General features: G+C 42.6%; 1 protein-coding gene and 1 long non-coding RNA gene across 3 annotated transcripts; one reads left to right on the top strand and one right to left on the bottom strand.

Annotated features, from left to right (window-relative positions):
• Positions 1–93,061: 93,061 nt before the first annotated feature.
• Positions 93,062–125,118, bottom strand: LOC124078209 (uncharacterized). 2 transcript variants are annotated; one of them, XR_009224934.1, is made up of 5 exons: positions 124,960–125,118; positions 122,760–122,827; positions 117,478–122,531; positions 96,672–96,783; positions 93,062–93,663 (listed from the first exon to the last, which is right to left on the bottom strand). It is a non-coding gene; the product is annotated as an uncharacterized LOC124078209 (long non-coding RNA). The 2 variants fall into 2 exon arrangements; XR_006846839.2 differs by lacking the exon at positions 122,760–122,827.
• Positions 125,119–125,603: 485 nt separating this feature from the next.
• Positions 125,604–132,837, top strand: Lgalsl (galectin like). The gene is made up of 5 exons (XM_046422940.2): positions 125,604–125,756; positions 126,550–126,621; positions 126,784–126,872; positions 127,519–127,696; positions 129,703–132,837. Exons 1-5 carry the CDS (start codon positions 125,721–125,723, stop codon positions 129,844–129,846), a joined length of 519 nt encoding a protein of 172 aa, XP_046278896.1. The 5' UTR covers positions 125,604–125,720; the 3' UTR covers positions 129,847–132,837.
• The last annotated feature ends 11,342 nt before the right edge of the window (positions 132,838–144,179 follow it).

Here is a 144,179-nt window from a genome sequence, read left to right as displayed (position 1 = left end):
CTAGGGCCTTGTCTTGTGTTTCCTCAAGCCAGGCCGTGCTCACCTGTGGCGCTCACCACAATACTGGCTACACGCCAGGTCTGCTGCTCCTGGGAGCCCTGTTTTCATGAACACCTGGGCTCACTCTCCCTGTTTGCCTCCCTCAGACCCTAAGTTTGTAGAGCTTGGGGCTGAGATCCCCCAGCGAATTTGCTTGCCCTCCTGTAGCCACTCCCCCGGTAGCTGGTGCAAGAGACCTCAGTTGTCAGCACTGGTGGGAGCGGTAGCCGGGAGTTCCGCGCCGCGAGTCCCGCGCCACTCCTGATTCCCTCGGTCTGGTTATTGCGTTCACAGGAGAGCTGGGAGTGGCCCTTAAGGTTTCCCCGCTGTGTGGAGAGAGATGGCTAGGGGATTACACACCTGTCGCGCTGGTTTCAATGCAGTTATCTCCTCCGCCCGTGACGCCATTTCTCTGCCATGGTGATATCCCATGCAAATGGTGACCGTTTGTTCCCTTTGCCGGATGACCAATGCAACGGGTGGGTCCTGACTGTCTCTCCCAATCCCCGTTTCAGTCCTGTGGCCACTGCCTATGAAGGCTCGGTTGGCTTTTACCTCTGTAAGTTCCTAAGGGCCGGCCAATTATTTCAGCGGGATCGTTAGTGCTGAGTCACACGAAGCAGGCGAACCGGAGCTTAATTGCCTCCGATTCGGGCTCTGTGTGTGTGTTCTGAGGGGCCCAGCCTGTACACCCCAGATCCATGTCAGCTCAGCATTGCCTAGTGATCCTGAGCAAACAGCATTTAGACAGTTTACGGCTCCCTATGCCCGCGCAGTTGAAGATGTCAGAGACTTGATCTCTCTGCGCCTGCCACCATGTTACATCTCCTCAGTAATATTCATGTTGCCCTTACAGCTTCCTGGTATAAGCAAGTTCTTGGGATTATACAAACTGCTGCTTCTGTTTCCAGTCCAGATTTCTAGAAATGAAACTCCGGGCCGCGCTGACGAGCGTCGCGCTTGTCTGCGACCGTAGCAGAGCCGCCCTGGCCTCCGCAGCTCTTCAGCCCGGTGCCAGGCCCCAGGGGCCCAAGCGGCTGCCGCCGCGGCTCTCCGTCCCCCTCCTCCGGAGCACGGGTCCCCTGGCAGGGGGGTGCAGAACGACCCCAGAGCAGGCTCTGCCCGAAGGTGCAGCGGCGAACAGGCCACAGAGACGCTCGAGGCTGCAGTCCAGCCTTCGGAGGACAGGGCTCGGCACGCAGCCCAGCTCCAACCTCTAGGTGCGGCTGCCGGACAGTGTATACAGAGCCATCAAGACAGCAAGCAGAAAGCAAATGGCGGCTCCCGCAGAGTGGATTTTCGGCACAGAAACCACAGCCCCGCCAGCAATCCCAATCCACAAACTCTCCCTGTATAAAAAATATTCAAAAAAAAAAAGAAAAAAAAAAGGCGGGGCGCACTGAGCTTTCTTTGCCTCGGGTACTTACAATCCACTGCTGATTACACATTCAGCTTCTCCGCCCGGAGCGAAGCGAAAGAGGAAGCAGATGGGAGCAAAGCGCCCGCGGCTCTGAGCAGCCAAGTGTCTCTTTTTCGATTTCTTTGTTCTTCCTGCTCCTTGGCAAAGTGGTCCACTACAGATTAACGGTGAAAGGAGCTTTAACAGACTGTGCGAAATCTCTATTAAAGCCGCTGCTTTGAGCACCAAGCTCAGCACTTCAGCAACCCCCGTACGCAGCGGCCATCTTCCTCGATACTCTATAACATCTTTTCTATCATAAACTTTTATAAAGTGTTTAATTTGGGGGTTAGATATTCTACAGAAAGCTAGAGTAGTCTTTGTTTATACAAGTGGAAGCCCTTCACTCTTCCAAATAGTTAAGAAATTCTCGATAAAATTTAACAAAGATATTTGTAATATGTAACAAAATAAAAAACAGGATATTTTCAAATTCCAAAAATGAAAGGAAAACTCAAAGTCAGAGGTGAATAGAAGTTATGCTGTGTGTAAGGCAAGATGTAAATTTATATCATCTGTAAAATGTGAGTACCCAAGCGATGATGCTAATGTTAAAAGCTTGTCTCAATTTTGATGTAAAAAAGAAATTACAGACAGCCTTTGTATCCATAGATTCTGCATCCATGAATTAAACCAGCCAAGGATTAAAAGCATTTGGAAAAAAAAAGTAGACATGTGCCTTACTTTGACCAATAAAGGCCCAGGCATATCTTCCAGGAAGGAGAAGGCTGGTGGAATGTATGATGTGTCCAAACATACGGAGAAAAGGTTTAAACAACTGTCAGAGGTTGGGATTAAATTGGCAATAAATTTATAGAAAACTAAGCAATTGAACAAAGCAAGTATTGATTCCATGGAAAATAAAAATTGCTACAGGAAATGAAAAGTATTCTTTTTTTTTAAACTTTTTTTTTTTTAGTGGTAGTGGGACACAATATCTTCATTTTTATGTGGTGCTGAGGATCGAACCTAGGGCCTCACATGTGCACGGCAGGCACCCTACCACTGAGCCCTAGCCCCAGCCCCATGAAAAGTATTCTTAGTACTCTTTGTGGCTCAGCAGCCCAAAGTGTTTACATGATCATAACAATCTGAACACTATTACCTAATAGGTTTAGGATATGACCATTGGAAGGATAGAGGACAGGGAAGGATGGGTGACTGTGGAAGGGGATGGGAAGGAGACAGAACTAAACCTTATTTTCCATAACATAATATTAGTATACTGCCAACCACCAAAGTAAACCAGTAAAGAGTCGAGAAACAACACTACAAATATTATTTAGAGAAATAGCAATAAATCCCAAAAAATTAGTTAAAAAAACAGAAGGGAATTTCTTGGGAAGGGAACAGAGGATTCATTGCCTTCTAGGACTATTTTTCCCTTTAAATGATGAGCATAAAATCAAAACTACTCTAAGATTTCATCTCACTCCAATCAATGGCAATTATCAAGAATACAAGCAATATTGAGTGTTGGCGAGGAGGTGGGGGAAAAGGTACACTCATACTGCTGGTGGGACTGCAATTTGGTGCAACCATTATGGAAATCAGTATGGAGATTCCTCAGAAAGTTTGGAATGAAACCACCATTTGACCCAGTTATCCTATTCCTCAGCTTATATCCAAAGCATACTACAGTGATGCAGCCACCTCAATGTTTATAGCAGCTCAATTCACAATAGATAAACTATGGAACTAACCTGGATGTCCTTCAACAGATGAATGGACAAAGAAAATGTGGTATAAATACACAAAATGTGGTATATATACACAATTACTCAGCCTCAAAGAAGAATGAAATGATGGCTTTTGCGGGTAAATGGATGGAGCTGGAGAATATTATGCTAAGTGAAATAAGCCAAACCCCCCAAACCAAAGGCCAAATGTTTTTTCTGATAAGCAGATCTTGATCCATAATGGGGATGTGGGTAGGGAGAAATGAAGGAATTTTGTATTTTGCAGAGGAGAGTGAGGGGAGAGGAGAAGGGTATAGGGATGGGAAGGACAGTGGAATGAGATGGACATTATTACCTTATATACATGTATGATTACAATACCCGTGTGAATTCTGCACCTTGTATAGCCAGAAGAAGGAAAAGTTGTGCTCCATCTGTGTACAATATGTCAAAATGTATTCTACTTTCATGTATATCTAATTAGAACAAATTTTAAAATAAAAGAAAAAAGTAAATGATGACCATATATAACTATAAAAAAACCCAACTGACTTATGAATAATAACAAAATACCAAATAGAAAGTTTAAACGCAGGGGCTTGGAGTGTAGCTCATGGGTAGAGTGCATGCCAGGCTTGCACTGGGCCCTGGGTTTGATCGCCAGCACTGCAAAATAAAGAAATAGTCTAAAAACAAAAAAATAAAAGCCACTGAAATTAAAGCCCAAGAGTTAGATTGAAAGGTGAATGGACACAGGTCCCTCTGGAGTTTTTTAGTCCAACCTGTAAAGCAGGGAAAATTAGGATCAGATTATACAGAGCAAGGGTCTAGGCCAGGTAAGTGAGATGCATTGAGCAGAGCGAGGTGATCTGTAAACCCATCACTACTCTTTCTTCCTATACTTTGGATAAATGCCAAGAGGAGAGAGGGTAGCTCATGATGCTACCTTCTCTCCATCTCTGGAGGGAGACTTGATTTTTGGTGTTACTCTCTACCCTGTTCTACACCCAAAATAACCATTAACATTAATGCTGTAAATATTCTCCACGTATTAATGTATGGTGATGTGCTGTATAATAATGTTTCGGTCAGTGATGGACCATATGTATGATGGTGACCCCATAGGTTATAACAGAGCTGAAAAATTTCTACTAATAGAAATTGAAGTTGCAATGTCATAGCTTAATGCATTACTCAGGTGTTTTTGATGATGTTGATAAACAAACCAACCATACTGGCAGTTGTATAAATATAGCACATATGATTATATACCATATATGATACTCAATAATGATAATAAACAACTGTGCTCCTGGTTTATGTATTTACTCCATTATATTTTATATTGTTATTTTAGAGTTAACTTCTTATGCAAAAAAAAAGTTTCATGTAAAATAGTATGCCATATTATGCTGGCTGTAGCCTCATGTCTCTTATGTTTATTGTGTTTTGGTAAGCTTTTTGCTGCTGTGACCGAAAGACTTGTGAATAATTTTAGAAGAGAAAAAGTTTATTTCAGGGGTCATGGTTTAAGAGATCTCAGTCAATAGACAGCCAGCTCCATTCCTTAAGGCTCAAGTGAGGCAGGACATCATGGTGGAAGAGCGTGGTGGAGGAAAACAACTGGGGACAAGCCACAGGGCGGGGCGGGGGAGCGAGGGAGAGAGAGAAAGAGAGAAAGAGAGAGAGAGAGAGAGAGAGAGAGAGAGAGAGAGAGAGAGAGAGAGAGAATGAATATCTCTGCTCAATAAGGAAAAAATATAAACCCCAAATATATTCCTACAGGGACCCACCTCCTCGAGCCATACCCCACCTGCCTATAATACCACTCAGTTAATCCCTATCAGGGGATTAATTCACTGATTGGGTTGAGGCTCTCATAACTCAATCATTTCACCTCTAAACCTCTTGCATTGTCTCACACATGAGCTTTTTGGAGACACCTCATATCTAAATTATAACTCTGTGTCTCTTGATTGCATCAAGAGGCCATGTGGAATGATTGACCTATACCACCTACATTTGTATAAGTATACTATGTTGTTCACAAAGATACAAAAGCAATAAACAATGCTTTCCTCAGAATTTTTTTTGCTTTCTCCATTGTTAAGTGATGCATGATTGCATTAACATGTTATCCTCACAATCATTATGAGGTATTGTTACTACCCCCATAATTAAAACTGAGGAACATTGAATTAAGGAATTTGCTTATGGTCACTATAAGCAAATGTGAACCTAGAGCTCACATTTTCAACCACTGTGCTGAGAATCTTGCTGCATGCATACCCCACAATCTGCAGTCTTCAGTGAAATAGCAAGGGGTTTATCTTTGAAAATAAGTTAAAAATCCTTCTTATACTATAAGTGAGAGTAAACTGAAAGCAGAGTGAATTTGTAAAACAGGAGGATGTGTAATTGTTTATTAATTTTATTTATTTCCTACCTAATTTTCAAAAAATATATGAAGCATCTCCCAAAAATGTCACACAGAGTAAGTAAATAAGAACAAAAAAATTTTTTTGAAATAGTTTAAAGAAGGCAGATAAATAAATATGCCAACTGAAAAATTCAAGTTTTCTATGTCTGAAAATAAAACCCAAATATGACCTTCTAGGCAATAAGGAAAGAATTCAAGTCATTGCAAAACTTTTATTTTAGCATAGGAGAGTATATTAGTTAGTTTCACATTACTACAATTAAATACCCAAAGCAGATAACTTATAAAGAGAAAAGTTCAAGATCAGTTTGCTTTCTGGTGAAGGCAGGAATACATGTAGGAGCAAATAGTCATTTGCCAAACAGGAGCAGAGAGAAGGAGGACAGAAGGAGCTAAGTTTGTTCCTTTATAATAATCCTTTCAAGAGAACTCAAGGGATCTTAATGTGAACTTCCTCCCACCTGCCAATGGATCTCCAACTAGACCTTGCCTCCCATAAATTCCATCAACTTCCAACAGCACCACCCTGGGACAAGACTGTAATCACAATGTGCCCTTGGGAGAACAGTCAGGCCACATCCAAACCATAGCAGAAAGAGCTGATTGAATGTTTATGTGATGTATGAGTTAAATGCATGATAGAGGAGGAAGAGTAGGTGGAATATCATGTAATTATATATTGAGTCACTGTGATTTTGGAGAAAGTTACCACCTTCATCAATTAGGAAAGTAAATTTGGAAAAGCTTCACATAGTCCCTTTGTCTGCCTTGAAGATGTTTGGCTCCCTCCTTATGCTCATGACATTAAAATCATAGTGCAGATTGCTTTCATAAGTCATGAAATCCATCCTTACAATGAATCAAGCATCAAACAATGTGGGACCAAAACAAAATGGAGGTCTAAGCAGGACTCGATCCCAGGCTTGGAAAATTGAAATGTGAATGTGTTTCTTGTGTTCACGAGGCTTACAGGCCACCCCCACCTGCTGTGCAGAGGAATTGATCCTGAGGGTCTTGTTAAGCTGTTGTGCTCTAAAATCTAGCTGGGAGGGAGGCCAGCCATGGACTGGCAGCCAAGCCGTCAGACGTCTGAGCTGAGAATACAGTCCTTAGGATGCTCCTGAGATCCTGGGTGCTCCTAGAAAGGAGCAGCCACGGAGATGTTTAATAGAAGACAGCCAAACAGTGAACAGTTAAAATGTTTGCATTCTTTGTCACTTCTGGACCTGATAGTCCAGAACCCTTGGATCCTTTCTTTTCTGGGGGAAATTAGCATTGTCCCCTATACTCAAGAAGACTTAGAAACCAAGAGTAAATAATCCTTTGAAGTTACCAAGATGGCAACTGATGGGTACGGGATGTGACTGAATTCGCTTTCAGCAGCAGTCATCACACTCTCCCCAGCAGCCACCCTATCTCTCAATGCCACAACTGAAATTTTTAAAGGAGTTGTCTGCACTTGCTTCATCCCCCCTTCATTATTCCAGTGAAATTGTTCTCGGCAGAGTAGCCACTGACCTTCTTGTTGACGTGTGGGCCCATCTTTGGTCTCTTTACAGCAGCAAATTTATCCTTTGGAAGCACTCGCTTCTCTTGACTGTCAAAAGTCCCTGGTACCCTGAGTTTTCAGTTGCTGTCCTCCTAATGTGAATCTTATGCTCAAGAACCTTTACAAGGGGGAGGGGAGGCAAGGTCTGTTTGGTAACCATTATTTCCTGCAGCACCTAGCAAAACGCCTGATAGGTAGGTGATCAATAACTATTTTTACAGGAATGAACAAATGTTTTGTTCTTATTTATTTATTTATTTAGAATATTATTTAGTTGTTGATGGACCTTTATTTTACTTATTTGTATATGGTGCTGAGAATTGAACCCAGTGCCTTACACATGCTAGGCAAGTGCTCCACCACTGAGCTACAACCCCAGCCCTTGTTCTTATTTATTTAGAATTACTATCCTTATGACTTTTTTAAAAGCATGAGAGGTTTTTTTTTTACAGTGTTAGAATATAACTGACAATATAGCAATTTTTAAAAAGAGAAAGAAATAATAGAAACCAAACAGAAGAAATAAGATACACACATACCAGCCTTGGTAGTGAAGTAGTTACTGCAACTGACCACTAAATTTAGTGCTGAATATACTGGTAGACAAAGCAAAATGAGAAATACATCGAGTTACATAGTTCTCATTGGCATATAAAAGGAAGCATGCAGGTTTGACTATGGATAGAAGAAGTATTTTCTGGCACTAAGTGTCAATAAGTGTTAATTCAAAGGCTGACCTTTATACAGAAAAGATATAGATGATATGCTGGGTAGTGTCTTTGTCATTTTTAAAATATATGCTTATCTTTCCAAATTGTTCTTTAATTAAGATACTGGGATGATACTAACAGAAGTGAGTATTTCAAGACACACCATAGCTCTTATTAGGGAAATGAATTAGAATTGGGTAGAATAAACTTCTGGGTACCAGGAACCAGAAGATGCACTAACCTTGTGAATTTAAACACCATGATAGAGCTGGGTACATTGGCACATGCCTGTAATCTCAGCAGCTCAGGAGGCTAAGGCAGGAGGATCCCAAGTTCAAAGCCAGCCTCAGCAAACACAAGGCGCTAAGCAACTCAGAGAGACCCTGTCTCTAAATAAAAATATAAAATAGGGCTGGGGATGTCGCTCAGTGATTGAGTGCCTCTGAGTTCAATCCCAGTACCCACCCCCCAAAAAATAATAAAATAAACACATAGCCCTGTACTCTTGCTAGAAACCTAAATTTTAGTGGCAGCTGAGGATGGCTAGCTGTACTAATCTTCACAGGGGAGCACACACAGACATCCTATTTCTCTTTTCCTTCAAAGATTTAACATGATGAGTTCATAAAAGTTCCAACTTAGAAGGGACAATCTGCATTCTAACAGTAAACATGTTCTTGGAAGCCTGTTAAAAGTCCCAACAGGAGGCCAGGGAGGATTTCTGCTTGTTCTTCACTCTCCTGCTAGATTCAGGTTACATCAAAAGAACCAAGACAATAGAAACCATTCTAAAAAAACGAAGTTAAAAGAGATGGGAGGTAGTGGTTAGATTGTTCTTAACTGGATTTAAAATTGACACTCTCCAACATCCAGATTAAAAATGAAGTTTAAATGAGAGTTGAGAGGCAAGATTGTAAGTAGTTTTGGAGAGAGCTGACAGCATGCAGAGAGGCCTCCAGGACCCTCACTCATAAGGGGAGAATGGAGGACGCGTTTCCTTTTCTTTACGATAGAGGAAAACTTGAATGTGCATCACTTTCTGCTTGGAGGCACAGTGGGTTGCATCAGCCTGGAAAAACTAGAAGAGCTGGACAGTGCCCTTGATGGCATGGTGAGGAGAGAGAGCTGGGCTGAGTGAGCTGGTGAAAGACAAAGGGACTGTGTGTGCTGTGTGTGGACCTGGATGCTGCCTCACTGAGTCATCAGGGGGAAAACAGACCTCAGCCGAGAGAAGCAGAAATGTCCCTGGATTTCCAGGAATGCAAAGGTTATAGAACATTCCTGGGATAAAGATACATGGACTCTTGTCTGGGACCCACAGAGTCAGAACCCAGTGATGACAAGGGAGAAGGAGTCTCTCAAGAAGCCAGGACTGAAATACCACCGAAGTCCTGAGAAGGCCCATCCTAGAACTTTCCCGCACCTTCCTCCAGTTCTCCCTCCAACTCCTCCAATGTGAGGAGGGGTGTATGAAGGTCAGAAGGGTACAGGAGAAGGGGGAGAGAGGGACTGATCCCCACTGCTGCATCCCCACCCTGTCCTCCAAAGTTGGCCTGAGCTGGAGCAAAGAGTAGCTTCAATTTTAATTCTGGGCCACAGTGTTTGTTTTCCGCCGGTCTGGACATTGAATTTTGGAATCAAGACTAAATTTCATAACTCAAATGACCCGCAGGACTCTTTCAGCTCAGAGAGATCAGAAAAGTCAGAAGGTCTGCAGGATTTTCCTCTAGGACCGGGGAGGAGTCCGCGGTGCACGTTCAAAGGGATCCTGAAGACAGCAAAGCTTCAGTGTGAGCTGGCACAGCACAGCAGACACGTGAGCCAGTCAGAGCCTGTCCCTGCCCTTGAGCTGTGACAACTGAGAGTGGAGAGTCCATTGAGGGCAAGCTTGGGGACGGAGTGCCTGCAGTGAAGGGGCCCTTCCCTGGCGTCAGGGGCAGGAAGCCCAGTCACTCTATGGCACCTGGGAGTCTGGGAGCTAGGGTGACAAATATGGACTAGCTCTTGGGAGGAAGGGGCGGGTGGAGCCAGCACAGCCTTCAGCAAAGGCACGTGGGGATCAAGGTTAGTCAGCTGGGCCAAGAGGAGTCTCCTCCCTCAGATCATGCCACCAGGCACCCTGGGAAGTTAACTCAGTGGTGTGGTCCAGCTCAGGGAAGAAAGGTGAGTTCAGGAGGAAGAATTAAAAAGGTATCATTAGAATCTGCAAGTAGATAGAAAGGCACACGTGATACCTGCCCTCACACGGGCAAGAGTGCTTCCAGCAGTTTAGAAGAAAGGCACAGCTCAGACCCAAATTTTATTTGTAATATTATTATCATCTTAATTATAATTAGAAGCTACAAGTCAAGTCTTGAAAGACATTTATAGCACATCCTTACTTGTTTAGGTCAGCTTCCCAGAAAGGGGGAAAAATAGACTTGGACATTTAGGCAAGAAATAGATGGGTCCATGTGTCAGGGCTACCGTCTAAAGCACCCCTATTTTAAGGTTGTTCTTTGGGGCTCAGGTATATTAAAGCACTAGCTGGAGACAAAAAGCTCAACATGGTAGAAAATAGGCTTGTTTTTGTAGCTTTGGAGGGCTCCAGGCCAATTGGAAGCTTCCACCCACTGTGAAGTAATGCAACTAGTAAAATAGCTGGTAAATGATCCATGACTCAGGGCTGCTGATTGACGTGTCTGCAGAGCGGAAAGAGGGGAGGATACTGAATCAACACCCAGAGGTTCCTGATTGTCCCAGGGCTTAGTTCCTGAGTTGAGGATAGTTCAGCCTCCCTGACCTTTTACCTCTCATCTTCCACCCCTTTTAGAGGGTGCAAGGCATCAGAGGGGCCCAAGGACGGGGGTGGGGGAGAAATGTTACCTCTTGTTTGGCTGCTTTGGGCCTCTCTGGTAAAAACTCCATTAGAGCAGGTTAAGACTGATGGCTGCAATGAGGTTGCTGCTTTGGTGGGTTCCAGTCACCCATGCTGAGATCTGAGCTGTGCCTTTCTTTCAAAGTGCTCAGAGCACTCTGAGCCGCATGAGGGCAAGTATCACCCATGCATTACGACCTACTTGCTTGGTGAACAATCCAGAAACAGCTGTGATTGGCAGAGCTGCTGAAACCAGAGCTTCATGGGTGGAAAGAGTCACACTACAGTGCAGTGCAACTAGGTTTGCAGGCTTCATGATGGACGAAGACAAGTGTTGTACAACAGCTTACGAAAAACTGGTTTTAGAAAAAGTCTGTGTACCTGTGTCATAGTCGATGAGGGTTTATGAAGATGAAGCTGGGGATCATTTTCTTCCTATTCCCAAAATGTAGGCTTCCGAGCTCCCTTGGCTTCTTAGGTCCCCTGTCATGCCTGGTACTGCCCAGTCCCATATTGGGAACCCATTTCTTGATTCCCTTTTCTTCCCATTGCCTACATTCTGAATTTACCTCCTTAGTTCCGTTCCTTGTGGACTCTGGTAGTTTTGAAATCAGCAATGTGATATTAATATGTTCCCTTCTTCAGGTAACCCTAGGAAGATTCATGGAGATGACCTGAAAGGAGAATAGTAGACACATTTGAGGCACCTCCTCAGGCAGTGTGGGAGACAGTTGGTCATCTCTACATCATCAGGGACATATGGAGCTAAAACATCTCAGAGCAAGAGGATTTCCCCCTCCAATATTGCTTTGGGTCTCTCTCTCTTTCTTTCTTTATCCTTAGATAAGTTTTCCTCTTTCTAAGACTCTAATCCTGAGATTTGTTATGACTCGCATTTAAAACAAACACAATTTAATTATCCCTCTCTAAGTGCTGTAGCAGTTTTCCCTGGGCAGAAAGAAACCAGGAGTCCATTCCAAAAACTCTAGAAAAGCAAACTCCAGTCTCTCTAGTGATTGCTGTATATTTTTCACTCACAGAGTGGTTTGCTGAAATAAAGAGCATTTTGTTACACTTTCTGGGTAGTTCTGTGCAAAAATTTACAGTGTCAAGAGAACACGGTCATTCGAAGCAAACTGTGCAGCTTCTTATCTGTTTCTCCACAGGCGCAAACCATGGGTTCATGGCAAGCGCGAGCTCCTCCTGCTAAAATGTTCTCCATCCCTGCCAGCAGCGAGGACTGCAGTGTGAATGTGCAAATCCTTACTCTGAGCTGCCTAGACCCAAGTTTCATAAATGTCATTTCTTGGGATTCTGTTTTATCTGAGAAACGATGTTTCACCAGCAGCCCTGAGACTGGCCGATGATGCCATACACGTTCTGAACCCTATGGGAAGGAGCCCTTTTCCTTATGACGGACATACTGCTCACTAAGGAGCTTTTTTAGGATAAGGTTAAACTCTCACATCACCCTATAAATCTTAGGAAATTAAAAATAAAATTCAGTACTTTTACAAGCTGCTTGATTCTGTCTTCTTTATAACACTTGATGTAACTACTAATATAAAAGAAAGGGTAAAAGCTCTTTTTGCTTTCTAATGATGATACAACATGGGCTCCACAGACACTAAAATATAGAACTAAAAATGTATTACATGTTTAAAACATGAAGTTTTATATAACAGAATGACAATCCTGTACCTCCCCAATTAATGTCGTCAGATCCAAAGTATTTTTAATCATGCAAAGTTAGTATCAGATAAACCTCAAATTTAAAATTCTAAGATGAAATACTTATTACCTTAAAATGGAAAAAAAATTGTTTCAAAATCATTACAATACATTATTTATTTGGCAGGGTTTGCAATAAAAAACTTAAAGCTGGCAGTTAATTTGGTCCCCAATTATTTATTACCTTAAGAAAGGACACAGAGAAATGTAACTCATACAATCTTCAATCAGATACTCTACTGTGTTTTAAAATGAGTTTCATCGAGGTTTATACTCAATACAACTATCATATATGTGTACTTGAATAAAATACAGTCTTCCTACTAAATGCAAGATTTAGTCAAATGTGTGGCATTGGTATGGCAGACCATGAATCATGAAACAATGAGGTGCATGTTCATTATAGTTAAAATTAGGGTTGAGAATGACCTGTTATTGTTCCAATTATAATACTTTCTTGTTTGCCTGGAATCTAAACTGCTAAAGACATCAAGTAACAGAAATTCTTTAGAAACATTCTACTTTTGGTGATCTTATGACAGGACTTATAACTAAGTTGAAAAACAGATGTATGTAACTAACAAAAACAGAAACTTCTAGGCTGCATCTTAATAACTGGGTAGCATCAACCCCAGATATTTGCAAACGGTAATGATTATTATTCCCAAACATTATTTTTCCAAAGGATCCCAACCTCCAATCTATCCTTAAGTTGCCTAGAGATGTAAAAGGATGACATGCAGGAGGGTTACCACAGAAATGCCTGTCACCTTTCTGTTACCCCAAGTCCAGCTCCTAAAGTTCCATCACTTGAGCAAATGTAAGCAGAAAATATACTTGGACATTGAGCTCAAGTGTTACTATTAGTAACAACGGTGGCAAGCACCTTTCTATAAGTGTTACACATTCTGCCTCAGGAGCACTGATCCATCTCAAACAGAATTTCCAAGCTCCTGTTCTATATAATGTCTCCAACTACCAGGCTCCCCAGTCCATCTTGGCCCTCTGATCAAATGCAGATTTTCTTACTCCTCCCAGTGACTGTGTACTCTAGATGTGTGAGGAGTAGTTCTCCTTCAATCTGGGTAAGTTAGAGAACATATGAAAGAAATATTTGATTTCTTCCCAGCTTGGCTGTCAGGATTTGGGGAGGTGGCCGGGAGGAAAGATGGTACCATGGGAACTGTAAAACCAAGTGTCATTTGCCTGAATGATGCAGGCCATACAGATCTCTGGGGTGATGCTTATCCCTAAGATTCAAGTGGGGTGGCAGGAACCCATATACCAACTGTGGTGAAAGCTAGCCATGCCCCTCCCCAAAATGTCTCTGGGGACTTTCAAGGGGTTTACATGTCTCCTCGTCACCCTTGCTTGGATTTTCTTGCTTCTAATCCCCTGTCTTGCCTCCTGGGGTTCCTCACACTGCTTTGTCCCATGTTAGATGCTGCCTTCATTTTCTCCAAAGCCCCATCCACAAGGCTGGGGTGTGCAGCAGCCTTTGAACAAGAGAGAGAGGTCAATGCACAGCTCAGCCCAGGGACACTAGATGCCACTATTGAGAAAGCCCAGCCATTACAGCTGCCATGAAAAGCTTCCTGCTAGCCTTATCACCCCGTAGGTCCATCTTGATGCCATTTCCTCAGATCCCTCCTTCCTGCTGTAGGGGCTCACCATTTCCCCCAAATCTTAATTTATTTCTTATGGGTACCATCTAGCTTTCCATCCCTTATGCTCCACTAAATTCACCAGCTCATCAAGGTGCTTCACTAAGCAGAGACCCTTACTCTCGGCCTCTGCCCTTTAGCTGCATAAACCCCTGACAGAAGCTTTAAAGTCACATGACTAAAATCATAATCGTAATAGAACATTTGTTTCCCCTGTCCTCTGGCAGAGGCAAGGGGGCAGTATATTGGTTAGGCTAGAAGACAGCTGTGGCCCAGAGTCACAGAGGCCCAAAGTAACAGTGGTTGAAATGAAATGGAATTTTTAGTGTCTCTCACATAGAGATGTCAGAGCTAGAATTAGGGCACTGCTCCATGAGGTCATCCTCAGGGATCCGGGTCCCTTTTATGTTATTGCTGTGCTCTCTCTAAGGTGTTGTTTTCATTGCCTGGTTCCAGATGGCTCACAACCACATCCTGGTCCAGCCAGCGCAAAAGAAATAAAAGGCCATGGAGGGGGCAGGACCCTTCCCTTGAGGGCATAACCTGGAAGTCAACCTCCATCACTTACCCTCATATCTGTGGGCCAAAACAAATCACATACCTACAAGAGTCACTGTGGGAAACAGTCTTTATTTTAGGTGACCATGTGTCTAGCTAAAAATTGTAACTACTATAAAAATGCCCTGTCCATGGTTGGGTGTATAGCTTAGTAGAGCATTTGCCTAGCATGCACAAGATCCTGGGTTCAATTCCTAGCACTGGGGGGAAAAACACTCATTATGGAATATAGCAGCTTCTAGTCACATGTGGCTATTTAAATTTAAATGAATTACATAAAATTTAAAATTCAGTTTTTCAGTCAGACTAGTCACATTTTGAGTGCTCAATAGCCTCACATGACTCCTGGTGCCATATTGGACAGCGTTGCTATAGAACATTTTCTTCATTGTAGAAAGTTCTACTGGGCAGTGCTGCTTTAGAAAAAAAGAGTGAAATACTGTTCACGTACTCATGTGAGAATGTGAGAATAGTTACAGTCATTGTCACAGGCAATATAAAGATTCATTCTTCTCCCTTCAAGTGTGTGTCTCTTGGGGTCGTGGACTTTCTCCATCCTCCAGTGTGATCTCTGGGATGTAGCTGCTCCCTTGTTTGAGCATCCCCTGCAGCTGTTCTACAGCCAGTTATCGTGGGCAAAGGATCCAACACATGCCTGGCACATACCAGACAGTCAGTCACTGCCCCTCTTGCCCCGGGAATATACTTGTAGCTCCCCCCTTTTACAGGACTTAGTTAGAGAGACCTGCATCACCTCCCTGAGGATAAGTCATTATTAATGACCTTCATCACAGAAGAGTAACTAAGGAGACTCAGCCTTTCCAAGGGGAAAGAGGTGTACGTGGGATGGAATCCCAGTTCTTGATCTTTCAGTAAGTGTCTGCTTTGATGCAATGGAGAGTCTGACAGTGAAAAATGACCTCCTCTCATGCCTTTTAAAGAATTCAGGGAAAGAAAATGATCACATTCTCTTGCAGAAGCAAGGAGGCTGTTCTCTCCCACTAACTCAGTTCTCCACCTGCAGGTGTGGTAGTCCTGGACCACATGAGAATCCACAGCAGCTCTTGATTCTGAATAACTGCTGAGCCTTGGGAGTCAGAACACTTTGTCTCCTTGACTTTTGGCTTCCTGGTTCCTCGTGGCTTTAGATCCCCTATCTGGTGATGAGGAACTTACATCCAATTACTTTGCAGAGTCCCTTGATGGTGAAGGTGGAGGTGGTAAGAGAAGGGAAAGAATCCAAAAGGTTCAACATTAGTCCCTCAAGAGAGAACATCTGTGTTTGGGCTCTCGGGCAAGAGGTGAAAAACAGTATTGCAAATACTTAAACGTTATGAAGTCACATACCCGTTTGAGAGTTTGGGAATAGCTACAAACTATACTACAGATTATACTACAGACTACACTGTTTCACCAGAAGAAATAAATGCATGTACTCACCAAACAATGTGAACATCCCAGAAGGCTCATGGATATGCTTAGTTATGTTACTATTTGACTCCGTGTTCCAACAGTTATTGTGGTTTCTTAAAGTTTCATGAGAGCACATTACCAGGCTTAAAGGAGTTCTCCAGGATCCTAAGCCTGTTAAGGGCCAGAGCTTAACAGAAGCCCTTCTGAATAGATGCCACAGTGTGTAGGCTCCATTCTGATTTCTGTGTTTCTGCAGATGGGAGGAACACCTTCTCAGGGTTACATCTCAGGGATGAAAGCAACCTATTTACTATAGTGGAGATAATCATACCTGAAGGTTCAAAAATCACTCAGGAGCAAAAAATTTACTCAGATTTGAAGACAGGGAAATGAAAATGCATGAGAAATGAGAATGCATGAGGCTCAATGACCCAAACTTACTAAAGGGAAAATAACAGTCCTAATTTGAAGTCTCCTTGGGGAGGAGAGGGCTTTGTGACGTTATGAGAGCGGAAGATTATTGCATGGTTGATGAGGGGCTCCCTGAGGTTTCTTGGCTCCAGTGCAGGGAGTGAGTGTGAGCACAGTGTAGTGTGAACTGTGGCGTGAAGCATGGAGCAGGCTGCAAAAGCAGTGACTGCATCATCATGACAAGTGCCTTGTCACCTGGGGCTGCCATTTATGACATTTTTAGCTTTTCTTGCTTTTCCAGAGCTCTAGCTCCTGAGCCAGCTGGTGTTCACAGTTTTGTAGTATCTCTGTCCCCTTAAATCAGTGGTTCTCATCCCTGGCTACACATTAGAGCCATCTGGAGACTTTAAAAATACTGCTGCCTGGACCCGCCACTTGATTGGTCTGGAGGGGACCCAGGATTCCCTGGCAATGAAAGCTCCCCAGGTGATTCTAATGCACAGCTGGGGCCACCCCTCTTATAAAATGTTGCTGGAAACTGTTGTAGGTATTCTTGGGATCCGTGGAGAATCATTTAAATACTTAATAATTAGAGGGAAGCCAAAGGACTGCTCTTGTGACAAACATGGCAGCCTAAGAATTACAGAAATTGCTATCAAAGAAGGTTGACTAGGAAAATGGGTTTGTGGGTCTGATGTTGTCCTCCTTTCAATCATTAACTAACACTCTGATCTGCTTCATTAATGAAACCAAACTCCTATTAAATACTTAGTAAAATGGGAGTTTCCAGAGATAATTAATCAAGAATGATTTTCATGACATTCCAATTAGGTGATGGGTTAAACAATTCATGATGTAAAAATTCAGAGATGAAGGAGACTGAGGGAGATCCAAGGAAAGGGTGGGTTGCTGGCAGTGTGGAGGTTGACATTACCAGCCATGCATATTGTTTGGTGATGAAACTACATGATTTTGCACTTTGATAGAGTTTACTACTGTTTCAATGAGATGTAAGTGACACCTTTCTTTTGACTTGATGATTCAAGTCAAGGAAAGCAGACAGAGGGTTAAGGGTGATCCTGGAAATTATTTGGTCACATGCTCAGAGCAGTTAATGAGATGGAAGTCTGAGCTTGGGATCTCCAGAAGCATGCTCCACAACAAGGGTTCAAGAGCAAATAGTTCATTTGGAAGGTGATCACAGGAAACACCAGAAGGAGACAAGGAAGGAAATAAATCAACAAAGGGTATATTATCAAACAGTTGCCACTGAGGACAACCAGGGGTTAACCCCACCACATAGACAGAACTTACAGTCACCCTAACTGAGATGTGAGGAAACAGGTCCAACTACAGGTCCCCAAAGCAGCAGGATTGAGGGCTGCTTCCAGGGCATTAACCCTTCTGTTCTAGCTGCCAAACCTAATGTGCTCCTCACAGAAAGATTAAGGTTCAAAGAAAGAGTATCAGGTGTATGGAATAAGCTGCCTTTGGAGTGTAAAAGGGAAAGTAGAGGGAATAGAGGAAAGACCCCAACAGTGTCTGCCCAGGATATGAATCCATCCATCCATCAGGGTAATTATCAAGTGGCATCACATATAACTCAGAATAAAGGCTGGTCACATGCTTGCAATAACTTTTACAGATTTCTGTACAGTGACCCTACAGAGAAGAACCCAGAGTAATGTCGTTTCTCACATTTCTTTTCACCTGCCTGTGAATCTCCCAGCCCATCCTGCCTTTAAATTTAGGAGGAAATGTTTTCTTGGACTCTCCATAAATTTATCTTCCATTTACCTACCATTTTCCAGTCCCACCTCAAGTTTCAAAACTCTGTTACACTGTTGGCAGGTAGGACCCCATTGGGTCTGACCCACCAGAGGTAAAGGGAGAAAACTCACTGGACTATGGTTAGATTCACTGTCATTAAAGGAAAAGGGAATTGTCTGTCCCAGTCCCCTGAGTCTCCTGACATTCTCACTATTATGAAGTCCAATGTCCCTGTTACTGCAGCCCTCAGCTGGGTCCTCTGCAACCAGTCAAAAGTATGTATTCTCTAACAGCTTATTCTAATACTCAAAGGCATATTTCCAATAGTCAAAAAGATTCTCCCCAGCGAGAAGCCAGAGTTGGGACAGAATCTGGGGTGCTGTGGTTTGATTATCCTTTCCCAAGCTTATGTATGTTATTTAACGGCCACTGTAACAGTATTTAGAGGTGGGCCCTTTAAGAGGAGATTAGGCAATGAGGGTTCTGGGTTAGTGTTGTTATCACTGGAATGGGTTAGTTATTGTGGGAGTAAGTTCCTTATAAAAGTTTGGACCCCTTATGTCTCTCTCACCCTCTCTTTGCCCTTCCAACATGAGATGACCCAGCAAGAAAGCTCTCACCAGATACAGGTCCCTAGATCTTGGACTTTCCAGTCTCTGAAACTGTGAGAAATATCCATTACCCAGTTTGTGGTATTCTGTTCCAGCAGTGCTACGGTTTGCATGTGATTTGTCCCCTAAGGGTTCGTGTGTGGGGAGTCTGGTCCCCTTTAAAAGGTGGAGCCTAAGGAAAGTGGTTAGATCATGGGGAGCCAGGAGCTTCTTCCCTGTGGAAAGGATTAATGTAGATCTCCAGGGACCCCAGCTAGTTTTTGAGGAGGTGAAATACTGTGAAGTGGGTTTGCCCCATGCCCTTGCTCCCAACCGGACCGCACATGGGTGCTTCCATTTTCTTTTCTCTGCCACATTGTGACATAGCCAGAGGGCTGGTGCCATGCTGTTTGGACCTTCTGATCACCAGAATCCTGAGCTCAATCAATCTCTCTTTATAAAAGTACACAGCCTCGGGGATTTTTTCATCTACAACAGAAAATGGATTAATAAAAACAACATCAAATGACCTAAGACACAGGGTCATAGCAGGCACAGAAGCAGAATTGTCTGAGTTAGGTAAGTGAGATTTGAAGGCAGTCATCTTGTGTGGGAATTCTCTGACGTGATCACAAAGAGACAAATCTATGGAATCTTCAGATTCTGAAAAGTAGTACTTTGTAAAACTAAATCATCTCACTCCATCCCCGGCCTTTTTTTTTAAGTTGGCAGAGTTTGAGGTGAAGCAGGAGTCAGGGGAGGATGTGGCGGGGGAGGAGGGCAGGCGCCATCTGGCACCTAGAACCAGGACTGCTGTATCTGCACTGCCTACTTGTCTCAGGAAGCACCATCAATCAGATCAGCGAGGCATCTCCTCTTTGCTCAAAATTCACTTGCATCTCTCTGCTTCTCAAATTCAAAAGTTAACAACCCATTGCAGTGTTGGGGGGGCGAAAAAGACCTTTGAACCATAACATGATTTCTTTTTGTTAACTTCAGAATGCCTAGAAAAGCTTTAAGTTTCCAGTGCTTCTTTAAATACTTTCAATAAAGATATACATTAAATACTGTACATTTCCTTCCAACTTATGATTTTTAGAGGCAGAACTCATACAGCCTTGGAGTCTTACCCAGTTCTGACAGATCTTAAAAATCACTTTTATGGCCTTTTATGATTACAACAATTCGAACCAGAGATAAAGAAGACCGTGAGTGTCCCTCGTGGTCAGGGTGAGGACTATGAACAGCACAAATGAGGAATGAAAGCTGTCCATGTTATTCCTCAATAAAACCATGTTCTAGAGACTGGAGGAAGGCTTGTTGGGCCAGGGAGCCGAGAGTGACAGATGAGGCAGTTAGATCAGGCTGGGCCTGTCAGTCAGGCTAAGGCTCTGAAAAACTGAGGAGGGTGTTAAACATGGGTTCTATGCACGGAGGAGTGGTGGGGTGGTTGCAGTTGGAGGGTGGATTGGGCAGAAGAAACATTATTGAAGAGTGTCACCTCTGTCAGTGGGCTAGTGCATTGTCCTGGCTGGTGCAGGCCGAGGCTCATGTGAGGCTGGCAGGAGTCTGAGAGTATTTGCCTCCAAATTCTCCTTCAGCTACAAGCAGAGCCTCATTGTTGCTGCTGCTGGCTTTGAACATTGTTCACCGCGCCCACCCAAGTGCATCAGCTTCTGGAGAGAGCTTCCCGGGCTCCGCATCCACAGGCCTGGGAATTGAAGTTTTAATTGAAGCTTGTCCATGTAATTCAGATGAGCATCCACATTTTTCCCCACAAAAATGTTGACAAGTCAGTGTTGAACCCTGGAACAAGCTCCAGGTGATAATTAAATTCCACCACCTTAATCAAATGGCTTCACCTTATGAGTCTTCATTTCACCATCTGGAAAATGGACATGATCATTTTCTTCTTATGTTTTCAATGTAGAGAAGGCATCTAGATTTTTTTTTTACTTGGTGTTTTGTCCCCTTTTCTCTTTTGGCTATATTAGTTAAGTGAGGTTCTTTTGTTGTTGTTGTTTTGGTACCAGGATTGAACCACTGAGCCACTTCCCCAGCCTTTTTATTTTATTTTATTTATTTATTATTTTGAGACAGGGTCTTGTCATGAGCCATCCATGGGTTGCATGTGGGTCACCGCACACAGAAGCCTAGTAGATAGAAACATCTAGGTGTCTGGGAATGACCAGTGGACATTTTCTCTGGTCAATTGCCAGTGTGAATTTCTGTCATGCTCTGCCATGGCCTACACAGTACCTGAGATGAGTGTGACCTACCAAGATGTCAATCAACCTGTTGACTACAAGGCAGCACAAAGCAAGACTCTGCCCTTGAAACTTTATCCTATCTTTGATGTCCCCCCTTAAATAAACCACAGGAGCTATCTTTTCTTTGTCTGGTGCACCCATGTGGACTAGATCTATCAGAGGCTATATTTTGTAAATATATTTCTGGCCATTTGTGTTTTGTTATTCACTAATTATTTCAGACTTTAAGTTTTAGGGTGGCTTACACCCTCCTGAGCAGGAAGAACCCCCCAATTAGATGCTGGCCATCACTCCTGTTAGGGTTTCTCTAGGTTGCCTACAGCCTCGCTAAGTTGCTGAGGCTGGCTTTGAACCTGCCATCCTCCTGCCTTAGTCTCCCAAATTGCTGGGATTACTGGCATGCGCCACTACAGCTAGCTAAGTGAGGGCTTTTTTGATAGCACTGATCCCTCCTGTTTTACTGGGGAGGGGTGCTCCTCCTTCCCCTAGGTCCCCAGTGGTCCCTACCATTGGGTTCAACTCCGGTACTCCACTGGTCACCATTACTAGTCCACACTAACTGCTGCCTTTGTCTACATATCAACTTACATCTGCTGCGTGGCAGGCTCTGAACTAAACTCTATTCATTTAAAATGTTCTTTACTGCCTCCTGACCATAAGTAATGTATCAGGGTCATGTAGCCAGGAAAACCAGGGAGTTGCTTTTGAACCCATTAACTACTTATTCCCTCATTGTTTGTAAGAAAGAGTTTTCTTCCTCCCTGAATTGTGACCCCCAAAGCTAGTGCAGACTTTATTCCCACCCTCTACCTGTCCTCTTATTCTCTGCAGCACAGAGCGTTGACCATTAGGCTTAAATTTCACCTCATCTCTTTCTTCCAGAGAAACCAGGGACCATCAAGGAAAGGTGACTCCTGGGTGAATATAAAGATCCAGATTTAGCCAGGTGCAGTGGCACACACCTGTAATCCCAGCTGCTTGGGAGGCTGAGGAAGGAGGATGCAAGTTCAAAGCCAGCCTTAGCAATTTAGTGAGGTGCTAAGCAACTCAGCAAGACCCTGTCTCTAAATAATATACAAAATAGGGCTGGGGATGTGGTTCAATGGTTGAGCGCCACTGGGTTCAAGTCCGGTAACAAAAAAAAAAAAAAAGGATCCAGATTTGACCCTCTTCCCTATTTTAAGTTTTGGAGGTCTTTACAAGGTTTTGAACTTCCTGAGGTCCAGGACAGCCTCTTATTCATCATTGTATGAATGACACAAAGTAGGTATTTAGTTAAGTCTATTGATTAATGAAGTATTGGCAAGATGACCAAAAGGGAGAAGTATTTATCAATCTAATGCTGGCTTCTGACCCTGCTTTAATTAGCGGCAATAACACGCTAACTTTAAAGTTGTGTGGTGCTTTAGGTTTAAATATACATCAACACACAATGTTCATCCTGCAAGATGATTTTTATCTCTATTAGAAGAAAGATATTGGGGCTACTTGTCACTGAGATAGGTATTTTCACTATAGAAATCCTACTTTCCTTGTTGGTAAAATGGAGATGAAGACAGCAGTATCCTTGTAAGATTATCCTGAGGATTCAATGAGATTCAGCATAGGAAGTGGCAGGCACATAGCAAGTGCTCAGTAAATACTGATTCTTGCTAGTGGTCACAGAGCTGATGAACCCTGACTTGTCTGACTTTACTCAAATTTTTTTTTGCCACACCTGTGAAATCTGTGGTCATCACATTTTTATTAAAGACATAGATGGCAGAATATTATGGAAGAATTGATGATAATATTTATCTAAAGAGTTGGCATTTGCATTGATGAAACCAGAAGTAGTTGCTTTGACAAATTTGCATCTTTATTTCAGGCCTAGGAAAGATGATCCCTGCTGCCTAGAACTAGTCACTGTACTATCCAACACAGTGACCCTGGCCAGAAGTTACCAAGAGATCCAATGTTTACCTGCAGCATCACTTGAGAATGCAATATCATTCATTTATTCAGTAAACATGTATTGGGCACCTACTGTATGCTGGCTACTGTGCGTGGAGTTGGGATGTTAGAGTGAGCAGGGAGTCCGAGTCCTGCATGAAGTTGGTCATCAAGTAGGAACATGGGAGGGGCTGGTCTTAGCCTTGGGGAATCTCAGAACTCAAGGTGACACACTTCTGAAGGGATGGGGGAAAACTACATAGGCAGATGATGACCAGAATCTCTTATGATCCATTTTCTCTTGGTAGTAAAGTAATAAGCAAGTCTTAAAGCTCATTTTTTTTCTTGGAGAAAATAAAGGCAAGAAATGGTTACAGAATCAAGCCAGAATGAAGGGATCTTATTTTTCAAGGAGTTCCAGGACCCATGAAAACACTTTAAAATGATAGAGGGCCTCTTGTTCTGAGGGAGAATACAAGGTGTTATCCTCATCTAATCTTACTATATAATCTTTCAAGTTCTATCCCAAAGAACGTTATGTTTTAGTCTAGATGGGACTGGAAGAAAGTCCCTTTGATGTTCCATGATGAGACCTCTCTCCCTTCAAAGTAGATTCACAGAGAGATGGTGGCTTAATAGAGAGATCTAAAACATCTAGAATTAACAAGAGGACATTCATGGCTTAGCCTCAAAAACTACTGATACAGAGATAACCCGAGTTAAACCACTGAGGTCCTCTTCCTAAGCAGTCATCTGCTTACTTCCAAAGAAAAAGCATCTTCACATCTATTTCCTATTTTCTGAGTGTCCCAAGCCCAGCACTGGAGTGCCAGAAAAGACCCACGTATAATTTGTGTCTTTCCTTTTTATTCTAAGACTTTTCATTTGCAGGACCTGCCTTATGGAATCCTCTTGGTGATCAAATGAGATCCTCTATGTAAAGGACTAGCCTCAACACCCAGGATATTTCAAAAGCTTGAACTTTGCTTATCATTTGAGGTTGATGTCCAGCTTTGGTCTGCCTGGTACTCATATCTCCTTTGGGGAACAGTCTCCTTTCCATTCTTCATAAACTTGATGGGCATGGAATCCATGGGCTGATCATGGTACCTTTTGTTTTTTTAATATTTATTTTTTAGTTGTAGGAGGACATCATATCTTTATTTCATTTTTATGTAATGCTGAGGTTTGAACCCAGTGCCTCATGTGTGCTAGGCAAGCACTCTACCACTGAGCCACAACCCCAGCCCCTCCCTGTTCATGGTAACTTTGACCTGAACAGAGCCCAAGAGTTAACATACAAAGAGGTGCAGAGATGAGAGCAGATGGACACAGAGAGGTCCTGACATACTCAGACCAACTGTGGTCCCTAAATCCAAGGTTCCTATAGTTCCTTTTTCAATTCTGTGAGTAATCATGGTTCAAGCCACAAAGGTGAGCCAAAAGTTCCTTAATTTGCTTAAGCAGTTTGAGTTTGGGTTTCTATAACTGACGGTTAGGATCACAGGGATGTGAGGTCATGATGCCGTAAGCCCACACAGAGAAGGATGGGGTAGGACAACACCCTTCCAGGTACTTACAACTGAGATGTGAGGCTGTTCTCTGTGTACCACTGGGTCTTAGTTACTGACATTTAAACAGACTTTGGCACGTCTTTCAACCGCCTCTCATGTGCCCGTGGTGAGTTACCACCGAAAGTAACACTTCCTTCTGAATTTCAAAGACAAGAAGTCAGGTGTGCACTTGGTGCTACGTTTTAGTGACAGGAACCTCTTACTTGTTCATATACAGAAGGACACCCATGTAGGTCAGAGGCCACCCAGGCCAGTGGCTGGAAGGACTTCGGAGTGGCCACAATGGGTGATAAAGTTGCATTGAGAGAGGTCCTATGGGGTGTGGGAGAAGCCATTAGACTTGGCTGCTGACTCCAAGGAGCTCCACCAGTGGGGTGGGGGTGGGGGGCTAGAGAAAGGGAGAAAGAGAGAAGAAGATTCATGGGCTAGGGGAACTCAGAGCAGAAGGAAACATTGCAGGTTTAACTCTCTGCTGTGAGACATTGGAGGGACAGATCAACCTTTGGGCCTCATGAACTGGCAGGGAGAGTAGGGTCTCCACTGGCCTTGGAGCATGAGTGGGATTCCAAGAAGTGGAGAGCAGAGTTGGAGTTCGGGTAGCTATAGGTAAAGACAAGCAGGAGCTTATCAAGGCTGCAAGGTCAAAGAGAGCAAACCAAACAGAGAGCTTAGTAGTTAGGAGGAGAGTGGGGTCAGAGTATTTTTGCAAATATGTTCAGTTTGTTGACAAGGGTACATTTAAGGTGGACTTTGACTAGCTGGTGGATCCCTTTTGTAGAAATGTAGTGATATGGGCTAGTGTGGTCCTGGACTAGCAGCACCTGTGAACGTGTTAGAAAGGCAGATTCTTGAGTCCATCCCACATCTGTTGATTTGTGACCCCACTGACTGGGTTTTACCAAGTCCTCTGTGTAATTGCTATGCTGGGCCTAATGCAGCCAGTGTGCAGAGGGGAGCAGGCAGGTGCTGGATGTCATCTGAGTACGGCCTCCTCAACTACAGATTTTAGAATTAAGACTTTTTTTTTTCCATTTTGAGAAGGTTCTGAAAGCTTTTGGATAAGAGTCATTCATTCATTCAGCTAATGTTTACTGAGCATTTGCCATGCTGGGTACCCGGATCCAACAGTAAACATGTCTACATTTGTTCAGGGCAGCTTTAAAGCAAGGGCTTATCTAGAGACAAAATTGCCATTGTCTGCTTTTTAAATTTTTTCTTTTTTTTCTCTAACTTACTAATGGAACATACACTTATTATGCTCTCCAGAAACAACACTGCTGCTGGTCTCTGGCATCAGAAGTTTTGCAGTTCAGCAACTACTAGTTTCTAACACTAGTGGTGTCACTCAATGAAGGGAGATCAGTACACGCACACACACACACACACACACACAAAAGAAGAGTAAGAGAATTTTCTTTCAAGGTCTGTGCCACTTGCCGGAGAGTTGCTGTTTCAACAAGGTGTTCATAAGATGGACTCCCAGCCTTTGACTTTTGCCATGTGGGAATTACTTAGCTTGAGATGTTTCTGTTTACTTAACAGTTTCTGGAAGCTGTGGGCTGGGAGGGTGGGGGTGAGTGAGAGAACAGGAGTGGAGGAGAAAGGCTGTGGAAGGGTTCTCCCCAGTTCCCAGGGAGAGGTTTCAGCTCTAATGAAATTAGACTGTGATTTCAAAGATGGCCCAGTCTTTTAATCCAAATTTAATGAAATAGACTAACATGCTTTTTTGGAAGGTTGGATGTACTCAGGACTACTTTAGCCCTCTTTCTGGTTTGGACAAGGGCCAAAAATGAGGAGGATGGAGTGCCTTCTAGGTGCCCATCTCAGGCCACACATCTCCTCTGGGTTCTGGGCAGGCTGAGGTGGATGGGCATTGCCCTCTGCTGGGACATACCAAGACAAATGAGTTGAGGCCAGGAATGGTTACATCAGGTAGCAGAGGACAGGATTTAGAGGAGTCCTCAGGCTATCCAGTTTGAGCTTTGGCTCCTTGGCCTGAGAAATACAGAGATGAATTTCTGATCTGCCCCAAACCCTGTCTCCCATGTAAGGATCCTTGTCATGACCTCTGAAGATGCCAATTTTTCCACAATTTCAATCAAGCAACGATTCACTTCTTTCTCTGAATGGGTATCTAGCTGGCACCAGATTTAAGCACATAGTGGAAAAGAACTGAAGGAAGAAGCTGAGAAATTTCTGCCTGTCCAGCATTGTGGATGCCGCAAGTCCTCTGCCATTTCCCTGTCATTTTTGAGTGTGTGACAGCAGCCTTTCTGACTGATGAAGACCCTCTCCTCTTTGTTTCCAGGAAGGTCAAAGGAGATCAGCATTTCAGAGAGCAAGAACCACCTTAACATACCAGTAGGCAGCCCCATTAACTGTACCACAGATCTTATTTTAAACTAATTACATTACCAAGGGGTGGGTGGGAGGGAGGAGAGGGGGTAATTATAATCGGGGGAAATTTTTTTTTTAAAGCCCTAGTTTTGAAAATTTCAGACTTAATTTAGCAAATTTCAATTACAGAGGGAGTTACTAAGCTGAAGATCATTTGTATTATATACTTAATTACCACTTCATTTATATCTGAGATCACCAATGGAAATTCTTGGGCATGTGTACTCAGAATAAGTGATTGATCCTAATGAGGTCTTTGTTCTTCGGGACTCTCATTCTGGAGCCTCATAAAGCTATTTCCTCCCTAGTGAAGAGGCAAAGAATTTGCCCAGCTGGGTGGAGACACCTTAAATTAGAAGTGGAGCCTGTGAAGAAACCAAGAGGTTTTCAACTGGCTGTACCACCAGGGAGAGAGGGTGCCACACTCTCGGGCTTTATACCTGGTAGTTTCTCCTCAGCCTTTTATTGCTCTCCCATGACTGTATTAGCTGTTATGGATGACTCCCTTCCTGTGCCCCCAGCCAGCTACAGAGGAAATAGCCTTTTGGGGGCCTTTCCCTTGCAAATAATGGATACCGCCATAGCACTTCCTGTTTCTGCTTTTCCTGTTGCCTCTAAAGAAAGTACACCCAGCAGTCCTGGCCCCTGGGTCTTTATTGGAGAAGCTGTTTTCCCAAGATCAGTTAACTCTTGAAAGAAAGAAAGAAAGGAAGGAAGGAAGGAAGGAAGGAAGGAAGGAAGGAAGGAAGGAAGGAAGAGAAAAAAGAAAAAAAAAGGAAATGAGTCTACAAGACCTGGAAGATCGTGTGTGAGTGTGTGTGTGTGTGTGTACATGCGCATGATGTTAGGATATATTTTGCAGGAGACAGACTTCTTTGGAGGAAAGGGAAAGGCAGGAAGGCAAAATGAAAAAGACTCTCCTACCTAAATCCTGCAGTGCCCACTGTGACTCATCATATCTCACAGCTACCTCACACCCTGAGGGCTTTACAAAGCATTGGTTCATCTGCAGCAGCCCTTCCTTATCTGCGGGGACACATTCCAGGAACCCCAGTGGGTACCTAAAACTACCAATAGTACCAGACCTTATGAATACTACACATTTCCTATACATGCATACCTATGATAAAGTTTAATTTATAAGAGATTACCAACTCCTAATAAACCAGAATAATTGTGACAATGTACTGTAATAAAATATATTTGAGACTTGTGAATTATTTGTTTCTGGAATTTTCCATTTGATATTTTCAAACTGCAGTTGACCGTGGGTAACTAAAAGTATGGAAAGCAAAGCCACAGATAGGGGGAGGGCTACTGTATTCGCTTATAGGTAAGAGAACTGCCTCTTTCTGCAACTAAAGAAACTGAGGATCAAAAGAGGTAAAGTGACTTGCCCAAAGTCACTGAACTGGGTAGGGACAGCCTGGGGACTGGAGTCCAAGTCTCCTACTCTTGTGCTCCTTATATAATCTCAAATCACCTCCCACAGTCTGCCAGCAGCCTGAACCTTTGCCCCATTTATGCAGGTTGGGGTTTGGATGCCACCACAGTGTGTTACCTCATTTAAACTTTATTTCCGAATCTGTATATTTAAGTAACACTTTGTTTCAGAGGAATCCAGAGACTGGCCTTACTTAACCTTCTTCTGGAGGTGTGTCTGTTTGGTGGCTCTTGGTGAGAGGGCTGGGAGGGAGGGAAGGGAGGAGCCAGCAGGGAATTTCCCCAGTTTTCCACCGGATGAGGCCAAGTCTCAGGAGTCAGACAAATCCATGATTCTCCTGGCATTCTGTACATTTGCCAAATCCTGGGTCTTTGCTCTCATTATTCCTCTGGGGTGGTTTCCAAGTGTGGAGGAGTGCAGGCTGAGGAAGTGTCTGTATTGAGGATGGAACAGGACAGATAATGTGAAGAAGGAGGGTGCTGACACTGGAGTCCACCCTGAGGGGTCACTGTGACTGGCTCAGAGCAGGAAGTGTCCTCCAAGCTAAAGGGCTATTCATCTCCTCCAGAACCTCCTGGGTATTGTGACTTCCTCCACAACAGCCCAATAATGTTTTGAAGCTGAATAACTCTGGGTTCAAATCTCACCTCTGCTTAGCTGAAAGATCTTGGGAAATCACATAACCCCTCCCAAGAATCAGTTTTCTCATGTATAAAACGGAAATACTAATATCCACTCTCTGGGATGTTTAGGGGTCTTAATGAATGACATAAAGCAAAGAACAGATGGTGGCTCTGATTAGAGGGTTAAGGGGCAGCCAGGAAGTGAGAGGGCAGGAAAGGGGAGTAGGTTGCTTGTCCTGCAAAGACAATAACAAGGACCAGGAGTGGGTTAAGCCATGAAGCAGCTTGCAAGATGCAGCAGCCCATATGCTGGCTCTGGGGAACTCGTTTGAAAAGCATAAAAGCCACATAAAATAGCACCAGTATTTTTTTTCCTTGTGTGAGCAAAAATATTCACGCAGACAAACCTAAGCCCATCTTCTGCGACTAAGGCTTTAAATATTACTTGTGAGTCACCCCAGCTTTCTTCCAAGAGAAAAACTCCCCCATCCCCTTACCCAACACCCCCGTCTGTGACACATTAGGATTGTAGCTTTTCAGCTTCTCCCACCAAACTCCCAGCCCCTTGTCGTGGGCAGGAGGACAGCCCTGTGCGCAGAGAATGCGCTTCTCTATTTCAGTCCCTCTTGCTGTTAAAGTCAATTTATATTCAGAGAGAGAGAGAGAGAGAGAGAGAGAGAGAGAGAGAGAGAGAGAGAGAGAGAGAGAGAGAGAGAGAGACCCACGCTAAGTTGCAATCAGACGCTAGGTGGCGCTAGACCCCACGTTATTCTGTCAACTCGGGCATTGCATGCATCCTTTTCGGGGGGCTAGAGGGGCCGGAAATGTTTCTAGAGCGAAGTCCTCTCCTTCCCAGAGAGGGGGGCAATTTTCACTATATACCACCACCGTAAAGCAACACCAGAAGATCGAGTACTATCTCAAGAGCCCCCCGCTTTGCTGCTAACGGGGACCCCTTTCCGGGTGTAGCTGGAGAAGGAGGATCCCAGACCTGATGTTGGAGACCCCAATCCTTTGCTGAGCTATAAATAATGCTAGAAACAAGTAGCCCTTTTCAGATTCTGCTCTGCCCAAGGGCAGGAAGGGGAAAAAAAAAAAAACAAAACAAACGTTCTTCCTTAGGAGGAGATGGGAGGTGGGGGGAGGCAGATCCTAGAAGTTCCTTTGTGAGAACAGCCAAGCCCAGATCTTTCATCCCCTCTAGGGCAGAGCTGAGACCTGACCTGACCTCTGGCCTTTTCATTCCAGGCCCAGCCCCGCCAGTGGTAAAACTGGAGCTTCTGTGCTCCCCTGGTGTTAAGTTGTAGGTTCTTTTCCTGTCTCCAGGAATTTGGGCTGAGGTTGCCATTAAATACCTGTTTGATCCCATTGTCCTACAAGCACAGCTTCACATAGACCCAGGGCTCCCTGTTTCTGTGATTCCAAAACCCTTATGAACAGTAACAGTAATAGATAGCCATAAGGCAATTTCCAGTTTTCTAAACATGCTGAGTGTTCTTCATACCTGGAGAGGCAGGCGAGTTGCCTTTTCTGTTTGCAGATAAAGTGACTGACACCCCCAGGTCTCACTAATGTTGTCATTTTGAAATTATGATGATCATTGTTGCTTATTATAATCATCATTGTTTTGTTCTCTTCATTTTGCAAGAGCCCAAACAGAACACATGTTGAGAGACAGCTTTTGGCTAATGGGTAATGTGAACATGGGTGTCCAGTTGGCAGGTACTTTCGGGGTAAAGAAAAGCTGATTGAGGAAAATTATTGAAAGGAGGTGAAAGCCTGAGCCTGCCTTTCCTTACCCCCTTGACCTGGTGGGGTTCCTTTGGTGGAAGGTTGGTCTCTGCACACTTCCACCATGAGGACACAGCCAGAGGATGGCTGTCTATGAACCAGGACAACCCCTTGCAAGACACTGTTGGGGTTCAGAACATGATATTTCCAAATAGAGCACCATGATATACTGATTATTTTAAATTAGACACTTACAAAGCAGCAGATGCTAAAAGGTGCTTTACTCTAATAATCCTTTATCTGCTTAAAGACTGTACCACCAAAGCAGAAAACAATTTCCTAAGGTCCCTTCTTTGAGTTTGTATGAACTAAACTCATATCTACAGGGAGGAAGATTAAAGAATGTAACCACACCCGGACAAACTATTACAATTCTGTTACAAACTATTGTCTATCTCTTAGGCCCATTCAATTCCTAACGAAAGTTATTTTCATTCACTTAAAATTATTTACTACTTCTCAAAACTGTCACCTTATCCATCTCCCTCTCTCCTGTACCCCTATGAGAAGGGTATATAAACATCTGGACATCACTGGGTTATTGGGTAACTACACTCCTGTGATTGTCCCATGCACATTAACAAATTCATATACCTTCTTATCCTATGAATCCGCCAATAGTCAGTCCATCCCAGAGGATCTACAGAGGCTGAAGGAGGAGCTTTCCCTTTGCCCCTGTAATACAGAATCTGGCAGCACCTTTAACTCAGACTTTCAGCTTCCAGAACTATTGGAAATAAAATGTGTATGTTAATTAGCCTGGTCTATGATTTCTATGTTACAGCAGCTTGAGTGGACTAAGACAGACATTGGATTGCCCCGTGAGATTGCAAAGCCATTTAAGCCCCTAAAGAGCTTATGGTACAATGTAGTTGAGGCAGGCACAACATATAGGAATAAAAAGAAAAATAAGTCACTCCAAGAAGTCCTAGCAGCAGCCCAGAAACCCAGCACCCTAACGTGGTTGTAGGCAGGCTCCCTAAAAATTAATGAGGAGGGAAGGAGGTGGTGGGGGATGGGAGAAGGTAAGTGGAAGGGACCAGGGAGGTATTCCTATTGCATTTGGCTGGAATTCACTGTGTGCATAAGATGGGGTTTCCCCTAGGTCTTACCATGCTCTGGATGTCTTGCTGGGGCAAAAATGTAATTAAGGACCCAGAGAGGGTGGGTGACGGTAGTGCCCATGGGATGTGCCCAAGGGATGTGCCCAAGTGGAATGTTGCCAGGGACTGTCCTGAATATTGTTGAGCTCACCGCAGGTCCAGCCTGTGTTGTGGCCCAGAAGGTCAGAGAAAAGTCAGGAAGGAGCAGGTAGATGGACTCTTTACCCTGTAGCCTGCATCCCCACAGGATCTATTCCCCAGGTCCTCGGACATTAGGCCCAGTTCCAGCCCACCACCTACACTGCCAGTGAGGCATCCAGTCTCAGCTACTCTGCTCCAGACTATCCCCCACCACTTAAGTCCTCACCAACACCACATGGATCTTATAAAAAATAAACAAGATTATTCTCATAGGAAATAAATGCAGATGAAAGAGTGCACACAAAGAAGTTGAATGAAAGGATTTATATTTAAAAGAATGTCCCTCCCCACCCCTGTTCCCAGCCTCCCAGGTTCTTTCCACAGAGGAAACCGCTGGTCCCATCCTCTTCTCTCCCTCCCCGATCACATCTCTTCTAATTATTGTCCACTCGTTTTCCAGAATTTTATTTTTCTGTTTTTGCTCCTTATTGTTCTTAGCAGATGCAAAAATGCAAACTCCGGAGCCCAGCCTGGAAGCCCTTTCTGAGCAGGCCTCTGAGACATCTCCAGCCTCATCACTCCACAAAGCCAGGCCCAACCCCTTGCAGTCACCTAAAACTGTGCTCCTTTACCACTCTGTATTTTTAAAAATATTTTTTAGCTTCCTTTTTTTTGAGTTACACACACACACACACACACACACGTTGTTCCTTTACTCCCTGTTCTGTTTACCAATCTCATTGCCCCAAAGATAACTACTACCTACTAATTTCTTGTATTTCCTTCATAATAATTTTATGCATATTAAATACAAATAAATCCTCCCCTTTTTGCCCAAATAGTAACATGCAATCTACACTTTCTAGTTCCACTCCTTCTAAGTCTAGAAACCTTTCCATAGCAAAAGGTAAAAAGCTTTTTCACTGTTTGTTTGTTTGTTTGTTTTGTAGATGTTATTCAACTGCCTGGATATATTCTAATCCAGCATACTTTTTTTGTAAAGGAGCAGACTATAAATATTTTAGGATTTGTGGGATCATGGAGTCTCTATAGAAACTAGACTCAGTTGCAAAAGAAGCCAGAGAAAATGTGAAAAAAAAAAAGGAGCGTGGCTGTGTTCCAATAAAACTTCATTTATTTATGGACACTGATAGACTTTAAAGTACATGAGTCACAAATATAATTCTCCATTTTATATTTTCAACCATTGAAAAATGTTAAAAAACTATTCCTAGCTTGAAAAAAAAAAGCCCCATGAAAACAGGCAGAGGGCCAGATTTGGCCCTCTGGTGGTAGTTTACTGACTCCTGATTTATTTAGCTCTATTAATGAGCATTTAAATTGTTTCTAATCTTTTGCTGCAATGTATAATCTAGTATATATGTCACTTCATGTGTGTTCAATTGTATCAGTTTGTGGGGCAAGCTCCAAGAAGTGGGAATGCTGGGCCAGAAACCATATGCAATTGTTATTCTGATAAATATTACTAAATTGCCTTCCTATGGGCTGTGCTAGTTGATACACCCACCAACACATGTAGGAATGTCTGTATCCCTACAGGAAACTCCTGTGCTCAGATTTGTGTTATTACCAATTTGAAAGATGAAAAACAAAACAGAAAAAAACAAGGCATTTCAATCCTTTTAATTGCCATTTGTCTTATGAAGTTGCTGAACATCTTTTTATGTATTTAGTAACCACTTAATATTTCTTTTTCTCTTCCCCGTCCCTCCCTCCCCTCCTCCCTTCCTTCTTTCCTTTCTTGATCCTTGAGTTGGCTTTTCAAACCCTTTGTTCATATTTTTATTGGTCTTTCCTTTAAAGATTATTTATACATCTTTATAATTTAAGATTTGTCCTTTGTTCACTGAATCGAGTATGTTCTTTCCAGTTTTGCATTTGTCTTTTAACTTTGCTGATTCAGGTTTGCTTATTTGCTTGTTTGACATGTATAAGCTTAACTTTAAAAAAATTTTTTTATTAGCTGAATTTATCACTTTGTCATTTTATAGTTTGTGGTTTTGAGTCATAACCTAGAAGATTTTTCCCACTTTAAGATTATGAAAGAATTCTCCTATAAGCTTTCTCTTGGTGCCTCTGTGGTTTTATTGTTTATACTTAACTGTTTAATCCATTCAGAATTTATTTTGGCAAAAGGTATTGAGGTATGGCTACTACTTGAATATTTTTTTAGATTAGTACCCAGGAATCTCAACACCATTTGTTGAATAATCCCTGGATTTGAAATATGACCTTTATCATATACTAAATCCCTGTATATATTTATTTTCTTCCTAAACAATTCCATTGGTCTATTTGTACACTACTACCATACTATGAAGTTTTTCATTATAAATGTGCTATAGTATGTTTTTATATTTGTTGAACAAGTCCAAGGTTTTGTGCTAGGCACAGTGGTGCACACCTGTGATACCAGTGACTCAGAAGGCTGAGGCAAGAGGATTGCAAGTTCGAGGCCAGCCTCAGCAACTTAGCAAATCCCTGTCCCAAAATAGAAAATAAAAAGGAGTGGGGATGTAGCTCTGTGGTAGAGTGCCCCTGGATTCAATTCCTAGTACCACAAACGCACACCACACCACAAACAAAGTCCAGGGTTTCTTAGCCTTGACACTATTGGCTTCTTGGATCAGACATAATTGTTTGCTGTACATAATTTTTTGTTGTGGGGCTGTCTTGTGCATTGTAGCATGTATAGCAGCATCTCTGGCCTCCACCCAACACACACACACACACACACACACACACACACACAGTTGTCATAAATAACAGCAAAAGAGCCTCCAGATATTTCCAAAGGTTCTCTGGGGGCCAGAATCACTTCTGTTGTTCTGGCATCAACATGGCTCTTCCTTTTCCACAGATTCCTGTTTATTCTTGTTTATTCCATTAACTTATGTTTTCACATACTGTTCCTGTACCTGTAATATTTTCCCCTATGCACTTTCCCATCAGAGATCAGCCCAGTTATTATCTCCCAATTAGCCTCCTGGACCACCCTACTCCATCCTTGTCTCCCCCCCCCCCATCCAGGAACTGATCCCTTATTCTCAGTGGAAATGAGCCCTTTGCTTCTCTCACCCCTGATCAGGAGCATCCTTCATGTCTCCATCTCCAGCCTCTGACACTGAACCACGCACAGAGCAGGTGCCTCATCAATCATTAGACAATGGAGAAGTAGACACTTCTTGTTCCCGCATCCCATGAACAACCATAAGTTTGATCAAAGAAGGCACGTTTGAGGATGGGATGCAGACTGTCACCCAGAGTGACGCCCTGGTGCTGAGAAGAAACAGGAGCTGGGGAGGTTCTGATATGAGTTGGGTGTCTACCATGTACCAGGCATGGAGTGGATGAGATGTGTGCAGTCTCCTGATTAAACACTCTGCTGACCACAGGGAGCACTGGGAAGCACTCAGTTGTAAGGAAAAGAAGGACAGCTGGGGAGAACCAAAGGACTGCAGTGGGTTCTCGGGAAAGCAGAAAAATAGGATTGAAAGCATGAGCCCCAGAGTCCAAAAACTTACATCAGGTTCCTTCCTACTCTATTCATTTAGCAGGTACTTATCCTCTTTGTGCCTTGGTTTCTCCAAAGTGGATCAGAGGGCTCCTGTAAGAATGCAAGGTGTTCAAACTATACTGAGATAGTAAACACCTGGTGTTCAACACCTGGTGGGTTATTTATATCATTTTCTAACCTCAGATTGCCCAAGAATTTTCCAGATAAGTTAGGTATAAATGTCTCTGAGGCCACTATAGATCCAGAGTGGGGTTGTTTTCTTAGTGGGGGTGGGCAGGAGAGCCCTAGCAGGGACCTCCTCCAGGTGCAGAGGTGCCCCCTTGAGAAGGTTGCTAATTGTCAGAGAGGCTCCCCCAGTTTCCTCACCTGAGAATCCTAGAGGAGAACAAGATGAAATCAGTACCCTGAGGTACAGGCCTGACTGTGTGTCTGCAAGAGAATGAGAGTATCTGGGGGCCTCTTTGCCACCATCTGAATTTTCTAAGCTGAGAAGAGCCCAACATCACTGTGGGCCACACAACCAGAAAGCACCAGGCACACGGTAAGAGGTGTCCCTCAAAAGAATTATTGCCAAAAGCATTTGTTGAAGATTTTAAATCAAGAGAATGTTTTTGATTAAACACATAGAAGAAAATAATAGTATTAAGTAACATCTGTTGAACACTTACAGGCCAGTCACAGTGTACTAACTGGTTTATATGCAGCTACATGTCCACTCACTCATCTCCCTTCTCAGATCTGGTCTTTGCCTGATGATGGGGTAGGGTGGAGTTGCTGTATCCAGCACTAATTCCTTCATTAACTCTATTCCAGAGTGTCTCTAACCCAAAGGCTGGGCCAAATATGCATCCTCCTGTCTTCCATACACCACTCTGGGTGAGTTCATTTGGGAGCATGAATCAGACAGAAATCAGTCTATCAAAACTAGAATGCAGACTCTAGCAGACTCTAGTCTTGGTTTTCAGGGGCTCATCTGCCTAACCTGCAGCCATACCCCAGCAGCTTGTAGCACCCTGCTGAGAATACCTGCTCCAAGAGACAGAAAAGGGGTTAGGGTGTAGCTCAGTGGTAGAGCATTTGACCAGCATCCCCTAGGCCCTGGGTTGGATTCCCAGCACTACAGGAAACAAAACAAAACAAAAAATAGACTCCAATCAAAGAAGAGCACATACTTCTCATCTCCATTTCCTCTGATGCCTGCTTGGAAGTGCAGGAATGCTGAGCAGATGTTGCTGATGGTTTTCCCTGGACTTGGCTGCGTTTCTAGGGAAGTACCCCAAGCCAAGCAGTTGGGTAATTAGGGTTTCTCCTTTCAGAGGTTCTTCTAAGAAGAGAAAATGGTCAGCCCCAACAATTTTTTTTTCCATCACAATCATCGTCCAGGCTGCCTGTCAGCTTTTGCTCAAAATCTACAACACGATCATGGGTCTTTCAATCCCCCAGCCGTTACCTACCTCACACTGTCTACATTTTTTCTTTTCTTTCTTTCTTTTTTTTGGTACTGAGGATTGAACTCAGGGGTGCTTAACCACTGAGCCACATCTCCAGCCCTTTTTATTTTTTATTTTGAGACAGGGTCTCACTAATTTGCTTAACGCCCTGCTAACTTACTGAGGCTGGTCTTGAACTTGTGATCCTCCTACCTCAACCTCTTGAGTCACTGGGATTACAGGTGTGCATTACCACACCCAACCACAATCTATATTTAATGGCTCACAATATCCTCCCCCTAAGTGTCTGTGTTAGTCAGCTTTTTGTCTCAGTGACAAATACCTGAAAAAAACAATTTAGAGGAGGAAAGATTTATTTTGGCTCATAGTTTCAGAGGTTTCAGTCCAAGGTTGGCAGGCTCCAGTGCTTAGGGATCTGAGGTGAGGCAGAACAGCATGGCAGAAGGGTGTGGGAATTAGCAGAGCAAAGCTATTCATTTCAGGGCAGCTGGGAAGAAGTGGGAAGCCAAGGATAAGAAATATCCACCCATGGCAAACCCCCAGTGACCGACTGCCTCCAGCCATGCCCCATCTCCTACAGCTTCTACTGCTGCCCAGTAATCCATTCAGCTATCAATGGATCAATCCACTGATGAGTCCTCATGATCCAACCACTTCTCCAAAGCCCCACCTCTGCACATTGCTGCATTGAGGACTAAGCTTTTCAACACGTGAGCCTTTGGGAGCATTCCAGATCCAAACCATAACACTGTCCTCACCAAATTGCTGTAACCACGGTGTTCACCTGTGGCATACTGAGTGAAATTCAAACTCCTCCTGTCTTTTTCCTGAAACACTCTCATGACCATCAAATACTTCTTTTTTTTTCAGCAAAATCTTTGTTTTATTTATTCAAATTTATGTAATAAGTTGAGGAAATGCTGAGTTGAAAGGGTTAAAGTGTTTTGTTTTGTTTTTATAAATTGACTGCAGGACTTTTTTTTCTTTGTACATTGTGTTTCTCTACAAAGGGATGTAAGGGGATGCATTTTTCCTCCAGGGGATTTGACAAGGAAACAGAGCATCTCATAAGACCAGTGGTCCATGGATCGTATCTCAGAAAACTGCCCCAAAGGAACCCCTTGAGCATCTATACTGCTGTTATCTTTCAGCTGTGCCATAACTGTCCTTCCACCTGGAAGGCTTTCCTTTGGCCTTTTTCTCATTCTAGTTTCCCTGTAGCCCCAAACCAGGATAGGCACATAGCATTTTAATTTTATATCTGTGTGTGATTATTAATTTATATTTCTCCCAGTTCATAAGGGCAGATGGTGTCTTTTTTTTTCTTACCACTTAACCCAGTGGTAAGAACCCACAATGCCTATAGTAGATAGGTACTCAGTATATTTTTTTGAGTGAATGAGGAGTAGTAAAATCCTGTAGATAATGTTAATATTTCTGTATCAGTAAAGTTCTAAGCATATTGCAAGTACTGCATTTAATTTTTTAATCCTCATAACATCCTGTGAGGTAAGAACTATTACCTCTGTTTTAAACATGATAAAATTTAACCTATGATCCCCTAGCTAGTAAGAGTCAGAATTTGAACCCAAGGAGTCTGGCACCAGAGTCTACATTCTTAACCACTACATTATTCTGGCTATTTTCCTGTTTTAGTAAATTCACAAATTTCATTTGGTCCTAGTTTGCTGTTATATCATGCCGTGTACCTCTTATTCACAACAAATTGAATTTGACATATCGGAAAATTTATTTGGAAAAAAAAGTTTGATCTACCTAGTAGCACCTTAATTATATATCCAACCTGACTTTTACTGAAAATAAATTGTAAATGTTAATCAAAATTTGGTGGCAAATCCTATAAATATACACTATAGTATGCAGGTTGAAAACCATAGGTCTACTGATAAAAACAATTTAGGGCTGCATCCGCAAGGAACTTGTTTTTTTCGGCTGATGTATGAAGAAAATTTAGAATCATTCTTAAATCATAAATAAGTCAGTGCAAATTGATTTCCTCTGAGCTATAGTGCTCTTGGAATATGAAGAATCTGGGTCTAGGGCATCTGCCCATAGCATCTGGTGTGAATTGAGTGCACAGGACATTCTCCACATGCAAGGAGATATCAAGAGCTACAGGACACAGGAGAGGCAAGCCAGGCTACTGCAGTCACACGGAAATGTCAAATGCTATAAAACATCAAGAAAGCCACAGGATGCCCCAGGAAGTTCCAGGGCAGCAGCCCAAGTCTTCAAAGAAAGACAGCACACCCAAAAGGTCTTAGCTAGAAAGACTGTAATGAAGCAATTGTTTATCAAGAGGAGGGCAGAATATAATCCTAGCTAGCAACAGGGGGAAGCCATGATCATCCCTGAGTCCAAAGTGGGTAAAGGGAGAAAATGGCTTTACTCCAGCCTGGTGAATGTTGTTGCAGAAAAGGGCCAACCTCACAGAAACTATGGCCACAGAGGACCCAGCTGCTGCCAGGGCCTTGGCCAATCAGGGAAAGAGGAAGATATAAATATCGAAGCCTTCTTCTGCTGTCCTCTGATCCTTGCAGGCTATAGCGAATCTCAGTGACCAAATCCACCTGGAAGAAGAACAGGGCAGAAAAGTCTAGACAATAGATCTAGGGAGGGGGTAGCCTGCAGCAAATGGAAAAGATTCAACACGCCCAGTAAGCTTGGGGTTTCTAAGATGGGAGGGAGAGGCAGAGCCTGAACTCAGACAGAATCTGGTGGAGTCATCCCAAGGGAGTCCCTGAATCTCCATCTACACTGCCAACTCCCCACTGTTCAGTGCTTTGGGTGGACTGACCTTGGGGATCAACAAACCTTGGTAAAGGTGCTAAACCAAATCTCAAGAGCACAGGATGTTTCCAGGGATGGCAGACTGCTTCTATCTAGAAAAGTGACTACATGCAGGGGATCTAAGAGAGCCCTTGGTTTAGGTGCCCAATATTTCCTAAGGAGACGGAGTCCTCAGAGCATCATTCAAGACCAGAATCCAGTCATCCCTGAAGCCAGTGAATCCCTTGTATTCCCTAGTCTTGTGAACCAACAAAGGAAGGAGTCTTTCTTCTGGTGGCATCTCTGGCAATTGCTGAATCTCCTTACTGACCCCAGCTCCAGCCTGAGAAGCTCTACTCCTGGTCATGACTCTGTAGCACCATCAGCAGTTACAAGGGTGCCTCCAGCCAAAAAATAGCACTGACAATACTCACCTCACCATCTTCCTCTCCTTACTACTTACTGGTTGCCCTGTGTTATGGTCCAGACCCGGATGTGAGGTGTTCCCCAGAAGCTCCTGTGTTTCTGCAGGAATATTCAAAGATGATGTGATTGAATAGTAAAAGCTGTGACCTAATCAGTCCATTCTAGTTTGATTGGACTGGGTGGCAATGATAGGCAGGTGGGGCATGGCTGGAGGAGGTGGATCACAGGAGGTCTAACCTGGAAGGGTGCATCTTCTTTGTGCCGCCCTGCTTCCTGACCCCATCATGAGCTGAGCAGTTTTCTTCTTCTTGGCCCTTTCCCAATGATGTGGTGCCTCATTTTGGTCCGGAGCAATGGAGTTGGCCATCTATGGACTAAATCTCTGAAACCATGAACTCAGAATAAACTTTTCTTCCTCTAAATTGTTTTTGTTGGTTGTTTTGGTCACAGTGATGAAAAAGCAAATGAAAACATCTTACTTCACTTTTTTGTTCTTTCAGCCTTTCCAACACCTTTGAAACACTGTTTAAAACATTTACCTTGATTCTTATTTGCCTGACAGGAATCCTGATGTAGTACCATATTGTATGCTTCCTAATTCATCCGTAATTTCAGATGAGAACGAAGTTCCTTCCTACAGGACAGTGAGCTTCTACTGGACAGCCTCCGTATGTCTCTTAGATACAGTGTAGTGCTGACCATGTAATGTGTATCCATACATATTTAATGATTGTTTGAGCTAAAAATGGGACAATCCCTGTTACAGAGGCATCTATAATATTGATGGTACATTACATAACAATATCCCCAAAGCAGTTTTAGAATCATATTTAAATTAACATGATTGAGACTACTCATTCCAACTTGAGAGCATAAAGGATGACAGAATATCCTTTAGTGATATTGACCCAGATAGGCTTTCTAAAAGAACAGGAATCTCAGGCTTTGGATCTATTTCCATATGTAATGGACATTTCCTTATCAAATCTCTGTTTTGAGGATCGAGTGAGAAGGTAAACTTATAAGGAATACCAAGGTGAAGTTAAAATGTAGTTGACTCCATGTCAGACAGCTGCATCCATTCATTGAAGGAGGACCTGCTGTGCACATGGAATGCAGAATGCACAGCTCTGCCACCTGGGGACATTCAGCACTTTACTGGGTTATATTATTTTTTTGTGTGTGATTTATAGTCTACACACCTGGGCAATGGCTTGCACTTAAAATGAACATTTGCTCACATTTAAAATTTTTCAATACCTGAGAAGTACGGACTGTGCATCACTTAGGATTCTTCAGTCAGTCTTTCAAGGAAGCAGACCCACCTGGAGGCCAACCAACCTCCTCGAGGCCTCTTGCCCCTTTCTGCTTTCTAACTGTGGAGCCTTTAGATCATCTGGGCACCAGACTTTCCATCTGGCCTCAGAGGAGCTGCACCTTGATGGCAGCCCTAAGCACGCATGACTTTAGGATTGGTAGTACAAGGATATGCTTGACTTTGACCTTCCAGAGGTCCTTGTTCAGACTGGACAGTGCTTCTGTGATAGGATGGTGATCATAAGCAGGTTGCACAGGGATAATTACCAATCTGGGTGACAGCAAAGACAGTATTGGTCTTTGACCTTTAGAGATTAAAGGTACTTATTTATATAATAGTGAAAATGTGGAAATAACCTAAAATGCCTACCCATAGAAGTAAACCGGAGTACATATATTTTTATTGAAAACTATATTACCATTAAAAAAAAATCTAACAGATCTCTGTATATTGGCATGGAAAGATGTGCGGCTAAGTGAGAAAAATCAGTATCCAAGTAGCAAATATAATTTAATTTTGGGATATAAAAATATTTTTAAAAATAAATATTTTAAAAGATGTATACATGTGCATTTATATTTATGTATGTATATGATACATGTAAGCAAATAAATAAGCTAGAAATGAGAAGAATATCCAGATTCCTTGAAGTGCTAACTTCCAGAGGCCGTCTGAAAGAGCTGGTGAAGGGGAGATTTTCCTTATTGGGGGTAGCAGTACACTTCTGAACACTTGGATCTTTACAATAAGAACATGCAGTCCTGCGCCGCTTAACTACAGGGACACATTCTGAGAAATGCGTCATTAGGCAATTTTGTCATCCTAGAATGACTTACCTAAACTAAGAAGGCTACGATGTCTCTAGGCAAAATAATCCTACAGGGTCAGTAATGTCCAAGTGGTTCCTTATTGACCAAAGTGTTGTTAGGCAGTGCATGATTATATTCACATATCAGATAATAAACTTCTTACCCCAAAAACAAAAATGAGAGAGAGAGAGAGCTAGAGAAAAAAAGAGAAACAAAGAAAAAAAAAGAAAAAGAACTATTATTAATGCCAAGAAAGGGAGGGAAACGGGGAAAGGCAAACAATGAAAGGGCTCTTTCATTTCTCACTCTATCGACTTCTTGTATTTGAATTTGTGAATAAGAATGCTCCATGTACCTCATGTGTCGCTATTTTTTATCGTGCAAAACTTCATGAATACATCAATGTATTCAACATCGAATATTTTTTGACTCTTTACTCGCTGCTGAACACGGGTGCTGTGCACTTGATCTCCTATAATCCCTATAATCTGTGAGTCACATATTAGGATCCCATTTTACCCAAAAGGAATCTGGAGCCCAAAGACTGGTGAGGTAGACTGCCCAACTGTACATTGGGCTAACAAATAGCAGGGCTAAGATTTGACCAGGTCCACCTGATTGCAAAGCCCATACTCACACCTGCCACACTGCATGCTGGATATGGGAGCAGGAACCCGAAGGGACGGGTATTTGCTGCTTTCATGGAAGTGGAAACTAGACAAGATAGAAAACACAAGGAAAAGAACAGATTGAAGAAAATAAGTGGAAACGTTTAAGATAAAGAAATGCCCAGATATAAAACCCTAGTAAAGTTGAGTGGCACTAAAAATCCAGTCAGAGATGGCTTGGTGAGTTAGAACACCCGTGAAAATTTTTTTATTTGGTTTGGCACACCCAGAAGCATTGTGTCACACTGCAGCTCTGTCCAGATAACTCTAATAATAGCCAGATGGAATGCTGGGGTTGGAGGGAATGGTGAGAGGTCACTGAGTCTGTCCCCTGCCTGCAGAAGAGAGTAAGTGTTCTCCTTATGGGAAAACCGAGTCATGGAGGAACTTAAATTACTAGATCAAAGTTGCTTCTCCCCCACTCCAAGTCAGCAAAGGAGTTGGAACCATGTTCGAGAGTCCAGGGCACCAACAGTCACATGAGTCAGCATGTGGAAAATTATATTCAGACTGCAGCTCCTTACAAAGGAAACAACCGCCCACCCCTCTTCTCCAGCTGTAACACATCTGGTGTGTGTGGAGGGGGGGACATCAGCTGGGGAAATGAAGAGTCACTGATGCCCCTTCTCCCCGTATGCTCTGGAGGAGGAATGGGACCCGTCAGAGTCTAAGGGGGCTGGGAGGAGTTGGTCTAAGTTGTTGTTGTCACTCTTTCCGTTAGCCTTCTTGTCAGGCTGCCACTCCATTAGCAGGCCCCATCAGGCAGAGTGTGTTATGAATGATTAAGGGCCTTGCAGGAGATTAAAAGAATTATAGGCGTATGCTCCCTCTAGCCAAAGGCTGGAGGACAACTGCTGGGGAATTACAGAGTTAGTGAAGCTAGTTCCAGGGATTAAGGTTTTGATGAATAAGAATGTAGTATAGAGACAAATTCTCTGAGGGAAAGTGGCTTTTCTGTGGTGGCATTGAGGGGACTGTCCATGGTTGGAGAGGATTCAAATGAAGATAAAAATCTGACAACAGTCATTCAGGAAACAATTCACAGGGCAAAGGTCAGTTCCAGGATACTGTGGTGCAAAATTTAAGGGGATGCCAAAAGTTCAGTAATTCAGAAAAAAATGTATATTTTAATGCCATATTAGTAAGAAGTCGTGAAGAATAAAACATCAAAATTTAACATAAAGACCAGTGCCAGGCAGAGCCATATTGGAGCCCAAACCAGAAAGAAAAAGGTGCATCTCTGGCTTTAGCAAAAGCAAATCTACCATCATATTTTCCATGTCTACTTCACTGTTTATCTCTTCTTTAATGGAGAGACTGGCCATGCTTGGATTGTTCCTTTAGACTTATTACAATATTAAATAATTTTTAATTATCCAGCAGAACGAAAATTATAAGGAATTCAATGTTGTCTTAAATTTAATATTTAAACCTAAAATAATGTGAATTTTAATAGAATAAAAATTTTCACCATTTTTCTTCTATTTTAATGTTCTAGAAATAATTAATCATTAAAAAAAATTTATATGGGGCACATAGCTTTCCTTCCTCCTCACGCTCCACCATGGCTCAGCATGACTTTGGTGGTAAATCAAACACATCAGATGATCCCCTTAAAAGCAGGGCACCTCTGTTTCCAAGGGGTAGTGGTTCCTGATAGTTCCTCTTCATCTCAGACTTAAGGGTCAAAAGTCCCTTCTGCTTCTATGGGGTCCCTTTTAGAAATGGGCTGTAGGGAGTCATCTCACCCTATTTCACACCTTCCTCAGAGGCCAAGAGATTACTGGAGACTAGGAACAACATTATCCCACCTTATTGTCTGACATGTGGGAGTCTCTGGCCTTCCAGAGGAAAAAAAATCACCCTAAGTCAGAGACCAACAAACATTCCTGTCACAGAACCTGTGACTTGAATACTGTAAGTACACAAAAGCAACATTGTTTTGAAGTTCTTGGCTAGAAGAAACTTTTTGAGATAATGAGTCATTTAAAATTAATACATTATATGTGTGTGTGTGTGTGTGTGTATAATTATGTAAAAAGTTAAAAAAAAAATGGGATGCCTTTTTCTCATCTTTGTTCTCTACTCTGCTACAAGTAGATAATATTTGGCAGTTTCTTGGCAATGGGTCTGCTTTAAAAATAGTATTAAAATAGGTTTTATGAATTAGGTTGGCACCCATCCATCTCTTTCTGGACCAGACTAGCTGGTGCAAAGCACTGAGCAGAGCTCTCGTATTTTGTGTGTGGTTGATGGTGGCAATACTGGTTTCATGCTCAGGTGCCACCAGAGCCCACAGGCAGAGGTAGCAAGGCTTCATTTGCAGACTGGCAGTGTCTAGTGTTGATGCTTTTGGATACCCCAAGAGCCAAGCCCAGCGGAATAGATCTGAGGCTGTACGCATGGTTGAGGTTCTCTTCCTGTGACATCTTTGGTCTAATAATAATCCCTAAGGAAAGGGTATCTGTGTTTCCTAGAAACGCATGACAGAGTTTGTAATCTGTCCCACATTCCACCATGAGTGAACTTCTGCTTACTTGGGATTACACACCTCCTCGCAACCAGGATGATATTCCAAACCACAAGCACAGCTCTTTGTTTTTGTGGTCACCATGTACCCTCAAGATATCCATTGATTTCCTTTGCTTGTGGTTAAGGAGATGGGTGGGAGAGTGGGAGGGTCAGAGTCCCCTCTCAAGGGAGTGCCCCACTGGCTCAGAACCAAAGTGTAGGCCAAAGCCCTGCTGAGAGAGCTCTCAGTGCAAATTGGAGAGAGAAATGCTTGACTGAACCACCATGCTACTTTAGCTTTTTCATCCGTCTTTTTGTCAAAGATGTCTTCTCCTCAGGCCTCTCTTGGCCACATGCCTTCCCTTCACTCTTCTTTCAAAAGCTGTTTCCCACTGAGTCACCCTCTAGGGCTTGCTGGCACATTCCCCACTCCTACTGGCTTTCAGCTAAGGGCCTCTCTCAGACTTCTCCAACCCTTTCCCACCCTCCATGGGGCCCTGAAATGACATGGACAATTCACAGTAGTCGGGGGACTCAGATTGCTTGCCCACTGACCTCTCTTAGCTGTCGGTGTCCTTTGAACTTTGGAAGACATCGAGACTACAGGGCAAAGGCAAACAGAGCTCGTGGCTCCACCCTAGGGCAGCATGTCATTGCTAGCCCAGCCTAGAGTGGATACGGGTTTTGTTCCATTCAATTAACGTTAATAAATGTGTGCTGGGGTCGGGGGCAGGGTGGTGAAAGAAAATTAAGAGGAAGAATCCTCTGATGGGAAGGAGGGGCCAAGGGTGGTAGCCCATGCTCATAGAACAGGAAATATCTAGAGAGCCTCTGGAAAGATCTTCTGTGAAATCATAACAAGGATCAAATGCATAAATGCTGAAGGAAATCCACATGGAGGAAGGGGACTTGTAAGGTCACTAGACAAAGCCTGGTCCCAAGCACTTTCCCTGTTCCCTCAAACCCGTAGAGGCCTCTCTCCTCCTTCATCTGATCAATGCATATTTCTACTTACCAGACTCATGGGTGTTCAAGAAACAGTTAAAATAATATCTCCCTCTGCATATTTTTCTATATTCTTCAGTCATGATTCCTCAATTTTATTTGGAAGAAACATAGGGTTATAAAACTCCAAATAACCTTTTTTCCTCTGGAAGACTGACTTTACCACTAATGGTTCCAGAGCTATAATACGGTGACGTTGGTGGGCTGTGTCTAAGGAGCACTTCATCTAACAAATTTTCACAATAATGGTAGCTGGCATTCTTGATAGTTCTGCCTCTTCCTTCTGCTCATGGGATGAAGACTAGTTCATCACTTCCTGAAGGAGACAGAACAACAGCAGAGGAGGCTGCTTTGGCTTTGTCAGTGCTGTTGGGGACACCTGCTATACTTTTTCTAAAGCTCTATGATTTGGAGGCCACACTGACAGAATGTTCCTTTGTAGTCTTCTGCTGTCTGGTTACACTTCCTTTCATCTTAGGATTAAAGAGAGCTCAGGTTTCTTATGCTTATATTTTAATAAATATGACCTACATAATAGTAAATAGTCTACACTTCACCCATAACCATTTCTGATATAATACAGTACATCTAAATATGCTTTTGAAATTCTGATAAGCTCAAGACCTGGGATTTTGAGTTTCTTATAATCTATTGCCAAGAACCTTGCAGTTAAAGAACACTTCTCCCCTCCCCTACTCCACTGCTTTCCCTTTCATTTTCATGGGACCCCTCCCCTTTTAAAAAAAATTTCACTCTAGCTTTTGCATATGAGCTTCTTCATTGGACCTTTGACTTGAGAAGGAAAGAGCAGGGGGCAGGAAAAGGGAGGAACTGCAGAATGAAATTGACCAAACGATGCTATGTTTGAATTTCACCGTTATGTACATCTATAAAGCACCTTTTTTTTTTTTGGTACCAGGGATTGAACGCAGGGACACTTCACCACTGAGCCACATCCCCAGCCCTATTTTTTGTATTTTTTATTTAGACACAGGGTCTCACTGAGTTGCTTAGTGCCTCACTTTTGCTGAGGCTGGCTTTGAACTCGCCATCCTCCTGCCTCAGCCTCCCAAACCGCTGGGATTACAGGTGTGCGCCACTGTGCCCAGCTAAAGTACCAATTTTTTGAAAAGCAATAAATAAATAGAAGGAAGACTGGTAGAGTAGAGGAAGGGAGGCAAAAGGAGGGAGAAGAGGAAGAAAAGTGGAAGTACTGTGGATTAAAATGGAGTAAATGATATTCCATGCATGAATGAATATGTCAAAATGAACCCCATTGTTATGTATAACTATAATAATCTAATAAATATATTTTTTGAAAAAGGAGAAAACCTTGGAGGCAGGTCACACAAGCCACCTGGGGGTATTTTCTCTCCCAGCTAAGTCAAGTTAACCTTAACTTCCTTCCTTCAGCACATGAACTGTAATTAAATATCTGTCTTCCCAAAGCCAGTTCCTCCCTCCTATGGGAAAATTCTTCCATCTTCTAAGGATTTTATCACTTGCCCCCCTTTACTCCTTTTTATTGCCCTAGTTACCCCCTCCTATCTCCTGAATCATTCCCATCTGCATAAAAAATAAACCTTAAAATTTTTGTATAAACAAAAAAGTAAGAAAAAAGAAAAAAATTTAAGAATCTCAAAAAAAAAAAAAACAACATAAAAACAAAGAAGTAAAAAACAAGTAAATAAATACACAAACTTAATTTTTTTGTTGTTGTTGTTTTGGGGCTGGGAGTGTGGCTTAGTGGTAGTGCTTGCCTGATGCATAAGGTCCTGGATTTGAGCTCCTTCACAGAAAAGAAAAGTTTCTCCTTTCTCATATCTAGCTGCTATTGCAACACTTCTCTCCTCTGCATCATACCCACATTTTTAAAATGACCTCTGCCCACTGCCATAGCCTCTGCATTCACCATATCACAAATTAACCCTTGTCAAGGTCTCCACTGACCCCCTGGTACCTAATCTAGTCATTCTTTTATCCTAATCTTTTTTGACCTGACCACCCTCTCCTCCCAGACGCTTGCTCGGTTTCTGGGTCAACCTCTTTCTCTTCTAGGAAAACCTCTGGTTTTCCTCTTCCCTCCATAATCATGTCTGCAGGATTTCCTTCCCCTGACTTTCAAAAGTGGGGCAGCTCAGGATTTGCTTGCAGCCTCTGCTCTCCTCTGCCTACACCCTCTTCTTGCCATGCTCAGTAGCACTCGGGGATTGAAATGTCCTCTTTCTGCTGCTGACTTCCATGGTTCTCTTGTCAACCCAGAACCCCTCCAGCCCTAGAAGAGCTCACAGAACTGTACCGGTGGCTTCTCAATGTCCAATATCTCATGGATGTCCCAAGTCTAATCCATCCAAGCCACAGGATAACACACATTTCTAAGCCCTTGGGAAGTAAGGAAATTTATTCTTGGGTCCATCCTACATGATGATACTTGTTGGCAAAATTTATGTATGAAGTGGGGTGTGGGGCATGGGGTACCAAGTTCTATTCACATTCACCATGTGTATGGTGACCTGTTAGGCAGCTGTGTACTGTTTCCCCTGGATTATTATTATTGGACTAACTTTTTCTACTGGTTCTATGATATTTTGAATCATTACCCCCCACTCCAATACCAACAAAAGTCCTCAGCCCACACATTTCCTGGAATGCTGGGAAATGTTCTATAAACTATGATGATTGCTTTGTGGGGACCTCAGGGCCAAGTCAGAGCCTTTTGGGTAGGAGTGAAATGAAGGTTTCCCCTGAAAGAAAGAGTTGTTTTCACCATCATTCAATCCCAGAAGAGCTGATTCTGGGCATTAGATCTAAGTGAAGGAAACCATAATTCCTCTCTGTATTCATGGGGTCAATCAAGGCCCAGAAAAATAGAAGATGCTAGCAATGCACTGGTCTCTGAGTTCTATGAACATAATACAACATTTGGAAGCTCTTTTTGCTTAGGTTAATTCACTCCGTAGTCCATTCTTATCCTGGCTGTCCCCTAAAATCCTGAACTCTTCAACCACGAAGACTTCCATCAAGGGAGTTCTCTGGAATAGGGCCACGTGAGAGGGGCTGTGACTCTTTGGCCAGTAGTTCTCAATCATGCTTCATGTTGGAATCATCTGGGGAGATTTAGAACATGCTGATGGCTGGGACCTCCCACAGAGATTCTGATTGACTTGGTTTCAGAGGTGTGGCCAGGTGGTTATTGGTTTTCAAACTTCCCAGGTTTTCAAACACCTAGCCAAGGTTGAGAGACCTCCTATATACCATGCTGAGCACCAGCTTCTCCAGGTTTTTCTTTAGCCCAGCTGATTCCCAGCAGTATGTTCAGCTCCAGAGCCCCTGGGTTTGTACCTGTCCTATAGTGTCCGTTGTGGGTCTCTGTGTCCCTAGACTGTGAGTTCTTTGATGACTGGTACTGTGTCACTGCATCTGTTTCTCCACTGTCTAGTACATGGGAGCTCAATAAATGATAGTTCAGTGAATGGATGAACAGCCCAAGCAAGGTGAATGAGATAATTGCTAGCAATCCCTCCTGCCCTTGAGTTCACCTTCAGCCTACATCTGGTGTGCTCCTTGCATCACAATATATTCCAAGCTGGAGTCTCTGAGGTTCCTATGCAGGGCACCCCTCATGGGATTGCTCCCCTCAACTCCATACTTCTATGGTTCTTCTGCTGCCTCCTCCATCAGGGCAAGGAAGCTCACCACAGCTGGGGCTGGAACCCATTGTTACCCACAATGTTCCATGCAGCCACTCAGAGCCTGCTCTCCCACTGGCCTAGGAATATGGTACATAATACCAGAAGGTCTGGAACTTAATGGTGGTTCTAAGAAAGCTCCAGGAGGCTTTGGAAGCATCCCATAAGAGATGGTTTCTTTTTGGTATGTGTCACTCATTTGACAGAGTCACCTGTCATTCTCAAGTCTCAGGATGACATCAGTTAGCTAGGACTCTGGGTGTGGTGGTGGGTGGTGCCAGCATTGTTTGTACCCTTGCCTTTGTGCAGCTCTAAGTCCTCATGACTGAATCTTCAGAGTGGGGTGTCTTAAACATGGGGCCGAGGGCTCTTGGGATAGACACCCTGAGATTGTATGCACAGGATTGCATCAATATGCTCTAAGCACATTTCTCTATAGAGAGCACTCTATAATTTCCACCAGATTCTTAGAGCTGTCCATGAGAGAGTTTTGGCTCATCCATTTCCTGCTGTCTTCCTTGGTTTTAACTTCCTGATGTTCCTAGCAAGCCCTGAGAGGGTGAGTTCTAACATCAATCTGGCAGAAAGGTCTGGAATGGGCTTATCTAGATTTGATGAGACATGGACATGGACATAGAAAGAGCTCATGAGTTATTTGGTTTTCTGAGCACTTGGAAGGTAAAGAAGGGTACTCACGGTTGTTTTTATCCTCCATCTTGAGCACTGATGCTGTGTGCACACATGTGTTTGTGTGAGAATGCACATATGTGTGGGGCCACTTGTAGTTCTCATACTGAGCGCATGTGTACCATCTGACAGGCAGCTGTGTCTCATTTCTCCTGGGTGAGCCCTGTTATTAGGATCTAGTTTTCCTGGGTTTTGTGATGCTTATTCAGAAAGGCCAAGATGGCCTTGGGGAGCTCACCCTTCAGCCACCAATACTCCCACTCTGTCCACCTTGAACTACTCACACATACTTCTACAGAACTCCTTTCTCCAGGTTGGGTGCAGTTTATTTTCCCCAAGAGGCCTGCAGTGTTGCACCCTCTTTCTCCTGCTCCCAGAGCACCCTCCATGTCTGGGCCCAGCCCATCCAGGCCTCCCACACAGGGCATTTGCTGCAGGTGAAGTGCAGGTTGTCTGCCCACCCAGGAGAGACAGCAACTTGTGCAGTGGGCAGCCCCAGTGCATGCTCAGCCCCGTCTCCCTGGCAGTAGAGCAAGGCCTTTAAGCTGGAAAGCCAGTTTGGGAACTGCTGAGGCTCTAAGGAGGCCAACTCATAGAGAAGCGAGAGTGACCACGCCCAGGACTGAGTAATGTCCAAGTCAGTGCGCTGGCCTGGAAATGCAGTCAGACCAGCTTGCCCTCGGCCCAGCCTGAAGCTGTCCTGCAGAAAGCGGACCTCCTGGGACCCTCCCCTCCCTGATGGAGAAATTTCCAGTCTGCTTTTTTAACCACCTTTTCCTTATGGTCTTGAGTTTCCTCCTGGAGATAGTTTCTTCTTCTAGCAGGCATCTCTGTGATGAGGCTCTGGGTGATGAAGTGGTACAAAGGTAGGCTGGTGCTGGACACTTTTCCCTGGGCACACTTGAGAAAGCCCCAGTATGAGGAGGACAGACAGCTGGGCTTTGCTTTAAACAGAGGGGGCCCAGACCACTGTCCTTTCCTTGCTCAGAGTTTTCTGTGTGTAATCCCACACCCACTCTATTTGGGTTCATCGTTAGGTTCAGTGGGTACCGGAGCTGATGCTGCCCTCAGAGAACTATCCATAATATAGAAGCCCCGTCTGCACACAGAATAAGGTCATTTCAAAACATTAGCTGACATTTATTGAATACAGTCCATGCCAGATACGTTGCTAAGTACTTTACGTGAATCATCCACTTTAGTTCTCTCAGCACACCTGAGGTAGGTACTGCTAACACGATATAGCCAGAGGAGAATGAAGCTCAGAGAAACTAAACTTAATCAAGTTTAGGTTAGGAAGTAAATGGTTGAACTGAGCAATGGAGTGTGAAATCCAACTCCATTTCAAAGCCTGTGCTCATAACTGTCATGAGCTACCTCTACGAGGAAAGAAACCTTGAACTCTGCCCTGAAAATCTGTTGGTTCCACTGAAGTCTCGATACTGCAAGGGCTCAAAAGGGATGCCCATAGCAATCTCAAAACTCTATCCCAGCTACTCGGGAGGTTGAGGCAGGAAGATCGAAAGTTTGAGGCCAGCCTGGACAACTTAGCAAGACTTTGTCTCAAAATAAAATATAAAAAGGACGGGAGACGTAGCTCAGTGGTAGAACACTTGCCCAGCAAGCTCAAAGCTCTGGGTTTAATAACCAACACTTCTGCAAAACAAAACCATATCCAATCTTTCCACTCTGGCAGACCATCTATACCACCAGTGCCAGAAATCTTGGTCTTCCCCTGCCAGCCTCTGCCCTCTTCAGCAGGCTCCCCAGGGGCTACAGCCCCTGTGTACCAGGACAGTGCTCTGGCTGGATCCTCTCAGATCTCCTGCCACTGTGAGAATTTTGCTTTAAACACCCATCACTATGGCTTCTGGGGAGGCCCATCCTTGGGCTCATGGACCTGCTTCCACCCTTCAGGACAGGAAGTTCACCCTGCTTGCCCCTCTGCTCCCCTGTCCCTGTCCCCTCCCCTGGCCATCACAGGTGGGAGCCCCACCCTCCTACTCCTTGGGTACAAACACTCATCTCAGGTGGGCCCTCAGAAGCAGACTGAAGACAAACCAGCAGTTGTCACAGTTGTGAGGTTCCTTCCACATGCATCTCTGGGGAGACGGAGTGGAGCTGATCAGACACCATGCCAGCCTGAGACCTTGGGGCCTCCACCAGGTGAAAGGAGCTCCCAAAGGAAGAGGGAGAGATTTCAGGGGGCATGGAGCAGCAGGCACTCACTGTCCCAAGGGATGGAGGACCTACTGCACTTAGGCTGGGGTGGCAGTCAGGGGAAAGCGGGAGCGGTCTTCACTCCCGGAGGGACCTGGGCCTGGCTGGCTGTGCCTGCTTGTACTTTGCAAGTGGGAGGAGGGGCAAGAGCTGGGCCCTGAGGTCAGGTGAAAGGGGAAGATAGAACATTCAGAGCAGGAGCAATAAAAAGGAAGTCCAGTGGGCTCCTCTGTCCCTCAGTGGAACTAGAGCTGGGGACACAGCATTGTGACCCTCTCACTAAAGGTCGGAGCCCTAGAATCACCATAGGGTCTTCACCTTGTAGCTGGGGCAACCAATAAATATGAGCTCCTTCTTCTCCCATAATCACTCCTACTCCTACAAACCCTGAAAGTGAGAGTAGAATTCGAATCTGTGCCTTTCCTTTAGTGAGGGTGATTTTGTGGGGGGATGGCTCACCCAAGAAGCCTTGTTCCCTAAAAGAAGCATACTTTGACATACTTTGACAAAGAAGACCCACATGACCCAAGAATCCACTGTCCCCCACATGTGCATGTGGACACACACCCTCCAGGGTCCATATCCACTCTGACTGCAGCCAAGGCCTGCTGGGCCAAGGCAGGTATTGTAAAGCCCATCTCTGGGGCTCGTGGGTTTTCCTGCTTGAGTAAGACCTGGCTGGTAGCTTGACAAACAGCTACCCACTCAGGTCACAGGAAAAGTGACAAGGTTGGGAGAAGGAAAAGTGAAGCACCCCAGGTCCTTGAGACCTGCCTGACAGCAGCAGGCCACACCCCCAGAGCTCTGCAATCAGCGCAATACTCTCCGCCCCTGCCCAGAGAGTGTGAGGTGTGCCTGGGGAATGCAGGTGCCTCCCTCCACAGCTGTTCCACCTCTAGGGAGAAGCAGTTTCTCCCATGTCCTCAGATAGATGCCATCTCCTGCCTTCTTCCTCATTCCAAGGGCCATAGCAATTCTCTCTTCCTGTGCGATGCCAGGTGTGGTCCTTGCTAGAGTTTATCCTCCACTCCTGGGTGCTAATCCATCATGAACCAGGAATGTGGTTCCTCCTCTCAGTATGGGAAGGTCTTGAGATAGCCCACAATTCCTCTTCCTCCCCCTTTCTCAGAACTTCCACTGACACATCTCCCCACAGCCTAATTCAAACCAGTCTGGGGAGATCTTTGGCAAGGAAAGTAGAGTTCTTATGGGATATTTTCCTTCAATCAAGAAAAGCACAGGGGCTGGGATTGTGGCTCAGCGGTAGAGCGCTCGCCTAGCACAGGCGGGACCCGGGTTCGATCCTCAGCACAACATAAAAATAAAGGCGTTGTGTTGTGTCCATCTACACCTAAAAAAATAAATAGTTAAAAAAAAGAAAAGCATAAATTCAGATTCTCTCAGTAATAATTCAATTAATTATTAGAGTCACTGTGGACCTTTGTGTGGATTGTATACTGCACAAATATGCCCTACTGAGGGGATGAGTAGAGAGGGAAATTCAACCAGAACTTTATTTGCCAAACTGTGTACTCCGGTGGGGGACTGCACCCTTTTTAAATCTGCTTAAAAATGCTCATGGCTCAGAGGCACTGTGCCCCAGAAGGGCACCATTTCCTAACACACACAGGCTCACCATAGGCTGGCCTCTGCCCCAGTAACCTTGCTCCCCCCGCTTCTTCTACCTAGGGGTGTTTTTGTCTTTGCCTGTTCTTGCAAGGTGACAACTTTCCCTTTTCATTCACCACCCCACCTCCTTCTGTCTGAGGTCAGTCTGATAGGTCCAGAGACTCACAGTCTGTGTTCCATTGTTGAGAAAGTAACACCCATGCCTTCTCAAGTTCTTGTCGCCGAGGACAAGAGCTGACACGGCAGAGTTGACAAGGCAATTGACAATCCACTTAACCTTGTCTTTGCTAATCTGTCTGTCTCCCTTCTTGTCCTCCTACAGTGTCCAGCAAGGTCATCTCTCATGAAGCTTCCTCCTGGGGAGGGTCTGGGAGGTGAAGAGCACCAACCTGAGACCTCACTTGCCCTGAATTGCACCTGCATGGCCCCAGCCCTTGCTTTAGAAAACAGCAGGTGGAACTTGGGGCCAGGCCTTGTTCCTCCTTTGCTATGAAATAGTTTCACCTCTTTGCTTGCAGAGCTGGGTCTTCTTCTGCCAGGCTTGGAGCTGGAACTAAGCATCCCAGTGGGGGGCCATGATAGAAGAGAGGAGTTTAACAAAGTTTGTGGAACATGCCCCCTATGGTAGAGGTCCCCTGCCAGCCTCAGTCCCCAACGCTGGGAGCACTTGCTGCGGGCTGCAGGCAGATGCTCCCTTCCCTGCTCCATTCCCTATGTTTCTCTTTTTCAGTTTTCCTCCTCAATTGTTCACAGGTAGGCCCACCCCAAGCATAGGAGAGCTCCTCCTCAGTGTGACTGAAAGCATGTGTACCATGGGCGAGGCTCTGCCAAGTTCATGGCCAGGGCTGAGGCTGTTCCTGTGTCATGTCAGAGAGCTGAGCATAGCTTGGCAAGGTGGGAGTCAGAACTCAGAATGATTCTGATCCCAGTGTGTGAATACCATTCTCCACTAGGAGGAATCAAGGCCCTTAGAAAAAGATCCCATTCTAGGATGAGAGTGGAGGAAGTACACCAGCCTGAACTATCTTTTGACAGAGAGCCAGGTGGTTCTCAAAGACTGATAGAGTCATGTGAAAAGGACATAGAAGATAGCTTTAGTGAGTGCCCATTAGCCATGTCTGGGACAATTTAATCAAAACAATAATAATAGTAATGATGATAATAATAATGGATTATAAGACAAGAATTATTATAAGTCAGTAATCTTTGAGTTCACACTGATATAAATAAATGAAGCAATAGAGAAATTGGCAGACAGCATCTTAGTAAAGTAATCAAAGCAAACATCACCAGTAATGGGACAAATTAAAATGATGTGCCACCTGATAAGAGGCAGTGCCTAGAGCCCAATATCATTGCTATGGAGAACTTCCCAAGAGGTAGAACATGACTCCATTTGTGTGTAAACAGAAGACATAGCCAAATTCTTTAAAATGAATTGCTTGCAATTTTTAAAAGTTTCCAGGTCATGAAAATCAGGGAAAAGTTGGAAGAACTATTCCTGATACATTAAGGAATTAAAGAGATTTGACAACTATATCCCTTTACAGGCACAATTGGCAAAACACCAGTATGGTATTGGAGTGAGATGGTAGTAATATGTCAATCATAACTTACTGGTTTCAATGATTTTTTTTTTTTGGTGATTATATGAAAGATTATCCTTGTTTGAAGGAAATATACAAGAAGGTATTCATGGGTAATGGGGCATCATGTTACAAATGTATGCTCAATGGTTTCAGGGTAAAACAATACTGTGGCAAATATAAGATCATTTGATTTTTTAAGAAAATTAAAGGAAATTCTGAACCTACAATCCATTTCAGGATGGATAGAACTATTTTCTCAAAAGTGTTTAAGTGTAAAGAAGTTGGGGGTTTAATTTAGATATAAACCCAACATATCCATGTGAAAAACATAAAAATGGCAATGATAATATATAGCTTGAAATGCTAATCCAATTAAGAATAATCACATTAGACTACATGGGACAAGCTTTATGTATTACAGTCTTCTCGGTACAATGCCTGGCATTAACAAGTATTTGTTGAATGTTAAATGATTGTTAAATGAATAATATGTGGCAAATAATAAGCCCTCAATAAATGGTAATTTTAATTGAAATTGTGACTTGCAAGAATGTAAAGCAACCACGAGGGGCTGCCAAAATATTGGTCCTGGCCTGGTTCATGATAGATACCAGCTCAAACACATGCCATAGTGGTCATGCCAAACTAGAAAATCATACCCAGTTCTGAATGCAACATTTTTAAGGCATATATATTATAATTAGTTTCAGCTGTGAATAACAGAACACTTGATTTATAATGTCTCAACTAAAGGAAGATTTAATTTTCTCATTGAAGCTGCAAGTCTGTAGGACAGCAGTTGGTGGTACCAATTCTGCACCTCAACAATTTTATTATTCTAAGCTTTTTTTTTAAAACAGGGTCTTGCTAAATTGCTCAGGCTGGCCTCAAACTTGTGACCCTGTGCCTTGGCCTCCTGAGTAGCTGGGATTACAGGTGTGTGCCACCATATTGATTTATCTTATAGTTAACCTTCTCTCATGGTCGTGAAATGGCTCCCCCACCTCCAGGCATCAGATCCATTTTCAAGGAGGCAAGATAGGGCGGAGGAATTGTGTTAGTAGCATGCCGCAGTCTGGCTGGGCACAAATCACGAGCCACTGAAGCAGGAACAAACTTTATTTTTAAACTGCAGGAAAACACTTCACACAGCTCCCGGGGAATCCTCCCGAACGCGCCAGGAGGCTTGTCCAGGAACCCCCAGCCGGAAATATCTCTCCCGGAAATCCCTCCTCCTGCACTTCCCCAACCAATGGGAACTCTCGGAGAATCCCCGGAAATCCCCATGAGAACTCCAAAATAGTGCGAGAACTCAAAAGTTGCAGCAGAGGCGGATAGTAATGCCTCGCCTGTCAATCAATACTGTTGGCAAAATGCCAGGGGCCATACAGACTCGGCCGTGGCTCTCAGCATCTCCCCCTTTTTGTTTAATTAAACAACAAGCAATGTGGCTTAGGGACCGTGCCTGTTAGGCAGTCCAATTCAACATATGGTCCTTACCCGTCATCGGATGAACTGACCTCTAGGCGTCAGCCTCCTGTCTTAGGTTGGTACCACTGCAATTGGATCATACCCGTCACTGACTACCGGTCCAGCATACAGCCATACTTGTGGATAGGCCTTTGCACCAGTGGGGGGTGAGGTTCTTTGCCTCACCTCTGTTGGCCCCCAAATTTTAGACCATCACTAGTAGAAGGGAGGAGGATGCAAAATGCCATGACACTAAGCCAATTGAGGGCTCCTTTGAAAAATTGTACCACCGGTGACACCATCAGCAAAAATACTCCAGCACTACCACAATTCGCTGTACCAACAGATAGTTCACAATGCATACAAATGATACATAGTCCAGGCAAGGTCTGCAAGCAATTCAAAGCAGAGGAATCTGTCAATATGTCCATTTCCTCCCAAAGTAAATCAACTCCTTAATTGAGCATTACTTGTTGAGTTATTATTCATTGATGCATCAGTTTTTACAGTTTGTTGTGATAACTATCGAAGAAGCTGTAGTTTGGTTTTATCTTTGTCTTCACCGGCACTGGGATGAAAATAGGAATTCTGGCAATGATGCTAAGAAAAAAATTATGTAACATTCCAACAGGCACTAAGAAAACAATTTTTTGAACAATTTACATTATCCTGAACAGAATTATTAAATATAATGAGAAGGAAAGGTGAAAGTAAACAAACAGATCTGTTAACCTCCTTATTTGTTCACATATTAAAACAATTTTCAACAGCTGTTTACCCAATCTAAATTAAACCATTAAAATCACATGAATAAAAAAAATTCGGATCCATTTATTCATGAGCGCTCCTCATATATGATATATGGACATACACACATACAGACATACAACACAAAACAGAAGTGTGCACACATAACATACAACACATAAGACAATAGTAAAGGCCTTGTAGCTTTACCTAGGTGAAATCTCCATTGCAATGCTTAAAAACTCCACAGTCAAAAAATAAAACTGATCAGAAAAACATTAACCTAGGTCTGTATGAGCTCAAAAATAAAATAGAACTTTATGATGTGGGAAAAGGCAAATAATAAAATAAATATTGAAAAAAACATCCTGGTTAATCACCGTCGCAGATGTAAGAATAGCCAAACTGGAGTTCTGGATATCAGCTGTTATGGATTTGAGTCAAATCATCTTCCTTTTGGCCTGTAGAAATTGTTTTAGTTAATCTCTCTGGAATCCAAATCGGCTGCTGTTCTCCCTGTGGAAAAACACAAACAGAACCCCGACTCCAGACAATCACTGGGTCAGGACCTTTCCATTGTCCTGTTAGAATATCCTTCCAAAGTACCTTAGGCTTATGTACATTTTTTGGACACATATGCCTTTCCGCAGCACTAAGCCCTGAGGAATCCAAATTTAAAAAGTTTAGAGTAAAAAGGGTTATTTTAAGTTTATCTTTGGGTGACATATACCCCTTTCCAATTCCCTCTTTTTGCTTTAGTAAGTACATTTTAATAGTTTGATGAGCTCTTTCAACTATGCCTTGTCCCTGTGGATTGTATGGAATTCCTGTTATATGAGTAATGCCAAATGATGAGCAAAATTGTTTAAAAGAGGTAGAAATATAACCAGGACCATTATCTGTTTTTAACTGTTTTGGAACGCCCACAGTGGCAAAATTTTGTAAGCAATGAGCTATAACATCTTTAGTTTTTTCTCCGGAATGAAGGGAGCCCATCAAAAATCCGGAAGAAGTATCAACTGTAACATGCAAATATTTTAATTTTCCAAATTGTGGCAAGTGTGTGACGTCCATCTGCCAAATATGGTTAGGTATCAGTCCTCTAGGATTGACTCCAAGATTAACTTGTGGTAAAAAGGTCACACAATTTTGACATTGTTTTATTATTTGTCTAGCTTGTTCCTTAGTTATTTTAAAACGCTTTTGTAAAGTATTAGCATTGACATGGAACCTTTTATGAAAATGTGTAGCTTCTTCTAGTGTAGAGAAAATATGTATGTCATGTGTAGTTTTATCTGCTAAATCGTTGCCCAAACTAAGGGCTCCAGGCAATCCTGTATGTGCTCTGATATGTCCTATAAAGCATGGATCTTTTCTGTCCCAGATTACACTTTGTATAGCAGAAAACAAAGAGAAAACAGTAGAGGAAGGGGAAATCCTGCCAGCATCTTCAAGGGATACTATAGCATTAACTACATACTGACTATCAGAGAATAAATTAAATACAGAATCTTTAAACATCACAAAAGCTTGTAAAACTGCATTAAGCTCTACCTTTTGAGCTGATTGTTTGGGTACTAAAAATGTAAAAGTTTGATCAGGGGTAACTACTGCTGCTGTACCATTATTTGACCCATCAGTGAATACATTTGGAGCATTCATGATAGGGGTTTTTCTTGTCATTTTTGGAAAAACTACAGGATGCGAAGACCAAAAAGACAACAAAGGATTAGATGGTAAGTGATTATCAAATGAAACATTAGATTTACACATGATTATTGCCCAAGTATTTAACTCATTAGCTAACTCATCAATTTGATCCATAGTATATGGAGTAATAATTTTATTGGGAGAAATTCCAAACACTCCCTTTGCTGCTTTTATTCCTTTGAGTATTAATTGTCCTACAGCCTCAGGATACCTAGTAAGAATAGTGTTAGGAGAATAAGATAAATGTATCCACAATAATGGACCTTCTTGCCAAAATACTCCTGTAGGAATATTTTTTGTTGGTATTACAATAAATAATAAAGGCAAAGTTATATCAATTCTATCCAAATGCATATTTTCCATATATGTTTCAATAATTTTTAATGCCTTTCTTGCTTCAGGCGTTAACATGCGGGGTGAATTTGGATCTGATGGACCTTTTAGGATATCAAATAAAGGTCCCAACTCTCCTGTTGGTATGCCTAGATAAGGCCTTATCCAATTTATGTCTCCTAATAACTTTTGAAAGTCGTTAAGTGATTTGAGTTGATCTACTCGTATTTGAATTTTTGGTGGACGGACCATGGTTGAGGATAATAGAACTCCTAAATAATTAATTGGAAAATTTAATTGTACTTTATCTATTGCTATCTCTAGATTATAATTTTTTAATAAATTTGTAAGTGTGGCATAACATTCTAGCAATGTGTTTTTATCTTTGTGTGCTAATAATACATCATCCATATAGTGAAATATTTGTAGTTTAGGATTTTGATTTCTAAGTGGCTGGATTGCTTTGTTAACATAAATTTGACACATAGTTGGGCTGTTAGCCATCCCTTGAGGGAGTACTTTCCATTCATATCTCTGATCAGGACCTTCATGATTCAGTGCAGGGATAGTAAATGCAAAATGTGGACTATCCTCAGGATGAATTGGAATTGAAAAAAAACAATCTTTAATATCTATAGCTAAAACGTACCAGGTTTTTGGCAAAGCAGACAATTGAGGAATCCCTGATTGAGCAGGTCCCATAATAACCATCTCATTATTAATGGCTCTTAAATCTTGCAATAATCTCCATTTACCAGATTTCTTTTTAATGACAAAAATGGGAGTATTGTAAGGAGATACGGAAGGTTGTATATGTCCCTCCGCTAATTGTTGTTTGACCAGGTCATGGGCTGCTTGTATCTTTTCTTTAGTCAGGGGCCACTGAGGAACCCATACTGGTCTATCTGATTTCCAAGTAATTTTTATTGCCTCAGTGACCCCTTCTGAAAACCCAGTCCATGTCTATTTATTCCCTGATCTATCTGAATTGGTGCTGCTATGCCTTGTTCTCCTAATCTTTTTTCTTTCCTGAAACCTTGTCTAGCCCTAATAGTGGGCGCATTTGGATTGATGTTATTTGTTAATGTCAAATCTAATTGATCTAGGACATCTCGTCCCCATAAATTTATAGGAAGATGATCCAATACATATGGCTGTATAGTTCCTTCACATCCTTCAGGATCCTTCCAATCTAATACCATTGCACTTCTATGGGGATTAGTCGCCACTCCTAGGCCTCGAAGCGTTTGAGTGGCTTGTTGTAACGGCCAATGTTTTGGCCATTCTTGACGAGATATGATGCTAAGGTCTGCACCTGTATCCAGTAGTCCATTAAATTCATGTCCTTGAATATTTAGTTTTAGCATGGGACGAGAATCTAAATTTAAAGACAGCATAGCCCAATCTACACCTGTGGAGCCTAATCCCCTGGAACCTCTTTCTATAGTACTACTGGAAAATTTATCATGTAGGCTGGGTATTATTAATAACTGTGCTATTCTATCTCCTGGTGAAATTACTGATATACCCTTTGGAGAGCTAGCTATAATTTTTATTTCACCTTCATAATCGGGATCAATTACCCCGGGACTTATCATAAGTCCTTTTAGAGTAGAAGAACTGCGTCCTAACAATAAGCCTACTGTTCCTTGGGGAAGAGGTCCTTTTACTCCTGTGGGAATGATTTGAACTCCCATCTCTGGAGTTAGTACTGCTCTGGCGGAGGCGCAGATGTCCAACCCTGCGCTTCCTCTGGTTCGTCTGATGAGAGATCTGATGGATAATGTGTCCTGGGCACTACCCTGATGGTGTTGCTGGGTTCCTCCATGGTGTTTCTGGGTTCCTCCAGTGCCCCGTACATTTGTGGTCGTGGGCCCCGGAGCATTGGGCCCCCCTGTCCGTTTTTTGGCAATGGAGCTCGATGCCTTTCTCCACGATATCGTGGGTAAACACTTGGTCCTTGTCTGTTTTTTGATAACGGAATACCCTCTATGGTGGTTTGAGAACGGCATTCATTAGCCCAATGTTTCCCTCTACGGCATCGTGGGCAAATACCCGGTATTCTATTCGTTTGATATCTAGCTTTGTTAAACCCTCCTCCTATGGGGCAACTCCTTTTAAAATGTCCTGTTTGATCACAATTATAGCATGTTTTTGGCCTGGCATCTAAAGCCTGTTGTACTGCTGCTAAGACTTGCCCTTGTTCATTAATGTCTCTACATAATTTAATATATGTGTTTAAATCTTCATGTCTCCATGGTCTAATGACCTCTCTGCAACAACGATTTGCTTGGTCATAAGCCAGTTGTTTTATAAATGGCATTGCCTGTTCTGTATCCCCAAAAATTCTGGAAGCTGCTTGAATAAGCCTATCTACAAATTCAGCGTAAGGTTCATTAGTTCCTTGTATTACCTTAGATAATTGACCTTGTAAACCTCCATGCCCCTGTAAAGTTTTCCATGCCCTAACCGCATCTACAGCAATTTGTGCGTATACGCCAGGATCATATTCAATTTGTTGCCGTTGACCCTCATAAGGCCCTTTTCCTAACAACATATCTAGATTTCTTTGAGGGTAACCGGCTGCTGCATTTCGTCTAGCTGTCTCCCTGCAAAATTCCTCATTGGCAACCTTCCATAACAAATATTGTCCTCCATTTAGCACAGATTTACACATACTAGCCCAATCTGCTGGCGTCATGTCCAAGTTGGTAATGGATTTGACCATGCTTACAGTGAACGGTGCTTGAGGACCATAGGTTGTTACAGCCTCCTTTAACTGCTTCACTGTTTTGAAATCTAAAGCACGGTGAATTCGCTGCCCTCCTGCCTGCTCAAGTACAGGGCATGCTAATCTTTGAGGTCCTGTCTCAGGATCCCATCTATCAACTACGGGGTTTGAGGGCCACTCAGCTATCTCCATAGGGGGAGCTGTTGGTTGAATTACGCCCTCTGGTGATAGAACGGTGTTAGTAGCAGCCTCCTGTTGTAGCTTTTTCCCTAATAGCTGTTTCTCCTCTAAGCTTTCTTCCTTTAAATTTTCTTCCTCTGTCTGACTAGCTTGAGAGACCTTCTCTTTTGCTTGATCTAAAATGTCTTTCTCCATGGTCTGAACCTCTAACAATTTACTTAACACTCTTTCAGTTTGTTTTTTACTAATTTCTAATCTGTTATAAAGATAACGCAACCCAGTAAGATAACACAAAACAAAACCGAAACAGGATGAAACAAAAACGGAACAAAAAATCGTTGTATCAATTTTCCTATTTTCTTGACATGTGCATTTGTGGTCTATTTCTATCTCTTCCTCAGGGGCGAACAACTTCAAACCTTGAGCCAACCATTTTTCCCAATCTGCCTGAGAAAATTCTAGGGATAGGCAGCTTGAAACAAACACAAAACAAATCAAAACAAGAACACATTGTTTTTTAAAATGGTCGCCCATTCTCTCGCCTTCCCTTAGGGGCAAGCAATTTCACTTACCCCGAAGCTTCAGACGTTCCCCGTACGGGCCACCAAATGCCGCAGTCTGGCTGGGCACAAATCACGAGCCACTGAAGCAGGAACAAACTTTATTTTTAAACTGCAGGAAAACACTTCACACAGCTCCCGGGGAATCCTCCCGAACGCGCCAGGAGGCTTGTCCAGGAACCCCCAGCCGGAAATATCTCTCCCGGAAATCCCTCCTCCTGCACTTCCCCAACCAATGGGAACTCTCGGGGAATCCCCGGAAATCCCCATGAGAACTCCAAAATAGTTCGAGAACTCAAAAGTTGCGGCAGAGGCGGATAGTAATGCCTCGCCTGTCAATCAATACTGTTGGCAAAATGCCAGGGGCCATACAGACTCGGCCGTGGCTCTCAGCAGTAGCATCTTCATTTTCCATTTAAAAAGCCAAACCTTTTCCATATACCCCCATTAGGTCTCTTTTATGTGTCATTGGCTAGAACAGTTTCCCAGGACCACCCCTAGTTACAGGGAAAATTGGGAAAGGAGGTGTTTAGTTTTCCATTCTTTCCATGGGGTAGTGGGTGGCCAAGGAGAAAAGATTGCAAATGTCTGCTGGGCTATCCAATGATGGTATCTGCCACAGATGGACACTGACAAACCAAAACATGTCCAGAAAAACACAATTAGGATGCTAAGGGATTGAGGATATTGTATAATATTAAGGATGGTGGAAGGAGCTGTGTGCTTAGACTAAAAAACAAATTAGGAGATTGTAATGGTCACCTCCCAGAGCTGTTATATGAAGGGGAATTTCTTTCCTTTCACTGCCATAGCAGACAAGAATAGGACCACCATGGAAGACATAAAGAGGTGTCCCATGCAGCTGTCTGACCCAGCTGGTGACTGGAGCTGGTCCTCCATGGATCAGGAGTGGTGAGCATCAAGGGGCATATAAATGAGTGACCAGAGGGACATCCCCCATTGTTAGAGTCTGTAAACAAGTCAAAATAACACCTGGCATTTTGCCAGGGGAATGTTAGAGTTCGTAAACAAGTCTGGATGGTACCTGGCAAAATGCCAGAGGGAGTGGTTTGAGAAGTAACAAAATCGAGCCATTAAGTATGGAGATTGGTTGACTGATGTATCTAGTTTATGCTAATTAGATAAGCTGTGTGGAATGTATAAATACTGCTTCTGTCCTGCAATAAACGGCTCCCACTCCTGCTGTATCAACGTACACAAGTTGTTCGTCACCCCCCGGTTATTTTGCTGCAGCTGGACTGCGGCACCCCATTACTCATTTATTACTCATTCTTCCATGGCAGGGAGATTGGAGTGCTCCTTCCAAGGCCAAGATTCACTAACTTTTCTGTGACCCAGTTTGCAGCCAGGCTCAGGAAGAAGCGAGTTGGTTGCTCTCTGTACCTATCACGACCCCCTAATTTATTTTCAATAGCACAGAGAGCATCTTTCTTATGAAGTCTTCAAAGCACTATTATCTCTTTAGCCGTGTCCTCCTGGGCCTCTGCTTTCCTATTGTAGCCCTGTAGCTTCAGGGCTGTTTTGTCTCCTTATTCTCCTGGGCTGGCTCATAGCTAAGGTAAGAGCAGGGACTGGATGCTGGGCAGAGGCTGGAGCAGTAAGAATGGCACTTTGACCCCAGGGTGGAGGTGGTCCCAGGGGTGAGGGTAACACGCTGTCGGCTTGACCCATAGAGTGCAGGACCAAGTATTGTGGAAGCACTTTGCAAGTCTCCAAGTGCCAAGCTAATGAGAGTTGCTGGGACTTTAGATCTCAACATTCTGTCTTCTGTCCAGTCACAGGGAAATATTGCATGACTGGATCAGAGAACTCCATGTTGCAGGAAAAGTCTATCTCCCCAAATTGTAATTACTTTCTCTTCATTGGGCCTTCATTAGCAGTCGTTTGAATGTTTCGTGAACTTTGGTTTGAACTTTCTAAACTGGCTGTGGTTTTTCTGCTTCTGTCTCAGGAGGTTTTGACAACAAAGATTTGTCTGGGTCCTCGATCTTGCAACCTGGCTCTTGTTCTAGCATCTAGTTCAGGGGGTCCCAGGAAACATAATGCACCTTTGGGAAAAGTGTGTTTTTCATGGTCCAAACATGTAAACATCACCTGCAGATGATCAATTCAAACTTCTGCTGCTGCTGCTGCTGCTAAAGAGAAGAAAGAGAAGAAACCTGTAGAAACTGCATGTCTAGCATCACACACCAGGCTCTGTACTAAGTGCTTTAATGTGAAACATTTAATTCTCAAAACTGTGCACAGAAGAAAGAGAATTGTCCTTGTGTTTTGCAAGAGGAAATTGAAGCTTCAGTTGAGTACCATGTCTGAGGTTACATATCTTAAAATATTGTGATTGGTTTTTGAAATAAGTTTTGACTCCAAAGCCTGTCCGTACCCATTCCTCATACACACAATGGCTAGGCCTAGCCTGGATGTAACAGGTTAAGGACTGAAATGAAAATAAAGGAGGCAGGCGGGTACACAGTGGGGACTGAAAGCCTGGAAAAGGACTATTGTTTAAAGGCGCCAGCAGTTTTTAACCTTGGGAGGAGGAAATTTCTATTCATCTTTGGGGAGGATTCTTCTTGGTTTAGAGACCATCTCCCCCAGAGTGGGCTTTTTGGTGCTGAAAATTGCTTGCAGAAGGTGAGGAATGGTTTTAGGAGAGACTAAGGGCCTGGACCATGGGTGGCTTCTTTTAGAGCCAAGAGAGAAAGTTTGGCACAGATGAAAGATACCAGGGCTACCCTAAGGATGTGAGAATTCCAGGAAAAATTTTTATGGGGTCTCTGTATATAAACCACTTGATTATAAAATAGATTACAAGGGCTGGGGTTGTGATTCAGTGGCAGAGCGCTTGCCTTGCACGTTGAGGCACTGAGTTCGATCCTCAGCACCACATAAAAATAAATAAACAAAATAAAGATCTTGTGTTCATCTATAACTGTAACATTTAAAAAATAAATAAATAAAATAGATTACAAGACTCATGGGTCTGAGTTACATATATATTAATGAATATTCAGAAGAAAGGATAGAAAAGAGTTATTTCTGTATGTGGTTATTGTTCAGCCAGGGCTCCTGAAGAACCTCTATAATGGACTAACAGGAAGCAATTATTGTTGCCCTCAGTTTCATGGCCCTTTGGAACCCACTCATATTTAAATGGTGTAGATCTTCTGACCTCTGCAGTTCCCTGTGTGCTGTTTCTACAGTTCTGTTTATGATACTCATGACTCTGCCGCATACATTCTGCTGCCTGGCTGCCAGTCACACACTCAAAGGCTGTCCTGGGCTTCCTTGATCACTGATGGGATTCTACCCAGAGTGTGCAGAGAATGTGAATTGTTATTTGTTTTCTAATCACCTTAAATTTACTGATAAGAATTTCATAGAAAAAGCATAGAAAAACATTTTCCAATCTTGTTTTCTCTTAAACTCATTAGTCCTTAAATGCTGTGTTCCTAGAATGTGATCTTTCTCAATGTCCACTGTACCCCTGCCTTCCAAATACTACCACCAGCAGAAGCCTGGGGCAGAACCAAAAGACTGTCCCCATATGTGCAACAAAGGCCATCCTGTCCTAGAAGCCTTGAAGTTGACCTGGGAGAGCATGACATCATGATTTGCCTTAAATTCCTCAAGAAGATAGGCAAGACCACCCAGGGGAGGTCAGCTTGACATGTGGCCAAGATCCTGTGGAACCTGGGTTCTATCATGGGGGTGCACATAAGGTACCAGGCTCTAACTCTGCTGCCCTCAGGTGCTGTGTGCTGGAAGTGTCACTACAGGGGAAACACATGTGGGAAAGAATCAGCATATAGTTTCAATGCAAGCCAGCAGTTGAGCACGGGCTCCCCAAAAGCCTGACCTTGTGCTTAGACCAATGCAAATAAGGATCGCTCCAAGTAAGTGTGTCTGCACCTTTTCAGAGACTCAGTCTCCCAGGATCCTTGATGACAGTTCTACACCAGACAAGAGGAGCAGTCCATTCACCAAAGGAAGACTTCCTTTTGGAAGCAAGGCCCCAGCCACAGATATCAGGAACTACCCCAAATTTCCAGAATGGTGTTCCAAAGCAGAGCAGTCCTGTGAAGGGCAGATCCACCTGTCTGGATCTGAGGATGACAGGAAAGCTCTCTCCTTGCCCCTGCCTAGAACTGGAAACCTCTGGGAACTGGCCGCTGTGGTCCCAGTGGCACTGGGAAACATGTTCCTCCTCCCTTTTGTGGCTTGAAGGGTAGGAACTATAGCCAGAAGTAGCTGAAAGGGAGCGGGAAGTCCTGTGGACTTTGTATGGTAACAGTCACAGGTGAATTGTGGGTATCTGGTATGGTGGTTTTTAAGTTTTTGTTTTGTTTTTGTGATACGGGGAATTGAACTCGGGGCCTGGTGCATCTTAGGCAAGTGCTTTATCACTGAGATGCATCCCCAGCACTTTTTAATTTTTTTAAATTTTGAGACAGGGTCTCACTAAGTTGCCTGGGCTTGCCTCGAACTTGTGGTTCTCCTGCCTCAGCCTCCTGAGTAGCTGGGATTACAGGTGTGCATCATCATGCTCATCATGGTGGTTTGTCACGGGCCATCGATGGGTTGTGTGTGTGAGCTCTGGGCATTTGAGCATATGGGAGGACTGGCCTGTTGTTGCGTGCTCTTTGGGCCATGCAACACACGTGTGCACTTTCCTCTCACTCTCCCTGTGTTCCCACACAGCACCTGAGATGGGTGTGACTTGCCAAGATGTCAATCAATCTATTGACCACAAGACATCACAAAGCTAGACTCAACCCCCTGAAACCTGACCCCTTGCCTTATTTGGAAAGAATATTCCATCAAACTTCCCTTTGTGTGCAACCCCACCCATAAAAGTAAAAAAAGCCAGGTGCAAGCTCTGTCTTTCCAACCGACCCCTAAGGTCGAGAGCCATCCCGGATTTTGAAAAGGTATTTCTGTGTGTTGCATACTTCTTTTGCTGTTTTATCAGCTATTGACATAGCCAGCTTTTGGGAACCCAGCTCAGGTCGCCAGCTGGCAATAGTGGTATCTATTTAAAGACTTCCAGAAATTCTTGGAAGACACTTTGGGGTAGGCAGAAGTGATGGGGGGCAGGTAAGGAGCTGGAGTCCAGAAATCCCCCTTCATTTTGAAAATTGAAGGAGAATAGCATGGATGTAGAAGGAGATGTTCATCATTATACAAAATACATGTATGAAGATGTGAATTTGATGTCAACATACCTTATATACAAACAGAGATATGATAAATTGTGATATAAAGGTGTATTAAGAATTGTAATACAAAAAGAAATCAATAAGAGAGCTCATGTATAATGGCATAATTTGCCGTGAACATGCTTTATATACAGAGTTATAAAAAATTGTGCTGTGAATGGATAATTATGAATGTAATGCATTCCACTGTTGTCATGTATGAAATTAATTAATTAATTTAGAAAAAGAAAAATTTGATCTCATTTTATACTCAGAAGTGGTGGGGCCTACAAATTCTGTTAGCTGATTTTTAAAAACTTTACTTGCTATAAATATTCATATGTATATTTATACAAGTATTTACACAGCAAGAGATGTTGTACACTTTTTAAAAATTTTTATTTATTTTGGGGTACTGGGGATTGAACTCAGAGGTGCTTTATCACTGAGCTACATCCCCAGCCCATTTTATTTTTTTAAGACAGGGTCTCACTAAGTTTCTTAGAGCCTCACTAAGTTCCTGAGGCTGGTTTTGAAACTTACAATCCTCCTGCCTCAGCCTCTTGAGCTTCTGGGATTACTGCGCTCAGCTGTTTCAATTTTTTTAATCAAACAGCAAATCAGGATTCACTTTTGATATTAATAATTCCTTCTTCAATCTATTTTTTAAAATTTGAAGGCAAAATTTGCATTGGGTATCATGCATAGATCACAAATGTATCAGCTGATGTTTGGACAGATATATACAACTGTGTAACCACTACCCCTGCAAGGCATAGATACCCTGAAAGTTCTCTCATGCTCCCTCCAGTTAAGCCCATCCTCACAGCAACCACTATTCTGACTTCAGTCACCGTGAATTGGTTTTATAACTTAACATAAATGGAACCATATATTAGTTACTCTTTAACGACTATCTTCTTGCATCAAACATTTTTTTTTAGATTCATCCATGCTGCAGCAAATATCAGAGTTTATTTTTTTATTGCTGAACTTATTATTTATATATTCCAATATATGGCGAGTGTAGTTTATTTTATTTGATTCCTTTTTTGATGGACTTTGAGTAGTTTCTATTACCTATGATTTTAAACTGTTTCTAAGGTGCCTTGGAGCCACAGTGGGGGATCTTTGGCCTCCCCCCTCTTCTATTTATTTTATTTACATCTTGGGATTTCTGTGGAATTGGATTAGTTGCTCAAGGAGAGCTCAAACTACTCTGCTCTGCCTGGCTGGAAAGGATTCGCTCTGTAAAGGGTTGGGATTCTCTTGACCTGTTCATCCTTTGGTGCAGCGTTGCGTTAAGGGAGAGTCAACATCGGTAAGTCAGAAACCAGCAGACAAAGCCCAGTCACAGCTGCCTGACGACGGGCTGCCAGGTAGACCTGTCCAGATATGCCACTTCACCTCACTCTGGTGAGTAACTCTGTTCCTAGAACAATGGCCCTTCTGTAATTAACAAAGATCAAAAAATGAATTGAACTCTTGCCAGCTGCCACGTTCCAAAATGATGAACCAAATGAAGATGGAGTGGGAATCTCAGCTTCAGCTGAAGTTTATGCCAGACATGTAAATACTAAGGAAGAAAACAAAGGTGAACTGGCTGGAGGGTCTCCCACTTTCCATCCACCTGCAAAGTGGTGTGTAAGTGCTGCAGCTCCTATAAAGAGGAGGTGAGAGAGAAGACCCAGGCTGGGCTTCCCAAGGTGGATCCATCAACGGGGGTTGCTGAGGCCTGGCTTGGAGAGCTGGACACTACAGGAGATGTGACCATTCGCAGAATTGAATTTTCAACATGAGTCTTCCCTCTTAGAAGAAAGTTTCTCTCTACCTTCCCTAATCAATGTTGAACTAAGAAGAAATGGAAGTTGGGGTCCATCAACACAACTCTTTGAAGGGACCCACAGTAACCTCCTGCATCCTTCCATCAGCCACAGTCCCTCTTTCCTTTTTGTGTTCTCATCTCCTTTCATAGGAAGTTTCATGTCTTCTGCTTTTTGCCACCAGTAAACTCAGAGATGCATTTGTCCCCCAAACTTCTTGGGTGTATAAGACACAGTAGACTGGACAATCTATTCTGCCTAGTCTTTCTTTGTCCTAATTTTATTCTGTACTTAAATTTCACTAATGCACTGTACATTTCCTGTGAGCCTCATCTGATCCTTTGTGGAATGAGGTAGGGTATGAATAAATAAATAAGTCATTAAGTTGACCTCAGAGAGAAATTGAAACAACCCACGCCTTCTCTATACCCCCGCCCAGCAGGGGCAGCTGATACAATGGTTCCTTCTTCCTGCAGAAAAGAGTGGGCAAACAGGGGTGTAAAGCTGCCTCTGGGGTTGTATGATCCAACCTTCTCATCACTACTTTGGATTTCTATTTGTTCATTCATTCACGCATTGTCTATGAAGCACCCAATATCTGTTAGGGGCTGGGAACATAAGCAAGTTATCTTCTTTTAAAGAATCTACACTGTAGTAGGGAAAACAGAAAATAAACAATTGAACAAATCAATAAACCACATACTTTCAAATAAGTGCAATAAAGAAAATAAGTGAAGGGAAGATGATTACCCTTCTAGTGGGCATGGTCAGGGGAGACTCTCTGGGGGAAGTGGGTATTTGAACAAAACCATGAATAAAGGGAAGAGGGTGAGCCAGAGGGAGAGAGTTCCAGATAGAAAGAATATGCTTGACCCATTCTGAGAATAGTTAAGAAAGCTCCAGAATTTGGCTGGAGCATGGCATGTAAGCGGAGTGGGGGAGAATGGTAGAAAATGAGAAGCCTGATCACGCAGAGCCTCATACACCATGGGAAAGAGTCAGGACTTACTCTGAACATAATGGGAAGCTGTTGAAATCCTGTGAGCAAGAGAGTGGGCTGAATGGATTTATAATTTGAAAAGAGTCCTCCGGCTGCTGTGTGCTGAATAGAATAAAGTGGACCAGGAGTGGAAGCAGGGGGATTAGTCATCAGGCTGCTGCTGGGGTGCAGGGAAGAGCCACTGGCTTGGATCAGAATGCTAATGGAGAAGATGGAGAGGGCGGTCCAATTTCACTCTGGAAGGAAACACCATTAATTAAACTATGGCATGCTGTAGATTGCAAGATGCATTCTGAATTCATAGACAGTATCATGTGGGAAAAATGCGTCTTAGAATCAATGAAAGACAATATACAGGTAGAACCCAAAAGCCTTGCTGACAGATCAGACGTATAGGAACAAGGAAAAAAGAGGAATAGAATAGTTGCCTAGGTTTGGGGCCTCAGCAAATGGCTGAACAATGGTGCTATTGATGGGAATCGGAAAACTGAAGGAGGCACAGTTCTGGAGACCTGGAGAAAGGGCAGGGAAGTGTGGGGTTTATTCTGACTATGTTATGTTCAAGCTGCCTGTTAGAGTCTAGGTGGAGCTGTAAGGAGGCTCCTTCAACTGAACTTCCATATATGACACTGGAGCTTGGATGAGATAAGAGGTGAATTTATAAATTTGGAGATCCTCGGCACTGAGATGGCTCGACTGCTGTGGAAGCAGGCACTCCTTTCCCCCTCTTTCTAGCATGCTGCCGAAAGCAGAGGGGAAGAACAGAAGGATCTTGTACTTCTCAATGTTGTTCTCTTGCCTGCTCCAGAACCTTCTGTGTACCTGTCCGAACTAGGTTTCCTTCAACAAGTAAAGCCTGGGGCAAGGACTTTAAACCAAGTCATTAATTTGGAGAAGTCAATCAAAACAGTCGGAGTGGAGAGAATTGAATGATGAAATGAGGGCGGAATGAAAGCCAGTTGAAGGGTCCTTAATGATGCTAGTCACCACGGTGGGCAGCTTAATCTCACTAGAACTTTCTGGGGAACCATGTAGAAGGCACCTTAGAATCATCTACCTGAGACTTGGGAGAGGGGACAATTTATTGGCTCTTTCCCATATTCCGTTGGATATTAATAGCCATTGCTCTAGGGATATTATTCCCTTCAACTCCCAGATGTGTGCCTATACCAGGAGGCTGGGTGGTTGCTCCCTGGCTTCCCATTCATCAAGGACAGGGAGTCCTGTGGTAGAATGCCACAGATGCAGAGACAGCAAAGGTGAGGTTCTGGTTGCAGCAGTGATCAGAGCAAAATCTGAGCCAAGGGACGTGAGCCGGGATGTGATAAATGTCTGCCAATTTATCCTTGAACCCTGTTGCAAAATTAGGTCAGCCTTTAAGGGAGCATTCACTAGGGTCTAAAGCTCCATGGGACACAAAAAATGTAGTATAAAATGAGGCACTCAAGGAAGGTCAACTGGATTGTAATACTCTATCTAAATTTCTAGAGGCAGGAGGCTTTTCAGAACTGATTCACTTGTTACTATGAAACAGGATTGAAATGTTTCATTCCAACCCTATCTTCTTCTCACTTAAGATACAGAGAGTTTTTCTCCCAGGAGGGAAGTTCATTTAGAGTTTGGCACAATCCCAGGTCCTATTCATCTGTGTTTGTGATTTGGGTAGACACTATTGTTCTTGGTCTGGGGGCCAAATGTCTCATCCCAAAGTGGGTGTGTGACATCTTCCTTGACTCAGAAGTGACTTCACTGGGCTCAATTCAGGGTCATATCAGTCAGGAATTGAAACTACCAGCCCTGACTTGGCTCTGTTGAGGAACCCACTATAGCCAAGAGGGATTCATCAGAGGTGGGCATCTTCAGGGTCTCCTGGGTGCCCCAAGTGAGCTAACTCTGGAATGCAAGGTCATACATCATGGAAATAAAATTTCTAAATGTGCTATGACCTGGTCCTTCTGAGTTCTTATAGTGGCCACCATCATTCTGACCACCATCATCACCACCACCACCACCATGATCACCATCACTATCACCACCATCACTATAATTGCCACCACACTACCACCATCACCACTATTACCACTACCACCCTATTACCACCATCACCACTGCCTCATGTTGCAGCAAAAACTTCTGCTAATTAATATAGATTAATACATATTAAATACTTATTTAATGACCCTATTCTTAGCACTGTCCATAATAGCTCATATAAGACTCAAACAATGAGGTGAAAGTACTATTATTATGATCATAGCTCCCTTTTTACAGATAATGAATCTGAGGCATGGAATAGATGAATAATTTGTCTAAAGTTAACTATTTAGTAAGTGATAAAGCCAGGGTGTTTCTGGTCCTGGAATTTGCATACTACTACACTTTGTGGCCCTGAAAGGCAGCCCTCCCTAAAGTTCCAGGATTGATGGGCACAGTACCTGGTAGGATGTTAAAGGGAGGAACATGCCCTTAAATACCCCTTTTCTCTATCCCTCTGGCTGGCATATGGATATGGTGGTGAGCCATTGTGGACAAAGCAGATGAGGCCAATATCCAAAATTTAACAAATCTTTTAAAAAGTAGAAGAAACTTGGATCCTCAAAATGACGGAACCCCACCATCAGTCCCAGACTGCTTAGCAGAGAATGAAATCAAATTCTGCTTGATTAGAGCTGCTATTATTTTGGGTTTTCCAACAGCTGGATCAATCTATAATGATGCAGTGAGCAAAGTCAATCTGGACAGCCGAGATCTTCCTGCAGCATCTGTCCCCATCTCAGAAGCTTTGTCTTCAGTGTTGGCATGTCAAAAGGCCAGTTCTATCTCTGTGAGGTTGAAACTTTCTAAAAACTACTTCACCAAGCTGCACAAACCAGACTCACAGGCTGGAGGTGGGGAGGAGCCTGTCTCCATGACAAGGTGGTGATGTTTTTATTTGTGTAGAATAATAAATGCTCCAGTAGTTTTTATGAGCATAAAGCAGAAAATTATCAAACCAGAGAAAAGCTTGCTAAGCAAAGAGCTGACAACCCAAAAAGAGGCCTCATCTCACAAAACAGGGTGTGTATGTATCGGGAGAATGTAAGATCTTAGGAGAAACTTGATGGGTAATCTAACGTGATCTGAAGGCTGGGAAAGAGAAAAGGAGGCAGAGCTGAAGGAGGCCGAAACTGAGCCAAAAGTTTTGAACATGATAGTTTGGAAGGTATAAAGAAGGATTTAAAGTGGTTTTTCAAATAATTTTTTCATTGAAAAATTAAAATAATAGTAGAAGAATTTTGTGCTCCAGATTTTCACTAATCATTGACAGAATTATTTTTTAAGTTTTTACCTACCTATTATCTATCTCCATTTCTTTTTTTTTAATATTTATTCTTAAGTTTTAGGTGGACACAATATCTTTATTTTACATTTGTGTGGTGCTGAGGATCAAACCCAATGCCTCGTGCATGCTAGGGAACCACTCTACTACTGAGCCACAACCCCAGCCCCTATCTCCATTTCTTCTAGTCCTTGTACTTATCAAGCTTATCTACAAATCTGTTCCATTTTTTTCACTCCTTATTATAATTCTCCTTCATGTGTATGTGTTTTCTTTGGGGTGGACTTTCAGGAGTGACAGCCCGCCCTTATGACTTCTTATTCACATGGCCACTTTGCTTTTGTAAGATGGCTATGTTCATTCACAACACTCGAGGCATTTATTTCTGCACACACCCAACAATTAGTTCTCTTTGGCATGTGGACCAGGAGAAAAGTCTAGTCCCAAGGGCATTGGCCTGGCTACTCTTGGGTCAGGGATCTGAAGGAAAAGTTTCCCGAAGGTGATGATGCTTCTCAAACATGTCATTTTCCACATGCATGCATTACATAGGTATGACATGTCCTCCTGGCATCTGCTGTGTGCTGGGATGGTGTAGCAAAGGTGCATAACCAGTGATGTGACATGATGGCACATAATGTCAGAATGACCTTCACGGATGAGAGAATCTTCAGCTGCCATCTCTAGAGAAGATGTACTAAACTCAAGAGGAGTCTAGACTCACAAGCATCACTCTGGGATGAGTTACTTCTTGGCAAATGAGTCCTAAAAGGCTCTTCCCCTTTCCTCCTCATTCCAATTGGAAAATTCTCAGGGAAGATTCTAATTAGCCCTTTTAAGGCTATCTTTTTATCTCCTAGACCCATCACTGAGGCTGAAATAGTGGAATCATGTAAGGGACAACTTCCATTTGGACCACATGGCTCTTGGGAAAGGGAAAGAAGCACCCTCAAAATGAAGTAGCATTTTCTCCAGGGGAAAGAGAGGAGTTGGACAGACAAATCTTTATGGAAATGTGAACACATATGGACACATGCATGCACACGCACATGGGAAGGCAGACTCAGGTTTAACTTTGGTTACCCAGAAAGAGACCTGAGACAGAGACTCAAGGGCAGGCCAAAATAGGGAGGGGAAAGCTGGCAGTGATGGGAACATGCACAAGCCAATTACCATCAAGGAAAAATGGTGTTATTTCCTCTGTAGAACTCTGGAAGCCAATGCAGTATAGTTGCCCCAGAGTTTTCCCATCAAAGGAGCTGTTTCTTCACTAACTGCATCAATCATAGGTGGAGGGCCACTCCAGGGATGCCGAGGTGTTAACTTTTTGGAACTCCTGCCTATCGTGCACACAGATGGTACAGACTCCAGGGTCAGAGAAGCCACATGCAGTCAGCAGTCAACTACTCTTTACACTGTGGCTAGGACCAGCGAAATATTGTTGGGCCTCTGGCAGCACCTGATGCACACATGCTTATATTCCCAAGGGACAGACAGCTATAAGAGGCCTCTATCTTTATATCTAACTGCAAGTGAACAAGAACCTTGTGTTCCCTCTTAGTGTTAATGGGACTGAGGCTCATGCAATAATAGCTTTTACAGGATGGGCAAAGGGAGACCTTTAACTAAAAATCTGTTGTTTTCATCCAGGAAACCCACTTGTAGTGTTGGGCCAAATTCAATGACCATGATCAGAGAGTGCATGGGGATGGTCACAGGTGTGGGACACACCTGTATGATTTCTTTCCCTGCAGGGTAGAAACCTAAGCCTGGCCTGTCCAATCAGTGTATTTCATTCCTAATCCAAAACGGCAATTCAGGGATAGGCTTGTGGCCCAAATTAGTATAATTCAGAGTTAATCCTAGAATGTCTATGCAAATGACCAGGAAAGAATCCTCTATACGAATTGAAATGGGGGAGACCAAAGAAAAGCAGCAGAAAAAAAGCAAAAAGAGTCAAGGGTACAAAGAAACTGAGGATGGAGCCACTAGATCCAGCTGTGGCTGCAAACTTACCAAATCCACCCTTTGACTTTTCCGATTTGGCTGAAACAATTTTCGTTGATTTTTCTGTCTGTTGACCCTGGAAAAGTCCTGACTAATACAAATATGAACTTGCGAAACCTTAAGGTCACGAGCGCTGGCTGAAGGAGCTGGGAGTAATGTCAACTGCTCTTATGCTGCTCCGATCCAACTTTCTGGAGCCTTGAGGAGCGGCTATGAGCATCTTAAATGTTGCCAAGGCAACAGGATCCATCCTTAGAAGTGAGTTTAAGCCTTTCCTTCTTTATATTTGGCAGAATAATGGGGAGAAAAAAAAAACACATTGGCAGGTTGAAAAAATGAGTGACATTAGAGCCTTGCCATGAGCTACTGGCCAATCATAGCTTCAGCCAGAACTTTCTCTGCCTCTTTCAAGGTCAATTGATCAAAATGTAAGATCTCATAATAACAAGGAACATTTCTGAGCACTTATGTGTTGGGTGCAGTTCTAAGATGCTTCTTATACACCATTCTGTTTAACCCTCACCACAGCCCTACAGGCACTGTGATTCTCCTCTGGAGGCAGTGGAGGAACAGATAAATTCACACAGCTAGTGTGAATTGGAGTGGAGATCCAGGATCGGGCCTTCTGAATCTAGAGCCTGCACTCTTTTCTAATCACCTTCAGGAGAAAGAAATCAAACTCACCTTTTCACTAGCCCCACCTGATGAGTCAAAAGTGATGCCTAAACTGCTTAAGCAGGTGAGATGGGCCAGGAATAGATAGGCAGGCTGGGGGCAGGGACTTTGTGGAGTTATTAGGAATGCATAAGATGGCTAAAGTCTTAAAATATATTCTTGAAGAATGTGGATCTAGCTCCACTCAGGGACCCCTTTCCTTTTCTCCTTCTTTTTCATTTTCCACACTGGCCATACAAAGTGCCCCGTGTCCCCAAAGACACTCAACTCCCGAACTCCACTAATGGCCTCATCACCTGCCCTATCAAGGAAACCAAGGATAACCTAGTTCAGAGGAGCTACAGTGAATAAAGCATTTGGCCCAAAGAAAGACTATTGATAGCACTGACAGGAAAACAAACAAATATTGTTATTTTAAAAATCAGCAGTTGTTTGACTAAATGTCCTGAGAACAAGAATATTTATCTTAGAGAACTGTCTTTCTGTCTACCCCACTTTATTATAAAAGTTGAGGGTTCTAGCATGTGATTTAGAAAAAAAAAAGAATGAGCTTAAGTTATAAAATAATAAATAAGAGCCATGCGTTCCTTTCCTTGTCTAGTCTCTTCCCTTTCCTTTGAGAATCATTTCATTCTATAGTCATTAAGAGGGACAGGGCAAGGCAGGTGTCCACAGTGGGAGACTTGCAGTGGCCAGGAGCAGTGTGTTCAATATGGTGGGGTAAGCAGAGTGTCCATATTGGGGGAACAGCTCAGTGTGCAGTGTCAGAGCCTGAGCATCCAGATGGTGGTACAGATGGGAGATCAAGTATACACGGGAGGGCTGATCAACTAAATAAGTATATTAAGAGTAGCTCCTGTTGGAGCAAGGAGTTGTGAGAATGGAAAGAGAGAAAAATGACACTTGTGGCGACTGGATTGGAATTGTAGACATCAGTGTGAATGCACAGTTTTCCATAGATAGAAATTTAGGAATAAAAACAAATATAAATGTGTGTATATATGTGAGTGAAGGGGTGGAGATTGCTAAGTAGTATTTCATTGTATGATTATACTACTATTATTTACCCATCCTGTTAATAGACATTTGGGTTATTTCCAGTCTAATGGCCATTATAAATAAAGTTTCCATGAACATCTTTACATAATTTCTTTTGGATGTTTTTAATTCTCTCAAGTAAATACCCACAAGTAGATTTATTGAGTTAAAGGGTATGTCTTGTTTACATTAAATGAGATCATCATCAAAAGATTTTCTGAGGTGGTCATACCCATTTTTACAATCACCAATGTGCAGGAGATCTAGTTGCTCCATATTTGGGGCTTTCAATATGTATTTCCCAGATGATGATGATATTGAACATATTATCATGTGCTTTTTGCCATTTTTATATCTTTTTTTTTTTTTTTTTTTTTTTTTGGTACCGAGGATTGAACTCAGAGGTACTTAACCATGAGCCACATCCCCATCCCTTTTTTGTATTTTATTTAGAGACAGGGTCTCGCTGAGTTGGTTAGGGCCTTGCTAAATTACTGAGGCTGACTTCAAACTAGCAATCCTTCTGCCTCAGCCCCCTGAGCCTCTGGGATTATAGGCTTACACCACCGTGCCTAGCTATATATCTTATTTCATGAACTGTCTGTTCAAGTCTTTTGACCACATTTTAAAAATTGAGCTGTTTGTTATTTTTGTTATTGATTTATAAGAGTCCTTTGTATATTCCAGCTATAAGTCCTCTGCCAGAAAAATGCACTATGGATATTTTCCTATTCTTTAGCTTACCCATTTTCTTCCCCCAATACTGGGAATTGAAGCCAGGGGCACTCTACCACTGAGCTACGTTCCCAGGGCTTTTTTTTTTTTTAATTATTATTTATTTTTGAGACAGGATCTCACCAAGTTGCCCAGGCTGTCCTTGAACTTGTAATCTTCTTTCCTCGGTCTCCTGAGTTGCTGGAATTACAGACAATGTGCCATTGGGCCCATATCTATTTTTCCTATTTTTTCCAAACATTCTTGTTTGTTGGTTTTAGTGAGCTAAAGATTTTAATTTGGATGAAGTCTGCTTTTTTCCTATTATATTTAGTTGAATTGTTTGATATAAAAAGTTTCTTAACTTCAAGAAGATATTCTGTTTTCTCTTGAAACTAAAATTTTAGCTTTTACATATAGGGCAATATTCCATCTTGAATCAAATTTTGTGTTGTATAAGAGGGATTCATTTTATACAATTTAGTGTACTCAGTTATCCTAGAACTACTTGTTGAAAAGATTTTCTTTTTTCATTGAAAATCCTTGATGTCTCCATAAAAAATCAATAAATTTTATATTTATGGGTCTATTTTTGCATTCTTTATTTTGTTCAACTGACCTATTTGTATATCCTTACCTAAATAACACCCTACTGTGATTATAGTAGCTTCATAGTAAGTACTGAGATCAGGTGATGTGTGTCCTCCAACTTTGTCTTCCCCTCCCCCAGAATTTTTTGGCTATTCTAAGCCCTTTGTATTTTCATATAAATTATAGGATCAACCTGTTGATTTCTACAAAAGCCTGTTAGGATTGCAATTAAGATTGTGTTGAATCCTAAGGTCACTTTAAGTAAACTTGACATCATAACAATATTGAATTTTCCAACCCATGACTGGCATCTTTCCATTTTGTAGGTCTTCTTTCTCTTTTTTAATATGAAGATATCACACATCTTTTACTAAATTAATTACTCAATGTTTTACATTTTGAATTTTATTTTCCAATTATTTGTAGAAATGCAATTTATTTTCCAATATTACCCCTCTATCTTTAGGATCATCTATGCAAAGAATTCTGTCATCTGCAAATAAAGACAGTTTATTATTTATTTCCAATCTTTAATTCTTTTATTTTCTTCTCTTATTGCACTGGCTAAGACCTCCATCTATTAATCTATTAAGAGATAGATTGAGTACTAATATTAGCTGTGGACAACGTTTCCTTTTTCCTAGTTTTAGGATACAAATATTCAATATTTCACTATTGTTTATATGTAGAGTTTCATAGATATATTCTACTAGATGGGTGTTGGGGACCGCAAATCAAGTCAAGATGGCACCTAGCAGTTTGCCAGGAGGAGTGGTTTGTGAGGCAACACCACCAAGCCATTAAGATGGTGAGGATTCCTTATTGGCTGACTGCTGTATCTAGATGATGCTAATTGAGTCAAGCTGTGTGTAATCAGTTAGGTATATATACCTCTGCTGTCCCGCAATAAGGCGGTTCCTGTTACCTTAGGTTCCCGCTACCTCTCAGTTCCCGCTGAGTTCCCGCGCAATAAAGCAGTTCCCACTTCAACCTTCAAGTTGCTTGTCAGCTCCCGGTTATTTTGCCCAGCCAGACTGTGGCAGATGGGGAAATTTTTTTTCTACTCCTAGATTTCTGAGAGTTTTTATCATGAATAGGCATTGAATTTTTTTATTTTCCTTTTCTGTTTTTGCTGAGATATTTGTACAGTTTTTCTCTTCTGTTAATAGTGTAAATTACAACTCAATCTTACAATCCTGAGATAAACGCACTTGGTTATGATGCATTATCATTTTTATGAATTGCTGAATTCCATTTGCTAATATTGTGTTAAGGATGTTTGTGTCTATGCTCACAGGTATATTCATCTGTCATTTTCATTTTTTTAAGCCGCTTTATCAGATTTTTGTATTAGAGTTATTCTGACCTCATAAAGTGAATTGAAAAATTTCTCTTCTCTCTTTTTGAAAGAATTTATGCAAGATTTGTATTTCCCCCACTTAAATGTTCAGTAGAATTCACAAGTGAAATCATGTAATATGGAGTTTTCTTTGTAGACAGTTTTTGATAAGTTAAATTCTCTATAAAATTTGGGTTATTTAAATTTTCTATTTCTTCTTGTGTCTATTTTGATAATTTGTGTTCTTTAAAGAATTTCTCATTTCACCTAAGTTATGGACTTTATTATCATAAAGTTGTTCATATCATTTTCCTACTATCATTATAATACCTATAGGTTGATAATGCTATCCCCTTTCATTCCTATATTAATAATTTGTATTTTCTCCCTTCTTTTTAATTGATCAATTTTTCTAGAGGGTTTATCAGTTTTATGAAATGTTATAAGAGCCAATTTTTTACTTTGTTAAATAATCTTTATAGCTTGTTTTCCAAAATTTTGATTTCTCATTTTATATTTATTATTTCCTTCTAGTTTGGGGATTTAATTTTCTTATCTTTTTCTACATTTTTTAAGGTGGAAATTTGGATAACTCATTTTAAAACTCTTCCTTTCTAATATTATAAAATAAAGCTATTGATTTTCCTCTAAACACTCTTTTACAAATGTTGAAATGTAGTATTAAATTTTCATTATCAATTAGAGTATTTTCTAACTTCCCTTAAAATTTATTCTTTGATATATAGTATATATAAGCATGTTATTTAATTTCCAAGGATATACAGTTACCCAATTATTTTATTGATGGTTAATTTAATTCCATTGTAATCAGAGAACAAACTCTATTAAATTTCAATCTTTTGAAGTTTTTCTTTTTTTGTTTGTTTATAAAACACGTGTGTGATCTATTTTATATAAAGTGGAAAGTGGCCATCAGAGAGGTGCTTTGGGAGTTAGGGGAGGAATAAGAAAATTACAGCTATTGCAAAGCATGGGAAGTTTATGGAAAGAGGTGGTATTTGAGCAGGGTCTTGAAAGACATATTAGATTAGGAAATAAGGAGATGCAGGAACACCAAGCTGGAAAAAGTACCATCAGACTCAACTTCCCTTAAAAGTAGGAACTATGGTTACCTTTTATGAAACCCAAGACCTCCAAGCACTGCTGGGAGAGCAATGACAGACCCATGGCCCTAATACTCTTCTCTCATTTGTTTCTAAACATCTGTTGCCAATCACTTAGACATTTTGAACTCTGGATCTAGCCACCTCCAGTTTCAGAAACTGAAACGGCACTGTGTACTTTAAACTAGCAATGACAAGAGCCAGATTTCATAACTGGAAAAGCACGTTTCTTCTTACTGGTAGAATACCCACCATTATAAAGGCTTTTTTTCTCTGCCCAAAGATCTGAGAGAATAATGAACAGGATACACTAGGAAGTCTGTAGTTCCAGGCACGGCCTCTCCCTTCTGGGAAGTTTGGATTTCCCAATGACATCCCTAGAGAAAAGCTTCACTTCCCTGTATGGTCCTGTGTCAGGAGTCACTCTCGGAGGGGACATAGGTAGAAGGCAAGTGCACCTTGGGGATCTGTATCATCTGAAAATAGCTTGTGGTCAGAGTCCTAAAGGATACAAATAAGTTTAAGCTGGAGACCATTATCCTTCAGCCACAATTGCAGTCCACCATTCAGATCTGCAGGCATCCTTTGGGAGCTTACAGTCCCCATCTCTTATGGTTTGGATCTGAGGTCTTGCCCAAAAGCTCCTGTGTTAATTCAGGAGTATTCGAGGTGAAAAGATTAGATTACTAGAGCTGTAACCTAATCAATCTATCCTGACTGGGTGGTAACTATAGGCAGATGTGTCATGGTTTGGCAGGGGGTCCCTGGGAGGATGACCTTGAAAATGTCGTCTTCATCTTCCCTATGGTCCTTTCTCTGTCCCCTCTCTGCTTCTGGTTGCCAGTAATGGAGCAGTGCTCCTCTACCACATTGTTCCACCATGATGTTCTATCTCACCTAAGGCCCAGAACGATGGAGTTGACCCACCATGGACTACATCTCTGAAACTGTGAGCTCAAAATACTTTTTATTCTCTAAGTTGTTCTTGTCAGATATTTTGGTCACAGTGACACAGTGACCTTATCACTCCCAGATAAGGTGTCCCAGAGCATTGTTTATGGAAGTTCATCAAGTGAATGAGCTGGACCAGGCTGAGCCTCTGCCTTCCTTGATCTCTGGCTCACAGGAGCCTTTGCCCTGAACTTCCCTCTGAGAGGGGAGACTGTTCCCTTATATTTGGTGATTCCCTAGGGGTTGAGTCCCTGATGTGAAAGGGTTGGTTTGGAATGTTTTCTCAGCTCTACCCTGCTGTGCTAACACCCACATTCTACCTGAACTTAAAACTCCTGCCAGGCTTGCCAGATGTCGTGGGTTTATCTTCCCCACAGATGCCCTGGGAGGAAGCAGGTGAAAGGTCTTTCTGAAATAAATAGGAGTCCCTGATAGCTGAGTTTCAAAACATGAGAAGCCACATGAAGAAAAAATGTGGCTATCAGAACCACTGGTTCCAAATAGAATCATTTAATATAAGTCCTGGCTAGAAAAGGGTAATCCAAAGTCAGGCTTAGAGTCAGCCTTCCATGGGTCTAGCAAAGCCTATTTGAAAAAAATTCGCTCATTTGGCCTTGCTGAAGTCAGTGTCCTTTGGCCAGAAGCTGTATGCGGGGCCATTAAGCACAGCAACAGATTTTAGCCATACATTTACAATGAAACCAGCCTCAAGGACCCCACCTGCTGCACAAGTGGCCTCTTTCTGACTTTTATAACTCTGAGTCTGCTCAGGTTCACCCCCCAGGAGGGTGATGAGGATGAAATTCCTCCTAGAATGTTCCTGTTCAGAGGTAGACTGACGATTTCAGGTAAGAGATACAGACAGTGGGGCTGGAGCATAGCTCAGTGGCAGAGTGCAGGCCTAACTTTCCCCAGGGCCTGGGTTTGATCCCAACATGGGGTGGGGGGCAAGGACAGGGAGGACACAGACAAGATGAGATAGCATCTGGCTGTGATGGCATCTACCTGTGAGGCTTTCAAGGCAAGTTCGTTCTTCTTTTCTCTTCCTTCCTTCCTTCCTTCCTTCCTTCCTTCCTTCCTTCCTTTCTTTCTTTCTTTCTTTCTTTCTTTCTTTCTTTCTTTCTTTCCTCAGTACTGGGGATTGAATCCAGGAGTGCTTTACCACTGAGCTACAGCCTCAGCTGTTTGTTTTTTGGTTTTTAATTTTGACACAGTCTTGATAAATCATCCAGGCTGGCCTTGAACTTCTCCTGCCTCAGCCTCCCAAGTCAGTGGGATTGCAGGTGTGCATCACCATGCCAGCTCTTAACACTGAAAAAAAAAATAGCCTGAGCATCTGGTCTCTCAAGTGAAAAGGGCAGAAAGGGGAGCCAATGGGCCCTTTGAGGTTATTGAGCCTGGCTAAGTCTTTTTCCTTTTTAATATTTATTTTTTTAGCTTTAGATGGACACAATATCTTTATTTTTTATTTTTCCGTGGTGCTGAGGATTGAACCCAGTGCCCCATGTATGGTAGGCGAGCGCTCTACCACTGAGCCATAGACCCAGCCCAAGCCTGGCTAAGTATTGACAGTTTAGTGGCAAACACTTCAAACTCAAGCCCAGTTCCCTCTTCCTGATGATTGCTGTACATTGCCTGTCCTGGATAAACTTGTCACTAACTTTTCCACTGTCTTCCCTGTTTTCCTTTCATGATGTACAGAGGGCTAACATTTGAGATTAGGAGACACTGTGGTCAAGACTGGTAACTAGAAAGAGGTCCAAGTGAAAAAACATAACTATGCAGACCTTATGGTGTATGTCTATGGAGAGAGAAAATATGGGAAAAGTGATAACTGGAAAGGTCAGGAGGCCTCTTGCGATGTCTCCTGCTGATTCTGACAGTATATTTATAAGCCAAGCCGAAGAATACAGAGAGACATGTTTCAAATATAAGGGGTTCCACCTTCCGGGATAAAGTGGATATCATTTTTGTTTGAGATGTTCCCAGCATCTTCTGAGAATGTGCCCAGAGCAGAAATGATTACAACAACCTCCCGGAAACAGGACTACCCTGCAGGGCTTCACCCTCCACTTTGGGGGTTAGGCTCTGGGCGTTAGCATACATTCCTGACACTTAGAACTCCCTCCTTGTGTACTAGATGCTTGGGCTCCGACATAATTGCTTTGTATTTAAATGCCCAAATATGATTATATAACCTTAATTCAATTAATTATCAGGTTTGACTTGATTCAAGCCTTGCCCAGGAATGAGCCTAATAGTAATCTAAATAATAATTAGAACAAGACAAACCAGCCTCACTAGTCTCCACTGTTGGAGATTGAAGGAACTTCCGAGTCATCAGAGTTGGTGGATCTAAAGGTCCAACTCCCAAGACTATGCTCATTCGCTTGTAAGACAGTGCTATGGGTCTGGGATTCCTCTTCGGTGGGCCGCCAGAACTCCGAGAACTGGTCCTTCTTTCCAACTTAGTGATAAAATGGCTAGCCCAGGTTGGGTCCATCAACTGAAAGTAGAGCTATGACTTTCTTGCACAAAGGGTCATAGAGCCCATCTGATCCAACCTTCCACCCACTTTAGGAACCCATGACTGTTGTCACACCGATGCTTGGCCTCTGTTAATAATAGCAAGTCCACTGCCTCCCCCAGCAGTGGATGAATCCCATCAGGAAGGCTCTTCCCAAATCTACTTTTCCCAGACTTTCATTCAAAGTTCTTTTATCCCTTAGTCCTCCAATGCCATTTCTTAACTTCCCCAACTTCATTCCCCGAAAATAATTCTGGGTCCCATGAAGCTTCCTCTACCAAAGTATGCTGATTAGAAGCTCAGATAATTATGAGACCAATCATGACCCTGCCTGACTTTTGAATACTCTCCCAGCTACAGATCCAACAGAGGTCAGTGGAACTAGGGAACCCCATCTGTGCCTTGTTGTATGAAATTATTTTGACACTAGCACAAAACTGGAGAGGAAAATGAACTAAGTATTTTACTAAGAGCTTTTACCATTATAGTGACATATGTCAATAGGAGAACCTGCATCTGCATTTTTTTTCTGAACAGTTTTTTTTTTTTTTTTAATATGTGTATACTGGAGATTGAGCCCAGGGGCCCTTAACCACTGAGCTACATCCCCAGCCCTTCCTTTTTATTTTTTTAATTTTGAGACAGGGTCTCGCTAAGTTGCTTAGGGTCAAGTTTCTAAGGCTGGTTTTGAACTTGCAATCCTCCTGCCTCAGCCTCCCAAGTCTCTGGGATTATAGGCATGTACCACCATACCCAGCTGAATGAATTTTGTTTAATCACCAGACAGCACAATTTATGACTAGTTCATAATGCTATTGTGCAACCCTTCTAACATTAGACACAGATCCTAGTGAAGGCCAGTTTGGGGAAGGGGAAACCACATACCCACTGTCTTGATGGGATGTCCAACATCCGGAGACTAGAACTAATCACCGTCTACACAAGTCAAGGCACCTATGATGCTGTGCTGTGGGCAGCTGTGCACCTTCCTGTTCTGGTCACTAGACTGTGGGGCCCTTGGAGGCAGGATGTGTGTGCTATCCAGCACTGTGCCCTTGGGATTTAGCAGAAGGTGGGTTTCCAGCAAATGTTTGTTGGATAAATTGATTCAGCAGAGGTGCCCATTCCCTGGCTTAGCAGTGCACAGGAATTGACGGCTGGTGTACTTTGGCCTTCTTGTGCTGTGTATCTCAGCACACCAGTGTGCATAAGTGAACACACCCTGGACAGCAAACTCCAATATACAGATCAGGAGGTGATATATACTCCTGAATAACTTACTTTAAAACAAGGTTTGCCCCACAGCCACTCTAAACAATGAACTCTCCTCTACTATTTCCAACAATTCAACTTACAAAGCTTTTGTCAGCTGCTGAGTGAGTGCATTTATCACAAGGGAAGGATGCTCTCTGTAGCTCCTGGAGACATACCGGGAATGTGGTCAATGACATGTTTGAGTTCAGCCCTGACAAATTCAGGATCATTTTAATCCTTTGTACATTTCTGCTGGCATATGTCATCACGTCAAGGGGCCTGGAGAAAAAGTAAGAAGGACTTGAGCAGTTTGAGGTAAGCTGCTTTTCATATTCTTGAACCCTAAGCAAAACCTGGTGAATGCAGACATAAAAGTCCCATCTCCCTTGGAGCACAGAAACCTCAGTAATGCAAATCCCTATGGCCTCTAGAGTCAAAGGAAGGGGACCGACATTTAAATACTGCTATTTAGTCATGGCAGCCATCCAATGAGGCATTTTTCAAATAACAGAGCTGAAGCTTAGAGAGATTAATGCCTCCCAAAGTTACTCAGAGTGTGGCTTCAATCCAGACTTATCTGTATCCACAGGAGGATTGGCACTTCCAAGGACCTTCCCAGATCAAGCAACCCTCAGAGAAGGCCTCTGGCTTCTTGGGAAAGGCAACTGTTGTTTTCAGGTTTTGATTTCTCACCACACATCACTATCAACTCAGAAAGCCTTTGCTTTCTGCCTGTTTGTAAATTTCTTAGAAAAACATGCCTGGTGCATGGTGGTGCATGCCTATAATTCCAGTGACTCTGGAGGCTGAGGCAGGAGGATTATGAGTTCAAAGCTAACCTCAGTAAAAGCAAGGTGCTAAGAAACTCAGTAAGACCCTGTCTCTAAATACAATACAAAATAAGGCTGGGGATGTGGCTCAGTGGACGAATGCCCCTGAGTTCAAAGAAAGAAAGAAATGGAGGAAGGAAGGAAGGAAGGAAGGAAGGAAGGAAGGAAGGAAGGAAGATAGGTTGGTTAGAGGAAGGAAAGAAGGAAGGAAGGAAGGAACCATGCCTGGGAATCTCATGCTGCTCTCAGGACACAGGGGAATCCAGCTGTCATGTGAGTGGAGTGCCAGGAGGACATGTTGCATATGGCCGACTGGGTCTGACACCATCTGCTATCCCATCTCCTACCTGCCTTTCCTGTCTCCTTTTGCACACTTGATCCACAGGAGAAGAAACAAGCCACAGTGGCCCTGTCATCCCCAGGCTCTAATTTTGAACTTGCAGGGGTCAGATACAAACTCTGGCTTCACTGGGCGCAGCGACACTTCCTGTAATCCCAGTGGCTTGGGAGTCTGAGGCAAGAGAATCCTGAATTCAAAACCAGCCTCAGCAACTTAGTGAGGTTCTAATCAACTCAGTGAGATGCTGTTCTCTAAATAAAATACATAAAAGGCCTGGGGATATGGCTCAGTGGTTAAGTGCCCCTGGGTTCAATCCCTAGTACCAAACAAACAAACAAACAAATCTCTGGCTTCATGACACCCAATTTGGAGTTTGACTTGGTCTATCAGCCAAAAAGAGGAAAGAAAGTCTATGAGAAGTCTTTTATCATCTATAGACTACAGGGAAATATCATCATGGGAAAATGGGTGTCCTCAGGTGGTATCTCCTCTGGCCTTTGCCTAGGGTGAGCCTGTCAGTTGGTATCAGGGATGACCCCAAGGCTTGGATGGTTCTGTCCTCTGGGAATGATGGTATTGGAATGAATGTGTTAATTCGTTTATCTTCCCATTATTCACCCCAGCCAGAGGAAGCTTTGTAAAAGATGGCCTGATCCTATTAGTCCCCAGCTAATAATCTTCTTGCCTCATCTAGAGAATCATGGTCCTTTGCTCCTTGTCCCACCTCATCTACCCTTCCAGTCTCTCTCTGTGCCTGCCTCTCCACCATACTTAGCCATGCTGTAAGTTCTCTTCATCTTCAAACACACCATGCTCTTTGACTCCCTTATTTTGTTTTACCTTCTTCCTGAAATAGGTGCCCTCTCCCATCCGCTCTTAGCTATCTACACCTACCTTGGTGGTCACATTCTTGCTGTCACTTGCCACACATGTCAAAATTAATTGCCCTTCACCCAAATTCCCATAGCATTGTATAGTTCTCTCTATTTGGAGCATCACATTGTATGAGAGCTGTCTGTTCAAAAACTCCATCTCATTGGTTGGATGATGCACTTCTTGGAGGGGAGGAATCACTTCTTATTCTGGAGATATATATATATATATATATCTCCAGAGGAAGGGCTCCATGAATGTTCTGGGGAAGTGACAGCCACAGTGGAAGACATTCATTGTGTTTCAAGGGGGACCTGCGCAGCTTCCTGAGGCTGGGAATAGGTGACAGAACCTCTTCTCCTTCCTTGCCACTCTAGTGGGGCTCAGCTCAGGACCACCAGCTCTGAAGGTCATTTATTTATTTATTTATTTTTCTTTTTTTTTTTTTAATTTTTTATTGTGGGTTGTTCAAAATATTATAAATTTCTTGACATATCATATTCCACACTTTGATTCAAGTGGGTTATGAACTCCCACCTTCACCCCATACACAGATTGCAGAATCACATCAGTTACACATCCATTGATTTACATATTGCCATACTAGTGTCTGTTGTGCTTCGCTGCCTTTCTCATCCTCCACCCTCCCCCCCTCTGAAGGTCATTTAGAGGGCAGAGTTTATCATGAGGGCAAAACATTTCCTTTGAAGGATATCAAGACTACTTTTCAAGTCCATGATGATAGTGGTCTCCATGAAGGGAGTAGAGACAGAGATGGGGTTGCCAATTATGATTTGGGTAACTTTTGGCAAATTGCCTAATCTCTCTGAGGTACAATATCGTCATATAAATAGTGGGAAAACAATGCATACTTCATGTTGCTATGAAGATTAATGACTACTATTTATTGATTTTTTTATTGAAGAGCTAAGGGCTCTATAAATATCTCCCAATGAGAAGTGAAAAAGTGAAAGAGATGGAATCAGAATCTGAATCAGTATAAGAAAAGGACATTGAAAACTGCAAAATATATGGCTGGGTTCAATCCCAGGTACAAAAAAAAAAAAAGATTGTACAATGTTAGCTGCATCTATTTACTGAAAATGCACTTAGACCTTGAAATCTTTGTCCTGTTGGGAATTGAAACTGTAAAGAGAAAAACTCCCCAGCCCTGTCCCTCCACCCCCGTGCCAGGCCACTGTAAGTACAGGAAGTGCATAGGTGAAGGGCTAGTGGAGACGCTACTTAGTTATCCAACAAATCGTGCCTTACCTTCCATAGGTTGAATTGGCAGGGATTGCATTTCCTGGCTCCCCTTACACATAGGTGGGGCTTTGCAATATGCTTTCCTGTGGGATGTGATTGGAAATGACAGTGTCATTTGCAGGTCAAGATGGTTAAGAGGGTGTGAATAGTTGAAAGGTAAAAGCAATTCAAGTGTCTATCAATAGATGAATCGGTAAACAAATATAGTGAATACATACTATGGAAAGAAATTCTGATACCTGGTACAACATAGATAAATTTAGTAAACTAGTTAACAAAGGACAGACATATGATTCCACTTAAATGAGGTAGTTGCAGTAGTCAAACTCATAGAGACAGAGTAAAATAGCATTTGCCAGGGGCTACAGAAAGCAGGGAGTACGGAGTTAGTGTTTAATGAGTACAAGAGTTTCAGTTAAAAACATGGAAGAATTCTCAAGAGGGATGGTGATAAGGGTCATGCAACATCACTGTTCTTAATGCCACTGTACTGTCCACTCAAAAATGGTTAAAATGGTAAATTTTTATGTTAAGTATATCTTACCACAATAAGGAGAGGAGAAAGAGAAGAAGGTTTTGTGACTTCTCTGTCTGCTAGTTAGATACAGAGAACTTTTAGGTTGTAGGATTAAAGAGCCACAGGATGGAAGGAGCCCTGTGCCCCTGACAAAAAGCCACTTACTCACTAGGAATCAAATCAGACTCTGCTTTGAGTGGTGAGTAGACTTCTAACAGGCTAAATCCCTGGAACTGGGCTTTCATTTTCAGCATCTAGTATGACCCTACTACACAACTGGCAGCTGATACTCATGGCTGACTTTGCACTACGACGGGTCCCCTGAGAAAGAGATGGAGTTGGGTAGTTTCAGAACTTGCATTGGTTTGGACATTTGTGCTGAGTTCCCACCTTCAAGTTCAGCAGTTCTCAAGATTGAACCACTCAGTGGCTACAAAACTGATTCGAGGCATTCTGTTTCTAAGGAACCCCTTGGAGTTGGCTTCCTACAGACCCTCTGTTAGGGGCAGACGTGGAAACTGTCCCCATGTGCCTTCCTAGGTAAACCATGCTCTGGGGAAGTGGCTCTGTGGTCCCATTTGAGTGGCAGCCTCATAGTTGCCCATAGCGTAGGAAGCAGGCAGGGACCATCCTGTCTTGTGCTGAAAGGAAAAGGCCCTGTTGGAACTCAACTATGACTGCAGGCTGGGACTGAAGCCATCTACAAATTCCAGGATCAGTAACCATGACAGTTCCTGCACCAGGATGTAGAGGAGACTCTTAGTACAGGCTTGGGAATCAGATGGGGTTATAAATTACAAATTATCAATATCAACAGTGAAGACCTTTTCTGGCTGACCATGCTCTGGATAGCTCTGGGTTTGGCAGCCTTCAGGCACCTTCAGTGTGGCAGTGAGCCATAGTCTCCAGGCATGTGTCTGAGATGGCACCAGTGACCCAAGAGACTGGGATTGACCCTTGGACTTCAGATAAGCAGCCTGGGAACCTGGACTTCTTGTGCTTGCACTACAGGGGAGTGACCCTAGGAAAGAGAAAAGGCTGAGGCCATTCTTACAAGTGGGAGGAGAGGCAAGAGCCAAACCAATGGAACAGATAAGAGAGGTAGCCTCATTTCTTTCCTCAATTTTGCAAAGAATTTACTGTTTCAGTGAATTTAAATGGCTCATAAACATAACAGCAAAACAGTTACCCTCAGTACCTAAGGGGGATTTGGTTCTGATATTCTCCCATGAGAATACCAAAATCCATGGAGGCTCAAGTCCCTTATATGAGATGGTGTAGTATTTGCATAAAATCTATATACACATCTTTTCCATACTTTAAATCATCTCTAGATCACTCACAATACCTAAGACAATATAAATACTATGCAAATAATTGTTGTATTGTTTAGAAACTAGTGACAAGGAAGAAAGTCTGTACCTGTGCTCAATACAGACACAATTTGGGGATTAATTTTTTTTTTGAACTGGGGATTGAACCCATGGGCATTTAACCACTTAGCCACATCCCCAGCCCTCTTTTATATTTTATTTTGAGGCAGAGTCTCCCTGAGTTGCTTAGGGCCTTGCTGAGTTGCTGATGCTGGCTTGGAACTCACAATCCTCCTGCCTCAGCCTCCTGAGCTGCTGGAATTACAGGAACGTGCCACCATGCTGATTTGATTATTTTTAATTTGTGGTTGGTTGAATCTGCAAATGTGGAACCTGTAGGTATAAAAGGTGACTATATTCTTCCATACTTTCATGGGGAGCCAGGATCTGCACACAAATTTGAGAATTGTGTCAAAATCTGACAATGTCCCTAAAGGAAATTTATGCAAATAAAGGTCATATAAGTTACATTATAATAAAGGCTGAGAATTATTCATTTCTATAGATTTTTTTTAATCAGGGTTTTCAACATGTGTTAAATACATGAATGTCTCCCTCTTCCTCATTATAGTATAAAATCTTCAGAATTCTCCTGTTGTGGCCATCAACATTGCTGGCTCTTACCTCTCCTTAGCTTGTCACTGGCATTCACCATGCAATGGGACAGCAAGCTCTGAGGCCTTCAGAGATGAAACACAGCAGAATATTAAAAGTAAAATAAAATAAAATGCAGACCCCCTTTTCTTTTGCACCTCTATCTTTTAGAATTTTTTGGAGTCAGTCCTCCATATTCCTGCAGAGGCATTTGTTTCTGGCTCCCACTCTGGGGTAATGTTTGTACTTTCTTTCACCCAGGCCAAATGGAGGTGTAATCACCCAGGGTCTGAACCCTACTGCAAGAAAGCTGTTTTGGCTTCCCTGACTTTTTTTCATGTTCTCTTATGCACCCTCAGCTAGGGTCTTGCATAAAAAACCAGCTGATAAGCATCTGATGCTGTCTTTGAAATGGTGCCAAGGTTGCTTGGGTCCCACTGCCACGCCCTGGGAGCTGGTCCCAGGGTACCCCTCCTGTCTACCTGACCTGGGCAGGGCCCAGCTGAGGTTGGAAGCCCTTAGGAAAGGGAGGCCTGGCCTCCCAGTCAGGATGACACAGGGCTGCCAAGCCAGAATCCCAGCAACCCTGCATGTCGCATGCTTTCCTCTCCACTTACTTGCCAAGGTGATCTCCCCCGCGCCTCCCCCACTGTCAGTGCTCCCTTTTTTGGGGAACACTTACTGGATCAAGGAATTACTGTCCCATTTCCTCCAGCAGCAGAGTAGGTTGGGCGCTGTGGTGAAGTCATTCAGAAGTCCGACTGCCTAGTCTCCTCTGTCCCTCCTGCCCTCTTGCTGTCACTGGGAACTGCCCAGCTATCCCTGAACCAAGAGGTGAGCAATGCCACAAGGCACCCATGCTGGAGTGAGTACAGCAAGCGGGGTTTATCATGCACTGTGAAATACAGAGCTGAAAGACCCTAGCCTCTGGTCTACTCCCTTGGAAATTCCTGGCCCCCAGGACATCTGCATATTCCCAGGTGGGGGTGGGGTGGTTGAGGTTTTCTTCTGGCTCCTACTGTCTGCTCCCACTGGATTCTTTCAGTTTGAGTCACTCTGCCATCCTGTGTGCATTGTCCATGTCTACATCCAGATGTGGCACTCAGGCCCTTGCCTTGATTTCCACCAAACCAAACCAAACATCTGTCCGAGTCTTTTGGTACACATAGCCTACTCTGCCAAGGGTTGCTTAAGCAAAGAGGATTTACACTGTAGCAATACAAACTTTAAATAGGACTTTTGATCTTTAATGATTTTCTTGGAAGCTACCTTCATCTCTGGAGATTTCCCAATAGCCAGATCAGCCCACATTGCTAACCAAGCTCGTGCTTCTCTATGGTGTGGTTCATAAACAACCTACACCAGAATTGCCATTGTAGGAGTAGGAGCCTGTTGGGGTACTCTGTGTGTGTGTGTGTGTGTGTGTACACATATACTCATGAGCATCTAAGAGGCGGGACATATTTTTTGTTTCAGTTTTGTTTGTTGCAGTTATGTCTTGTTAAGATGCTTGCTTGTAATGGGCCTTTTTACATTTGGGGATATGTGTCCTGCTAATTGCAGTGTCTATTCACTAGAGTGACCTCTTAGACCATATCCACAAAATCCAAATAATTGAAAGGAATAACAAATTATTCCTATTTTGCTTGCATATTCTCTAAAAGAATTTTGTACCTTTATGTACTGCCCCTTCAACAGCGTTGCATTGGTATTTAATAATTTTCATCTTGAGTTTAAATAGCTGCAAAGGATCTATCTATGTATGATATATCAAAGTGCATAAATGCATTCTAGTATCATGTAACTAATTAAAACAAATTTTAAAATAATAAAAAAATACCATTGAAAAAAGATTACCTCTATTAAAAATTTTGAAATATTTTTATGTTTTAACAGTTTTTTAAATAACTGTATATTTCTAATTTAAATATATCCAAAGAAAATTTTAATGTCACAGCAATTTGATATGCTTGATGTTTGTTTGTTTCCCCAGTGCAGGGCCTTGCACATGTTAAACAAGCACTCTACCGCTGAGCTATAGCCTCAGCCCCTTTTTTATTTTTAATTTTGAGACAGGATTTTGCTAAGTTGCCCTGGCTGGCCTTGAACTTGTGGTCTTCCTGTATCAGTCTCCTGAGTAGTTGGGATTGAGATATGCACCACCACGTCCAGCTTCTCAGTCATCCTTTTTAAAAAATAAATCCTGAACAAGTTCTTTTAACACTCAGAAATTTTACAATGTTGCTTTTTTTCTCCTTGACCTTGCATTTCCATTCCTGTTCTTCTACATAACTTTATCCTAATATAATATACACTTATACATTCCTCCACTAGAATGGAGCTATGTTGGATTAGCAATTTTGAAGTATGGTCCAGGGACCTCTGGGGACCCCCTGAGGTTTTCTTGGGGGTTTGTGAAGTTAAAACTATTAATACTAAGATGCAATTTATCTTTGTCACTCTCATCCCCTCTGGAGTTTTCCAGCAGCTGCATGGGATGACAATCTACAGTGTCATCCCAGCAGATTGATGCAGAAGCAGATATGAGAATACAGCTGCCTTCCATGAAGCCAGACTTGCCATATGCAAAACAATGCACTCTCCTCACTAAGATTTGTTTGTTTGTTTTGGAAAATATAATTAATTTTGTAAACTTATTTGTGCATAATGGGCTTATTATCGTTAGTTTTAAATGAACTGATTTTTGTAATTCTTAGTTTCAATTTCTAACATGGTATAACTCACCTATGCAAAGTTATTTGGAGTCCTCAATAATATGTAAGAGTGTAAAGAATCCTGAAACCAAAGGCTTTAAGGACTTCCATTCTAAGATATGAAACTAGAAAGGGAATTTTTGAGTGGTAAATTTTACACATCTTTAACTTTCCTATATAAAGCAGTAAGTTTTCCCAAGTGGTTATACCCATTCATCCTTCAACCACCAATGTATGAGTGTTGCTACAGTAGCAAACACAATCCACCCTTCTCAGAAAGAGGGGGGTGGCCTTATAAGGCACTTGCTTCTCCCTGTCTCCCCCTCCCAGATACATGTTTTCCAGGTGGGCTTTTCAAGTGTCCAAGATTCACAACCTACTTTTTCTGCTAAGGAGGCTCTTTGTTTCTGGCGGCCAAGGTGAGGGATATTCTGAAGTCAAAGGGGTTGTGAACTGCCATGATTCCCCCAGGGACAGTGGAGACTCCAGGTCCTGGAAAGAGAATGAATGATTGCAGACTGATGGTCTGTTTAGTCTCCTTTAGACAAAGTTGATTTTATACCTTTTTGTAGTTAAAAATTCATCACTGCTTCCCCCTCTTCCCTAAGGCCCCAATCTCTTCCCCTTAAACCCTCCTTTGAGCTCACCTCCTCATCAGTCAGTGAGAGCAGATTTTCTGCACATCTAGATCTTTACACCCTCCAGCTTAAAAAGCTCCGTGAGGGCCTTGGTGGCCCTGTGGCTCTGATGCTGAAGGGGAGCTACTAAGGAGAAAGAGTTCCAGGCCCATTCTGGAGAAAGCCCGGAGGCTGTTCCTGCCTCAGAAACACGAAGAGGTGGAGCCGATTTTTCCATCCCATTATTCCAAAGAATTTTTAAGCAGGATTATGAATAACTTCTAGTATTCCTGCTCTGAAAATAAACACAGGCACCTGGGAATAATTGTGCTCACAGGAAGTAGGCCAGCCATGTGCACAACCTCCTGGAAGAAGAAAACCCCCCTGGTTTTTAGGACCATGTTTACTCCCGAGAAGGGATTTACCAGGGAAAATGTGGCTGATGGTGTCAGCTCCCTCTGGTGCCCTCTTCCCTCCTCCCTCTCCATAAATCCCCCACTTCCGGCTCAAGTTGGCAGGAACTTGTAGTTCCTGGCCTGGGAGGCCTGCCAGAGCCCGCCCATTTCCCTGAGAGCTTCTTTTCTATTTCTAAACAGAGTTGTTCAAAACCGGATGCTGCCACAGAGCCAGGTTCCTTGCCCTTTGCCCCTGTCCAACCCTCGACCCTGTGGAGCAACCCTCCCCCACTACTAGCTTGGATCTGGCACCTGACCACAATCCACGCCAGTCTCCTGTCGGGCAGCACAGGCTCCAGGCCAGATGACAGCTGCCAGAGGAAACTGCACTGGGCAACAAGGCTCCCAAAGACCTTTCAGGCACCTCTTCCTGAAGCCCCTCCCATTTCTCTCTCCTCCTGCCTCCCTGTTCTGGAATCCTTGGGGCAAAAGGATTCTAGCAGCTATTCTGGGGAGTCCCTTTCTCAAGACAGGGCCAGAGTTGAGCCATCACAGATCACAGAGATAGAAAACAACCGAAAGAAGACAATGCCCTTCATCCATTTAGTTCTAATAAGTGGCTTTTCATTCACTTATTCATACTTTCATTCATTCTTTTCCTATTCAACAAGGCATCTAGTCTCTACCAGCTGTTGTTGCAGGTGCTGGGGCCACGGCAGCAAATACAACAGGCAAAATTACCTGTCCTTATGGATCTAATGCACTGATAGATGTTAGGAATGCCATACAAGGAAGGAAGAGGAAGTCATTGGAAATATTAAGAGGGTAATCTGAAGGCTGCTTAGTGTATTAGGACAATAGCTTTACCCCATCACTGTTGTAAAGGGGCATCCAGGCTCACCAGGCCTGGAGATTAGGAACAGCAGAAAATCAGCCAAGGGTGAAAAACAGCTAAGGAGAATGGGAAATTTGAAACATGACTTTGGATTTTCTGCTGCAACCCATAATATGGAGGGGAGGGAGGTGGGCCATCCCTTTCTGCTCAGGTCTGGGGGCAGCAGCAGTCATGAATCTTTTTAGCCTGGGGGAGGGGCCCTTGACCTCCTTGCCTGGTGCCTCAGCTCTGATTATTTTATGGGCTGTGACACCATTACAACCACATGTCTCCCACGATGACAGTAGAGGACCCCAAAAGAAACAACCACATCCCTCTTCAAGAATTATGGGGACGCCCATGTCTTTGCAAAAGAAATTCCAATTCCCTCCATCAGTGTTCCTTATCCCTGGCTCTGATGATTGTTTTTTGGGAAATGCCTCCAACATTTTACTTCCAGTGTCTCTCTCCCAACTTATCTGTCCAGTGCATAGGATCTATCAATATTCATTTATTTATGCAACGAACATACACTGAGTGGCAACCATGTTCCTGGCCCTGTGCATAGTGCTGAAAATGGCCTTTTTCAGGTGCTGGCTTGAGGGGGTGCAATGGGAGAGGTGGGAACCATCTTGCACAGCACACATCTAGGGGGTGCTCTCAAGAGGGACCAGCAAGCCAAGAACTCTGGGGGCAGATGGCAGGGACACATGCTGGGTGGGCCAATGGTACTAAGCATTCATTCAGTGTTGGTTGCATGGTGCTAGCACTGACACCTCAAGAAGGCTTAGCTCAGAAGGAACAGTAAGTTCAATTGAGACAATAAATAGAACTTTCCGAGGCAGGCAGCTTATAGGGAGGGAGTGAGGGAGTTTTATGGGCAGTTAGCAACCTGCAAAGACAGAAAATTGGGAAAGGGTTAGGTCCAAGGGAGCCTGAGTGCATGGGCAGGAGGTGACTGGTGGCTTGGCACTGGGGGTTGCAAAGGGTGCAGGATATGGAGGCCATGCCAAGGAGAATTTGGACTTTATCCTGGAGTAAACAAGCAGAAACTATGGAAGAATTTCCTTTTTTTAATAAAAACGCCATGTTTTTTAGTATACTGCTTCTTTTAAAAAAAATTATTGCTGTACTATAATTATACATAATAGTGGGATTCACTGTGATATATTCACACTTGCACATAGCATATGTTGGTCCCCTTGGTCTATTCTCTCCTTTCTTCCTCTCCCATCCCCACTGTGAACTGATCTCTCGTCTATGTTCCTGGGGTCCCTTTCTTTCCTTTTTTTCTCTCTAGCTTCCACTTATGGGAGGAAACATGATCCTTGACTTTCTGAGTCTGGCTAATCTCTCTGGACGTAATGCTCTCCAGTACCATCCATTTTCCTGCAAATGGCATAATTTCATTCTTCTTTATGGCTGAGTAAAACTTATGGAAGGGTTTTGAACTAGACATAATATAATCAGATCTGGAAGGCACACGCATAGACACTAAATACATGCAAATACCTAAATTGTCTAAATATATACATGCTTTAAATACATTAATGTATGTGTCTCACCCATACAAACTAGGATAAATTCGTTATTGTGTTTTTCTTCCCCTATTCCCTCTCCTCTCGGCAGTCGAGGCCTATGTGCTGCCCAGTAGCATTGTGATTCTCTTAGCAGAAAGATGAAGAGAGAAACAGAGAGCTATTGTGTTACCCCTTACTTCCAAGAGATGCTCTGGAGAATGAGCAGGCAGAGAACTCTAGGAGATGAAGAGGACTCAGAAGAGAACACAAGGAAAGGGGCAGGCAGGTGACCTCCTCCTTCTGTGAGGATGGGACTGTCACAGATGGGGGCTGGATATGGGGCCTGGCAGGGAAAGGGAGGCTCTTTGGAAAGGCTGCCAGCCCCTCAGTGCTGAGTACCAGGGGGCAGTACAGAAATGATGCCCACACATGCAGCCCATTTTTCATCCAACACGTAGGCAGAAGCGGTTCACATCTCTGTGTGACAAAGTTGCCCATCAACAGCTGGCAGAGTGCTGCTGTTGTTCACAATGCAAGACCCATCCAATCTGCCTGAGTCAAAGGCCAACACAGCTTTTGTTCCTCTGTTTCTGAAAAATGAACAAAAGGGCCTGCAGAACAGGCAGAAGGAATGGGGGGGGGCAGTGATATACGAGATGGATATTATTAAAATATTTTTCCATGACTTAATCTGCCCAATGTAAGATTTTTAAAAATTTGAAAAGACTAAAATATAAGGGGCTTGGGGTTGTAGGTCAGTGGCAGAGCACTTGCCTAGCACATTTGAGGCAGTTGGTTCGATCTTCAGCACCCCATAAAAATAAATAAATCAAATAAAGATATTGTGTCCATCCACAATGAAAAATAATAATAATAAAAGAAGCAAAATGTAAATAGAAAATAAAGGAGAGGTAGAAAAAGAATAATGTAAAAGGAAGGTTGGTGGTGCCTACCTGTAATTTCAGTGACTCAGGAGACTGAGGCAGGAGGATGGCAAGTTTGAGACCAGCCTCAGCAACTTAGTGAGATCCTGTCTCAAAAATAATAAATAAAAGGACCGTGGATGTAGCTCAGTGATAAAGTGTTCTTATGTCCTTAGGTTCAATCCCTAGTACCAAAAAAAAAAAAAGCCCAGAACCCAGTGATTTGTTTGTTTTGGTTTTAAATAGTTTAAATAGGCTCTGAGCTTCCAACGAAACAATGCAGAAGTGGGGATATGAAAGTCACAAAACTGACAATGTATAAAAGATAAGGCAAAGCTTTTTGCTAATTGATAGTTCTTTTCCTCATTCTAGGCATTAAGTGAACCTCTTCCTCCAGTGTTCTCAATAGCTTATCAGAAATAAATACACTGTGTTTTCTATGGACACTTCCATTGGGTTCCTATAGGTGATATCCCAAAACCCATTTTAGGAAGTACAATTCTATAAGCTGACAAGAGAAGAAGGCCAAATATGTCATCAGCCCATAGGAGAAGATCTACCTGATTTGGATTGGAAAACACGACCCACACTAGCTAAAGGATGGACTGAAATCCTTCAGGCAATCTTCTATAAATGTTTACTAAAAGTTGAGACATGCATGCATACTTTGAAGGAAGATATATTGCTTGGAAAGAACTCAACTGGAGTAGTTTTCTATTACTGAGTAAAGGCAGATCAGTAATCTTAAAAATTGATATAGAACACATCCAAAGAAATACTAAACAGTCATTAACAACTACTTTCTATATTGTAATTTCCATAACCTGACAAATGGGGTGTGGGGGTGGGGTGGGGAATGAACCCAGGGACTTAGGCATGTCGAAAGCATTCTATTATTGAGCTACAAACATTGTCCCTTTTTAATTTTTAAATTTTGAGACAGAGTCTCACTAAGTTAACTAGGCAATTTATTCTACCGTTATGTACAACTATAATGCACTTTCTCTGTATTTTTATTGGTGCTTTGCAGTTGTACATGACAGTGGGATCCGTTGTTACATTTTTGTACATGCACACAACATAATAATAGAATTTGGCCAATGTCATTCCCCAGTATTTCCCCGTTCCCTCTCTTCCCTTCTCTTCCTGGTCTCTTTCTTCTGCTCTTCTAATTTTCCTTAGATTTTCATGAACCACTCCCTTCACTGCCTGGATACCTTTTTCCTCTCTAATTTCACATATGAGAGAAAACATTATTTTTTTGTCCTTGACCTTCTGAGTTTAGCTCCTTATGCTTAACATAGTGTCTTAAGTTCCATCCATTTTCCCGCAAATGACATAATTTTGTTTTTCTTTATGGCTGAATAAAATTCCATTATATATACATACCACATTTTCTTTATCCATTAATGGACACCTAGTTTGGCTCCATAGTTTGGCTACTATGTTTTTGTTTTATTTGTTTATTTATCTATCTATTTATTTATTTATTTATTTGATCAATTGCTTATTTATTTATTTTTTATGTGGTGCTGAGGATTGAACTCAGCACCTCACACATACTAGGCAAACGTTCTGCCACTGAAGTTCAGCTACTATGAATTGTGATGCTATAAACACGGTATGTGCTCAGCATGGTGGTTCATGCCTGTAATCCCAGCGGCTTGGGAGGCTGAGGCAGGAGGATCGCTAGTTCAAAGCCAGCCTCAGCAAAAGCAAGGTACTAAGCAACTCAGTGAGACCCTGTTTCTAAATAAAATACAAAATATAGGGCTGGTCGAGTGCCCCTGAGTTTAATCCTGGGTACCCCCCCCAAATAAAAATAATTAAAAAAAATAAACATGTGTATGCATGTATCACTATGGTATGATGACTAATTCTGTAGAATAAATATCAAGAAGTGGTATAGCTGGGTCATACAATTGCTCCATGCCTAGATTTTTGAGGAATCTCCATACCTATTTCCATAGTGGTTGTGAATGTACAATCTGACCAACAGTGTTAAAGTGTTCCTTTTCCCCTACATCTTCTCCAGCATTTATTATTGTTTGTATTCTTGATTGACTGCCATTCGGACTGGTAGTACCCAGCACTATTAATCACCCTGTGTGCAGGCCAGGAAAGCTCCTGTGGCCAGAGAAGATCCTCAAGATGTAGATGGAGGTGCTTGAGAAAGAAAGCCATTGATATATAAGAACTATTCACTAACTGCAGATGAACTCTGGGGTGGGTGAAGGAATACGGGCAGATCACCAATAACGTATTTTCCTATTTTTTGCATATATCACTGTTGATATCAGGAAAATAATATTCATAAAAATCAAATTTTTAGAAACTATCTGTTGGCACCAGTTATGAGAATTTAGGACCTACCCATGATTCTCATCTGAAGCATGACTGTCACCTAAGGATCTGATCTCTGTCAAAAGGTGGAGGGGAGCAGAACTCTGGAAAAAATAAACTTCTTCTCAGAAAATACTTCTTGATCCAATTCAGAGCACAGGCAAATGAAAGGTCAAGTTTCCAAACCTTCACTCCATAGATTATTGGTCACACTGAGATTGGTCTGAAATTTGTTCATACTGGGCATTAACCATCTGTCCCCCAGAGCCATAGAACTCAATCCTGCATTGAAAGTATTTAAATTTGAGCATCACAGTTTCCACAGAAACATGACTTTCACTTTAAATTCATAATTGCAAATTTCCAATGGATGCCCAGCACAGCCTGGGAGCTGACCACATCTATTCTTAGTAAGCTCTCTTTCTCCTTCTTGGTAGCCATGACGATGTGCCTCACAGGGAGTGTAACTAACCAAGGGCCCTAGCCTCTGTGCCCTGAAATCCCTCACTGTGTATGCAGTCAGGCCACCTTCCCACATCTGGTTTCTGGCCAATGACTGAGCACCGTAGGAATAATGAATCCGGTTTGTTCTGGAAAAGAAGGGGACTCTTCTGACAGCCAACTTTGGCTTCCTATTTGTTATGGTTTGGATCTGGAATGTTCTCCAAAGGTTCGTGTGTGTAAGGCTTAGTCCACAAGGCAGCAATATTTAGAAATGGGGTTTTGAGAAAGTGACTGGATCATAATGGCTCTGATCTCATCAGTGGATTAATAATTTGATGGCATTATTAGGAGGTGGTGGAAACTGTGGGAGGTGAGACCCAGTTGAAGGAATGGGTTCTTAGGGGCCTGTTCTTGGAGACTGTATCTTGTCCCTGGCACCTCCCCCACTCTCTCTCTCTCTCCCCCCCCCCCCTGCCCCTGGCTGCCATAACTGAGAAGCTTTCCCCCCACGCCCTTCCATCACGATGTCTCCCTCACTCAGGACCACAGCAATGGAGTCAACCAACCATGAACTGAAAGCTCTGAAAGAAATCTTTCCTCCTTTGTTTTACCCAGGTATTTGTCACATTGATGAAAAGCTGACCATCACATCCTTGGTCTTGTCAAAACCATACTCCCTTCCCCTTCGCCTACACAGGAGTCCTCACAGTACCTCTGAGCGACTCCAGGCATTTGTGTCATAGACAGTCTTGTACTCAGAGTGTGGATGCTGGGTGGAATGCCAATACTTATTTGGAACACCCTCAGTCCATTTTACTGGTGAAGAAATTGAAGCCCAGAGAAGCAAAGCAATTTGTACAAGAGCCCAGAGCAAGTTGGTGGCATAACTTGAACTAAGGACCCTGACTCCTAGTCCGGTGCTTTTTAAACACTGTCTATCATGGGTTAACCAGTGAACTGCAAACTTTATTATTAATAACTGAGCGGCGAGGAACAGTTTCCTGTGTTGTGAAGGTCCTCAGGAACCATTCTATCCAGAGTTCCTTGAGACATAAATGTCTAGGACTTCAAGAGATTTTTTTTTTCTGTGCTAGGAATGGAACCCAGCTATGCAAGTGCTATACTACCATGTCCCCAGATTCTTCCAAGAAAGACTTTTGAGGAGGCCTCCAAGGGTTCAAACCAGCAAGCCCCCAGGAGCATCAATATCACCTGGTGGTTTGAATGCAGACCTCTAGGCCCTACCCTGAGAGACTGTGTTTCCTTCATGCTGGACTAGAAGTCTAGATGATTATGAAGCTCTCCAGTGTTGCTAAGGCAGAACATGGTAAAGGCTAGCCCACTTATCCCAACCTTCTTATTCCTCAAACCCTAATGCCTTCTCCCCACCCCACCACCTCCCATTACAATGGGGGAAGCAAGCACCAGATACCAGCTCCTTCACTAATTTCTTACTATCCAAATATGCACACACTCTACTGCAGTATTTCCCCCAACACATTTTCTTGCCAGCTACTGATAAGGGGAAATACCCATTAAGCTCCGAGGATTTTCTAGAATCCAAACAACAAGTAGACCACAGAAACCATGCTGGGATTATTTAAAAAGAATTTCTGGATCTCTGAAATGCTTATTGGTCCTCCATATGAAATGTAAAATCTGGACCTTGTCACATCCAATTTCATTAGTGACCATGGGGCTAACCACAGGGAAAACCAGTGTGACTAATTTTGACTCGGGGCTTTAACACCATCTGGATGCTAACTAGTAGCATTCTGATCTGTTGGCTCCAGATGTCTGGAGCTTTGAGAGATTTGACAATGAGAATTTGGACACACGCTCCTAATTTCGAAGCAAAGTGGATGCCACTTGAGGCCTTAACATGATCCTTGAACTTCACCACCCATATTAACTTAAGTAAGGAGGAGATGGCTTTGTCCCTGGGTACACAGGGAGAATATATGTGAAACTCTGCAAATTCCTAGGAGCTATATAAACATAGTGTTTCTACTCACTGTTTTTTTTTTTTTTTAATGTCCAGATATGGACGTCCCCAAAAGGTGTTCTTAAGACCAACATAATCAGCTGATGCTCCTCAAGAACACACGAATGTGGACCTAACTAATAATTGGCCCAGTAAGAATCCCTCACAAAACTGCAATTCTATTTTTAGATGAGCTTCATTATGATGGTTTTGTTATTAATAATCAAGTTTGCTACAAACAGCTCCCTGTGGTGTAGGTCCTCAGGCATAGCTCCACCTGGGGTTCCCAGGGACAGGAATGCCTGGGGCCTCTGAGAGAGACTTACTGATCCTGCGGGGCCCCAACCAACCTGCGCCCAGGGGCTCCTGGCTTCTTTTGTTATAAAAGGTTTATCATCCTAAAAGCATGGGTGTTTTCTATTCTTCCACTTTTCTGCTTTCTCCTTGTTTAGTGTCCCAAAACTTAATTCCAAGAGGAGCTAAAGGCTACTCATTTCTGTAAATAGATTTGTATTTCATGCTCCAAGAAGAAATTTCAGCCCTACCTCTCCTAAAGACAGTGGCCCTGACCCAGTGGCTTATGAAAGAAAGTCTTTTCTCCATTCTCAAGATAAAAATAAAGATTACTCAGATAGATCTGCAATTTCGTCTTGGCAGAGAGTTTCAGAGAACCAGAATCCATTGGATGCACATTCACGGGCTTAATTTCAGAATCTCAGATGACAGAAACATTCTCACTGACTACAAATGAGGAGCAGAATGCTTGGCTACTTTTGATATTTTAAACTATCATGTGAAAATAATCATGAAGACATGTCTTGATTGTCCTCGTATCAAAAGTGTTCTCCAACCGCCTCAATCAGTAAAAGTTGAAGTTCTGTCATTGAGAAAAATATTTAATGAATTGTCAGTAAACCTTTGTTGATACGCAAAGAATTATGTTAAGCATCTTGGCACCACCAAAGTAAATAGGATGCCATCTCCTTCAGAAGGATTCTATAATCCAGTCAGGAAGACAAGAACTGAACACTGGTAAATATAAGTAGAATATGAGAAGTGCCACAAAAGAGGGACAAACAAAGCTATAGGATTTCAGATGCAAGAGATTATACTTCTGGCTGAAGGGAACCCATGAAGATGGCACAGAAGTGACATTTGAGCTGCATCTCTCAGCATGCGCAGTCTCGCTATTGGATCTGCCTTGTGTTTCTCCAGTTACACATCCAGTAAAGTTCTAAAGTGGAGTTCATAGTTATGCCTGTTAGTTTTCTAGCTGCATCACATGTTACCACAAACTTGGTAGCTTGAAACCCACATTGGTATTTTCTCATAATTTCTGTGGGTCAGGAACCTGGACATGGAGTAGCTGGCTTCTCTGTTCAAGGTCTCACAACTCTGAAATCAAGATGTGCACCGGGTTGTGTTCTCATCTGGAGTTCTTCCAAGTCCATTCAGGTAGAATTTCTTTCCTTGCGTTTGTAGGACTGAGGTCCCTGTTTTCTTGCAGGCTGTTGGCCAGGGGTTGCTCTCAGCAGCTAGAGGGTACCCTTACATGTTAGCTGTGGGGCCCTCCCTCACAGGCCACTTACTCCTTCAAAGCCAGTGGGAATGTTTTTCTCTTCAAGGAAGGTCTGAACTCTCTCTCTCTCTTTTTAAAAAAATTATTCTAATTTGTTATATATGACAGCAGAATGCATTACAATTCATATTACACACATAGAGCTCAATTTTTCATATCTCTGATTGTATACAAACATAATAATTTTTTTTTTTGGTGCCAGAGATTGAACCCAGAGCCTTGTACATGTGAGGCAAGCACTCTACCAACTGAGCTATGTCCCCAGCCCCTGAACTCTCTTTTTTTTAGGACTTGCCTGATTGTGTCAGGCCCATCTGACATAATCAGGGTAATCTCCCTTTTGATTAATCCAAGGTAACTGAGGGGAATCCTTAGTTACATCTGCAACATCCCTTCACTTTTGCGAGATGGTATTTCCCTAATCACCCCCCACCACACACACACACACTCAAGCAGAGTCCTGGGAGGATGGAGATATATGATCCAGGGGCAGGAATCTGGGGGTCCACCACGGGGCCATTTTGCCTACCACATGATTTAAGAAAAAGTGTAAGCTTTGTAATCCATGTGAGAACATAATTCTTACTAAAAATTCCAACTCTGTGTACAAATTTAGACCAATAGCACCAAAGACTCAAAGATAGGGATGGTGAGATAGAAAAAGATGTGGCAGATTGTATTTTCAAACAGAGCTACCACAATATAGTGTGTGTTCACGACCCTCTATATGTGTGCTTTGTATTACTACAATAAAGTGCAAAGCACACTTTATACACACTCACACATACATGCTATTTTTACAACGTGACATTGAACCCTCTTCCCATTGAATGATGGCATCTATATCACCCTCTCTTGGACTTAGACACAACTATTTAAGTGCCTCACCAAGGAAGGATGGCAGAAGTGACACTAAATGACTTCTGTGACTGGTGGCATAAAAATGTCACACACTTCCATTTCTATTCTTAAGGCATTTGCTTTGGAACCCTGCCTGCATGCAGTGTGAGAACACCAGGCAGTCACAGAAGTCACATGGAGGTTCAAGAGCTGACAGTCCCAGAGAAGGTCCCAGGCAAAGCCAGCATCATCTGCCAGATATGTGAGTAAAGCAGCTTGAGAGGACTTCAGGCCCCAGCTGGTGAATCCCCACACCTTCCAGCCACCCCAGGCAAGTGCCATGTGGAAGCAGAGATGAGCTGTCCCTTTTGAATCCTGCTTAACAGTATAGATTCTTGAGCAAAATAAATGATTGTGATTTTAAGCCATTTGGTTTGAGGTGGTTTGTTAAACAGCTGCACATGACTGGAACAGATGTGGAATGCAAGCTAGACGCTGGCAGTTCTGGATTTCCCCCAGAATCAAGAGGAAGCCAAGCCCTCCCATAACCAGGAAGGTAGAAGCAGAGAAAGCCTCCAGGGCCCAGCACTCTTACAAGTGCACAGCATTCTAATCTCCCCTGCTTTAATCTGGGCGCCTGCCCCATGCAACGGATTAAGAACCCTGAGCTACTGTGCAGAAGGAGCTTGATTTACTGTCTGAAACAAATAAAAGAGAAAGCAGGGGACTGGGGAGATGAATGAAGAGAAAGAGAGGCTGATTTTCAAACTGGAGTCTGACAGGCAAATGCACATGTGAATGGGGAAAGCCAGAGGAGGCAGCTTTTTAATGAAAGGCACCTCTAAACACACAGACTCACAATCACACCCCTAGCTGCTGGTCAGAGACAGCTCCACCTCTCCCCGCCTCTCGCCCTCTCAGGTTCTGGAAATAGGAACCTGGCATCCAAATATAAACCGAATATCCCATTGCCATGCCACGTCCCTGGTTCTCTGTAAAGCATGTAATTCCAGCTGTTTGGCTGCATCTCAAGAGGCTCTGGGGTAAAAAAGGCTTTTCACATGTGTTCTTGCTTATTTGGCTGGGTGTGGGAGAGAGGATTTCCGAAGGATCCGGAAATCTGCCATAGATGGGGCAATGTGGGAGGATGCTTTGGACAGCAAGGACAAACTGTGTCTGACATACCACGCAGATACACACTGCACACACCAAACGCACCCTGCACAGTTCACTATACCTCACTATAGCTATGCCACACACTACACATCACACACACACACACACACTCATACACACCCTTCCTTGCCTGTGCAACTAATTGCTGTCTTGAGTTTAAAAAAAAAAATGTGGAGAGGAGGGAGAGAGGGAGCTTCAAAGGAATTCATTTCTCTCTCTCGTTACCCACGCCTAAGCCATGGGCTTTCTTTTACTCCAATATATGCAAGTTTATCCTTTCTATTGTCATTTGGGCACCAAGTCCAAACCTGAAAATTGTGAGGATGAAGGTGCTGCGCTGGCTGAGGATCACAGCAAGGTGAGGAAATGTAGGACACAACTACGCCTCTGTTGTCACACAGATGTCCCTCACTTCCCCGCACTCAGAGGTTGCCCTTGGTGCTCACAAGACATGGTGGGAGCCCTTGACCCCCAGTCTCCAGAAGCTGGCCTTTCCCCGACTCCTCTTCCTTTGGCTGTCTGGGACTCCTCAGCAATGCAAAGCCATGGTTAGGGACTGTGGATGCCAGGAGCTGTGGGGGTCAATGATCGGTTCATGATAGGCCTATACAGGCTGTGGATGCCCTCCCTTGCCAGTCCACCCTGAATGTGGTTAGACAGGCCCAGTCCCTGCCCACTCAACTGAGAGTGCTTTGGAATGCTGGGGCCCAGTGAGAGAAGGAAAACTGGTTTCTCCTTGCCCTGGTCTCCTGGGGGCTCAGGCAGCTTCAAATCATGTTACTCATTCTACAGAGATGCAGCTCTGCCCTGAGCTCCATGCTGAGGAGTCTGTACCTCTAACTGGGAAGGCTCTCCCCAGGGTCCAGCCTCACCCGAGTTCCTCTGCTGGGCCTTCACTCCCACACCACCCCACTCCTCTTGGGGCCAAGGACTCTTTACAGGTCAGGGCACTTGGACACCCCTTCACAACAGAGGGTTGGAGGAGTCTGTTTAGGGGTGGCATGGATGGAGCCCCACAAAGTTAATAGGCATGGGAAGGTATATTTTCTGTGGTTGATGGAGGAAGATCTGTCATGTCACCCCTCTGCGTGGTACCCAAGCCCCTCAATGGCTTCTCTTGATTGTCATTTTTCTGTCTTTGTATGGGCATACGGTGTGTGCCTGGGACCTTCACAGTCTAATCTTTGAATTCTCAAGAGCCTGGTTTGGAAGTTTTAAAGATCTCAATGTTTGTTTGTTTGTTTCTTTGATTCTCTGTACTCTTAAAATAACAAGGCACTAAAGGCAGGACCCAGAACATAGGAGGAGAAGTGAACAGCACAAAGATAAATATTTCAAGACCTCTTTTCTTTGCAAATTTTAATGAGCTCTTCAGACACCTGTTACCCTAATTTTAGGGTATAATCACAGAGCACCCTCATACAACTCTTGTTAATGATGACCCAAAGCTTGAGCAATCAGGAAGCAGGAAATCTGACCAAGGCCAGCTATGAGAATGAAATTGGATGAGGTCAAGTATCAGAACACCCAGCACAGAGTAGATTCTAAATCTCTCTGCACCTCAGTTTGTTCATCTGTGAAATGTAGATAATCATTTGGTATGCAAGCAAATTTCACGTAGTAATTTTATGACTTGCACATAGTAGATATTCAATAAATATTCACTTGCACATAATAGATATTCAGTAAATGATCACTTTATTTTTGCAGGAGTATGAATTATGTCCAGTAGTATCTATGTTCAGATCAATGATTACAAGAGCAGCACTGTCATTCTCTGGAGGTTATACAATGTGTAACTTTTCCCTTTTCCATAGAAGGCTTAGTGTTGGTCTTCAAATCAAATCAAATATTTATTTTCAATACTTTTTCTGTTTCAGCCTATGAAATCAAAAGTGGTGACTCCAGAATTTCCATAGAGGAGCTGTCTATTGCATTAAAAAGAGGATTATCCCAGGAGACTTGAAGTTGCATCTACAATAAAATATAGTTGCTGTAAATACATGCTTTTATGTGAAAGTAAGTCTTGATTTCTCTGGTATAAATGCTCAGGAGTTAAATAGCCAGGTTGTATGGTAGTTGCCATGGTTAGCTTTTGAAGAAATTGCATATTTTCCAGAGAGGCTAAACCACTTGATCTTCCCACCAGCCTGTATATCCTCGCCAACTTGATGGTGGTGATGCTATTTTATTTTAGCCATTCCGATAGGTGTATAATAATATCTGTGGCTTTAATTTGCCTTTTCCTAATAGCTAATGATGTCGAACATCTTTTCAGGTGTTTATTTGCCATCTGAATGTCTTCTTTGGTGAAATGTCCCTTTTTGTCTTTTACCCATCTTATAATTGAAGCTTTTCTGTTAAATTTGACCCTTTATGTATTCTAGATACTAGTCCTTTCTCATACAGGCAGTTGCAAATGATTTCTTCAACTCTATATTTTTGTCTTTTCATTCTTTAATTTTATTTTTTATTCTGATTTGTTATGTATGACAGCAGAATGCATTACAGTTCATATTACACATATAGAGCACAATTTTTCATATCTCTGGTTGTATATAATGTATATTCACACCATTCGTGTCTTCATACATGTACTTAGGGTAATGATGTCCATCTCATTCCACCATCTTTCCTACCCCCTTGCCTGCTCCCTTCCTCTCTCACCCCTTTGCCCTTTCTAGAGTTCATCTAATCCTCTTTTACTCCCCCTCCCATCTTTTCATTCTCTTAACAGGACCTTTTGCAAACCAAAATGTTTTCATTTGATAAGTCTAGTTTAAGGCTGGGGCTTTAGTTCAGTGGCAGTGCACCTGCCTAGCATATGTGACGCACTGGGTCCAATCCTTAGCACCACATAAACAAACTAAAGGCATTCTCCTGTCCATCTACAGCTACCAAAATATTTTTGTTTAAAAAAAAGTCTAGTTTACTAATTTTTTAATTTTATGGGCTGTGCTTTTATTATCAGGCCTAAGAACTCTCTGGCCTAAGAACTCTCTGCCTAATGCCAGATCCTAAAAACTTCCTCCTATGTTTCTTTCTAAAAGTTTAATAGTTTTTCATTTTATCTTTAGGTCTGTGGTTCATTTCAACTTAATTTTTTTTGTAATGCACTCAACTTTGGTGGAAGTTCATTGTGTTTTTTTTGTTTGTCTTTCTTGTGTTCTGCCTGTGGATATTCAGTTGCTACAGCACCATTTATCAAAGTCCGTCTTTCCATCATTGAACTGCTTTTGTACCTTTGTCAAAAATCAACAGGGCAAGGCTAGGGCTATAGTTCAGTAGCAGAGCACCTGCCTAGCATTTGTGAAGCACTGGGTTTGATCTTAGCAATCCATAAAAATAAACAAATAAAATAAAGCCATTCTGTCCATCTACAACTACATTTTTTAAAAATCAATTAGGCATATTTGTGTGGGTTTCTTTCTGGATTCTCTGTTTTGTCCTGTGGATATATGCTTACATCCCTCCACCAAATCCCACATAATCTTGATTACATTAGCTGTATAATACATCTTGAAATCCAGTAACTAATTCTTCCTACTAATTTTTTTTTCAAAATTGTTTTAACTATTTCTTAGCCTTCTGACATAAAATTTTGAATACTTACCTATATACACAAAACTTAATTCTGAGATCTTAATAGAAATTGAGTTAAGCCTGTAACTGTACCTGCTAACAGGTATTATCTGGGGGAGGAATCTTGGATTAAGTTTAACCATTTTCTTTAATGAAGATATTCTCAGCCTTTAGCATGCAATTATACAGTGTGAATTTCAAGAGGGAGAGATACCATGGACAGCTTCCAAATTTATCTGACCATGGAACCTTCTTTGTTTAACATCTCATTGTCCTAGAGTTCTGAGGAAGCCTTTGGGAAAAGCTAGCTCCAGAATTAATTTCAAACTCCAAACCTGACCTCAAGGCAACCAACAATCAGGCCCCAGTCTGCCTTTCACCTGTCATGCATGGGCCCCATCCAGATGGAACTACTCACTATTCTACCAACAGGTCTTGTTCTTTTCTGTGTGGAGATGGAAAGGGCCCGCCACTCTGGATACTTGTGCTCTCCAACCACATGTCCACTTCAATTTACCAAACTAAAATGATTTGGACTAGAACTTTAACTTTAAAAGAAAGTCTAGGTTCTCCTCCAAAGCTAAAGAAAGGTATGAAGAACAGATGTGCCCACACATTCACATGCATGCTCACAGGGTGCACACAGTAAGTAGTTGTATTTGGCATTGCAGGTTAAGAAACTGATTTTGGTTCTTGGTGATCTCATTTGCTTACTGAAGAAAGTTACAAGATTGGAGTGCTGGGGGTGGGGAAACCTATGAAATAAATATGGCAGGCACTTCTTGCCATTTGGGTCACAGTGACCACTGAAAGCAACTCAAGGTTTAAGAGGATTAAGAGGGGAATTTCAGAGCTTTCTTTCTTTCTTTGGTTAACCAAACCACTGGGATGTTTGAAAATCAGTCTTCCTCAGACTCTAAGTGCAGTTACTTCTGGGGACCAATTGAGTCACTCTTATTCAGAACCAGGACACTATAGGTAAACACCCCACTCTGTGGAAATTAGGTATCATGTATCATTGTTTCAGTGACTTGAAATAGAAATTTGTCTGTGATGCCTAAAATAAGTGGCTTATTTCTCTTGAATAAGAAGTCTGGAAGGTGGCTCCAGGTCTGGCCGTTCAATGGTCTTTGACACCACCAAGGACTAGAGTCCTCCTACCTTTCTGCTCAGCCATTATTAGCACACAGCTTCTATCCTCCCCAGGTCCATATCTCAGGAAGACAGAAAAAGGAGGAACAAAGAGCAAAAGGCACATGTCAACTTTTTATGGGGCTTTTCTGAAAGCTCATCAATTAGGCTTCCATGTAAATTTCATTGACCAGAATTAAATTACAGAACTCCCTGAACATCAGGAAGTCTGGAGAATAGAGCTTTTTAGGAGACAAATTGCCACTGATTCCTGAATAAGTCCTGTTTGCAAGGAAAAAAAAAAGAACAACGAAAGTACCAAGATACTGACCCTGGCAGGCAGAGCACTTATGTTTTCTATATGGCTAGAACCCCAAATCAAGGACCTAAATAGGCATCTAAATAAGCATCCATGGCCTGTTTACCTGCCTGTATTGTAATGCACATATGCACCTAGCATATCTTTGAAAGTTTCTTCTATATGTAGCATTTAAAAAATTGCTTATACCCAGATTACTCGACATTCCTGGGATCATCCAGTTATACAGCATTTAAAGCTGACTTTCAACATATAAAATATGGTGTTCTAAAAATGGTAGTTGCCATGAAAGCTAAAATGATGTGGAAAAACTGCTTTGCCCAGGGACAAAAAGATTAGTAGGCATTTGAGTGATGAGTTTTGCATATAATTTAGTGAGTTCCACTCATTCATGCAGTTAGACACAGCCCCAGAAGGGCAAGGATTGTTCCCTCCACTTCCTGTTGATGAATCCACTATAGATTTTTTTAGTGGAAATTGTTGCAAAAGAGTCCAGTTTGAATTTTCTGTTTTCTGAATGATTTGGACTTAAGAAACTGGGCAAGCTTCAGATATAAGCTTCCCTACAAGGCAGACAAAAGAAATGTTAACAGCAAATAACCAGGTCAGTGAAAAAGAATGACTCAAAAAGGTCCAAGAAAAATAACTATTAAAGCTACGATCATTTGATTATTTTCCAAAGAGTTTTTATTACAGCTCCATGCAAGGCTCTCTGGAGCTTTCCATTTGTGTGGTGTGACAGCAAAACCCAGAGAACTGAACAGTGAGCTGGCATTCCCCCACTTCCCCGTGACTCAGGCCAGGTAGCTCTTTTCAACAGCACATGTTAATCTTGTTAAATCTTAAGTACCTCTTGGTTTTATGGGCCACACTCACTTTCCCTTCCAGCCCTTTTTGACCTTGCGTTCTTTGTGTGGATTGAATGTCATCTCATGAAAGAACCGTACAGGTAATTCTAGAACAATGCCGAGCTGAAGAGTATGTGTCGCTGCATCACAGGACACAGATACAGGAGGGTCCACATTGGTTGCCCATCAAATTAATTTAAGATCCATCTATGACCAAGTAAACACACCCCTCTATGAAATTTTTTAGAGAAATTTGTTTTTTAGAATTTCTCTAGAAATTTCTATAGAAAAGTTTTTAGAGATTAAATTTTGGTGGCATGGCTATTACATTTTTGTTTTTGTGTTTTAAAGAGGGAAAATGAATTTGTCCTAAGGTTGTTTCAGCTGAGTAGAGAACACACATGGGAATATTAAGTTGGTATAGCCATGCTGGAAAGAAACTAGCCATACCCTGTGACCCCTGCACTTTCACAAATGCTTTGACGTTTCATATTTTGACATTGGTGAGTGAAGCATTTTATGAACTAGTTCACTTTTTGATATTGAATCTAGCTCCTTGAAGAGAAGTGTGTCTTGGAAGCAGGTGTGGCTTCTGAATGCAGTGGCCAGTGATTGAATAGAAGCCCTTCAAAGTCCTGACATAGCTACCTTTTTTGTGTTCCCCAGATACGCGTTACTTTCATTGGCTCCCACAAACCATGTGCAGCTGAAAAGTGACTGCAGAAAGGCAAATCAGAATCATCGAAGGGTCAGCATCAGACTTCAAGCCCACCATTGCCGCAATCCCCGCAGCCATCTCCTCCTCCACACTTACTTCATTTCTGCCTTCATAAGATCTGTCAGATTTCTGAAATGCCAGAGTCCAGAAAGAAGTTATTTGTCCCCACCCCAAATATAAACTAAGAAGCAACCCTGCTTCTCTGAAACCAAGCTGGTCTTCAAGCGGATGGAACTAGAAATATACTATGCTCCAGAGGCGCTGCGTCTCTTCACATTCTCCCAGTTTGGTTTAGTATAATAAATGAGTTTGAGCAATTACTCTAAGCAAGATGAACATTTGGCATCCTGTATTCTCCTGCAGTTGCTGTACATTACTTTTTAAACACCCCCGACCTTGCTTTGCCTTGTGAATTATTTAGAGTAGTGTTATACTGTGAGCCATGAGCAAGTTTATCAAATGGCTTTATGTGTTACAAAAATAGGCAAATAAATAAATCATGTTAGAATATCCATAAGAGGATGTGAAAGAAGATGTCACAAGGAAAAAAAAAAACCTGTTAATATAAGGGTCAACCACGGTGACATAATCAGTTCAGTAGCAAGAATAACCTTTATTCAGATCCCATGAAGAGTCCTTTAATCCCCCTGGCTCAGAGTTTGGCCTGTTTATATGTCATGTTGCTGAACTTTATCCCTGCTGACTATTTTTACAAAGAGCACTTACTACCGAGACTTTGTTCCAGCCTTTTGGACCATATTTTATATACAAATAAAAGTAGGAAAGGATTAAAACAGAATTTCTCTATTGAGCTCTAAGAGGGAATTTCACCAAACTCCGGAAAAAAGAATGTGAAACCAGTTAACCCTGTGGGAGTAAAAAGGCTTAAGGATAATAACTTTTATTGCATAAACTCTTCTAAGTAAAAAGAAATGGTAGATTAAGCGGAAATGTGTTTCCTGAATCATGCTAGTAAAACTTGCCATGTTCGATCTCTCCTTTACCTAAGCCCAGTGTTGAGAACAGAAATCGAATTCCATGGTGATGGAAACATGTTCTACTGCCACTGGATTTCCTCTTTCCTCCCCTCTTCAGCCCAGGCCCATACATCTCCACTCTGAGGAGCAGCCCGATGCCACTTTGTCCTCCTCCTCTTCAGGCCTCTTAGTCCTTTCACAGTGTTGAATTGTCTTCAGCCTCTTCTGAAGAGTACTCTGCTCTGTTGCCTCCTCCTTTACCCGCTCCTCAGAGTGCTACCTGCCTTTCCCTCTGGCTCTTTTTTTTTTTTGCTAATGCTCCACTCCTGTGATTGGCAGAGCCTCACCCTGCATTTTACAGCCTTCCTTCCACCTACTCTCTCTGTGGTCCTGAACTTCAAGGTGGACCTTTTCTCTTCCCAGGCCCACCTAAGAACCCCAGCGCATGCCTTCCTGTCCTGGGATTCAAGCTCAGTCATTGTCTCTAAAGCCTCTAGCCTCAATTCTTTGATTTTTATTGGTAGGGTTTAATATTTGAATGCAATAGACAACCCTAAATTATCACCTTTTGATGTCATTTTTAATAAATGCACCAGACTAGACAGACAGACACACACACACACACACACACACACACACACACACATTCACAGAACCTTATAAAGAACTAAATCAAAAACGAAAGCACTAAAGTGAGTGCCCTTCACAATGTCAAAGCACAGTCAATGTTGTATTGTTCTTATTGGGCTATTCTTAATCCCTATGAAGTAACAAGACAGCATCTCTCAGTGGAAGACAGGGCTGATTCCTAAGCCGCACTGCCTGGGCCAAGTCATAGTTCTGCCTAATTTCTCCTACCTAATTTCTCCACACCTCAGTCTTCTCGTCTATAAATGAGAATAATGAAAGGCCCTACCTCAGAGGTTTTTACGAGGGTCAAAAGAGTTCCTATTTGAGCAGACAGACATGCGATGTCCCCATCCTGCTTCAAGAAGGGACTTGCCGCTCAGCTCCAGAGCGTGGTCAGGAAGCTCCTCCAGCTCTCAGCAACTTATCTGTCCCAGCTGCAGACAGTTGCCTTGCCCGAGGCCACGCCCTTCCTGGGGAAGCAATTTGGTGACTGAGTGACATGGGTGGGGAGAAGCTGGGCCCTTTAGCCTGGTCCTGCAACCCTTGCCTCCAGTTCCCAGCTGGTTGGCTGAGGTTGCTCTAACTTCCCCTCAAAGGTGTTAATCCCTATAAGCACTTCACACCCAAGCCCTGTCTCCACTGCTGCTTCCAGAGAACCCCACCTGTGGCAGCCTATGTCAGGTATTGAGAGAAGGGCATGCCACACAGCGAACACTGTGCAAGTGTTTGTTAAATAAAATTAAAGAAGCAATCTGGAAAGGCAATATCTTCACTGCTCATCTCTCTTTGGAGAAGATGCTTGTGATCATATCAAGGTACTCTAAAGAGCCTGAGATCTAGCCAATCAAAATGAGAGAATTATAATACCATGAATATAACTATTCATTGCTGACAAGGCTATTTTCAGACATTTTAAATTTAGGTCCAACAACTTTGGCTAATGTTTAATGTGGACTTAATGGAGAACCCCTCGGCTGGGTTCAGTCTCCTCGGGGTGGGAAGGACACCTGAGTGCAGGGGCAATTCAAGGAGAATTGTTCTTAGGCTGTGAAACAGGAAGTAAATGAGTAGACTCCAGCCTGGGGACCCTGGAGTCTTCACAGTCATGAGGTTGGATTTCATCTACAGACCGACCGTGGCTATCCATTATTCATCAGTTCATTTGTTCAAACGATAGAACTTCATGCCAGTTCTCACAGCCATCCTGCTCTCAAGGCTCTTACCCTGTGGGGTGGAAAGGCCACACCAAGTAATAAAAAAAGACAATTGCAGATGGAGATAAATATTCCACGGGGACACAGTGAAGTCTGGGCTGGAGTGTATTAGGGAAGGCCTCCCACAAGAGGTGACATTTGAGCTAATAATTTAAGTATGCAAAAACAAAAAAAGTGCCTGAGGCAGCACATTCCAGGCCCAAGGAAGAGCCAATGCCAAGCACTGGAGGAAAGACAGAACCTGTCTGTTGGGAGAATGCCAGGGAAGCCAGTTTTGGCTGGAGAGTGTGAGCAGGACAGAGCACGGCCCCCAGGTGAAGTTGGAGAGGCAAGCCAGACCCTGCAGGGCCTTGAAGGCATGGACAGGAATTAGAATTTCATTCTAAACACCAAGAGGACCCTCCTCCCCATTTCCCTGATGATTTTCAGGAGGGTTCATGATTGATGTTTTTAAAAATCACACTGACTAAATGCAAACTCAACACTAAAGAAGGAAAATGAATAACAATTTACTAAAAGGTGCGGGCACGCTTCCATTCCTGGGTGATGCTCTATTTTAGCACTGTGTCATAATTACTAAGGGCTTTTGGGTGAACCCATGGCTGTTTTATGAGCACCTCTTGTAACACCAAGAATGAACAACACTCTAGATTAAAATCAGCACTAGACCTGAAAGCACGCACATCCTCCCCATCCTCAGAAATTCTACTCATCCTCTTTTCTCACTAAGCTCATTCCTTCTCATTTCCATTTATAGCATATCAGCTGGTATTAGATAATCTATATAAATCATCCAATGTCAATCCTCAGTTGTAAGTTCTCTAGAACAATAATTAGCTCTGTTACTTTGGCTTGAAGTAGGATGATATACATTTTTCTACCTGTCCTGGCTATAGCATTAAAAAGAAAAAAAAAAAAGGATGAATATTGGCCTTCTGAAAGACCAGAACTTACTTACACACACACACACACTCACACATACACACCCCAAGCAATTTTAAAACGTGGTTCTCAGTCCAAAGCTTGCTGAATTTACAGAGTTCCAACCAATCTTAGGTTTAAGAGCAACACTGAGCCAACAAAGGCCAACATCTGTGAATGAATGGCATACGATGAGTTTAATCAATATAGACTGCCAATGTGAACTTCTATCATAAGTTTAAATATTTGGGGGCTGGGGGTATGGCTAATTGATAAAAGCATGTATTTATCATGCACAGGGTCCTCGATTAGACCCCCAGGACCACAAAATAATAATGATGATAATATTTTCTTTACCTCTTAATTTTTCTCTATGAAATACATAAATCACTGGAACAATTCAGGATGAAAATCAACATGCATCAAATAACATGAATAACATCAAATAACATGACAGAAAACATGTAACCTGATTGGAAATGGGTTGAAACCAATCCCTGAATTCTAATAATATCTTTTTTTTTTCTGGGCTATGTTGCCAAGGAAGCTTTTAGATCCATTCTGATTATTGTCACCTAGAAGAGTCAGTGTGCACAAGAGGAATCTATAACATGAATGTAGGTGAGGAGGAAATGGCTTCCCTCTACCTTCCTAGTCTGGGCTATGAATTAAACTGACATAAAACAACTTAAAAGAATAAAACCCATATTTAATTAGGTACATACCCACAAGAGTCCCACAAAAATCTGAGGCTCAAAGAAAGTGCAACTGAGTGATGTTTACGTAGCATCCCAAACTAGGGAAACTTGTGGCTCCTGGAAAATTGTAGCCACACAAGTTACAGGAAGGTGACGCAGGATATGCACTGTAAATAAAGGTTCTCCAGGCATGCAAATGTGACTCTACAGTGACAAAAGTTGTCTAGAGCATCTTCGTCCAGACAGATACTTTACTGATACAGAGTTCCTTTATAGATGTAAATCTCCTTTACAAAGGGACAGCTTTTCAGAGCTACTCCTTCTTGAAATTTCTCAGAATAATCAGCTCAAATTACGTCAAAGATATGTATTTTGGGGCATCATATTATTCTGTTCTACAGCCATATTTTGGGATGGTGTGTCCTCAGCCCTAACATTAGCATAGTAGAGAGACCCTTAAGAAATACATATCGACATGCTATAAGTGCAAGTATGTAGGTAACTTTTTTTTAAAGAAAGTTAAAAAAATTATAAAAATGGCAACTAAGAGCTTCAGCTCAATGAAGAGTTGTTAAATTGAATACACGAAGCATGTCTTCTTCTCTGAATTATTTTGGTAGTCAAATTTGGATGCCAAACTTAAATTCCCAGGCCCCTTCTGGATGGTAGTTTGTTCCAAAGCTGTGCTGCATTAACTCCCGTTCTGTGTAGTTCACCTTTTAAGAAGGCCAAAAATCCGTGTCACTAAATGTTTCCTCTAAAATGCAACTGCCCACCTGGCAGCCTGCCTCCTATTTTCCTCCCAGTCAGTCAGGGCTTTCAGATCACTGCTGAATCGGAATCTTGGTCTCCTTCCACCCAGCCAAGCCAGGCAAGTTTCCATGAAACTCCAAAACTAAGGAGCCCTTTATGCCACTTGACAACAAGAAAATAAAATCACAGAGGCAATGAAAGGGAGGACTATACGCCAGCAAGTGAAAACAGAAGCGTCAAAGCAACAATGAGAAGAGCGTAATTAGGCCCCGGGCCCCGCCTCACAGGCCTGTCACATTCCTCTTGGGTAAAAGACTGGCTGATGGACAGATCCGCCTCTTGGAATCGCTGGAAGGTGAGGCTGCGAAGACGTGGCAGAAGCACATTGTTGACTCAGTATACGCACAAACCCCGCTGAAAAGAGTCTTAAAATATCTTTCATTCATGCTGCCAGGTCTGAGCGCTGGATGCAGGGCTCTCTGTTTCTCTCAGCAGAACCCATTCTGCTCGCTGTGGTCGTCGGGGCTTTTGTTACCTCTCACAGAAGAGAGCTGTCTTCGGGGAAGCGGGTGGCTCCAGCGAGGACTTCTCAGGCATGCTGAAGGTCCCACGGTGACACCCCCGGGACATGGAGCTGCGGGCACCTTTGAAGCTCTGAGCTCCTTCTGGGAATGGGCTCCTGATTATCTTCTTAACCAAGAGGTTTTCTAAAGTCAATCCTTCCTGGACCGAGTAATTAAAACACACACAGGGAGGCTGGTTCTAGTTTCCTCGTAAATAAACCGAAAATAATGAAATGTTGGGAACTGTCATTGACTGCCAAGTTTTATGGCTGGCCCCTAATTACTTTGGTAGAACACAAATTTGTGTGTCTAAATAATTATTTGGTAAGTATGACTGCAGTTCCGAAAATAATTAAGAACTGTAATCATATTTTGAAGTATAGAAAAATAGCTTGCTAAATGATTGCCCTCCTACTTAAGTAAACAAAAGAATGCTGATTCTATGTATTTTACTTCCTACATAAATATTGATCGTGAGACCAGCTCAGCAAACACAATTGTGGAGATCTGAAAGACTCAATGGAACTTAACACTGTGCGGGGTCTTATTTCTCAAAGTGGGCTACAACCACCCTTTGGGGCTTAGGGCAGGGAAGGAGTCAATGTCTTCCGGTCAGAAATAAACATTTGGGATGCTTCAATTTTACTAAAGGTTTAGTTGTGAGGAGTACATTATGTTTATTTGTATATAAATAAACATGGCATCATAATGGAATGTCTGAAATGCATAGAATATTATATTCAATATTACAAGGACATTTTGAGCTGGTAGCTACACCCACATGGGCCCTGACAGGTTGTTCTTCATGTTAGAGGTTCTTGATGGAAACATTTGCAAGTATTTCTTCTTGGTCCATGGTAACACTGCACACAGAAATGCTGATAAAATGATTCATTCATCAGTGCTTCATTCTCTTCTCAATATTAGAAATTCTGTGCGCATTCATTTAAATAAAACATATAACATGAGAAGAAGGAAGTGAGCTACTATTTTTAACAGGGAAGATCATTTAGCAAAGTCCATCATCAAATACCTGTTTATTCTTCTTTCACTGTTAATCATGGTTGACTGCCCTCTCCCCTTTGATAGCTGTTTTAGTGGTTTTCCAGTAGAAATATAGTTCATCATGAAATTTCAGTTGTAGTTCATACGTGGGTCACAATCTTCATTAATGTTTTTAGATACAAATGCCTGTAATCAAAGCATAGTTTGCCTTCACTTTACAACTCAAAAAAGCAAAACGTTTTTTAAGCTCTATAGTTCATTAATTCGATAATGGCTTTTTTCTTTTAGGCTTTCTCTATGCTCACCATGTGCAAAATTAACCATTCTGTAGACTGAGAAGTAATCAAGCATTTTTAGAATAAAAGACAATTTTCCATGTTAAAATATTCTGGATATTCTGGGAAGGTTCAGTACCTTGCTATTCTTTACATTCCTTAAGTGTAAGAAAATCATCTTCAACAATCCAAGTATCTTCACCTTCACTAACAAAACAAATCAGAGGGTTATTCTTCACCTTACAAAACTACTTATTACCCAAGATTACTTTCATTCATTAGCACCTACTCTCAAACCCATTAAAATTTAGTCGGCATTTACACAGGTTTTCAGAAGAACTTTCAAAGAGCTGAAAGGGAATGGTGAATGAGCTCACCCCCTTAATCTTGCAAGTAAGGAAACTGAGACCCATAAGGGGTATGAACTATTGATTCTCTATGACAAGTAGGACTTATCAAGGGCCCACAGTGTCCTCACATCTTTAGCATTTCTACTATGTCTAAACCACCATTACCTCTTCCTTGGAATGGTGCAGGAGTGACCTAAATCCTGTTTTCCCCTCTCTCCTATATAATACCTTTTCCCCAAAGGTCACTTCACACAGCAGCCAGAGGGAGGCATCTACAACAGAAGGCAAACTGTCCCTCTTTTCTACACAGCTTCTGATGTCTTCCCATCTCCCTACAGTAAAAGCCAGTCCTCACCACAGTTCCCAAGGCCTATCTACACCTAACTACCCACCAGCCTCTGGACCCTTGCCCCAATGTTTTCTCCATTCACTCCACCTTGGGGACATCACCCTTGCAGTTCCCTCTGCCAGCAACCTTTTCCTCCAGAGGTCCAGATGACTCCCTCCCTCCCTTCCTTTCTTCAGGGATTTTCTCAAATGTCACTTTATCAGAGATGGTTCCCTGACCACCCTACTTAAACAGCATCATGCTACTTCTCTCGCCCTCCTTACCTGTCGTATTATTTTTTCCTAACATTTTCCCCACCTGACATATTACATATTTGTCCATTGTTTGCCTTTCCTCACTGGAATTTAACCTTGACAAAAAAGTCTCTGCGAACCCCAGTGCTTGCCATCTGCCTGAACTTTGGTAGAGTAAGTGCTTACAATGTGCCGGGTGCTATTTTAAAGAAGGTTATGGAACCAATTTACTTAATCATCACAGCTAACCCAAGATAGGCATTATCATCCTAGTTGTCATCATCATCATCATCATCATCATCTCTGGTGAAGAAACTAAGGTCCAGAGAAGATACAGATGAAGTAACTCATGTAATCACCCAGCTAGTCAATAGTAGAGGAAGGATTTGAACCCAAAGCACCAGCTCTTTAATCACCAAGATGTATGCTTAGCTATTGACAAAGAGCAACTTTAATGTTCTTTCCCCTATTCCAGACTCTTAGAAATTGAGATATATCAAAGTACTTTCAAACATCAAGCTTCCTTTAACTGCCTACAATTTTAGAATAATAGGTGTGATTTGAGCTAAGACTGTTAAACAGGAGTAAAAATGTGAGCTACAACTGCACTTCAGCCTCTAATGAGGGAACCACTTCCACAAAGGACTGTGGCTTACAGGTGTGTGCAGGTAATTCTTACTGTGCAACTGAGATTACCTGATTAGCTCTGGTCCATAAAAGGAAAACTAAGACACAAAGCTGCAGTGATGTTTTGGGCCATGCAGCCAGTAGCAGTGGCTGGAAGGGAGCTTCTGAGGTCCTCTGGGACTGCAGTAGGTCACATATGTTCCCTGCTTATTAGTGTAGAACACCCCAGTGATTCATACAATGGAATGTGTAAGCCAAGACGTCACCTAATAAAGGGTACGTCAATACAGCTTTATCTGAGAAGTTACATAACCATCCTGATGTGGAAATGCCATTTGGAATTTGTGCTGTAGAATAAAAGAGGGGTGTATCTCCTAGGAATTACTCCACAAAGGTCGTTAGAGATTTTCAGAGAGAAATTTACAACCCCCAAACTGGGCAACTGATTTGTTTTAAAAAAAACAAAACAGGGCCCTGTGGAGGCTCTCTGAGGGGGTCTCGGAGTCCAGTTGTATTTGCAACGACTTAGCCAGAGGCCTGCTGGAAAGAGCCTCAAGGGACCGCCCAGACCGCCCATGTTTCCACAGGGAAACGAGGCCTAGCCGGTGTCTGGCCCCACGGGACAGAAAACACCCTACCTTGAGGTCTCCTTGCCTCTTTCTTTAGGGTCAAATATTTACTTCTGCAAGCCTTGAGATCTTTCGTTCTCTTTCTACCCTAGACAGCCCAATGAATCTTTCTCTCACTTGATTGGCAATCTCTGAAAGAAATCAAACTGACCTCCCGCTCTGGGATGCTCCCCTTCTCCCCGATCTTCCCTCGACCTCGCCTCTCACCATCTCACCGGCCCCCAGGATGCGGCAGTAGCAAGGGGGGTTAGTGATTAGAAGGCAGGACGGGAGCGGCAGGGGTGTCCTAAGCACCTGTCACCTGGCAGGTCCCGGCCCTCCCTTTCCCAGTCCCCCAGCCCCACCCACCTTCCCGCCCCGGATCGCCGACACGGGCCCCACCCTCCCGCACGCCCCGACCTGGACTGGCCCGTCCCTCCTGCCCCGGCCTCCCGCCACTGTCCAATGACCGAGGGGCAGGGCAAGCTGAGCAAGCCGCGGCAGCCCAGCCGGGTCCCCGCCCTGTTCCCGGTTCCCGAGCGGGGCCGGTGGCCTTTAAATGCCACCCAGGACCTGCACGGCGCGGCCTTCGCCACCTTTCTTTCTTGGGCACCGGCACCGGCAACGGCAGCAGCGCCAACCGCGACTCGCCAGCCGCAGTCCAGGTCCCAACAGCAGCGGCCACCTTAGACCTCCTGGCCCGCGCCGCCTCTCCCTCCCCTCCCCCTGCTCTAGGGCCCTGCCTGCCGGGTCGGCGCCGGGCCCCCGGGCGTGCGCGCGCGCGCTCCCGCGAGTGTCTGCGCGCCCGCGCCAGCCTCGGACCCGCGCCCCCACTCAGCGCAGGACCGGCCCGGGATCCCCGCCCGCGCGCAGCGTCCCGCGACCCCCGCTGCCTGGCCGCCAGCGGTGTACCCCACTGCGCAGTGCAAGAACATGGCGGGATCGGTGGCCGACAGTGATGCCGTGGTGGTGAGTGTGGCGGGGTGCACGCGAGGCGCCCCCTTCCCGCCGCCCCGCATGCCGCTGCCGCCTGCTCCAGCCGGAGCTGGGGCGGATAGAAGCTGCAGGCCCAGCCCCGCGTCCCCCGCGTGGGAAGGCGCCGGGTACCTGTTAGCAGGAGCCGGCCGTGCACTCCGGCCAGAAGGAGCTTTCCCGGACAGAGGGCGCTGGACTGGGGGAGGGTTTGGGGGAGATTGCAGGGTTGAGGTGCCCGACAGCCGGTTCGGTGTCTGTACAACCGCCGACCAGGTGTGTGCACTTTTGCACGTGTGAGTGTGCGCGAGGGTGAGTGTGTCGGGGCGCGCGCCCCGCGACCGGCTCCAGACGTCCCCGGGATTCCCCCTTGAAAATGGGTCCTCTCCCCGGGCTCCAGAGACAAGTTGAGCACTGCCACTCCACTTCAGCCACGTCCCCGAGGACAGGCCTGCCAGACAGCGGTTCCAAAAACGTTTGTGGTTGGAGAGGGCCTGCCCTTCCCCTGCACCAGGTTCTGGCTCCCTGGTGGGCCCCGACCTTGAATTTGATCTGGATTTGAAGGGGTCTGGGGATGTTTGGAGTCTTAGCTACCGGACAGAAAGGATGGGTTTTGTTCTGAGGGTTTATGCGGTTATTAATGGGCTATAAAGAGGCATCATCTGCAGACACTGCTTGTGTGTCTATGGAGGACTGCTGGATTCTGCTAGATTTCTGTAGGTGCCCCCACCCCCATCTTCTAAGAAAAAAAGGGTCTGTGGAAAGCCAATCTGTATGCTTCTATTTTTAGAAACTAGATGATGGGCATTTAAACAACTCCTTGGGCTCTCCGGTTCAAGCAGACGTGTACTTCCCACGACTGGTAAATGGTTTTGTTCTATTTTCCGTGTCTCTGCCTGTACCCCCTTCCTTTCTTAATTGCATTTTCCTTGCATTTTCTATTAGGTCAGGTTCTCAGGATCTGAGGGCTTGGCTCTTCTCTAACAGCCTGTAAAGTTCCTGTTTCTCCTCTCCTCCTTTGCAGATAGTTCCATTTTGTGGGCACATTAAAGGTGGCATGAGACCAGGAAAGAAGGTGTTAGTGATGGGCATTGTAGATCTCAACCCAGAAAGGTAAGTCAAGACAGAGTCCTCTTCACCAGCAGAACTATCAGGCAGTGGCAGGGCCCTGCCCACTCCTGTTGTGGTTTAGTTTCCTCTTCTTCCTCTCCTTGTGGACAGTGTTGCTAGTTGGGAGTGCCAAGAAAGTACCATGTTCCCATGAAAAGAATGTGTATGAATCCCAGCCATCATTTCTCCAGACAGCTATTTATATCAGAGATGATAAATATAGACCCACATTTTCTCTTTGACCCTTAGAAAGGCCAAAGGATTTTTCCTCCTTTTTTATGGTTTTGAAACATGGTGCTTGGAGCAAGAACTATTAGTATAAATAAGAACCAAACTTGACAAGATATTATTTCCCCTAGTCAACTGCTGGGACTGTTTTTGAGAATTTTGATGGATTAATACACTGATGTGTGAGTGGCTTAGGGTATTTAGTATTTGATTTTTGTAATTTCAGTCATCCACCAAAGTTTTCTCCAGAGTCTACTTTAGGTAACAAAATTAATTGGTTTGAGTGTAGTCCTTCTTCACCATAGTCTAATCTCTTATGAAAAGAGTAGTTGCCCATTAAAAACAGACAAACCCAGAGGAGGAGAACTTGGATCATTTTATAATATCCAGCCCCAAATAAATGAAACCACTTTGTTTTCAGCTTTGCTATCAGCTTGACCTGTGGTGACTCTGAAGATCCTCCTGCTGACGTGGCAATTGAACTCAAAGCTGTGTTCACAGACCGACAGCTACTTAGAAATTCTTGTATATCTGGAGAAAGGGGTGAAGAACAATCAGCCATCCCTTACTTTCCATTCATCCCAGACCAGCCATTCAGGGTAAGTATCTCAAGCGCCTCAGCTACAACCACTGGCAGGGTGGTGGTGTTCTAATCTCATGTGTGCCAAGAATATTGAAGTAGCCAGAATTTCTGCATGTCCAGGAAATTTGTCACCCAATGGTTAAAAATAAATAAATAAATATAAATATATATATATATATATATATATATATATATATATATATATAAAATGAAAAAAGGAAAAGAAAAGGAATCAAAAGAGCTCTGTTTGCTGATAGAAATTAATGCTCCCAGAGTAGCACTTGGATCTCTCTATTCAGCCCATATATTTAGTTATTACACCCATATTTACATACTCAGATTGTTAAGGGAAAAAACCTACTACTACACTTAGCTACTATGGTAAGTATTAATTTAGCAAATACTTTTGTATATAGTACCCAACATAGTGTTAGGCATATAATAAATATCTGCCCCAAAATATCTGATTAATACATATTAATAAGTATCCAGAATTTTCCTCATTTTTTCCCTTAGCCTTTAAGTAGTTTGAAACCTTATTCATTAAGACATTTTAAAGAATTTGGTGGTTATCATTTATGTTCTCTTGTTTCCTTTGCTAATGAAGCCATGTCCGTGTCCTTGTTTCCCCCTCTGCATTAATCAAGCCTCTGTCTATTTCATGGTCACAGGCTGTGTGGCTGACAGATTTCTTCCCTTGGGCCTGGAAGAATATAGATTTGCTCCCCACTATCTAGTGGGCAGGAAACACAACCCAAACTTGCCACCTAATCAAGCAGCATTAGCAGTACCTTCCTCTAGAAAGGACAATGCCAAATAAGAGATGCATGTCAGTAATGTGGAGAAAAAGACTTCGTGCAGTGATGAAGTTCCTTCATCAGATCTTGTTCACACACATCCCAATAATGGCAGCTTCATTAAAAACTCCCATTTGCCTGATCAACCTTTAACATGTTGCTCTTCATCTAGAAATTTTCAAAGGCTTTATAGACTGGGTGGGAAGTAAGAAGCCAGGACTTTCATATCTGTGATAGAATTAAAATCATTGCCTTTCTAATCCTAGACTGGGGAAGGCACTCCACCCTCTTCTGTAGGATGGTTTTGTCCTCTTAGGCTCCTCTTGATTGTTATAAGTTTCCTAATGATGAATCTTCACACTCATGAGTATGATCAACCAGAACTTCTAGTAGGGATATAATGCTCCCCAACAACAAAATTAAAGTGAAATAGACCCTTCTTGGTAATACAAGTTTAATAATAATATGAATTAAATGTGACTAATATCACATATGGAGTCTCCCCTTGCAATGGTGAATACCAGAGCTTTTAATAAATACATCATAGCACAGAACCAATAATTAAACTTATGGCGAATTACTTATGTTAAGAAAAAGGAGAAGACAAAGCTTTTTTTTACCATGTGGAATTTGTATTTCTGTTTGGCTTACAAAGCTTTGTTAATTACACATTGTAGGTAATTACTATATAACCTTCTCTCTGCTTTAGTGTTACCATGTTTGAGTGTCTAGACTATTATTACATGATAGTAATGGGTACCAGTTTGGCCTTGTGAGGGGCTCCTCTAAAAGTGGGTTTGGGGGATAGTAATGGAGATATTAAATGCCATGTAACTTAATCTATGCTAGTTACTGACTTCTGGGGTGCAGAGACAAATGTCGAAGCCTGAGCAATTTAAAACCTTTAAAGGATATTGAATAGTGTAGAGTAGTGGTTCTCAAAGTATGTTCCCTGTTTCAGCCTTATCACTGTTACCTTGGAACTTGGTAGAAATGTCAATTTTTAGGCCTCACCCTAGTCCTTCTGAATTGGGAATTTGGAGAGTGAAGGCCTGCAATTTGTTCTAACTAACCCCCTCTATGGTTCTTTCCAGTGCATTCTGATATTTGAGAATCACTGAAGATGTTGCCATTTTTTTCCTCTAAAATAAAGTTATGTTTGTTTGTCTTCCCTTGCAGGCTTTGTTGAAATTGTGAATTCAGATTATTACTTTGTTTCTTCCAGGTGGAAATTCTTTGTGAGCACCCACGTTTCAGAGTGTTTGTGGATGGACATCAACTCTTTGATTTTTACCATCGCATTCAAACGTTATCTGCGATTGACACCATAAAGATAAATGGGGACCTCCAGATCACCAAACTTGGCTGACAGCATTTAAACCACTTCTATTTCAAATAGGATCAGGTGCCACAACCATATGACTGTCGGTCTGGAATAAATGTCCCAGCAAGATCTGGAGACTTACAAAGAAAACAAAAGGCAAGCTTCACTGTCTCTTCTTTCTGTGCAGTTTAAACCCAAAATGACAACTTCAACTATGGTTTGCCCATAGGAAGAAAGCTGTCGGACAAAGACACCGAGCCATTATTCCCAAAACGAAGTAATACATGTATGCTGGATTTATTCAGACAAAACTAAAATGGATTTGTGATGATTTGTGATTGGATAGCAAATTATTTGTCATTTCAAAGCAAGGTGATGTTTAGAAACAAAGTGCTAAAGACATCAAAAACAACAACGGTACACCGAAATCAACACTTTTCTGCACTGAAGTAGAATTGTGTAGCACAACCAACATTTTAGTCAGGGTATTTACATAGAATGTAGGTTGCTCAAGATTTATTATTTTTTCTTTCTTCCTTTTTTTGCACAGCATAATGTCAGTTCAGATTTTTGAAGCTTTCTTGTAGTTATTTATTTATATTCAATGTATGTATTACAGAATGAGCAATGTCTCAAGAACAGCGAATTATGAACTTTCGAATGTACAAATATCTTGGGTCTGAGAGGGGAAATTACGTATTACAATCATAAAACAGGTGAATTTATATCTTAAAGAGTTGGGTTGTATCCTCCATACTCCTGAACATAGGATCTCTTAATATAAATTGTCATAAGTGCTTTTGGGAAAAAAATTTGCAACATTTTGATAAAATTGCTATTCATGTTGTCGATTATGTAAAATTCTATTTATATTGCTTTTTCTCCTAACTGAATTAGCACACTATTGGCTTCCTTAAGACTAATTAAATACTTCTCCCTAGCTTTACATAATAGCTCATTAAGTTGTTATTAAATTCATTGAAGATACAAGAGAGGGGGATTGCATAGATAATTTTTGAATGATTATTACATAAACTTTTAAAAGTATATGAAAATGATTTTGGAGTGTAGTGTAAAGCAGACAAATGGCCCCGAATGACCTACTTGGAAATAATTTATGTCAACTTAAGCTGTTAGCTCATTATATAACTTTTCTTATATGACCCTCACCAGTATCCCAAAGCAATGCCTTTGGAGCTTCAGAGTAGAAGATGCTTCCTACTGTGTTGGCTCTGTGGCTGGGAGGAGCTAGTGACTTGGAGGAGATAGTAGGATAAGATGGAATCCAGATTAGGAAAGAATCCAGTTAATTTATCTGAAAGGTTAACTCCCAGGACTCCAGGTCTTTGAGTCCAGCCAATACTGTGAGTGCTTCCAGTGAAGCCTTAGGAGTTGCCCTGCGCTTGCAAAACTGATCAAGCCTGGGAGCAGCTCCAGCAGGAGGCTGCAGACTGCAAATGCCACCACAGGGCCAGGGATGGTTGGATGCTGAACCTCACAAGGTGCATTGGCTCTGGAGAGAAGGACCCTTGGCATTGCTTTGGCCAGGTAGTGGGGGAAGAAAGGGGTGCTGGGGTGGGGGTATATTTATATATAATTTAGGTTTTGTTTGTACAGCATACTGCGTCTTGTTATGACACGTCCTTGTCCTGCTTGGCTTTTGAGTTTGTTTTTTTTTACACGACATGCAGAGGCACGGAAGTGGCTATGTCATTTTTCACGTGCTGAAAAGGTAGACAGTGTTTCAGTACCAAAGTCTAAGATAAACAAAGCAAACTAAAATCGTGAATTTTTATAGGTGATATATTTGGATTTTTCTCAACTTTGAAACTGTTTAGCACAGTTCTATGGTGTTATAGAAGATATTTTATCCAACAACACTGGCTGCACATTAAAAAGCTTTATGTACCAGCTGACTTAGCCATATTCAGCCAGGAGAGCTGTTCGGGTGGCTCCAGGTATTTTCAGGCCTTTGATTAACTTCTCATGGCTTATAAAGCCATTTTTAAGGAGTATCTATAGAGAGACTTAGAGGGCACCCTGAAATATTTTTGTAGGGATTTTGATCCAACTTATGCTGGACAATCCCAGGGGAGGATGCTTTTGAGTGGTCAACTTTTCCTACCCACTGCATAATTCAGCAGAAACCAGAGGAGCAGGGAGTATAACTGATTAGAAGTGGCTGTGTTCTCTCTGCCTATCAGCTAACTCATTAGCAACCAAGCCCTTAGGCAGCTTAGTGTGAAAATGCGTGTTAACCCTTCCTTTTCCTATGAGGTCAATGGGAACTTCTTGGATAAATCTACTGGGATTAATCTCAGTGATGTGATGACTTGATTTAGGTATAGCTAAATGAGTACAGGGCTAATCCCGCCATCCTAATGGTTAGCTGGAAACTGGAACATGTTCACACCCTCTCCTCTGCCTGTGAGGTCTAAGGTGGGAATTTCAGGATTGAAAGTGCAATTTAAAGCTTCACAGGAAAGTATTTGCGTATGTAAGGAGATATTTCTGACCAGAGCCCTAGTTTTGCAATAACCCAAACCAAGGAATAACAATCAGGCTCTGGGGAAATAAAAGGCAGGCTTTAGACAATCTGTTTCTGCAGCAAAATTAAAGTGAAAATGTATATCTACTTAAAACCTAATGGAAGTGATTTCTGCTCTCTGGGTGGTCCCAGAATTGTTTTTAAATTATTTTTATAAATTTTGAAACCCCATTTCAAATCTTACCAGCCTCAGTTCAGACCCTCCTAAGAGATCACTCTTAGGATTGATGATTTATTTGCTAAATGGCAAGTCTTTCCATTTGTCTTTAAAAGAAAATATCCAAAAAGAGGGCATGAGCCCTGTTGCCTTGAGAGAAGCAGCCTTGGCATTTTCCAGCATTAAGGTAGGAAAAATGTTCCTGTGATGACATATTTTCAAAGAAACACTTTCTTATTTACTGCGTGGTGTAAAATGTTGCTATATGTATTGTTACATTATGTCACTGCTGAAAGTTATTTGCACTATAATAAAGGAGTTTTCTACAAAATGTTTTCCAGTTTATTACATGCTACATTTGGTCCCAGTTAAATCGTACTTAGCACTTAGCTTAGACCCTGAGGTGCAGCACCCCTCTCTTTCACACACACACACACACACACACACACTCCAAACCACTTTGTCTTGTGTTTCTCACATTGATTAAGGAAGAGAAAGTGACTCAGGGGGCCCCCAGAGCCTGAATGAGCTTATATTGTGGATTAAGTGGGTGCTTATTTTTTTATTTATTTATGTTTTGCAGTACTAGAGATTGAACCTAGGAGTACTCTGCTACTTAGCTTCTCTCTCTCTCTCTCTCTCTCTCTCTCTCTCTCCTAAGATAGGGTCTTGCTAAGTAGTTTAGGGCCTGACTAGATTGCTGAGGCTGGCCTCAAACTTGCAATCTCCTGTCTCTATCTCCTGACACTCTGGAATTATACGCATGTGCCAATGCACCCAGCAGTGAGTTCTTTCTTATACTTTTTTAAAAATTTTTAATTGATTTTTAAAAAATAAATGACAGCAGAATGCATTACAATTCTTATTACACATACAGCACAATTTTTCATATCTCTGGTTGTATACAAAGTATGTTCACATCAATTCATGTCTTCATACATGTACTTTCTAAAAACAATTTACATGCAGTAAATTTACTTATGTTGGTGGATAGTTCTAGGTATTTTAACACATTGAGACCGGAACTCCCATTTTATCAGGAAACAGAATCATTGCATCGTTCCCCCAATTCCTTTGTGCTATCCCTTTGTAGTTAATTAATCTCCCACCTTCTAACTTTGATCAGGCAACTAAGGAATTATTCTCCCACCCTATAGTTTTTAATTTTCCTGAATGTTATAAAAAATAGTCACATATCTGTAACTTCTTGAGGTTGGCTTTTAATTTACATAATGCATTTGCAATAATACGTAAGTGCATATGCATTGATGTAATATGTGTCAATAGTTTTTCCTTTATATTGCTGTGTAGTATTCCCTTGGGTAGATGTGCCACCATTTCTTTATCTTTTCACCTATTGAAGGATACAGAAAGTTGTTAATATAATACATCATTAAATATAGTCTTAGCACAGTATATATATAAAATAGCAGGATTGTATTTGCCTTCTCTTTCCTGTGGTTTGAATGATTATAGAAGAAATTTGATCCTTTGGCTATGCAATCTACAAACATAGAGGATGATTTATAGAAGTTTGCCCAGCTTCAGTTATTCAGTTATCAATAGATGACAAAGTCATGCTGAATCTAGGTTCTGATTTGTCTTAATTAGTTTTATTAGTACCTCTCCCCCCCCCTTTTATTTTTCTTTTTTCCTTTCTTTAAAGGTGGCAGAGCTATGGAGGCTGGTTTGCTGCTTTCTATGACACAGCTTTTGTAGTTCAGTGCAGGCAAGGAGAGGCCTGTTAAGGTGAAGACAATTTGCTAAGACTGTTCAGAAGAGATAGGAGAGCTCCCCCTTCCCCCATAACCCAGCTAAGAAGGTATTTTGGAGGATATGACATTATAGTTGTTTTATGATAGCATTTTGAATTAGATGGTCTGGAAGAGATCCGTAATTAGAGCCTCTGAGTGCCACAAACCCTGAGGGCCTCCATTCATTCAACAGGTATTTATTGAGCTGTGTGGATGGCTGTTCTAGGCTCTCAGATCCATCAATGAGTAAAAATACAAAGGACTCTGGTGGTTTTAAATTTCAGTGTGCTTAAGAATCACCTAGAAAAACCTGCTTACAAGTCAGAAGTTCAAGTCTGGCGTGGTGACACATGCCTATAATCCCAGTGACATCGGGGGCTGAGGCAGGAGGATAGCAAGTTCAAGGCCAGCCTCAGCGATTTAGTGTAGGCCCTGTCTCAAAAAATAAAAGGTCTGGGGATATAGTTCAGTGTTAAAGTGACCCTGGGTTCAATCCCCAGTACGAAATTAAAACATAGAGAGGGAGGGAGACAGACAGACAGACCGACTGACCCCTGGGAGATTCTGTTTCAGTAGGCCTGGAGTAGGGCCCAGGAGTTTATGTTTTAAGAAGCCTCCTGGATATAGATGGTCCTGCATTTCATAAAAGCACCTCTGACAGTAGAAACTCTGAACAGTTGCTGAATCAAACTGTGGGGGTGCCTGGGCCTTGAGATTCCAATCTGTGGATGTTGTTTTGTGAAAACTGTTTTTCAACACAGGGGCATCCTGCCCTGCAACTGTCATTAAGCAGTACAAATGTGTGTCCTTGTCCCTGACTTAACTTTCTCTCTCCCTGGCTCCTGCCTCTAACTCTAAGATACACTGTAGCCAAATAAGTTTATCTTAAACAACTCTTGTAAAATCCTCCTGTTTGGTTTAGGACCTAGGCAGGGCTCTGACACCATTTTTAATAGTGAATGCTCCTAGAAAGACTCAGATTCTGGGGGAGGTCTATCTTCCTTCTCAGTAAGCATTTCTGTTGGTTGTTCACTGGAGAATCTCCAGGATGCAGCCCAATTCTCCCATGAAGCAGATCCACATGGTGATTTATAGTTTATAAAGAGGCACAGTGCAAGTGGCGGTGGCCCAGGTGAGTGTTCATGGCACTTTGGAAATGAATTTAAGGTCTTCCTTTTATTAATCTTTTTTTTTAATGCAACTGAGTATGCATACAATGCTGCAAGGTTGCCTCTCGCCCCTGGTGTCCTGATCACCATGTTAATTTCACAATTTTTCCTTAAAAAAAGAGAGGGCCTCCTGCATGAGACAGAACTATCTTGTGAAACATATACTTCATAATTAATTAAAATGGGTGTATCTAAGGTGCCGAAACAATACCAACCTAGAGAGCAGGGGACGCTTTCTCTCGCTTTGATACACCCTTCCATCTCTCCAGAGAAGAGGGTGAGGAGGTGAGCAAACAGAGGGTAAGGAGCCTGATAGGGCAACACAGATGGTCCCTCAATAATAGACCCTGGGAAAAGACAAGCCAGCCACAGACTGTGGAAATAATGTGGAGTTTTGGAGCCTTCCAAGCTTCTATGAGTCAGAATGATAACACATGGCTAATAACCCAGCACCTCCCTTTCTGTCAGTACTCTGTCATTAATTCTTTTTCTGTTTTTGTTTCTGAGTTGGGGAATCTCACTATGTTTCCCAGGCCCATCTTGCGATCTTGAATTTCAGTGATCCTCCTGCCTCAGCCTCCCCCGTAGCTGGGACTACAGGCATGCCCAGCTGTCATTAACTCTAAAATGACACATGCCAATAATAGAAACTTACTTAAACAGTGATTCTGGGAAGAAAAGGAAGTGGAGGGTCAGTCTGTGGTGAGGACAGGGAACTGGGAACCCCATGCCTATGTCCCCTGGTTTTGTGGAGTATGCTTTACACCTCCAGCCTCACTGAACCTCCTGTGGGTTCAAGGATTGCAGTGGCACCATGACATGTCTGGAAAGCCAGAGGCAACGACAATTTGTACAGCAATAAAATGTTTCTTATAGCTGATAAAGCCAGAGCTTAAAATAATCATGACAGCTAGGCGCGGTGATGCACACCTATAATCCCAGCGGCTCGGGAGGCTGAGGCAGAAGGATCGAGAGCTCAAAGCCAGTCTTAGCGACTTAACGAGGTGCTAAGCAACTCAGTATTTTATTTATTGGTAAATAAAATACAGAATAGGTCTGGGAATGGGGCTCAGTGGTTGAGTGCCCCTGAGTTCAATTCCCAGTACTCTCCCCCCAAAATGAAAAATAAGATAAAATAATATTGACACCGATATCTATAATAATCCTCCTCCAGTATTATAAAGAACATGGTATAAAAAGTGCTAATCCTCAAGACTTCTAATTCATCAGAATATGTTTTTCATATAAGTTCATTGGAGTTTTATGTAAAATACCTACTCCAAATTAGGCAATATTTAGAATGGTGTTTGTAAAATAAACTTTGGGAATTGTTTAAACTCTGGATTATTACAGTTTTTCCAATATTAGAAAGCAGGGGTTTCTTTTAATGCAATTAATGACCTTTTTCTCAGCATAAAATGACATTTAATGTTATAATAGAAAGTGAACAAGGAAGATATGCACAAAATGATGAAGAACCGCTTGGAAAAAAAACACAATTTTTTAAAGATGAGAATCTTCATGGAATAGTGTGGTCTGTTAAGATTCTAATTAACTTTCATTTATCACACGTTTTTTAAAAGTCATCAAGTTAAAAAGAAAGTCATACACTCTATGGAGCACAAAATCAGCCTTTTATTTAAGGAGATTGGATATAGGCCTGTTCTCATATGACTTAGTAAAGTTAGATATAGGGTTACCTCACAGATTTGTTTAGGACACCTAGCATTCTCTTTGCATTTGTAAATGATATAAATTCCTGACTTGGGGCTCTCCTTGGAATCCTCAATAACTTCAAAGTGATGTAAATGATTGTAAAAAATTCAGTCTCCTAAGTTGAAGGGGCAAATACCAGCCTTTTATATAGTTTGGGCTTTTAAAGTATGTCTATATAATTAATTCATGTTCACAATTCCTCTTATAAGAGAATAATTTACAACTGATGTTAATTAAGCTGGATATGAAAGGCACACTTCTATAAGAAGGCACCATATTAGACACTGTGGATTTTAAAAAAAAATGATAAAAGACATATACCATCTGCCCTTGGAGAATTTTACTTAACTGGAAAGACAGAATGAGTGCATATAAAGTGTATGTAAAGATAAATGTCCATAAATACTTAGAGCCAGACTGGGTAGAACATCACTTGCGACAGGAGTCTTGGTATGTCACAGCTTGCTGTTTGCTGGGGTGATCTTGGAAGGTGTCTGGGTCTGAAGGAGCTCGGCTGGGCTTCCAGGGGCTTTAATGTCCTTTGTGTTTTTGTGGTCACAAAACTCACCAGGACCTACAAACTTCAGGTTTGATCTGTGGGGCCAAAGTGTATTCCCTAAAGCTCAGTGTAGAGTTGAATTTCTGGCCTCTCCAAGAAAGAGTTTAGGAGGATCTCTCTCTCTCTCTCTCTCTCTCTCTCTCTCTCTCTCTCTCTCTCTCTCCTCTGTGTGTGTGTGTGTGTGGGGGGGGGGGTTAATTACAAAATACATAGGTCTAGCTGAAGAGAAGACCTTTCTTTTAAGTAAGCCCTGAGCAAAGAAAAGGCCACTTGAGAGACTGTGAGGAATCATACAGTAAATGCATTTAACATATTCAAATTTCAGCTGCACACATTTGGCATCAAACCACAAAACAAAACAAAATATGCTGTACATAGATAAAGAACACTTGAATCCTAGTTGGGGATGTGGCTCAGTGGTAGAACACTCCCCTAACGCATGTGAGGCCCTGGGTTTAATCCTCAACACCATATAAAAATAAATAAGTAAAATAAAGTCATTATGTCCATCTACAACTAAATAAAAATATTTTTTAAAAAAAGAACCACTTGAATGCTGTGGGCAATTCCACCTGCCATCCCATGGCAAGATCTTATAATCTAAGAATGGGGACATGATTCAAATGTGCCTTTGATTGCTTTTGTGACCTGGGTGTCACACAATTTATTCCTCTGACTCCCTGTGGTGTTATGGAAGGGTTTTAAGGAATCATTAGTATTTTGTATGCATTACCTCTAACTACAAACCAAATCCTTCATCTGGTGCTTAAACCAAAAAAGAAAAAAAAAAAAAAAAGATCTGTTTCAATGCTGGATGAAAAACGCAGTACTAGAGTGAAATCTAGTCTCCAAAATGACCCTTTCTTTTTGGAGGAGGTGGGTACAGGGGACTGAATTCAGGGGCACTCGACCGCTGAGCTATATCCCCAGCCCTTTTTTGTATTTTATTTAGAGAACAGGGTCTCACTGAATTGCTAAGTGCCTCGATTTTACTAAAGCCAGGCTTTGAACTTATGATCCTCCTGCCTCAGTCTCCGGAGCCCCTGAGATTACAAGCATGCCCCACCACACTGGCCCTAAAATGACCCCTTTCTAAGAAATGTCTCAATGGAATATGGACATTAAGCTATTTTTCCTTTATATATACACTGACTTTGCCTTATATTTACCATATATATGCTGACTTTTGTACTTAACCCATGGGCAACATAGACTTCCAGTTTATTCTGAGTGAATAATTTTCTTGTTAATATATTATAACCAGTTCCTTGATAGCTCCATAAGCCCTTGTTCTAGACACAGCCTTGTCCAATAAAACGTTCTGTGTTAATGGAAAAGTTTCTATAATCTTCACTGTGGCTATTGGTCCCTTAAAATGTGGCTAGTGCGATGAAGGATCTGAATTTTCCATTTTATTTCATTTAAATTAATTTAAATTTTAAATGGCCACAGGTGGTTAGTGGTGATCCTATTGGACAGTGCAGATGCTGATCATGAGGGCTGCTGAGCTTATGTTTTAGTCTAGACCCTCTGATGATATTGGAGCAGCAGAAGTTCCTATTTAAACATAAGCCAAATTTGCCCTCAATTTTGGGGGAAGTGTAGGTACTTTCTAAAGGCTAGTGGAGATCTTTTTAAACAGACATCAGATGCTTCTGGAAAATTATAAGTCCTTAGGGCAATTGGTATCAGAAAGAAGGGCAAGCTAAAAAAGGAAAAAGCAACTGCAATTTCAGAATCAACAGAGTCACATCTGAATTTTACAAGGGATGGCCCTCAGCCATTGCCCCTCTGTGAAACCCACTTCCCAGAGCACTGAAGGATAAGGCAGAAGCAGCATAGGCAGTAATCAGCACCCAGGTGTGCCTCCAGCCAGCACCTCATGAACATTCCTAAGTGCCAGGTAAGGTGCTAGGTGCTAGCAGTCTTATTGGCAGCTGCTGCAGCACCTACCTGCGTCTCTGTCATCAGCAACCTCTGCACAGTTGTCAGCATACTGAGGCCACCACAGAGCATCCAGAGCATAGTTGTCCATTGGGAATTGCAGGAATGATCAGAAGCATTTATTTATTTTTATGACTAGCCCTCTTTACTTTTATGTGTTTGTCTAAACCATAAGTGGCTGGTCTCCTGTGAACAACCTTAGGTTTACCTGAAGCCAAACTTAAAGAAAAATGGAGTGCTTTGCTAAAAAGCTAACCTACTCCAGAAAGAATTAGGCAGAAAGAAATTTTACTGACCATTTGGAAAGAAAAACATTTATCACTCACTCCTCCAAAAATAAGGAAATAAAATTTTTTTTCTCCCCCCAAGTCCCTCTGTAGTCTTTAGCCCCTCCCAACACCTTCTCTATGCAGCTTCTACCCATCTTCCAATTCCCCTCCTATCCATAGCTCTTAGGCCTGTGCAAGACCTCCCAGGATTATTGTTGTTGTTTGGGTACTGGGAATTGAACTCAGGGGCACTTGACCACTGAGCCACACCCCCAGCCCTATTTTGTATTTTATTTAGAGACAGGGTCTCACTGACTTGCTCAGCGCCTCACTGTTCTGAGGCTGGCTTTGGACTCCAGCTTTTCCTGCCTCAGTTGGGATTGTAGACATGTGACACTGAGTGGGGCTATTGTAGTTTTTTAAGCATTCATCTAGCAAAAGTCATTTTCTCCACCAGAGAGAGTCTGACCCCAAGAAAAGTAAGATTTCTCTATCATCTGATTGATTGGCTAATTTCTTTAACACCCTGCCTCATTTCCAAAAGTACTCAGGGCAGCAAAAAGTGACAATATCAGCTCAGGTAAGAAGAAAAATGCTAGGTACCTCTTATGCTTTCTATTCTCAAGACTCGGGTTTAGTTTCTCCTCTTCAACTTCCCCAAAAAATTTATTCTAAAGACATTGTCCCTTCCTTCTCAATGTTCTCTTGTTTGTGTATTGCATTGCTTAAGGTCCATCTCTGCCAAGAGATAATAATTTCCATCAGGTACCGTACTAGTTTTGTTTACTACTGCATCCTGAGCACCCAGCATGGTGCTAGAAACATAAAAAAAATCAATAAATATTTTTGGTGAATGGATGAAGGAATGAATGGTAGCCAATTCCAAAAATTTAGATGCTTCAAATAATAAGAAATATTTATTATTCCACTCCATTTCTGTAGGTCAGGAATTTGAGGGCAGCTTAGCTGGTGGGACTAACTTGGAGTCTCTATGATGTTACAGTGAAATTGTTGCCCAAGATTGCAGCCATCTGAGGTTTAGCTGGGAATAAATGGTCCACTGCCAATGTGGCTCCTTCACATGGTTATTTGGCCCCATGGACTTCTCCATAGTGTTGCTTCAGTGACTTCACAATATGGCAGCTGGGTTCCCTCATAGAGACTGACCCAAGAGTAAGCCAAGCAGAAACTGTAATGTCTTTTTGATCTAGCCTCAAAAGACACACTTCCAGGATGTCCCATCATCTACCTAGGTCAGCCCTATCCAATGTGAGAGGGAAACACACAAAAGTGAATACCAGGATTCAGGGATCACTGAGGGTCACCTTGGAGACTGGCTACCACAAATGATCAATGCTTGATACATCCTTTATAAATCCTCAAAATTATCCAAAGTTCTAGAGTTCCTTGCCAAAGAAATGCTGTTTATGACCATTATGCTTCCCTAGTATAACCCCCACACTGCTGTTGCCTGGGAAATTTGTGTTCCCTATAGAGTGTCTTTCCTCTGAATCTCATACATCCAGATCCTCAGAGTAAACTATAACAGAGAAAGCACAGAAAGCCCAGGAATCCCTAAAGAACCAAATATAGCAAATTTCTGGTTTATAAAAAAATAAGACAAAAATTTAAAATAATAGATAGAGAATAGAAAATTGTTTCCTATTGGAAACTACAAATAAACATAATTCTATTTGAACAAAGTACTCATTTTTTTCAGACTAGAGAAAAATATAAATACTCCTGAGAAATTTATAAATCTTTCTTATTTATCTTCAAGTTTGATGTTTTATTATTTTACCATAATTGAACAGGAAGCATGTGGGGAGAGGATTTACTGCTAGAATAAACCAAAGGTCTCAAACTCAAAGCCTACAAGGGGCCAATAGGAAATATCAATGAGTGAAATGGGCCAGGTAAGCAGCTGCCACCTAGATCTAGACCTTATCACCATGAAAGAATATAAGGCATTTATTGCCAGTTTTTGCATTTGTAAAAAAATAAAAACCAATATACTAAATGTTGCAAGTAAGTGAAAAGACTTCCAACTCTGTAAACCAACATGGGCCTAGAACCTGGATCTGGCCAGCAAGCTGCCATTTGACAACCTCTCCCATGGATTAAACAGCAGATGGAGAGTGACTACACATCTGATTGGGTGCTGGCTGCTGCTTGGGGAAAGGAGGGAAGAGTTTTTGAGAGAGCTACTCCGCCTTTGGGTTCTTCAACCCACAAAGTCTTTTATTCTCCTTCCCACAGGTATTCTCTGCTTATCCTTGGAAAGCCCTGAGACAATTATGTCAAGGGTGGGTAAGAGAGGCTGGCAGCCTACTGGGGCATAGAAGCTGAAAGAAACAATGTACTAAAGCACTCTGTTTGGGGTTCTTCCTCTGTATCTGGCAACATTTTTTGAGAGGAATCAGTGTCTCTTGAGTGCAAAGGGTCATGTAGCCTCCTTGGATTAGTTTTGACCAGTTTGAGCCTCATTTTCTCATCTGTGATAGGGAGTTGCAAAATCTTCTTTAGGGGCTGGAGACATAACTCAGTTGGTTGAGTGCATGCCTTGTATGCACAAATCCCTGGATTTAATCCCAGCACCACACACACACACACACACACACACACACACACACACAAATCTTCTTTAGATTATTTTAAGGGTAAGAAGTTCTCAAGGTACTTAGCACAGTGCTTGGTACACAGGAGAGCTCAGTAAGCATCCCTTGGGATTTTATCTGATATTTTGTATTCTTCCACCCCACCACCTTGTGCTGGCATTGAACTCAGGGCCTTGCATATGTGAGGCAAGCACTCTCCCACTGAGCTACATCCCCAGCTCTCTCACATCTTATATTCTGGACCTGTACTTTTCAGTTCATAGGCTCTCCTGTTGCAGATGAGGAAAAACAAGAAAGCTTAGGTGACACATGTGCTATGACTTTGTTACTACTTGTTGGGACCCTGGTCAGGGCTTGGGATGAGTGGCCCAAGGTGGCACTGATCTCTCTGGGCTCCCTTGGGGCAATGAGTGGTGAGTTGGGACTCTGATTATTGCCTTGGCTGATTCTACAGGGGAGACTCATGTGCCTGACCCACCTCCTAGTGATGGTTAGAAGGGATTAATTAGTGGCCGAGAAAATAGCAGTGACAGGGAATCCTTATCCCAATAAGCCACCCGAGTGCATCCAGCAGATAGAACCAGATGGAAAACAACCACTTAGGCCTTAATGAGCTGATTCATCTGTAATTCTGGGGAGACCCAAGAGTCTTGCTAATTATCCCATTTTTGTTTTGTTGTGGTGGTGGTTTGAACTTTTGGGGTTTTTTGCTTTACTTTGTTTTATGTTAGTTTATTTCAGGTTTTCCTCACTGGACAGGCTCTTGCTCTGATTGAGCTTGTCTCAGTCACATCCTCCTTTCTGGTAGATTTGAAGTCATTTGCAAATGCAAGATTATGGGATGGTATTTGTATTTGCCTCATTTCAAGTTCTCCTTAACTCACTATAATGACTTTCATCTTTATCCAAAGAGCACACTTTTTAAAAAATTCATTCTAGAACCTATTAAAACCTATCCAAGGCTCCAGAGGGGAAACAGGCTGGATTTTCTCTTTTCTACAAGTAACTCCCTAGTTGAGCAATGAACAAAGCACAAGAGCCTTTTTTAGGTTATGAGGGTGGAAAGTCGTGTCCTGTCACAAGCTTTTATGAAAACTGAGTATGTGAGACATTATCTGCTGCTCCATCATGAATGTAAAATTGAAAGTTGTTCAGTGTTCACACTGCAATAGGTTCAAAGTACACACCACCTCACCCACCTCATGGCCTAAAGGAAGGAAAGCTTCTACTTACATGCTAAATGTGTACAAGGGAGATGTTTGGATGCAGCAGATTACTTAATAGGCCAGCAAGTTTTGGGCAGCTGATTACATGGGTGGTGGACACCACAAAATCATGCTCCAACATATCACCTCCCACCTTATGCAAAAAAATGTTGTTCCCACCAGTATGGTGACACTCCAGAGAAGAAGCCCTGTCTCTGGAAGGCACCTGTGAAGAATGCACGGAAAGTATCTGGAAGAGCAACATATTGGCCCTGAGGGACTAGGACATGAGCCAGGTCTAAAGAAAGTGGAGGAGAGAACTGGCAGGAAGCATAGAGTTCATCCTAGAGGTGACTTACTATTGCCATTTTACGGATGAGAAAGATGAGGCCCAGGGAGATGAAGCCAACTGCTTAAAATCACAGCTTGCTAAAAGTAG

Source organism: Marmota monax, unplaced genomic scaffold (assembly GCF_021218885.2).
Source record: "Marmota monax isolate L192 unplaced genomic scaffold, Marmota_monax_Labrador192_F-V1.1 WCK01_AAM20220418_F8-fsc00015, whole genome shotgun sequence".
In the NCBI taxonomy this organism is placed as follows: domain Eukaryota; kingdom Metazoa; phylum Chordata; class Mammalia; order Rodentia; family Sciuridae; genus Marmota; species Marmota monax.
The sequence above is the reverse complement of the archived record's forward strand: the minus strand, read 5'-3'. Positions and strand labels throughout refer to the sequence as shown.

Coding starts and splice junctions, on each gene's coding strand:
- Lgalsl (XM_046422940.2), top strand. CDS start 125,721: ATGGCGGGATCGGTGGCCGACAGTGATGCCGTGGTG. Junction 125,757..126,549: donor CCGACAGTGATGCCGTGGTG/GTGAGTGTGGCG, acceptor TTCTATTTTTAG/AAACTAGATGATGGGCATTT. Junction 126,622..126,783: donor ACGTGTACTTCCCACGACTG/GTAAATGGTTTT, acceptor CCTCCTTTGCAG/ATAGTTCCATTTTGTGGGCA.